This window comes from Strongylocentrotus purpuratus, unplaced genomic scaffold, assembly GCF_000002235.5.
Source record: "Strongylocentrotus purpuratus isolate Spur 01 unplaced genomic scaffold, Spur_5.0 spur5_scaffold_9, whole genome shotgun sequence".
Lineage (NCBI taxonomy): Eukaryota > Metazoa > Echinodermata > Echinoidea > Camarodonta > Strongylocentrotidae > Strongylocentrotus > Strongylocentrotus purpuratus.
Window position 1 is genome coordinate 10,621,090 of NW_022145615.1, and position 140,090 is coordinate 10,761,179.

A 140,090-nucleotide genomic window follows, 5' to 3' on the forward strand; every position below is an offset into this window, starting at 1 on the left:
GAATAACATCCTTAAATGATTGTTATCTTGATATATTCTTAGTAAAGATGGACTTAAGAAATAACGAAAGAAGGTTATGCCTTCTTCGATTTCAGGATGTCTGTGATCACGGGGAGCCTAGCTAAGAGCATCTTGTTTCCAAGGTTGGGGGAAGCCAAATCGGCAACTTGTTATCCCCCTTCTTCATCAGGAAAATGCATGCGGCTTTATTAAACCCTAGGAGGGTGATTCTTGTTTTCATCATTTAAAAATGATTTTGAAATGGATGATGGGATAAACATGTTTATTTGCCTTGATTTAAATTAAAAAAAAGTTATTTGGCCTCTTTTCATCTTTTTGGGTGGTTATTTTACCACGCATTTATTCTTGTTGTCTGCTTGTTCTCAAATTTATGTGACCTTCTTCTATTCTATTTCATTAAGCCCTTGCTCGTCTCTGACCTCTTCTTCCTATGTCTATGTCATGATATCAAATACCAAATTTATCTCATTTCGTGAGTTGCGGGTTGGGTGCGCCTGTGTCCGCGTGTATGTGTGTGTGTGTGCCTGCGTGTCGGTTTGTGGGTGTGCGCGATCAGGTGGCCATTATGATTTTTAGGCATGTACATTTTCAAATCTCTTCAATGTAATTTGCTTTCTAAAAACAAATTGAAGGGAAGAATTTTCTCCAGGAGGAGAGAAGATGGAAAACTGATCATTAATATCTCTCGACGTCTAAATTCATAATGGCGACACGTTTTTATTCTCTATTTAATTACCTTCCCAATTTCTGTTTATTTAAACAACAATATATTAGAATTACCATTGATAGTTCAAATTCCAATGTATAGGAAGAAGTATCATCGATAAAGTCAAATTCAATGGATTATGGTATAAATACATTATACTAGTCATCTAACATCTGACATGTGTTAACACGACACCACTTACAAAACGTGGAATATAATAGTAATGTAAGGTTATTGAAGAAAACAATGATTTCAACGCAATACATAAGTTGGGAAAAATATTGCCCTCGCGATGTTGCCATGGTTGCATTGTCACCGAGAAATACAGTAGGTCTACCCTTGCTTCCACTTCCGTTTCTAATAGACCTTCATGTTACTGTGACTGACCTAAAGGTGTAAGTAAATCAGCATTGTTCAGCAAACTGCAGGACTATTATTACCCGAATCACAAAGTCCTTTAAGTACGGCCCTACCCTCTGGCGTTTCCCCCACTTAAAATGTCTAAAATGTGCAAAATTCGGGAGTTAATATTGCTTAGCAACTCAATAAGGCTGTAAATTAAATACACCGCATGCATTAAACCCGTGACCATTATAAGGGGGAGATTGGGAAAAGTATCATGGGGAAAGCAACATCGACCCGTGAATAGCACGGACCCCTTCCCAGAATAGCTCAGTGCGCATAAACGGAAACCCCCTGCGATCCGAGTGTGGAAGTGGCAATTACTTGGAGGATCTTTACCCTGTGCATTCTGCGCGACTGCCTAATCATAGAAAGGGGGTTCGTTCAGAGGGGCTCTGGCTTTGTACTTTCCCTGGTGCCATTTTTGTAGATTGGCACAGTCGAGACGGTTGGGACAGTGTAAAAGGGAGCTACGATCGAGCGTTCAATCGAGGCTGTTCAGTTTCATCCCAACACCTCTGTCCATTATTGGGGCGCTTCCTGCTGTATGTCTTTATAACACTAACTGCTGGTTTTACGCCGAACGAGCACAGGCTGTTCGTGATTGAAACATTCAACCTGGTCGTGATTTAGCATTCGGACAACTCTTCTTTGTTTCTGCTCCAGAACCTAGTGGATATCTTTGGAACACTTTGGTCATAACACTTGGTCCACGATGGCAAAGCGACGGTGTGTGTTCGGTTTATTGGCTGTTGCATTTCTAGGTAAGTTCTGTGCAGGATTGTGAAGGTTTTTCTCTCATTTATAGCAGTCTTGGCGTTGAAGCACATCTTCAATTTTACACGACTTAAAGTGTAGTATGGAATTTCATCCATTGTGGTTTGGATTATAATCTGAAATGAGGAATACTGACCTTTCTTTAACCGCACCTACCATCAAGATAGTCACACACTTAAACAAAATCATGTAAAATCTGATATCTGTATAGATATTCCAACAAAGAAATGTGATATCCGCAGATTAAATGATTACAAACATTAAGCAAATATTTTAATACCTAGATAGTGCAACACGCATAGGGTTTCACTTCTCTTCATCAGCCTGCGTGTCTGCCTCTTGTTACTCTTGCAACTTAATTTACTAAACACATGGGAAACACAATTGAGACAACTGAAAGTTATAGGGGTAAACCATGGTGTAACATGAAGACCAGTCTCTTGTTTCTTGATCACATGGTCTTGCAGTGTAGTATCATTCTTAGACCATGATCATAGAATTTATTTCCGCGTGGAAAATCTTATATAAATGAATCCAATGTGGCGTAAAAACAAGTTGGGGTCCCTTGCTTTAGGTCTCGTCTCCTGAAAGCCAGTGAACTTGACTATATTGGGGAGCTATAACGTTTGTCTTCGCTACTTCGATAAACGGAATGAAGCTTAGAAGAAGAAGACAACATCATACACAGCGCTATGTCAAACACGTATAGCATTACAATAAGAGATAAGGAACAGTTCTGAATATCAAAATCATGCTCAAGCATAACTATCCCTTCAGAGATTTCTGCAGTAGGTGCTTTAACCTTTACCTTTTACTGTTTGCCAAATTCCAAGTGACGTACAGTTGCTTCCTTCCTTAATCATAACGGCTCTCATGGATATTGATAATTATGATTCTAGGATAAGGCTCGAGTTTCATATCTTAATGGTGTATTCATCTTATTATAAATGAATAAATAAATGTAAACTATCGTTCATGAAAGACAACATAATTTAGGGTAATGCCGTAAAAGGGCTTGAGATTTCTCTTGCCTGTATGCTGTTGATAAAAATCATACTTACGCGGATAAATAAATAGATAATGGAGAGAGCTCTAAGCACTGCAGCGAAAACTTCACCTAAATAATTCATCTGTCATTTGTCATCGTTATTTCAACAATTCTTTTAAAGCATATAACAATTTGCATTGAATGTTTCATCTACATATATATTACCTTGAATTCGTTATGTCAAATTACGTCCTTATTCTAAGTCATTTCTCGACCCAGTATATGATTATTATGGTGACGACAAACAATGTAGTTTGTTCTATTTCATTCTTCTTTCAATTCTTCATATCCATTTTCTTATCAATTTCAGTCATATGAGTTGGTATGAATTTGCACACCTGAAAGTTGAATATACATATATTTCTTTACAACAATATTGTTTTCCATAACGACATTCAAACTATGAAACAATATCAATTCATAGCATTAAAATCTAAAGAGTATGATCGTAAGACTTAGTAGTTCTTGTATAGCAGTTGCACACAGACTGCTGTAGGCCATAGAACAAAGATCCAGACAAGGATATCTAAAAATATCTTCCCCCTGATTAACTTCCTATAAATCGAGCACTTATGACTGAAATTGGTATTAAATAATTTTATTCCGCTTCCGTTTTATTGTCTTGCATTTCATCAATTTTTGACTTCACAAGGCAACTTCTAGCTGATATCAAAAGTAGTTCTGGCGGGGCCTAATCCCATAACGACAAGTTCCTCAAACGTAAGATCAAAGTATCTGTCGAGGCCCCCAGCGTGGACGTGCAGTCACGCAGAATGAGGTCACATGACTGTCATGAAGAAAGATCGACTGCGTCACCATGTGCATGTTGCCAAACTAATGATAATAAAATAAGTTAAAGATAGAGGCCTAAAGCATCGTGAGCCACATATTTCGACAAAAGCTTTAAAGTTCGCAATTGCACTCCTCTGAATTCTAATACCTTTCTGTTCTGATAATACTGCATGCTATGCGTTTGTATTATTGTAAAAAGGCAGCAAACAGCAAATAACTGAATTGTAATGCTGTGTTTTACTTTTCAAAAGGCGAGAGGTGGGTTTCATTAAAAATTTCAAGATTATTCGTGTTTTAATATATTTGCCCCGTAGCTTACATAGCTCGAATGTATAAAAGAAAAATATACTGACGTCTGAATAATCTAGTCCTACAATATGATTTTGCTTTCCCAAAAAGTTCGTTATGCACATTATCATCAAATATAACAGCTGGTAAAGTTGGGTACATAGAGTTATTGAAATGAAACAACCAGAGAACCTGACGCTCAATACTAGACCCTTTGGGAAGATTTTGGAAGAACATGTTTAATGGCTCTGAATGAAGCAATTACTAAAGCCTACATTATCTTTAAATCATTGTTTGCTTATATTGATATGTTTATATATATATATATATATATTTAAGTGTGTTTATACGGGAAACGAAACCAAACCAAACCGTACTACAAATATACGATGTCTGCCCATAGATTTAGGCAGAAAGGGGCCACAGACCAATTAATGTGCTGCAATATTCAGATAAGGTAATCGAACTAACAGTCCCACCCACACTAAGAAATGTGTGTAACACGTGATCACATATCTGAAAATGTTAGTTCTGCTTTCGACATTCACCAGCATATTTGTCACCTTGCAAGTATATTTTGCTAGTACCAATATTCCCTCTTAGAGGGGAGATTGGACTATAGACTACTATTGGATATAGACTACTACAATTACAAGAAAAAGTTTCTCTCAAATGATCATTTCATTTACAGAAATCAAGAAAAGCTCTACTATATCTTATTCAACTTTATACTTAAATGTTAAAGGCTAACGGAAATTTATGTCACTTTAACCAACAAATTCGGGATTAAATCGAGGTCAGATCGATGATTCATACGGGGAACCCTAGATAATCCGTGGGTTGCATTTTACTCAATGTTTTTGTGACTGAGTCATGTCTTGTCATTTCGTATTAGGTAAACAAAATGCTACAGCTTTTTCTGATGTTCGCAAGTTATTTGGCTATATTTTCTTGGCACTTCTTTGATATTTTTTGCACATTTTGTTTACAAAAATCACTTAGCGATGAGCAAATATTGCTCAATAATTTATGTTAAAATGTCAATATGCATGTCTTGCCTTTGTACGTAGAGCAGCATTTAGCTTAGGCCCCTAATTTATTAAAATATTGAGGGGCGGATGGAAGGGATATGGGGAAATAACAAGGGAGTTGACTCATTTTCAAGAGCGAAATCTTTGCCTATGTCCTTATTGTCTATGTCGTAGCTGCGTCGATTTACTTGGAAATCATACCTTAATAAGTTGCTTTGTTATGCATATTTTTTTTATAACAGAGGCCTAAAAAGGTCCACAGTTGATGTAGAAGCCTAATAAAAGCCCACAGTTTTTTACGTAGAAGTCGATAACCTGATAGCTATCTTGCAGTGGAGTATGTTTAAACGATATGTAAAGAAATTGATCCTGTGGTAATATGTTGTTTGGTGGGGACTCTAAAACAAAGGGCGGATCATGTCACAAACGCGTCATCCGTCCCAATTAACACCTGTCATCCATATCACACGTCTCACACTTTATGCCACAAACAATGCACATACATGTAGGTATTGATCAACAGCCATTGTTTATAAAGACAACAACATCACATTTAGAACGAATTTTTCTAAAGATCTTCTCAAAGAGAACGTTCAGTGTTTATTCTTTTTCTAATTCCCATTGCCCATGAGACGATAATTTGGGTGCGTTATTAGTACATTTGATAAAGCATATGACGGAAATTATGGCATGCACCACAAAGTATTCATACTACTCATTTTGCCTTCCCTTGATGTACGTTGTCATTTTCATGCGGCGCGTCAAAGGTCGCACCAGTTTTTGACGCAATCGTACATCAATATAATGGCGCTTTATTGTTTGTACCAGGCATAATGGCATTTGTTGTCGGATGATGTAAACGATCATACTCAGTAAAGCAAACTTGTTTGCAAACTTTTATCATGTTTATCAGTGGACGAACTTCCTGGTAGTAATTAGAAATGATTGTTACCTATGTTACAAAGAATATTAAGGCCCCATCCCACAATTTAAAGTTTTACACTCTCTTATTGCCCACATTATGTTGGTGTCATCGATTGGAAATGATCATGTCAACTCCGAAAGTGGAGAAGTAATTCTGAATAAAACTTGCAGAGCGATGCTGTAGAGTGAATAAACTCTGTATTGAGGTCCCCCATAATCCAAAGGATTTTCTTAGCTTTGTGACTTATTTTACAGTACGATGAAACATATTACATCTAGATTTAAACATTATTTGATTATACCTCTCAAATCAAATTTCCTCTTGGCCTACATGGGATTAAATCAATTGTTAAGCGAGTAATCAAAATAGCTAAGTGGCAAATACGTCATTGATTTATAAACCTTTAGAATCATAAGTAATGATCATGTCAATCTGTAAAAGTTTTCCTCGGGTTCAGATGTGGTTGTGTGTTGGTTGATGCGTCTGTAAGGGCGTCTGACTATCTCGTTTGATCAATCACGAGATTCTTATGATCAAGGGCTTTCGTCGCCTCTTTACGCTCAAGAACAGAACCGCTCAGTCTGATTGATGATACATAGTACCATTTCCTGTAAGTGTTGATGCAGGGATCAACCATGTATCCCTACCAAAGTTCTCTTTTCTTCTCCGTTCCTTGGTTTTTGAGATTCATCTGCAAAATTAAGTCCATCAAGCATGGTTATTGTAGTCTCTGATAGCAAGAAAAAAGCTCAATTTTGAAGATCATTTAAGGCGATGCTTACAAACCGAGGAGGTGATCTGAAGAGGAATTATAAAACAAAACACTGAAGTTACATATCACATCCAAGTGATTGTGATTATATACTGTACGTTTTCTCACGGTAACAACCTGATTTATTGAGTCTAGATTATAATAATTCTGTATTATACAACACCTACGTGGATCCTTGTCATTTGATTGGACGGTTGTTGATCACATGATATTCAATAGATGGTATATTGCACGGTCGTGCATTTTTGGTTATATGCAGACTGCACCTCTCTGCTGCATGTGCGCGTATCCCTGCGTGTATCTGACGCGAAGGCAATCTGCATGTAATCGAGAAGGCTTGACTCGAACTTTAATTTATCTTTATAAGGAGTAAAGCATAATTTGTTGATTAACGTTCTATTAGGTCTTCTTCGATGTTGTATAAAACAAATAATGAATGTTTTTCATTCGTTTAATAGTGCAAATATGTTCATTCGTTGAAAGATTAACGTTAATTCTATTCAACTCGGCTGACGCCTCGTTGAATAGAATGTTAATCTTTCAGCTCATGAACATATTCGCACTATTGAACTCATAACCATTCATTATTTGTATACTATTTCTGCCTGGAATATTAGATGATGAAAATGAAATAATGTACTTGCATTCTTAAACTTATGACATGGTTCATGTGTAATTTATTTCCATACGCATTTCTTCTTTTCAACAACATAACATCCATCGTGAAATAAATTGTATGGTCTCACAAGTCAAAAGGTCACTTGAAGAGATGTAATTCGAGAATTTCTATTCTATTTCCCATAAAATTATAATTGCAATTAATGTTAAATCATTTTTAACTGGTGCACTGGTTTGAAATAACACTGTTATAAAAGTCTATGAGCTATCACATTTATTGTAAAAAAAAAAGCATGTTTCGCTTATAAAGGCAGGGTGGTGAATTTGTTAACAAAACTTATTTAAAGACAATGGTAAATTTATCCAAGGGAAAACAATGTGACAACTACTTTCAAACGCTTCTGTGATGTTAGTACTTTTTTTTGCATGAAGATAGTTTCGATGGGATTGGATTTCGTATACGTAATTTTTGTTGTCGTTGATTTTTAATTCACTCATGTCACCATAGGTAACCTAACCCGAGCTCGTTGTTCTGCAACGTATGTCATGTGTTCTATCCTTATATTCTGAAATATTCTCAACCGATTTATTGTGATTGTAAAACACTCAATTCCAATCGTTAACTTTGAGCAAAATATGGAGACTCAAGTTCAAATGTTAAAACGAAATATAACGACCAAGTTTGATTATAACCTTCTCTGTATTTTTTTGTCTCCCCGTACAGTGGCATCAACCCTTGTCACAACGGCTCAAAGTGAATCTGACGAAACGGGAAATAGAAGGCCTTCGGCATCAGACTCTGGAAGTGGAGGCACAGGGGTAAACGGTGGTACTGGAGGTGGTGCTCGGGGTGGTGGTACGATTCCTGGTGTGAGTGCTGGTGCAGGAGGCGGGGTTGGAGGCGGCGGAGGAGGTGTCAGACCCGGTAAACCCAATTTCGGTCTTCCTGGATCCGGAGGTGGAGGGACGGGCTTTGGAGGGGGACCTGGGGGAGCAGGAGGAGCAGGAGGAGCAGGAGGAGCAGGAGGAGCAGGGGGACGTGGAGTAGGTGGTGCTGGAGGAGCCGGAGGCGGGACGGGAGCAGCTGGTAGGAGAACTGGGGTTGGTATTCTTCCAGACATCCAGGTGATTGATCCTCGCAATCCTGCAAGAGGAACCGGTTCTGGTTCCCGCTACCCAGGTTACAACCCACGTTCTACATACCCAGGACAAAATTATCCAGGATCACGATACCCGAATGTCGGCAATCCCGGTATGAACTACCCTGGAGGATATCCTGGAGTAGGAGTAGGTGGTTTCCCAGGACAAGGTGGCTACCCAGGCAACAACTATCCAGGACAGAACTACCCAGGCAACAACTTCCCAGGCAGTAGATTTCCCAATATAGGAACTGGCGGATATCCAGGATCCGTCTTCCCCCATGGACCAGGATATCCACGCAATGGCTTACCAGTGGGTGGACCAGGCTTCAGGAACCCTAGCATGACCGACCCCAAGCGTTTCCCAGGAAGGCACATCCCTGGTTACATCCCAGGAAGGGGTGGAGGCTACGGCGGGGCCGGTGGACGCGGCATACACCCTGCAGCAGGAGGACCAGCCTACAACGGAAGACATCTTGGAAATAATATCGCTGAGGTGAAAGGCCGCAACTTCGGTAAAAAGATCGGTATGGGCTTTGGTGCACTTATGGCTGTTGTTGTAATAGGAGCTTTATGTGTCGTAGGTACAGTAGTTTCAGTTTTAATAGCATGTGCTCGACGAAGACGTCGCAATCAACTAAGATAGATATTTATAGACACTTTCCATTAAGAATAAAGTAATATATCAATCCTCATTGGTCAGTATACTACTAAAATTCAAACTCGACGCTGGGTTGAAAGTTCGATCTTAAGGCCGGGTTTATAAACCGAAGGTAGACAGATAACTGAGTAATGTCTCAGTTCAGCATGTCTTTAGTTTTCGTGCCGGATTTAGCTGGATTAATACGGGCCATCAGGTGTCGGGTCTAGTGTTCACGCAAACCATTCTTTTTGTGCCATTCGTTTATATTTAAAATTCAAAATACAGACCTTCTGTCTATATATCACAATTTGCAAAAGCAGAACAGGAGAAAGAGATTCATGTCAAGACTTAAACAATTTTATTTCGTGTCAAAAATTTGTTTAGGCGAAGGAGAAACGTAAGACCAAGCCTTTTCCCATATTTTTTTAAGTGTATGCATTGCCTGCTAATAGGATGTAAATCATGTACATTTCGGTAGTGTGTTTTAATTAGTTCTTATTTTTTTTATGTGGCTAAAGAACTTACGAATATCAATAATCTATCTCGATCGTGAAATATACTTTCCCCATGATCGAGATAGATTACATGTGTGTACATGAAGTATAAATATTACTTGTGTATATTTGAAATACCGTTTTTAGTCCATTGAAAAATACAGATTGTCATCATTCTCGTACGTATTCAATTATTATGTGTTATAATGTGGCTAAAGGCAATTATTAGCAGTTCATATGTACAAAACATATGATTTTTGTCACAAATAGGATATGACAATTTTTGTGTACCCTAGCATTACTGCATTAAACATTTTCTCTATCACCTTTCTACACGTACTTAAACGTTTAAGATCCATATTACATAGTTTAACATTTACTATGCAGTTAAATGCAATGACAGAAATGACTGTGAATACTGTTCTAATTTGCTCTGTTGAAAAATATACAAAGTATTCAATGTATTAGAATGTGTATAAGTATGCTTATTATATCTTGGCCGGTTCAAGAATATATTGAAGGTAATGTTGAAATAGAAAAACCGTTGGTATAACGGCTTAAGAATATTTTCAGGACAAGTCTTTGATTCCTAATTCAGTTTTTATCGTTCAAATCTCAAATTGAGTGATAACAAACTACTTTATATTTTTTATAATAAAAATCATTATGTTAGTTATTGAGGGATTGAAGGTAGAGAGAGGTTTAAATATCCTAAAGTCCTTGAAACACCCTACTTCTCGCAAGGGAATTCGATCTAAGAGTTGACATGGAATATGACATTATACCTTTATTAAGATATATTTGTATTGAAATGGGTGGATCTGCTGTGTCTAATTGACCTGATCAATCACTTTCTTTCTGACTAAAAAAAAAATCAACCCGAAATTTTCCATTTCCATCTAGTGGGATAAGCCAGTTGTGAGATATATCTTTTATCAGGTCATGATCTATATGACCATAATGGGTTGATCTGGAATATACGTCAGAAAGGAACAAAAATAGAACTGACAAAACTGTGCTTTTATAACAGCGCGCGAAACGTTTATTAGTGATAACAGGTATTCAGCAAGTGATGGCTGTTAATAGGGAGAATTCACAAGTTTGTATCAATATAAATACTATACTTTTAAAAACGTATTAAAATCGTGTGAACAAAGCTAATAAAAAAAGGAATTGTCTGATTTTGTTTTCCTTCGACAGCAAGATAATTATGTATCAGTACAATTTACGCTCGATAAATATATATTTCTTTGGTAAAGAAATGCTTTTCACAGTTTTAAAAGTGTTTCGCTTTATTATACCAAGTTTCAAAGATATGTATTCTTTATCCCATATATTGATGTATATATAAATGGTCAATTTACAAGATGTACAGAAGAAGATTAAAGACTGCATTTTTACCAAATGAAAACAAAGCTTCTGCAGTGTCATGCTTTTATGGCTCATGTGTATGCCCTGGTTTTCCATAAGTAATGCAACATGATAATTGGTTCATAGCTTTTGGGTTTTCATAGTACCTTGTAGCGTACCGATACATTTTTCTTAAATTTTTGTTAAATTTTAGTGAAAATAATGTATTGTCCATTGGTCTCTGAAGCTTAAGCAGGTGATAGATTATCAGACTATCTGTACGTCAATAGAAATTGTATTTGAAGAAAAAAGAAAGAAAGTTAGGGTAGTAGGACATTTATAAATACATTTTCCTAATGGACATTTTCAATACTGTTTCAAACATATTTATCCCACCCCCTCTGAAAGTTTCATAATAAAAGCAATTTCATAACCAGGGGGTGAAAAGTAGGCATTGCGACGGATTTTATTTTTTCCCTTACAAAACGCAAAGTTGTCAATATAAACATATCAAATCGCTGTTGCCTGTACACATTTAATATGTTCATATATAAGAATTTATAGGAAGTTAGATGGGAAAATAGATTGAAGGCAGATTAAGAGCTCTCTATTTATAGGAATGAGGACAGTCAACTCGATCCAAAAGGGATTACTGAGTTGCAATGGAGGTCCTTTCTACCCAAATTAACCAAGCTGTTTAAATCACTTAATTTCACTTCGATTTTGTAAAATGAATAATTCTCTGAATTAGATAAATGCAACAAGAATATCATACTTTTTTAATAGCATTATTCTGCTTTATAGCATACAGCAACCGTTATGGTGATTACAATTCATTACAAAATAATCCCTGAGTCTTTGTAAAATGAACATAGCTTGTACAGGTATCCTGAAGAAAAAAAATATAGTTACACAAATAAACAAAATGTAAATTTAATACTCAACAAAGTGATTTTTGAAAACAAAAACAGACATTGATTACGTTTATCATCCAAAAGGCTAGATATTAAGTGAATTACTTCTGTTGGACCGATTGCAGAATTGTAAGCATAGATATTTCTTCCCCATAACACATTGATGAACGACATTTGACAGGTGAAGCCGACTTCTAAGTATACAATTACAAAGACTATGTAATGCCTCTATTGTTTATTGAAATCTTTACTAAAAGAAGAGATAGTCGAATATTTATACACTGAAGTACATGCATCTCTCGCCGTAGCTTTCTCCTATCATATCCTACTATCGTGATGAGATTATAAACGCCATCTTTAATTATCAATTTCCTTAAAGGATCTTAAAATAAACTTGGAAAACGAAAGAACCTAACATGATGGACACGGGCAACTTTGTGATCTCACATAGCGTTTTTTTGTCTTGCCTTCAACATACATTTACTACCTTGTTTTTGAAAAAGAGGTCACAAGTTTTTGACGAAAAGTCATCCTCGAACCAAGATTCGCACTGACAGTCACTCTGAGCGACAAAATCATGACACATCTAATTATAGTGACAGAGATAAAGATCGGGCCACTGTAGATTTAATCAGTCCGGAAAATATACTTAGTAATTGAATTCATTTGTCTGCGATAGAAATGAGGCTATATATATTTAAATGCGGTTTATAAAATAGAGGCCATACTGTTTATAATTCCTTGGACGTAGAACATTCACCTATGTCCAGCACTCGAGCCAAATCAAAAGCAGATCTATCAATAAAATTTGACCGACCATAAGTTCCATATTTAGTAGGCCTGTGGTCAGTTTGATTATGAACTGATTAGGAGTGACGGAAATCATTCCGTTGAGGGCTTTTGTAGATTATATGATACATGCGGTGCTGAGCTGGACAACATGCATTATGCTTTGACTGATCAGTACGTTGTCTATTCATCTGACAAGGACCTACAGAGTTTCGTGGGTTTATCTTTTAAATTATTATTAGGTTTTCAAACCACTTTGTGGCAGAACGGCTAGCCAAAATGACAGATACTTCCCTTCCCTTTAGTTTTCTGAAGACCAATGTCGTGAACATACATCGCCACTGCTATTTTGATTTTAAGACGTAGAGGAAGCATTTCATTATCGAATAAACACATCCTGGAAGAGGTGCATCACATGACAATGAAGCAAGACGGTCATGAGTAATTTATCCAGGAGACATACCGTAGAACCACCCTACCATCCACACACACAAATACACCCACGCCTAATTAAAATCTGTATTTCTAAGACAATTGCCCTTAATCATTCTGGCCCCATGACACTGCCAGACACTCTGACACTTGTTATCCCCCAACGGAAATTTCCGGTCAGTGCCATCACTTCAATTAATTTAATTGACGCATGAGATTCAGAGTATTTTGTTCTTCTTCCGCATATAGGCCTATTAACAATCTATTGCCCCTACCCCCCCCCCTTTCCCTCCACAAAAAAAAAATTGTGGTAACAGCCTAGAAATATAGAGCCACTATTCTAGGAAAAGCACCAGGACTACCATTGCGCCACAATTGCTTCTTGGACAGCTAACTCTACAATGTAGAGGGATTATGTATACATTAGGAATTACTAGCGCAACAGGGATGGTAGTCCAGGCACATGGTATTATTAATTTACCGCGGGTCCAAACAATATAATCACGCACATTCTAACCACATGAATCACTCAACAAAATCATTAAAGGTGTTTATTTTTGGCTGTCCTGGCGATTTTTGCCGAAAATGAAAATAGCGTGGTTAGAATCATGGCCAATTGAAAGTATATTAATATTCGTCATGTATCGCATTGTTAAAGGTACCATGTCCCTTTTGCAGCTAACCTCAAATGCTGTAGAACTTTGCAGGAATTATGAATATGTCATGTATGTCCTATCTGTGAAATTTAAACGTTAGCAGTGTCCTCATATTCAAATTATGCAAGGAAACCCGTTTACTTGCTAGACTTCACTGTCAGACACTATTGAGTGACTGACTGGCTTTTTTTCTTCTTTGGTAATAACATACATGAAAAGAGTTGTAAAGGGTACATGAGCATTTGTCTACATCAATAACCCACTTCTTGTGATGGCCAAGATTAAACTGATTGAGTCTTTGCGCAGCATAAAACATATGACCATTCGCTGAAAATCAAGACTATTACTTTTGGGCTCTATAGCCCTAAAGTCGATTTGACAACTAATAGTCGTTATTTTCCCACTTGAAGACATTTTCAAGCCCCACCTGTTTTAGGTAAGTTCTAAATTAGTATTATCTTTCAAATGCAGTTGGAATTTAACTTTTTCATTTTTTGGCCTGCAAATGGGACATAGTACCTTTAAAGGGGGCAACCGTGGGTGGGCATGCTGTTTCAGACAGGAAATTGGCCATAGACTAAGCTGCACTTGAATGACTCGTGTTCTCAGGCCAAACATTCCATATACAATCATCATGTTAATATCTCCAATTAGCATGTTTTCAAACTTGGGGTTCTAAATTGTTTTTGTCTCGGAGCAAGATTTATTCTTTATTGTTCTCGCGACAAACAATCGCCTTTCTATTTCACTATAAACATTGAAGTCTAGTATCAGGTGTTCTGAAAAGAACTGAATAAACATCATAGAATTTCTACATTGAAATTCGTCTGTGTATTGAATCATTCTGAAATGTTCTATAGAACCGACATCAGTCTGAGACATATTTATTTGCCAAATTTATCTTCTTTTTTTTATATAGCAGGATCAATATATGAATATTGATACCCATATGATTGCCTTTATAGTTAACATTCATTTCTTGTGTTAAAGTGCCTCTATAGTGTTGGGAGCCCCTAATTCGCCGAAAATTTGATGGCAAATTTCTGTTATTCAAAGAAAACCTAAATTTGGTATTCTTTCATCAATTTTCGACTTCAAATAAATTTGTTTTGGAGATCCTTGCAGAAATGTGTTTCAAATGACATCCTCTTTCACATTATGGTGCAATTCAAGTGAAGTTTTGCCATCAATTTGTTGGGGCTCCTAACACTTTAGAGTGGCTAGAAAAGAAATGATACTATCATCAACATTGTAACGTCTCCTCATGCATGTAGGAAGTCACCTTTCTGGATTGAATCCACCTTGCAAATATCAGTTATTGATTTAGTGATCATAGTATTAGGTAAGAGTTTGAGCCGTTAAAAACAATTTTCGTGTAAGAAGTGTGCAATTGGTTTCTTAGTAAGCCGGTGTACGAGTTTTAAAGCTTATCTGCCATAGTTTACAGGAGGGATTAGACTGCTCTGCAAGGTCACTGGACAGGTGGTTATCTCATCAACTCAGCTCTCAGTTAACATAAGAAAAAGAGGATCATGGGGGACCAATGGTCACCGATTAGGCATTGTTTGTTATATAGAGGGCGCAAGTAGCTACAAGTAGTGCAGTGGGCCTTTAAGAGGCCTATAAATGCTGAAACGAAATCAAATCAAGACTCAAGTAAATTTGTTATCTTATTTCAATATCTTGTTGGAAAAACAGACATAATTTGACTAGAGGAAGCACGTAATATGTTATCCTAACACGATTACAGCGGCCTAAGGGTGACATCTTAATCATATTTATGTTTAAAGGGTCCATGTTCTGATATAACCAGGGCAAGTCTGTATCAAGTCCATAAAACACCATTTGAAATGTACCTATCGACACGTGTCTTGTTTCTTTATGCTCAAAATCCTTTCGCAATGGAACATCATTTATTGACGATTCCACTGTAATTTTGGGGATCCTATGAAACTCTCTTATACATGTGCCATGTACACCATGTACATGCTCTATGAATAGCACAGCGCCTGGTACGATCAAGCCATCACTAATCACCGTAATCTCCGTCCATTAACTGTGAACCTTAAAGAGAAGTTTGAGTTCTGATAAAAATGGAAGTAATATGTTAACAATTTAATGCTTTTTCATGTTTTTATCCCAGTGTGGGAAAACTTATTGTTGCGACATCTCATGCAACGGCTAGCTCTTGAAGTGCACTTCTATTATAAATATGAAAAAAAATTATTCAATTTCTGTGCAAAGCTTGATGCGACATGTGTGTGTGTGTGTTTGTGTGTGTGTGTGTGTGTGTGTGTGTGTGTGTAGAACCAGAATTATCATGTTTAAGTGAAGTGTTGTTAATCGCTTGTGATAGTTGCTTAGCAGGATTTACTATCATTTTGATGAATCCCAAACCTCAGAATTCTAAATTACGACGTTGACATTTATCCTCAATGTCATTACAACAGCTAAACCTTAAACTTCATATTCAAACGTAGAACTTAAATCCTTAAAAAGATGCCAGATTCAATCATGTCTTTGGCACTAGCCTGAACCTGACACCTCGAAGATTTTTGTTACGGCAAGGCCAAGATATGATTTATAAATCGACGAAAATAAGATCACTAAATTGGCAGCATTGGCTAGGAAGAACCCCTGTTAGTTTGCATCTCGATCTCTTGACTTGTTTAAAGAGTTATAAATTACTGCGTAGACATCGTCTCTGTCAATTCACTTCAAAGACGACTTCAGTAATGTCTTGTAACCATTATTTCTAGAAATATTGCTCTTGATATATCTGACACTGAAAGGACACCTAAACTCCCTCTCCACCCTCTCTCTTTCTCTCTCTCTCTCTCTCTCTCCCTCTTTGTCTTTCTGCATCTCTCTCTCTCTCTCTCCCTCCCTTCTCTCTCTCGACCATGACTATCTGTCTCTCCCTATCCTTTTCCCATAAAACTACCACGTTTTATGTTAAGGGTAGGGAGCGATAAGAATGAAGAATTTTTTTTTTTGCGAAACAAATCGAGGCATTAAAATATAAATTATAATCCCAACTGAACTGGCAACTTACAAAATACGTTTGTAAGCCTATTTAAATAATTAAGGAATGTACTGATATATGATATTTTACAGTGTTCGTTTCGCGATGTAAACATCAGCAAACTTAATGCAATAGACCATGAAATGTTTTTATTTGATTTATATTGTTATTTCAGTAAAGGGGACACCAGGTGATCCGACCATTCTATGTCTATCTATTGGGCCCTGTTTTGAGGTTCGAATGATCCTAATTAATGGGAAGCTTTCCAAATTATCACAAAATCACGGTCACCTTTCAGAAGGAGCCATGATTGACATCAAGCTATTGCAAGATGCCCTCTACTTATTCATTTTACGATGAATTGCTAACAAATATGTCAGTTGTTTCACTCTAAAGGATTGTGATATACTGATATAACTTTTCACATCTCACATCACATCAATTGTCTCATCAAAAATCATTAAAGACATCTTGGCCCGAATTCACAAAGCAAGGTTTGAGCTCAGACCAAGGTTTGAGCTCAAACCTCCTTTTGTTTCGCCAAACCTCTTTTTGTTCTTTACAAACCAAGTTTGTAAAAAACACGTAAAACGCGTCATATGACGTACGAAAACCAAGGTTTGTCGACAAACCTCCTTTGTGAATTCGGGCCTGAGGGTTTAGTACGGATATGAAATTGCATCCGACGGTGGCCTGTACTTATGGCGAATAAGTGAAGGTGGGACACCGGGCTTATTTGGGATGGGGCACCTTGGGCACCGGTCCTTCTCCGTGAATAAAATATAAAGTAACAAGCTAGGCCACAGACTGGGGGTGTTCTTTCGACCTTCCTGTACAACTAATCCCCTTTTCTCTGTACTTTCTTTCTATTGCGATCGCCCCCCCCCCCCGAAATCATCCTAAGCAAATTTTAATAGCATGTTACGTCACCTTTTGAAACGTCCGAACGGAACAGTGACCTAAAGATGAAGTTGAGTTCTGGTCATGCGATTACATTGTGATAGAAACGGTGCGGAATCGATCAGAAAAAGTTGATCATGTAGCATATAAGTATTGGTGTGTACTGCAAGGTTCTGTAGTCATCAAAATGATAAGAAATTCGGCCCAGTCTTGGTAAAGTAACAAACACTGTACACAGAAGATGTATATTGGACTTCACAAACAAGTGGCATAAATATCGGGCCTCATTTTTTAAGCTGTTACTTGTCATATTAAGAATTCGAAGCATTTGAAGCGCAATGCTTTGCAGAGGCATTTTTTTGCTGATGTTTTTCCACACTTGCATAATAACACTAACAAATAAGATTTCACCTCTCCTCAGAACTCAATCTTCTCTTAAACCGAGACGCTATTTCTAAATGCAATTATTTTTTAAGTTGATTTTTCGAAAGTGCTTGTGATCGTATCTCCCCCTCCTCTTTTAATGCCATTTATCTTTGTGTAATGCCATGAGTGCATCAATTTTATTTGACTGGGGCACGTACCCGCCTCGCCTCTAGTAGCCTCTTCGCTCTTTACGGGATATTTCGGTTCCCCTTATCGGATGATCTTGTAACCGCTAAAACTTAATTCTTAACTTGATGTAACAAACAGGAACATGTGGATATTGGGCTCATTTTAGAATCCTTTGAAGCAGTGAGTCACGATTGATCTTACTACTTATCGGGGAGCAAGGGAATCAAATAATTTCACCGAGGACTTCATTTGTGGCGTTGACCGATCGGAAAAGATTGCCACTTTTAAAATTCATCTTAGATTTAGTGATATGTAGCATTAAAGATCCCTAGTAGTGGTTCTAGAAGGGTTTGAGGGCCCCAACAATTTGTTTTCACGTCCCAACTTTTCGCAAGGCACGTAAACAAAAAGTGAATAAAATAACAACTAAGCAACCCCCCCCCCCCTGTGCACCCAAATATGTTTTTATTAAAAAACGCTCCAGACCTAAAGATCACATGAAATTGACATTTGATTTTTCCAACATAAAATAATGGGATATCAATTTATGAATGGGAAGGCAACTAATTATAGACAGTGACCTCCGACAGGGGCCTGAAGACTTGCTTCGATATTTTTTAATCTAAATATTCGTTCAGTTAGCTTTTTCCTTGATCATGTGTTTCCTGATACGTCTCAATTCCCATGTACATGACACTGTCATGTTTCATCTGCGAACAGTTGTTGATTTTCATGCCGGCTCTAGGGGAAAATTGCCTTTAGTTTACCGAATAAATAAAATGAAATGAAATCATTCACTCTTATTGAAAGTAAGGAAAAATGAGATAATAATCAAACTGTTTGTGTATTAGTACCTTTTATCAATGAGGTAAGTGTATGCATCTCTATCCTCATCGACACTGTTAACGGACAGCTGATTTGCCTTCCCTACCCCCGCCCCCAAAGTTCAGATTCTGAAACATTATATATTTGAGAGACGGAGGGGGGAGGGGTACCTGTTAAACACCACAAGGTAAACGTTTTTTTTTTCTTTTTTACTGAAGCTCTAAGGAAATTATTAATTCCATGACGATAAACCCAACTTGTTTAGCATTTTAAATGTTTGAAGACAGACTAGAAATTAAGTGACACAAAGACATAGTGGTTAAAAAAAATTAGATTAAAGCAATATTTTGCTGATTATCATGAAAATTGCACAGTGGCGTAGGAACGGAGCCCTCGTTAATACGTGCCCCCCCCCCCCCACACACTTCGCACAATGCAAAATAAAAATATGGATAAGATAACAGTGACAGCAGAAGATACAATGTGAGGTCAATGATGGTAGAGAGCTACATTTACGAACACATCTCTTTATTTCAATAATATGAATAAACAATTACATTGACACTTTTGTCAGCACACCTGACTCATTTGTACGTAGGAGAGCATGTTTCCTCGCCTTCTTAGGGGTACCTGCATTACAGGGGGTCTGGGAATTCATGGAAGAGGGGCACGAAAAGCATTTTTTGTTTTAATGTCGCGGTTTTTTGAAGGAGGGAGCGTAAAGGAGTAGCTTGTCTTTTTTTATCTCCTTCATATACGAAACATCCTAAATGAACGAAGGTTCTTCATAATTACTAAAAATAGAGGTTTTTGTTACTTTAGGTTTGGTCCCTGGAAAGCACAGTATTCCTTATTTAGTTGTACATGTATATACTGTCTATGCAAAGTCAATCGCAGTTTTGCAGGGGTTTTACCAGGGGCGCGTACAATACGAGAGGTAATACGTCAGTAGTCAAGGTTTCAATGATTAGGGACCTTTGCGTCGATACATTTCCAACACCCAGGAGTAACAAGATTGGTAAAACTCCTTCAAGAATACCCCGACAGCGAGATCCTGCTCACGTCATTTCGTTATGATATAGTTAAGTTTCATTTCCAAAGCATTTATGTCATATCACTCTTGAAGTACTATTTAACTATCGCTGTAATTTGTTGCTGGGGATAACGCTCGAAATAGACCCTTTTCCTTTGAGAACTTAACGATCAGTTTCAACATCTGTCTTTAAGAATATTATAACTACATTGACACAAATGCTGATTTCTTTCATTCTTTATTGTTTTAGCTTCTTTTTTTTAAGTGAGACTTTAGGCGAAATAAATTAATACTAAATTTCGTCCCCTCTTTTTTCTTTTTTTAACCCGTCTTAATTTTATTTTCTTCTTTTTTGTTGTTGTTCTGAAACGAAGTATATGATACCGAATATGAGATGATTTAAACAACGAGCAAACAATAACCATTACTATAATATAAAGTGACATTGTTGTGATCGAGCCTCTATGTGCACATGCAACCACATCTTAATTGGATATATTTTGTTGAAATTGACCCTTAGCAATTCTGTGTACAGAATAAATATCAAATATAAAAAAAACTTGGAACCTCACTCATCCTATTTCTTCGGAAATTACGGACAGGGATCTAGGAAACAATCTGAATTGCCCCTATCCATGCAGTAATACGCCAGGAAGATAGATATATTCATGCACAACTAAACCAAAACGCCAAATAATTTAACGAGATATCACCTGTCTGTATCCTTATTTTATCTAACAATTAAGTCCTTGCTAAGATATCAGTCTTAGAAAGGAGACGTATAAACGCTTAAAGTGACTCGGTAACATTGTTGAAGGTTGATGAAAAAATTGCGTAATTTTTGTATGAAATGTTACTTCTTATATTCCTTTTAATGTACTAACCCTCTATTACATGCAACAAATCCTGAAAAGATTCTCAAACTACAAAGATATTTATGAACACTGTGCGACACTCTTAAACAGTGAATTTTCCCAACCATTTTTGAATTTTCTCAACCGTTTTTCCATGAAAATAAGACATAAGACGTCCTTTTAAAAATCTTTCAACAGTTAAATATCTGGAATGGTATATAGAGCCAATTCATTGCTTTGTGAAGATTTAAATTTACATAAAATTGAATTGAATTGTAATAATATAGTTTGGAAAATTAAAGGGATAGTTGAGTTCTGCTGCAGAGGGTGCATAATAATTTGTGTGTAAGATAATGAAAAACTGAGTAGCAAATTTGAAAGAACAGACAATTTAAATGATAAAATCATCTTTGTTTGATCAATATCGGTTCAGGGACGGCTGAAATATCCATACATATAATGCGTTCTAATACTTGTGTACCACAACAAATATTAGATAATTTGAAAAGGCCGTTGAAAAAACGAAATATCGCCTTTTACGTCTTATTTCAGCCAATGGCGATGTTGGCTTTCTTGTTGGCATTTTCGTGTTGGTTATACTACGCGCAACCAGCCGGCCCATCTATTGTTATTTTTAATTAAATAATTAATTAACGGTCACCATATTTTTTGAAAGTGGAGCTGAATTGGTATATGATCCTATTGGCTAAATTTCACACATTTTTGGGTCTAAAATTACTTTCATAGCAATTGTAGGTTCTAAGGGCTCTAGAAATGTCATATATAAGAATAAAAGCAATAACCATGCACTTTTGGAGGCATTTGTGATCTGAAAACAGAACTCAACTTTCCCTTTAAGGAATCGATCAGATCAGTTTTTCCCAATTGTTATCATTGATAATGGTCTGTTCTCACTCGAACTTTCGGATTATCTTTAATTGTACATCTAGCATTGAAGTCACTACCTCAGCGCCATTTCCTCTCATCTGAACATATTACCAAGTTCCTTTAAGGGGTCCCTGAAGCAGGTATAATGCATTTGAGAGTGACAGAACCTTTCAAGGAAGTGATGCTTAGCAACCAACGATTGTAGGAGACCGTATAAAGGAATAATGTTCAGGATACAGCAACATTATTTTGGCAATGACGCAAGTTTATTCTGAATAGATCTAAGCAGTAGAAACACCCAAAGAAAACACACACACTAAGTGGATTATTACTAAAAAGACTATGCGAGACATGCCTATTCGGTGCATCTTTACCAAAAGGAAGAAGAGACTTAAAAGTCTTTTAAAAGGACAATTGTCTCAACAAATCAACAAATACAAGACGGTTTTGACATAAGACTTTGTATCTTGTATTTCGATGCAAATTAAAAAAATATAATTCGAAGTCGGACCACCTGCACAAATTTCATTAAGTTCAGTAGTTGACATGCCGACCTTCAATGTTCGTAATTTTATACGATGGTTTGAAGTTATCATTACTGTAATTTCATTCATTCATTTTATATTTTGTAATGAGTGCAGGGGCACCCATGTTTACGTTTTAATATAACTTCTTTATGATTCAGTCTTCTTTTGACCATTTTCGTTATTTGTTGTACACACATACACAGATGTGCGGCAAGTGTCTATACATAAATCTGTCTGTGAATTCAGTTTTTTTTTTTTTTGGGGGGGGGGGAATAAAGTCAATTCAATTGCATCTTCAATCATCAATCCAAAATGACCAAATCGTTGAGCGCAAATTCTTAATGACTCAGAATAAGCTGATTCACCCTGAATGGTCAAGAGTTTTCGGATTAAGATCAAGAGGATTAGGGATCCCCATCCCATCCGATGACGACATGAGGAGGGGTAATAGCTGGTATACATTCCAAACGGATTGCCGCAGTTCAGGAGCTAGGACAAACAGGAAGGACTAAAAATCGGCTGAATCATTGTCTCCAGTTTCAAAAAACAGAGTGCGTAAAGCTTGGAAACATAATGTAAGCGGCGTTTATAAGGGAACCCTAATAGGGGTATCATAATGTCAAACTAATTCATACTATGTCAATTTTCGAGGTAATTTAGATCACTGAATGCACATACTTTGATCCCCTTGAACCTATATTCAACTTCTAAACTTTGTTTTTATCGGTTCATTATACAGCTAAGTATATTCATCACAAATATATTTAGGAGACATATTAACATTCTTAAAGGACCAAAGATTTTGGGATTCTTGGAGAACTTTATTTTACATCCCTTTATAGAAGAACGAAAGATTGATTTAGGAACATGGGGATAAAGACAATGATGAATATAAAACGTATAGCATGGGGCAGTGTATTTTAAATAGTAGACCATCCAATGACGTCAAACTGACATCAGAGACTTTTAGATTTGCCCTTCGACATAGTGGATTGCTACGTGTGATGTCCTTTAAAGGCACTGGCAGTGCGTTAAAAGGACGTGACACATAGCAATCCACTATATCGACGTGCAAATCTAAAAGTCCTCATTGTATTCCATGACTGCCAAGGAGGTTGGGGACTCAGAAAGCAATTACGCAAGACATCATATCAACCTTACGTAATACTGCAAATAAGGATACATAAAAGTTTTGCCTAGCAAATATTTTAAATATCCAAGAGAGTATAAATGAAGAGACCGTTTGATTCCGAGAGGCCTGTGCAATTTCTTTCGAATGGCTAGAGCCCATCTAGGGGAGAGGGCTTGTTAGAATAGATATTGTAGCTTCAGTCAGCTATTTAAAATATTAAAATATATAACAGGGAAATTTTTCCAGGCGTATTTGATATTCTCGGTTGGTTAGGTTGATCTAAAATACCTTCTTCAAAGCTGTAAATGAACGATTTGTGCCACCAAAATATTCACTGGTACCAATTTAGAGATAGGTCGATTGGCCTACAAGCCCCGTCTCCTATCTTGGCTTTCCATTTGGCACAGGTTCCCTAAGGAATACGAGGGCGTGGTTGAGGAACCAAAAAAGGCATCTCTCCCGTCGCTTACGCTAAGATCCTTTACCAATGCCCCTGAGATGAAGTAAGTTTATAGGATAAGTGATGGCGTAGATATGGGGACCAGGGGAGCCCGCCATCTCAAAAGGGAATGACATGGGGGAGGAAATAGAGAGGACGAAAGAAGAGAGAACGTGAACAGAACGTCATTCCCACACCCTTTTCTTATTCGACTGCCTCGCATTTCAACCTCAGAGTAGATCCACCTCTTCCCACCCCCATCAATGATACAAGTCCCCCCTCCCCCCCAAGCTAGATCCAAGATATGCCTCATGAAATGAGGTCTTCATAGATCACAAGCCGGAAAGCGAATTGATATAATCAAATGAATCAGAAAGCTACATCAAGAGTTTGAAGGGCGGGAATATTACTCATAAAGGAAACCTCCCACTACCAGATGACGTGGGGGGCTTTAGTTTGAAGGTACTACTGTTTGTTACTCTGCTAATAAGCAGACATGACATAGAGACTCAGTGTATGATACGATCATCGGTCTTTGCAGGCAGGTCTATTAGGATTCACATGAAATCTATCATGGAGGCGTCATTTTAATAGTCACTGTACACTTTGCAAAGAGTACGGTGTAAACCCAGTGTTTAGTCTGCCGCCAACTCGTAATCTTCATTTACAGATATTCGGGATAGGCTGGAAAAAAACCCTTTGAACATTAACAGAATAAGAAGAGGAAGTAAAAGAAAAGATCATATATTTAAATACATAACAGCTTATGTCGCAAGAATATGGAATATCAGTGATGCTCGCCGATTTATTTTAATGATCATGAGTACCGATTTTCTTCAGATCCGATAGAGTATGTTCCTAGTATTTGTTTACAACAAGTTTTATGATGGGTTATATTTATGAGATTGATCAAAGGAAGTTGTTGGGATGAAAAAGATGTAATTCTTAAACTTAAAGTTCCAGTATTGTTATCGATGGAAGACTATCGGTGTATGATACACCTCCGGTTGTGCAGGTATAGGTGATGACGCCATTTTGGATGACGCCCAAGCGTTGACAGCCTTAGGTTGTGTTCCTCATGACAGTGTGCCTGACTGCATTGCATAAATCGTGATGTAGGTAACATGGTCAACATGGTAAAGAGAACCTAATGAACATGTGATTGCATCTCCCTAGGCTCCCGATCCCCGATGGAATTGGGCTCCTAATAGTCCGGGCTGGAATCCTCTATCTGATTAAGGGTGAAGTTGCGGCGTCATTTCGGTTAATGTGAAAAGAATGACTGTGAAGTACATTAAGTAATACTGTTAACGTACAGGAATAGTTTTTCAGAATCGACCAGACACTTTATTTCACAGTTTATGTGTTCATCTTTTATGTCTATGTAGTTTAATCTAATGTGCAACATACAATTTGCAGATCCCATTTCGTGCTTATAACGTCCATGCCAGCTATGTCGATCAATGCAGCTCAAAAAATAATTTCGCATCAGAATTATGATGAGGTCAATATGTTTGGAGACCACAAACATTCTCAAAATATGACTTCATTACGTGAAAAAGTTTATAATCATATCTCAAACTCGATGTTTTCGCTGTTGACGGGCTTTACAGGGTACATCACTGCTTCTCTTGATATAGTCGCTGTTCATTAAGCTTCATCAAAAGTAGCCATAATCAGAACTTTTCACTAGATTACAAATCATTAATACATCACCCTGATTCCATCAAGATTAATCTGGATTTTGTTTTACTCGTTTAATTTTCCTACCATATTAGGGGGATTTTTGATGAGCAGTGATTACAAATGTAAATGCAGGTAATGATGTTCCAGATTTCTAATAAATCCGTGAATCATATTTTACTTGTAATTCTTTTTTATCCAAAAGTATGTACCCTGGTATATCTAAAGGGGATGAAAAGAGATTTCCATCAAACGAAATTACAAAAGATAGCTACCGTCAGACCTGGGATATGCATATTTGTATCACCCGGTATAAAGTGGCGTATTGAATAATCTCTTTACCCAGGCTACACCCATGACTCATATAAAATGTAGTTATTAATCAGGGGATTTATTTGAGCCCTTAATCTCTCCATTTCCTCTCGGTTGGTATCCAAAACAAAATTCGATAGATATGATAAAATGTATAAACTATCAGGAATTTCCAAACGTGCACCAAACTTTTAGTAATTCCCAGTTTATGATAATTATGGAAAGGGTACTTTAAAAACTCAAGTGTTTAACATGTTTAAATCAGAATTTAAAGGTTCAAGAAGTGACAACATTTCGAAGCTGTTACCGGTGTATTAAAATTTCGCGAAACGTTTTCACTTCTCAAAATTTGTAATTGTTGCTTATTTAGAGTGTCAAATATATATGTATGTACATATAAATAATGTGCAGAGACATAAACATAGATAGTCAACATCTACAGTGTGGAACTCTACAGATAAATGGGCGAAGTGCTGATTGTTCATATTAATTTAACGTGAACTAGCAACAATGTCAATATGCACTACACCAGTACCGTTATGTTGCATATTATGCACTAGTAGCTCTAGTAACGGACTATCTCCAACTGACTTGCCAAAAAGTGAAGAGAAAGAAAGAGAGAGAGAGAGAGAGAAATAGGGAGAGAGAGAGTATGGAGAAGAGAAAGCAATGTTGAAAGAAGAGGGATTATACTACTTCCCATATCCTTCACTCAACCAACAGCTTTGTTTTCTCGCATTTAATCTGGATAATATTGCTAAAGCTTTCCATCAACAGGAATCATTCTCTATGTGTATTTAGCATCCAAAAAGAATGTAAGTGAACAAAAGTATCATAATGTGTTTGCAATATGCAATATATAGGCAAAGAATTTAACTGTTTTTAATATATTAGGAACAGTACCCATGTTTCATTTATTGAAAATCCTTATCGACGTCGGGATTTGGATTATTCTCATTCATATTTATAGCGTTTTCCTCGCACATATTTGTAGGTCACCCCATCCTTCACCCTCAAATTAGCATATCTGAAAGACAAGAATTTCTTCTCAAGACCTGCAGAGGTCGCTATAACGTTTACATCTTTCACCGATGTTGCTCTGTTCACTTAGAACTTGACTTTCAAGAATCAATCGGCAAATAACATTTAATTAATTCTGCTGTTTTCAATCCGAAAGTGAAACATGCCTATGCAAACTAGAATCAGACATGCACCAAGATGAAACTTTATCTTTTGCGAATCGGCAGCGAGGTCAGACTAGATTTCCTTCTGTCATATCCCATTTCGTACTAAATGTCGACTTGCTACTTAAAAAGCAACAACGAACCGTTGAAAACAGAATTATATATTATCCTTTAAAAAATGTCCCTTGCCCTGCAAATGTTGTACACAAGATATTAAATGTAAAACTAATGAACTTGGCAACAAACAAAACTCCTTTTCTTTTTTAGATATGGAGACCAAAACCTTCTATTATGATATCGTTTTTTTCCCAATATGATTATATGCTACATGATATGGTGGTGGTGGTTATTTTTTATTTAGAAATGTAGGGAAAACACGATCGCAGCTATTTACGAAAAATCAACTTGAGGCAATTATGATAGCCCTGGCCATCACCTATTGCAATGTGCGGAAATTACAATAACGTATTAATTATTCCGAACGTGATTTATACACGATATACAGAACGCCTTTAACATTGCCCTCGAGTTGATTTCTCGAAGGTAGTTGCGACTGTGATTGATGTGCTTTACCTATTTGTGTGCATTTTATGGGCATTCTTAGGTATTCAATGGATGAATTTGACCAATAATTGAAATGATAAATTTAATTGGCCTATCATTTAATAACATGAAGATATTTTACAACCAAAGTCCAAATGATGTCTTCATTTGATTCGTTAGGGTATTATTCAAGGGAATGCAATACAGGAAATGCATTATTTATTGAAGTTCTTGAAATCAGATACTCCTTTTGTTCGTAATATGTTCGATGTATGCATCACCTTTTTATTTTTATCTTCCTCTAATCTGAAAAGGATCCTAAGAATAACGCGATAAGTATCTATTTAAATATAAATAGACCACTCTAATCATAGTAGAAGATAAACGATCCTAATGACAGATAAGCTTTTTTAACACTGATGGAGAGATATGATATTCGTAATCAATAATACATGATTCCACTCCAAGTTTATATTAACTATACTTTCCATATGACACGTGATCAAAACATTATTCATGAGAATTTAACAAAACCGCCCACTACAGCGGTCTAATTTTGAACCGCCCACTGAATATTATCAAGTCGCTTCAACGGAATACAGACAGCAAAGGTTATGCCGCCCTCTTTGATTTGATTTGGACTTGGGCTTTTATAGTCGTTTAATTAGAATAAACTTAATTTACAATACTGATTAAACAAGAATAATTTGTTGTTAGAAAATTGAAAGAGTTTGAAACGATGTCTAAATAAGTCACCCATCTCCGTCGTTTTGTATGTCTCTTTGTTTAACCATATATTTCTCCCCTTGTCCTCTTTTTCAGTGTGTATGCTTTTTCCCTTTTCTTTGTTTATATATCTCATTGACTTTTTTCTATCCTCTTTAGGTGTTACCATTTTTATCTCCTTGTATGTTTATGTTTGTTTGTTTGCTTGTCTTTCTGTCTCCTTTTGTCCCTCCCTCCCCCCCCCCCTCGAACCCTCTCACCTTCTCTCTTTATAATTGATAGGTACACCTCAACACAACAGCCAAATAAAGATAAGTAAAATAAATCCAAATTATATTCAATTGTGTTTCATTCATCCAAGTTCATAATAAGATAATTCTGATGCAATCATGTAAAGAGAATGATACCAGTAGCACGCCCTCACATGATCATAATGCGTCTATGATGTAAATTGCCGTTATCAATATATATATAGAGAGAGAGAGAGAGACAGAGCCGATTTTGGGCATTATGGTGTTAGATATTAGTGTTGTCTCTACAAAGAAAACACTGATTAATGTCTCATTTGGAAGGTTTTTTTAATGATAGGATAGTATTCAATTCATTAACATTCACTTAGAAGATGAATGAAATATCACCATGTACTGTATGAAACATACAATGCTAATAAAATTGATGCTTCGAATTAGCAACGATTCGTAAAGTAAGTATATAGGTAACTGTCTTTTGAACTGTTATACATAGAATATCTGTTTGATATAATGTCAAGCAGTATGTTGAAACTACGAGATAATGTAAGAATCATACTGATTCTGATACTAATGTTGCTATATTGAGTGAGTTTTAAAATTGTTTCTTTTTTAACAAGAAACTGCATGCAGTTATATGCTTTTAATGCAGGAAATGAGTTGCTAATGCTAAACAAAGTATTCATAAACTTACGAAAGCGGGTTAACAATTTTATTCCTTCCTCTTCATGTGTTTCCACTCAGATGATTCGATATATGACGATCATATAGCAACAGACTATACATTGTTATGTCATCGTTAAAATATTTACAAACTACACAAAGGTATATAAATGACATGACATGGGAATCCATGCATTGTATTAGCAGCATATCTATGTCTATAAAAGGATTTTAAACAATAACGTAGAAGAAAGAAAAAAGTGTCATTGAAAGAAATGCTTTAAGGGAACGAAATATTTGATGAAACTGAGTAATAATAAACTGAGTTTTAATAATGGGCCATTTTTACCATGCTCATAAACATATGTAAATATAATATTTAAATTATCATTGATTATAAAGGAAGGGGAGCGTGTGAAAAGAAAGAAGAAACAGAGAGAGATTAATGGAGAGAAAGAAGAATATATATATATACATATATGTAGTATATACATATTTAGAGAGAGAAAGAGAGAGGGAGAGAGAGAGAGAGAGAGAGAGAGAGGAAAAGAAATAGAGATTCAGATTCAGATTCAAATTAATTTTATTGGTCCATTTGGAAATTCAGTTGTTGGCATTACATAAAGCACATGAACAATATACAAAAATAGATAATACACAGTAGCAAATGTACAATGACATAGATAGAGAGAGATAGATATAGAGAGAAAGGAATAGAGAGAGGTTGATAGAAAGGAGAAATGGAGAGGAAGAGAGAGAGAGAGGGATAGGGGGTGGGATGAAGATATAAAAAAAAGAGAGAGAGAGAGAGAGAGAGGGAGAGAGTATAGAATGGGTGAAGATAGAGAAACAGAAAGAACGACAGAGACAGAGACGGAAACAAAGTAAAAGCAAGAAGAATCTATTTGGGAGAACGTGTTCGGCAACGGAGCCCTTTTGATACAAGTCACTCCATTGTGACACGGACGCACGTGACAAGCAGTAAATAATATTGTCAGAGGATGAACTGACTCTGACCTAAAAAAAACTGCTGCATAATCCAGTATGCCTTGATTTAGATTGTACAATTGTTTGATCTCATTATTAATTTGCCGATGTCCCTGTCCCCATGCGTTTGGCGAGCACTGTCCCAAATATTTGTTAAAGGGTACGGTTACTTTGTCTCAGATTCTGAAACAAAATCCTGGATTTAGCTCATGCTGCTATGACAATTATATACCTTTATATTCATTCAGGAACCCCATGAATTTTACAAGCCGATCGCCTGTCTGATTATCAAGATATTTATGATAGGAAATCAAAATTTTAAAATTCGTTTCCTAACGGTTCTTATTACACTACAGTCAATTGGAGTAAATGAGTTTGGTAAAACCGGTCAGTCAAAGATTTTTACTTTTTCGAGGCACTTCATGATCATTTTGAAGCGCATGCATCTCAGATCTAACATTGTTAAACGATGCATTTAAAGTCAAGTTCTTGCTAGCATATGATTCGTCACTTCATTTTGAAAGGGGCACAGTTTGCATATTGTGTAATGAACCGTCTATCTATGATGTCAAATGTTATCTTCATGTCAAATTGTATGATTTGATAGGTTATTACCGGTTATACATTCTCTTCTAAGTCCACTCACTCTCTCTTTCTCTACCCCCCTCTTTTCTCCCACATCTCACTCCCTTTGTCCCCATTCACTCTCTTCTCCCTTTCTCTCTCTCTCTCTCTCATTTTCCTCCTCTATTCTCCGAACCATTTTTTTTGTACATACATTATTATATTAACTTCCCTACATGATTTCCCATTTCTGAAATCGAAGATCGTTGTCTCACTGTATTTCTTTTATATTTAATTATTCGCTGTCCACATCATAACTCCACGAAGTAGGCAGTGAGATCACTGAACACTTCCTTTAAAGCCTGTCTGTACTAGTTTGGCCAGAAAGGATTAGACCACCCAGCGTGGTCACTGACAGGTCAACTCAGCTCTCAATTAACATAAGAAAAAGAGGATCATGGGGGACCAACAGGCACCGATTGGGGAAGTTTTCTACATAGAGGGAGCAAGTAGCTACAAATAGTACAGAGTGGCTTTAAAGGTTGATCGTTCCGTTTCCCGATCAATACCCAGGAATACTTTGGGATGAACTGACGTAATAAAAAACAGAAGGCAATCAATTTCCTGACGAATGCTTTTCCCACCCCTGATCGCCTCGATAACACTAAATAGTACATAGTAATAACTCACAGCCATGGAACCCCACGGTATTTAACCCATCAAGTTTATTTTGGTCACGACCATATCCGACGCTCCTTAAAGAGTTCGGGCTATTTTTAGGAGTCTATGGTTTGCTCTATTTGACGTAGGTAACTAATTCTAAAGCCGGTAGAAACCCTAACAGACCGGGTGATGTCTCTGAGTCAGCCCCTGTATACTTGACCCAGGTGGACCCACGTGTTAACTAGAGGTTAAAGCCGACAAGACGATTGCCAACACATTCAAGAAATTAACATAAGCCTGGGGTAATTTCAATACTCTATTGTATTGTGTATATAAATTGTGTAAGGATTATGTGTTGGGTAATTATCATGTTAGCATTCATCGATATGTGAAACACAAGGATACCGAAATTTGTTTTAATTAAAAAAAAAAAGGTTGTTGAGATCGTGTGCAACTTTGAGAACTCGCAGTAAAGCTTTATTTCAAGAAAACGTTTTAAAAATTCGCATAACCATGTAATCTTTACAAGAACTCAGTGGGAAAGCTTATTCCGTTTATATTTAAAAATGAAGCTTTATGGAAGAAGAATACGACATACCAATAGCAATGGGGATGCCATACACGGGTATGTACTCACGGGGGCATTGTTTGAGGTAAACAATAATAAATGTAGGAAATGTTGTACTCGATACGCAAAATATAGTGGACTCTTCTATGCTTCGACAAATTTGGCCCACTATTTCCTGGTACTTACTTTATGTCCGTTCAATATGTAAATATGTAAATACTCCTTCTTTAACACGCAAATTCGAATTAAAATTCAAATGTTATTGATTTCAATCCATTTCAATACATGTTGTCACCGAATTGCATTAAGGAATGGTGGGGGGGGGGGGGGGGGGGTGAGGCGCAATAAATCCCAGAACTCCGCATCTCCACTCAAACGGTCAACTACTTAGATCTTTCTACATTACAATGCTTGTGTAGAAAATCGAAATTTGAATACCTGTCCGCAAAAGTACAAAAACAATCAGTTTATCTCTATAAACTCGATAAACATTTGGAAGAAATGAAACAGGTGCTAGTTTATTATCAGGTACTTTTAAAGAAACTAATGGTTTAGACTTGATTTTGTGTTATAAAAGTCACGTCAGTATAAGAATTAAAAACAAACACACATACATTTGTTTGTAATTAATGTGATACAGCCCTAAATTATCATGGCGGAAAAAATGTTCCCTATTGTATATACATAAGGGCGCAAGTATATAAAGTGATCGTACATGTTCCTTCTCCCTTCTCGAGTATGAACCATCTAACCGATATGTTATGTATCCTATGAAAAGAGAGTCTTGTGCTTGGACTTTTGGTACAATTTTGTCACAAATTCTTCGAAAACCCACCTTAACCTCTTCCTTCCATCTGGTAAACAAGTAATCACATGAGGTTCACTCACAACTAGTATTGTGTGTTGATTTTTCATCTTTAACCGAACTTGGAAGTCTTATAATTTTGATTTCACCTGATCTGCCATTCTTACATCACTCAAGACTGTAATTAAGCTTTTCCTCACTGTGTGAACCCTTTAAGACTGGTCATATTAATCAAGCGTTTTGGCGTATCAAGACACAGGCGTAAATCCGCTCTTTCCGCAGTCCAAACTTGTCACTTCGCCGGTCTCGGCATGTAAGTTGCGCTAATAGGAGAGGCACCCAGCAAAGTCTCTGCTGAAATTCTGTCGTAAATACTTCCAAGACACTTGTCTCCCTAACAAACTTTAAACGAGCCTCCCACGATGTCTGAATTAACAATTAAATCAAGAATAAATCAAACACATAAATGAACGTTATATCCTAAAAATTAACTGGGGAGGGGATATAATGTTACAGACTGCTGAAAGCAGTCCTATAATTGTGTTCTTCTTAAACTGTTGTAAAAGTCTACAATGTTTTCCTGCAATCAAATTTACTGATATGTTTTACAAAAACATTTAAAATAGGTAAATAGGCTATAAGGCCTACTTTAAACTGATAGGGAGTACGCCGCCTCTGATAGTATTACGATTATTAGTATACTTGACTATTGCCCACAGAATTTGCCAAGCTCAATGCCCTCTCGAAGACTTTTCTTGTTTTTCCGAAAATGTTGAATTATGAACACGTATTCATAACAAATAATTAAAAATTATTTGTTTCTGAATGCGTAAGGCTGTCTACTTGATGATGATAGCATTAATGTATTAGAACATTAGATGTAGTGCTTTAAATTCATCATCCGCAACAACAACATATTCTATGTGAATTGTATGCGGCCATGAACATGAGGAATCTCTTCTACATGTTATAATGATTGACTCCTTTCATTCTTATCAAAATCTTCGTATTCGAATAACATACCATACTTCGCAGATCCTATTAAAGGCCCTTCAACACTTACACTGATTTTGTACTAAGATATTCCATGCATTTATTCGTATTTTTCCCTACTAATTTACCAATTTGAGATGGGAAGAAGTAGAATTAAGTGGAGTTTCCAATAGGTCCCGCCCTTAAGTATGAACATCCTTTTGTCGTGTTTGTTGTTTTCGTAGTATGTAAAGTACAGGTACACACACTATTACTAAAATGCGAAATATTCCTCCATATTAGTGGACCTTTGGATTGTCGTTGAGCTTCTTCTTTGATCAGTTTCAAGAATCAATCAAGTTGTTGAAAGTAGTATTTATATGATTTTGAGGATCTCGGAAATAAAAAAAACTACAATGGGATGTCATGTTCTGGTGTACTCCATTTGCACATTAGTTTGCTACACATACGCTGTCTGCAGTGAGTATTTTGATAATTTTCGTTTTTACTTAGAATCATGACCTTACGCCTCTTGTTTTCAAGGTGTTGGGCCATAACCAGTACCATATTTGTTCTGTTACATTAATGTGTGTTGGTGTATTGTGTTTCGGGGGTGTGCGGGAGTGAATGGAGTCCGATTCCGATCCTCATTTATAATTTAGTGGGTAAACTCGTTCTCCTCTGCATATCACAAATGGAAGACCCTTCACCAATTTCTTCCTCTTCTCTTTTGATCCCTGACTTGTTTGATTGTTATGAAAGTCATCTGAACTCATCTCGGCATTTCCTAAGTCTGAGAACATTTCTGTTAGCTTGAATGTTATGGTGGGAAAAATATTCCAACCCGTCTATTCAGAATGGTCTAGCGTCGTTTTTGTGTGTACACAGGCAGTCTAATGCACTTAAATTCTGGTTTACCAAAGCAAATTCTATTGAAAGGTTTTGCTTTCCCTTTGTTTTTGTGTTTCAAATTTATTTCAAATCATTGCTTACCTCAACTTTATATTGCTAATATTTCCTCCTCGTTATTTTCTCCTTTTTTAATTGAATTGAATTGAGACAAGAAAAACATTATCGAGACCACGAGACAAACGAGTATGTTCACCTTTGTGTAAAACTTGGGGTGCAGCCAGAACTATCTGAATTATCTGTTTAGACCGTTGCTACCTCTGTGGCCCTTATGTGGACGTGAGATAAAAGAAACATACGTAGGACCACAACCATAATAGGACCAACCAAATTACGTCAGAGGCTGTTGATGAAAGATGATGCAATCTGACTGTTGGGGTAATTATGTGGGCCCGATATTAAAGCACCAATTAATGAAAATTGTGACGTAATTCCTTTTAAGTTCAAATTGGTCATGAATTTCTTGTGGATATGTCGAAGTTTAGTTTTTTGGACAATTCACTTGGATGTTGGTTTACAATTACTACTTTCTTCTTGTTCGTTCTTGTTGTTGGACCTGTTGGTGCAATATAAGACCGTGTTTGAAAAATAAGTCAAACTAATTTTCTTTTAATTAATGAGGGCTCTGTGATCTACAGATAGGGTTGAGTGATGGTGAACAAATGTTTTGTGAGCTTTCTCTTCATCATGTCTTTTTTTTTTAAAGAACTTCTATATAAATGCCTTCACATTCGAAATCTGAAGAAAATAAATAAGCCTAGTTGAAAAAGTTTGGACCAAACTTCATGCTACAATTTTTTAGTTAGAAAAATGTGATTTCCAGCAATATTGAGTCAAATTTATTATGATCATTTTGATGATTATAAAACCTCACAGAGCGCTTAGCGACTTCGGTGGTATTATTATTAAGAGTATAAACCAATACTAAATAGTGTATCGTCATCCTTTCCCACTTGTTTGAGACGGTTTCTTTTTCTGTTAAAAATGATTGTGTGGCCAGGACTCAAAATTTATCTTCACGACACAAAGAGACAACTTGATTCGTTTGGTCTACCCTTTCAAGACAACCATCCGTTGAAGAAGAAGAAGACATGAAATATCATAGGAACTTCGAAGCACAGAGGTTGATGGAAGTTCACATAGATAGGAACTAGGACTTCAGGCGCATTATAATCATAACGCCTGTCTATTTCGCTGCTATTACGTGTGTGACATAGTCATATCGAATTGCCATGACTCATCAGGCAAGGGAGGAGCATCTAACATATCACTTTCTGATAATTGCACGTTGCAACATTTCGGTTTGTCACCCCTCTCTTTCTCTCTCTCTCTCTCTCTGGTTCTCTCTCCTTGTGTGCGTCTCTCTCTATGTCTCTCTGTCTCTCTCTGTCTCTCTCTTTGTCTCTCTCACTCTGTCTCACTCTCTTTATCTCTCTCTCTATCTATATACCTTTCTCTTTCTCTCTCTATCTTTCTTTCTCTCTCTCTTTCCTTTCATTTTGTTTATATTAATATTTTAAAGTGACATTGATAACGGTAATGATTGAAATGATGTCATGTATGTAATTTTCTTAAAAAACATGCAAAAGTAAGCTTTTTCTAATACCATTTTCGTTAATTAGACATTATAAATCAATGAATTTAAAAGCAATAAGAAATAAATGTGTAAAAATCCCACAATTCATCTGAATTCAACTGCATATATTTCATGAAATTAGTGATAATGACTACCCAAAACCTAGTTTCTTTAAGATAATATGAAATACTTAATGTGGCTCAGGATCCCCAAATGGGGGTGTACAGAGATGAAAGTTTTGAGATTTAAACTTTGTTTAAATATAATTTTATACATTAAATCATTATCATTGTTGCGATGTGAAGAATGTGATGCTATACCCGATAAAGAAAGAAGCTGTCCTGACATAGCTCATGGTCGAAATTTCAAGCTTTCATTTAGACCCACTTTTAGTGTCAAACAGCTTCAAAGCCAATGGCTTTACCCGTTTTTAATCACATCGATGCAAAAAGCTCTACCAGGCTATTTACATACACGCTGGTTGGCTATTTTAAGTTTACACTACCTAGCCCATGTTTACAGAAGTTTTATTTGAACTCCTGTTTTCGCGTACATACGTTTCTCGATTACAAGTTCATGAAAGGCAAAATAATCAATTGACTATTACTGTAATAATCACTAGATAATAAAAACTATTAGATAAAAAATGTATTGTTGATCATGATGTTATATTCTGTTCCTTACTAGTAGGTATGTTAATGGTATTAACCAATCTTTGTATTGTATACTTTAAGACTAGATAGTTGCGTTAAAAATAATAACGATGACGGGAATGGGGTGACATTATATGACTCGCTTAATGCTTGCAAACAAGTAAGGGGGATTTTCAGACTTAGGTATGCGCTGTAGTTTGACATTATATCGATCTCATGTCAACCAACTTCCAACAAAGTCCATTATTTCTTGGCATACCCCCTTAATCTTAATATAACACAGTGGTTAGTCATGGTTGCGTTCTTACTGAAATAGCATAGACCTAATTCAATTGATATTTCAACTCCGATACGCCCTCGCTTTGTCTTTGCGTGGCTTGTTTTAGCGACACCTGGTGTTGTCAGTATATTAAAGGAAGATGGAAGTCAGGTTCCAACTGCAGTAGGTCACAATTCGTTGACACCATACTTGGTGGAAATACCATTAACGGGTGTACAAGTCTCACCCACAGCAAACCTGTGATCCTTTCCGAGAGTCTTCGTTGGGGGACATGTAAGATCCTGACTTTTCCATATAATATAGGGCGATTGGTGGAAAATGCAGAGCATTACGTTGCACACACATAGTGCTTTTGATCTTTTGATGTAAACATGTATTTATTTTTATATATTTTTCCCATTTTCCATGTTTTTCTTTATATATGTTTTTGAATGCTTTTTTAAAAATATAATTGTATGTATGATGTACACTCGCATTTTTAGTCTTTGGACTTTTTGACGAGATTGAATAAAGCCTAATTTGAATTGAATCTAACTGAATATCAGAACAACTCATTTTTAATTTGAAAATATTTGTTATATAATCTGGATTTTACATGATATAACGTTGACGTTAATTCCAGGTAAAACGGATAGTCATTTTGAACGGCATGACTAATATTATTATTATGTTTTTAATTGAAGGCTAACAGTGTAGCAGCGGTAAATTTATCAGTTTTACCAGAACCTCATTTTTCCCCTCGTGGGGTCGATACTAATTAATTGATTCACTCCCAAATTCTTTAATCTCAATCAACAGGCAGTGCACCCAACTCTGATGGAAAATCAGACCACTTAAAGTCGAATATTGCGACGGCACAGCACTTCAGGAGTTCAAAATCGTCAACATGGTCAAACGCCAAAACCGGACTTCGTCTAACGGATCTTGCGCATACCGAGGATGACGACAACGAATACTTAAATCACATCATCAAAGCACTATCACTGAGCAGACGAAGGCGAGACAGCAGCGAGGAGTCGGATGCTGAATCTGAAGTCGAGTCCGAATCGGAGTCATCCACATCAGAATCCGGATCCGAAGTGGAATCCGAAATGGAATTGGATTATCCCCTGCCGCACCTAGGGGGTAACCTGACAAACGGAGCGAATTCTAGATATAAGCAAAGTGGGACACTTTGGAGGGTAAACTGGGGACTGCTACCGGAAGCACTCATAGCGACCTGCTTAGTACTACATGGATATTGGATGCCGTGCTGAAGACATTTGTAAGAACTCAAGCACCAAAGCTTACCCCAAATTGGCGTTACCACCGTGCCATTGTGTAACAATAATCGGAAGTCAACCACCCCAACCTTCCAAATGTCAGAACAACGTAAACACGTTATGTGGTTAATAACATTAATAGAAAACAACACTGGTCAATATGTTTGGAGAGTAGCATCATCAGGGCAATGGCCTTTGCTACTCCCTCACATCCACCTCATCATAATGAAATCAACTTCCTTTTATAGATGTATGACAATATATGTATGTATTGTTATTTTTTTTTAAATTTAATGTTTGATGTTCTTTTTATATTTACCCCCTGCATACATCGTATTTTAAAAGAGATGGGGACTAAATGAATTTCAATTAAAGAAAAAAACAAAAATAATCAGAAATATGAATGTTAGTACAGTAATTTACCCTTTCTTAAAGTGATTTTTTGATGAGAGGGTTAGTATTTTACTTCACCTGTTTCATTATCATCTAAGGGAATGCTTTTAATGCTGAAATAGTGAATTAAGAATCATCGTCTTGGTTATGTCTATGTTTTTTTTTTTGGGGGAGGGGGTTGGATGGGGGTCTTATTTTGTGCATCGTTGCCATGGCGGTTGCTATGGGCGTGATTTTGATATTACGTCTCGTGATCATTCATCTATTTAAACATTATCCTTGTTCTGTCAACGTCATTTCAATGGGGTTTAACATGGAAGTAAAGGTCAACACAAATCTCTACTACGTTGATGTAAATAAAATTGGATCAATATCAATGAGCAATGACTGATGACGTATGAGACACGAACGACCTTTAGAATGATGTATGTCTTAAATGATTAGTTACACCTCTTGGGTTATTGAAAAGTTTAATTATGTTACGATATATGGAGATCTAAAACCGTTTATATATTTTTTTTTTTTTACTTGAATAAAATATTGATATCCATGTGATTTTTTTAGTTTGATAGAAATAACATGCCGGGACCTTGCATCACAAAGAGTTACGATTGATCCAAATGTATTGTACGTCCTCCACTTAGTCGCAAACTAACAAAGTCCTATCTCTTTAGGACAGAAGTACGATTGGTATCGAGTTTCAATCAATCTAACTCAATCGTAATTGTTTACAAAGAGGGTCGAAGAAATAAAAGTGTGGACAGTGAAGTAACTATTCATTAAACGGATTTAATTATTATTCAATATGTGTGTATATTTTTCCTCGTCCTCAGTCTTAAGTAATTTACCTAAAACATGAGTAGAAGCCAATTTTGACTCATAATTAGCAAAACAGAAGTTAATTGATTTCCACCATGACATGATCGCGAGCAAAATTTAACCCATAATTATATTATTTATTAAATTAAAGTGCATTCTTGGGTTTTGTACTGCAACACTTAGTTCAACATTGCATATCATAAATTATATCTCCAACTTCTTACAGAAGCTAATTTTCAGCCAAGAAAAACAGTCATTGGCGGTGTCAAATACCATACCACATTATAACAAGAGGCAATTTTAGAGGCATACCGTGTATTTATATATTATAAATGTCAGATCTTATTTAAGTCGGTTAACCTATTTCAGAAGTATAACCCCTCATGCACATATTGGAGAATGCTTTTATATTGTATTTATCTAAAGTGAACAAGTGACGATTTATACAACTTTTTTTTGTAGAATTACATTAAACGTACGAGTAACCATGTTTAGAATTCTCGTCATTTAAAATATGCTAATGTGTACCTTCCGTGTAATGAATTCACTTTAAACTTTTATGTTAAAGATAAAGGTGAGTTCTGGTAATGCGATTGCATTGTGAAAGAAAAGGTGTGGAATGGATCAGAAACAATTGTACATGTAGCATGTAAGTATTGGTGTGCACTGCAAGGTTCTGGAGTCATCAAAATCATAATAAATTTGGCCGAGTCTTGGTAAAGTAACAAGCAATGTACACAGAAAGCTATATATGGGACAACACACATAGTGTCGGGGCTAGTACTACCTTGATTTCCTTGTCTTTCTATGCTCATTACTCAGCCAGTATACATTTTCTTCCAAAATTGTTTGGCACATGTCATTTATTTGTAATCTTGAACATTCAGTGTAAGTTTCGTTTGATTCTGTGAGAATTAATTTTCTGTTATTTACCAGAACTGGAGTTTATCTTTAACATCTATGAAAATTACATATTATATAAAGCTGCATAATGATCTTCCTTTACATTTCTTTTGTTTCTTTTATGTGTGTGTTTCATTTAAGAGTGTATACACATAGGATGGAATATGTAACTCCTGCAATATGCAGCATTAAAACCCCAAATGTATTACATTGACTTAGCACTGATTTAGAACTATAAATTCATTACTTATACTTTATGGTTCTGAAGGTGTTTCTGGATATACACAAACGGATGAATATACATCAACATTGCCATGAAATGTTATTTTTTATTTTTGCAGACGGATTCCTTTAACTGAGTAGTAAGACAACTTCGTGCAATTTGAAATGCGACGTCTATCTTGAAATCGGATCTTACGAATATCAAATAGCAAGGAACCTTTCCCTGTCTTTTTCCTCAATCGAAATCCAAACGATAAAAAAAAAAACGTTGTCAACTTTGTGTTAATTCTCAGTCTATGTTACAATATTTATCTCTGGAATAATGGTTTAACATGTGCAGAGCATGCCATTTCGTTAAGGTTTTGGATAATAATATCTTTCGGGTCTTTTTCGAGTTTAAAATTCGAATTCATAAAGTGAAATAATAACGATTTTGCAAAGAAAAACACACATGTTGTGGGCATATCCATGCATAAGAAAAAACTGTTATAAAGGTATGTTCCAATACAATCCTTAGCACTCTAATTTTGTCTTTAAAGTTACCATTATTCATGAGTAAACATGTCGTTGATTCTCCTTGATTCTCATCACACAAGGCAGATCCACATCGTTACGGGATGAACAATCCGGCATTGATGTCTTAAGATTGTATTACCTCTACTAATCATACTTTTATTTTGTTATTATTTTCATGAAAACTTTGTCCAATTAGTTCATCTTGAATCACTTCCTTTGTAAACGATCAATGTTTAAACTATAAGACCTTTATACGTGACCAGCTTAGATAAGAATCAAATACATTATCATTTTAATCTACCTCATTAATTCAGGAAGATTATCAAAATTTAGTTTTCCGAATATCAGATTAAATTGACATTGTATACGAGTTATGAATTTGATGTTTTATTTGATCCGTCGCTTTATCTCTTAATCTACAATGTGTCACTTGACGGTGCATAGCTAATTCAGTGAAGAATTACGAAGTAGTTAATTCCTGGCGTATTCTTTACACGAACTTTGAGGTATTCATTTCATTTTTGGCCAATAAAGCGTACCAGAAACGTGTATTTATTTCTGCGAGAGAATCATGGGGGAGTTAGCACAGATTATAAAGTGATAAGCTTACTTTTAGCTTGGAATTATAACAAGCCATTTAAATGTTACAGCATGACGCATAATATGCATTATATCTGCGCTATAAGGTTTCTCAAGTGATAGTTCGAAAATTCAACTTTATAAATATGTAGTTACTGACTCATTTCATCAATCCATATGCTAAGTTTAACTTTAATCATGTTGGCAATCTTACAGATAAGAAAATATAAATTTTCCTATCTTGTGTTGTCACCTTCTCTAAAAATACAGATTTTTTTTCCCAACCATTTCTCTCTCACTCTGTATATTACGTCAACAGATTGGCATACCTCAGTTATCATCGGTTATTGTTGAAATAAATTTGTTTATTTCTTTATTAATTTATACATTTATACAATAATTTTTTTAAACATTCTTCTTCTTTTTCAAATTATGTGTTACAAATACAAATCCAATCAATGAGTTATATTAATTTGATCAATAACGATAATTTAACATTAAATCGTTCCCAAAATATGCCTCCCAAAGTTTTAATGCAAAACAAGTTTTGGATATCGATGATGTAGCAGGTTACATTCTTGTTTACCTTTTAACAGGTTCTTTTTTCGATATCAAACTTAGCATTATCCAATTTATTACATTGAAATAATAATAATAATAATAATAATGAACGTTATTTGTATAGCGCATATCACTAGTCCCTATTGGAATATTTTGGCCAATGTAGCAGACAAGAACAGGCAAAAGTCATTTATATACGATGTTCTATTCAAATTGTTGTGAATCTATAAGTTTTCGTCAATTGTATGTTTTTGAAGATTTGTTTTTACTTTAGTTTGTCAATTTCATACTAATATATGACCAATGACATAATACTGTTAAACACTGTCAACATTTGTATAACTTGGCTGAGGAAAAGCGGATCTTACATTAGAGAGCATTGTTATTACGGCCATGAAACACAACAATTAATTTTTTCGTTAATCTTATTCTTTAAAACTATTATTTGAAGTAGATTTCATCGATGTATGCTAATCTTAAGCATCGATTCTATTTAATAGGGCATCGCAACACTGATAGCCAAAACATTTGCCACATAAAATACAGTGGATCGATTCCGAAACTTTTTTATTTTTTATTTATCAATTCTAATATGTACCAAAGAGGACTGACCCTTTACTTGTACACATAAAATAAGAACAAATTAGGTCTTTAAGATCACAGCAGGCCTAGCGGTCAGAAGGGACAACTGCCAGTCACCCACTCCAGAACCCACTAGACAGGACGTTACGATACGTCTGAAGGGGAAGGGCATCACAGCCACGACACTTCTTAATTGTTATTTCCTAAATCTAGATGCAGATAATTACAGGAAGACGATTCCCTGTTGTAAATAAACGCAATGCCATGGTTGTTTGGCCTACAAGCTTAAAGACAAATGCCGTAAACAGAAACCAATCAATATATATCTCTATATGATGCCTACAGTAAAGCATTGTTTGTATCCGAATTGAAAGAAAATTGCAACTTATATCTTTTCAAGGACATTATGATACAAAGCGAGAGGTGGTATGTTATAATAAACCGGTAACATTGTTGAAGGTTTAAGACAAAACTGCGGATTTTTTAATCAAAGGTTACTTGTTATATTCTTCTACTGTACTACCCCCATGCCGAAAATCCTGAAAAATTCTAAAACCACAAAGATATTTATGGTTTTCTTTGAAGGCGTCACTGTACAACAGTAAAGTCTCCCAACCAATTTTTGAATTTTCCCAACTGTTTTTTCATGAAAATAAGAAATAAAACAGGCTTTTAAAAAACTTTCATCACTTTAATGTTTGGGACGGTATTTAGAGCAATTTCATTGCTTTGTGATGATTTACATTCACTTAAAAATAATTGAATTATAATAATATAGTAGGGGGATTTAAAGAATCGATCAGATCAGTCTTCCCACTTTGTATCATTGATAATGGTCTATTTTCAATCAAACTTTCATATTAATTTTAATTGTAGATATAGTATCGAAGTCACTACCTAAGTACCACCTTCTCTCATCTGAACAATGTTAAAAAAATCCCTTTAAAACACTGTCTATTGTGTATTTCGATGTATTTTACTTTCGTGCTAGGGTGTCTAATGAAGTGTAGTTTGACTACTGAGCAAAAACATATTCAGTCGAACCATAATTTTCAATCTTGTGGCATGATATGTTTTGTATCACGGCTTTTTTCGGTTACAAATAGACTACTTAAAAGAACATACAAGAATACATGGACGCCGATATAGTATGAACCACAAATCAAAACCGTAAATGGTACGGTCATGCATAAAGTAAATTATATTGATTCGAATTACTAAAAAAGTAATTGACCGATTGTGAATCATAACTCAAACTTATATTCTGTACTCTTATTCAAACGAAAGAAGATAACACAAAATTTTGAACAGATAAAGTTTTATTATGTATTCATTACGATCTTTAGTATTTTTACTTTTCTTATTTTAAAAGCATGTAATTAGCTCTCACATGATGGATATGAATGACCATCGGATGTGATATCTAATATTACAATGACATCAAATTTTATAAGATATAGCTGATATAATCAGAAGTATTTGCAGCACTGATTTTTCGGTCACTGATAATTAATTTTAATTAGCTAATGTCAGTAAAGGTATTTCAATGACCCCCACAAAGTGCGTTCCAAATGGATTTTAGTCTCCAATGCCAAAAGTGTACTCATTGATTACCTGTTGCACTTTATTTTACCACTCGATATATTGGAAATACGAAAGTATAATACAAATCTGTAGTGACCACGAACTTATGGTCTACCCGAAATGTAATATCGGTGGCAAAGAGTTTGAAATCAAACACGAAACTTCAACATTTAAACTACAAATAACTTCGATCCTATTGTAACAGGACTCGTTCTCAATATTGAATACAGGTTATCATTCTATTTATTATCCGGTCAGAACTAATCAGCTAATCTTTAAATCAGCTTTTCGAAGAATTAGTTTACGCATTTTTATTTTGTTTATGAACTTTCGGCGTCCAAAAGTATGCATTTTGTAATGTAATATTGAACATTTTTTCTTAATCCTGGAAAGTGGTCTAAATCCCATCTTTTCCTTCCATCATATCGTAGGGACCACATGATAATTAACCACGTTACAGGCAAACGAATGAGTGAAAAACGAGTAGGTCGCTGCGGTCATATAATCACAAACTGACAAAAAGGAATGAAAAAGAATTCGTCATTTCCCCCTACCCAAAACTCGAAGTTTGTTTCTTTCTTGCTCTTTCTCTATCCCTCTCCTTCTCTCTTTCTCGCTCTTTCTCTCTTTTTTTTTTCTCTCTCTCTCTTTAACGTACACTTTTTTCTCTCTTGATATCCCCTTCCTAATCCCCCCATGTGCGTCAGAATGCAACCGAAAAGAAGCTCACGCCCCTTTACAACTCGTGCTCGCATGTTTTAAACATAGAACGCGAGATAAAATAAGGGCTAAAGCGCGACCTTCCGACCCACGATTGGCACTCCCCTAGCCGCTAAAAGCCCCCCCTGCCGAAACAGGAGTGACGAGAATTGGATTTCCTTCCTAGGGATGATTACCGACCCCCATTATTGGTCTAGCATGAGGGGGTAGTCCTTAATGAACGAGGAGTAAAACGCGGATGGCACCAGACTAGCAAGTTGTCCCCTTAATTCTGAAGTCCGCCCATCTGTTGCAACCCGCAACGTCACCGGGTCTCTACATATAGGACGAGTCTCGCGGCTAATTGTCACCAATCGCCGTTTTGTGCTCAGGACTATAAAACATCACCATTTTGGGATACTCATCTATTTCTACTAAAGGAATCCTTCTCTTGAGATCATTTGTGTATTTTCTTTAGCCCAAGGAACATCTCTTTTCGAGCCATCCTCACAATATTCAACTTTGAATCTCATCTGTAGTACTACACACACTATTACTATGAAGACCTTCATCGCCCTACTTGCTTTCATCGGTAAGTGGGTGTCCAACTTTGGACTTCATCAATACTGCGTCATTCAATAATCATTTTGGCTCGGTTATGACACTCTCTTTATAATTATGGTTGATATCTGTATTTGTATTAAAGTTTGATTTTATAATACAATTATTTTAATAAAATTCTTCATAAGCACAGTTTTTCTATTTTTAGATTTTTAGGAATGACATTAAATGGTTCCGAGGAATTCAAGGTTTATCTATGTGATGACACTGTATCATAATGATGTTATTTCTCCAATCGAAAACCTGTTCACCAATTGCATTACATGGCTAGCTTTCGTTGGATATCTAGTGTGCTTTGTCTTTCAAAATGACAATCAGCAATGTGATTGCTCTATTTTCTTTTAAATTTAATGTTCATTCGGTGAAAGTACGAACTGCCTGTGACCCAGAAACCTTAAAATAGTTTTTTGTTTAAATCACTTCCAACCCAACCGCGCTGACAGCACGTCATGTGACATCAAAGCACGTGGTTCGGGAGGATGCGAATGATCCAGACAAAATCTAAAATAAATCATTCATAATTTGATGTGTCATAGGCCATTCTCTTGTCAAGTTTCCACAGTCAGATGACAAATAGACAGTCTGATTAATATGTTCCATTCTCATTCGGTGATCATTTGGAATTCTTTTCTTAATACAGAAGAGAGAAAATCTTCGAAACAAGACAATAGTATTCATTAATCGTCATTGCCATTAATCCATACCCCTTTCAAGATTAAAGGACTTCAAAGAGGCTGCATTACCAATTAAGATTATTTGGATTTCCTTAAATATTTGAAATAATCTTCAAATGATAACAGATATCGAATAGAGATAATGAATTTTTGTCTGTGTTGTTTGGAAATTACATAAAAGCAGATTCATTCTAAGTTTAATCTTATTCGGATTTCCTTTAAGACAGAAGTAATCTTTAAATCAGAGCAAAAAGCATTGTCTCAATATTTTTCGCCGGATCATTATTCATGTATTCGATTTCTGTCAGACATTCATGAGTAATTTCATAATGACTTCACTCTTTTCTAACAAATTTATCACATCTGTTAGAAATGCATTTTTTGCTTTCATATGTTCAGTGCTCAAAATATTTTACGACTCAAATATTGCCTTTGTCTCCTTTCGCATTATTTCTTTTTAAATCAATAATGAAACATCCATTCTTTACCATGTTTGATTAAAGTTTGATTTCATTAATGAACATCCTATAGTAGGCAATTTCAATTGTAACATTCACAGTTTCAGTTATATCATAAATCATAATCCATATCTTGACTGGACTCGTGCAGCAAAAGAATAATAGTATCAGAGCGAAATGGCTCAAATGACATCTAAATAAACATTTTTTAGCATTTTGAAAATTTGATTTAATATGATAGTGACAAAAACATTTTTTATTAAAATCATTTCATTGACTTTATTCCTTATCATATAATTATTAGTTGCTGGGAGTATGACGATAAGTTTTAGTTGTGTTTCAATCATGCTTTTTGCCTCGCTTTTTGCATTGAATATGCTATTGATCGTAAAGAGCGATCGGTATAATGACAATGCATCATTATGTGTGTAACAGTCTATCTACAAATTGACTTTCGAAACATTGCCGAGTTAACAAGTAGTGATTTATGTGCAATATGTGACGACATGTTTTGCGGTAAAACAAACTTAGATATAAATAGGTAGATAAGTAAGTGGAAAACAGGAAAAGGGGGTTTTGTGATAAGTTCAATTATAATATTCTTGACCTTGACTTGTGACGCAGGCGATTCAAGTGATTCATAAAGTCTGACAGTGTGTACTAAAACCGGCATTATAGTGACAGTTGCGTTGCCATCAGAAAGTAAAATATAAATACCATGTAACCTTTTAGGAAACTACGTCAATGAGTACAATATTGATAATGGTGAATTTATATGTCTTACGTGATCATCAAATCATGAAAAATTGATTTGTTGTTGTTGTTGTTGTTGTAATTTACAATATTTTAAAGAAAGAATGAAAGTAATGACGGCTAAGAAAGATAATTATTACCCAAATTCAACTAACATCCAAGATGGATATATTAATTTTCGGAGTGTAACAAAACGAATGCTTTCATTTAACAAAACATATTTTATGTTGTCTTTTAGCCGTAGCCGCAGCGGCACCCGGTCAAGGTGCGGGCGGATTTCCAGGCACAGATGGCACGCAATTCAATTTCGGCAACACGCCCACGGGCGGCGAGAACCCCATTGGAGCTGGTGACCCCTACGGAGCTGGTGGAGCTATGGGAGGCGGCGGCGGCATGGGAGATGGAACCTCTGGCAGTCTGGATGGTCTTGGAGGATCTAGCGTTGACATGGGTCCCTCCGATACCGGTGACACCAGCAGCGATACCGGAAGTGATGACGACGGCAGCAGCGATGATGACGGTAGCAGTGATGACTCATCAGAGGACAACAGCGGTGGCAACGGCAATGGTCTCTCCAACCTTGGTGCCATGAGCGTACAGCAGAAGAGCGGCATGGCGTTTGGTATCATCTTTGCCGTCGGGGCCGTCGTAGCAGCCGCAGGTGTCGGATACTTCGTCTACAGGAAACGTCAAAATGGCGCCACCATGCTTCAAAACGCATAAGAACTACTCACGCGCATTTAGATTAAAAAACTCTTGCCGTCTTTTCCCCCTCTAAGAAACACTGCCAACCAGAGCTGCAGATACGGCTTCAACGCTTGATCAAAGACGACACTATTCTCAAATCCCCTGGTCGTCAAAATCAGTATCAGTTTTGGCGACAGTGTCTAGGAGCTAGGACCTGACTTCGTCAACAAGAGCCGTTGATGTGCCACACAGATTATGGCGCCCTGCGTATTGGAGCGATCGACCGTTGGTCATTAACTCAAGTCCAAGGGCCAAACAGGACAATTTAATTACTCGATTTGGGTTAAATTACCTATCTCTTTCGTTTTTTGGCGAGCTTCAAGATCCTTATTGCTCGGGAATAAACAGTATAATCATAGTATTATACCACTGTTTATTCAATTAGGCCCTTTTTATCATAATAAGATCATGATGACCAACTTTCTTGAAATTGTATGTTACAAAACACAATTAAAATTTCTTTAAATGAATCCCAATGTACATTACGGACATGTAAAATCAACGTACTTTAGATACTTCTACCAATGATTTTCTTTCTAATCGTAGTTTTGTTTCCCCCACTTTATGTTGAAATTACACTTTATTTGTTAGGCCAAAAATGTGCTTTTTTACTGTGAACATTATAGATGTTTTACAGATAGTTTGATTTGGTTTGGTTTGATATCCCCGCCATATTTTAGGTTTGGCTCTTTTGTTGTCTCTTTTTCTAGTTTCATGGTTTCATTTGCTTTCAGTTTCTGAGTTGTAGTCAATTAACGCAATATATTTATCATGCTGAACGATTATTTTTGTTTTCCATTTTAACAAATAGAATAATCATTTACATAAATTATTGTATACATACTTCATTATATTCCTCATTAAATGATTTTGTCTCCATGCGCTAACCTGCGTTTTAGACAAAATCGTTTTATAGAGCTGCATTGTATTGTATGGTTTTAATAAAATAATATCTGTTTTGGAACTCTGTCTCGTTTATTGTATTTAATGATTTTTATCTTCAAATCAATTGACCCTTTTCAAGCTGGGGACGACTAATTTTCCATTCTCACATGGGTCAGCCATTTTGATTACTGATCTGGGTCGCTCAACATCCAATCAGAATTGATGTTTCCCACGTGATAAGCAACCTATTATGTGGTCGGTTGCTAGGAACGTGTGATACTTACTTTTCATATTTAATGTTGTATATGGGTGCTGGTATACATGCAGGTGTCAATGAGTGAATGGGAATGTACAAGAATAACACAGATGGAGACGGAAACACAGAATGAAAGAGGGGAGGGAGATAATTAAGAGAATGAGCGAATGAAAGAGTGACAAAGGGACAGAGGAAATAGAGAGTGGAAACGGGGACAATTTATAGTAAAAGAGAGAGGGGTAAGGGGTTTGGAAAGGGCCAATATGGGCTGACACACACGCACCCGTCAAACACAAATGTAGCATTTCAAATATTCATGCAAAATAAATCTATTGTAGGCATACTGCAACCAAATCAATATCCTAAACTCTAATTAATACTTCCGTATTGGTGCAATTGTGAGTCAATTTCGGTAGCGGAAAAATTGTTTAGCCTTGTAATGGTCCCGTGGAAGAAGGAAATTAAATTAGGTTTAGGGAGATGACACTGAACACTGATGAACCTTAAATATCACGCGGTATGACGGAAGAGAAGGAAGAAGCAACAATTGGTTTAATCCCGGACAACAGTACTCTCCTGATGAAAGTCAAGGCAAACGGAGTGTGTAGAACTCTTTCATTTCAAGATGAAATTAAGAATGCGTCTAATAACACCCTTGCTAAAACCTTTTTCCCACTTCGTTTTACCTTCCTAAAACCAGGTTTTGCTTTCCCGACTGTGACTGTGGGATCACTATGGTATATTGTTCATTTTGACAAAGACTCTTGATCTCCATATTAGTTTATGTCATATGCGTTGTGGACAAGGAAATTACGTTTAACAATAACTGCAATATGTTTTCGAGTAGAATAAGGCTAGTAGAAATATTATACGTGGGACGGACTCTATCTAAGATCAATGATAATACGAAAACATAGCATAATGGGAAGAAGTGGAATAAGCTACACGACGACTAAGAAGAAGAAGGGCTTTACATGCGAAACACTTTCACACGGCTTAGAAGTATGTATAAAATACAGATTGCTACAAAAGAATGATAACAATATTAGCTTTGGTGCAATAATTATTTTGAAGGATAGCTGAACACATTCAAACTTAGTTTTAAAAATGTGTATTAAATATGTATTCATTGCACATTTGCAATCATGGCAAAATATTTGAAGAGAAATGGCAAGATCTGCAAGAAGGTTCACAGACCCTCCCCCTTTTTCCCTTTCTGTTAATAGTCCTATCAAAGGGAAAAGGTAATCAGGATTTTTTTTTCGGGGGGGGGGGGGTGGGGGGCTCCGGAGAAGTGATTCGAGGTCTGGTCGAACAATAAATAGAGTAAATTGATCTAATCAAATTTTCTTTCATATTAAAATCAAATCCAACTTATGTTCCCCTTCCCCCCTGGCGGGTACGCATCATTCAACTCAGTAAATATTACAACTCGCAATCTCCGTTAATCTTCAAACATACATTCACACCTTTAGTCACATCCACCAAAACATATGGGCACCGTGCTTTCCAGTATGCCATACCAGAACTATGGAACAATCTTCCACAGTCTCTAAAACGTTGTCCTTCACTACATCAGTTTAAAGATAAACTCCAGTACTGGTAAAAAAAATTCTCACAGAATCAAACGAAACTTACACTGAATGTTCAAGATTACAAATAAATGACATGTGCCAAACAATTTTGAAAGAAAATGTATACTGGCTGAGTAATGAGCATAGAAAGACAAGGACATCAAGGTAGTACTAGCCCCGACACCATGTGTGTTGTCCCATATATAGCTTTCTATGTGAGTGCTTGTTACTTTACCAAGACTCGGTCAAATTTATTATGATATTGATGACTCCAGAACCTTGCAGTGCACACCAATACTTACATGCTAGATGATCAACTGTTTCTGATCCTTTCCACACCTTTTCTTTCACAATGCAATCGCATTACCAGTACTAAAGTTTATCTTTAAATCTGTTTCGATCATGCCAGTCTTAAATTTAAATTTATATAGTAAACATGTGAATTTTGTAATTGATTTGATAATTGTAATTGCTAAACGGTGAAAGCTCAATATTCTTCATGTCTTTTCTCTCTTCTCTCTCTCTCTCTCTCTCTCTCTCTATCTCTCTCGTATCTAAGCGCATAGAGACAATTTTGTAATATGCGCTATATAAGAATTGAACATTATTATATTATAGGAAGCAATTCCAACGCACGTATTCAATTTTAGACAAGACATTATTCAATTAGCACTATAGGCTCATTCAATAATGCGCCGATTTCCCATCGAAAAGGATCAGCCCTGAATAGAATTTATCGGAATAAGATGATCTCTACCCACACTCCCTCTATCCCTTTCCTCCCCCCCCCCCCCCCACCACCTTCACATTTATGGCTGATTCTTTTAACTTGGATCTTGAGAGTATGTTCAAGTGACCCCATTGCGACAAGGATTAAGATAAATAAGATAGGTATTTTGGAAGCTTAATATAATGTAAATTGTACACTGAAAACTCCCATTACTTACCATACAGTAGGCTTGATTCGGATCACTCAATAATTGCTCAACCATATTTTGCTAAATAAACACTTTCTCTAATATTTTGAACAAGTTACTCCATTCTAACAAGGATGTCATGCACAGGTTGTATACCACAATTCTGCAAGCTAAAATACAATTCTCCAGCAAACTGGCTTGATGTAGTTATTGTTTTCGGATTAATTCCTTATCTGACTGTATCTGTTCTCTCTCAAGTTTTCTCTCTCTCTCTCTCTCTCTCTATCTCCCTCTCTCTTGTTCTCTTTTTTTTAATATTGTAGAGATGAATCGCGGATTGCATCATTGAGTAATACATGTACATTTTATAAAAAATACTACTATCTTACGTCAGAAATCTTAAAAATAATATATTTGTAAAGCACTCAGAAACATTGTATAGGCCTATGTATTAATCACTGTATAAACCCAAAATATTAATATTATTATAATTAATATTATTACATTTTTTATTTATAGTATTATCATTATTATTATTATTATTATTATATACGTTAGGTATTTATACAATTTCGCCCATTTCTTTTAATATTTTGAAGAGTACGAGAGCAAAAATGAACGTAAAAACATGCACATGCCACTCCATTGTGACACGGAACCACGTGAATGGCTCCATTCTTATCATCTGAGCATCTTCGGATGACTTTATTCTGAACTGTTTAAACTGTTAAAGGTATAGACCAGTTTTGGAAACGCCCCCCCCCCCCCCCTCTCAAAAAAATTGAATGAAAGCTCTTACTACCAATCATGTGAAAGAATATATTTTTACTTATACGCGATGATACAAATTTTTCCGGAAAACCGCCTACTAATTGATATATTTGTAAATTATTATATCTATCCGGTCTGGATAGATATCACATAGTCCCATATACATCTTTTTGTACAGTGCTTGTAACTTTACCAAGACTGGGCCAAATTTCTTATAATTTTGATGATTCCAGAACCTTGCAGTCCACACTAATAACTATATGCTAGATAATCAACCTTTTCTGATCGATTCCACAACGTTTCTTTCACAATGCAATCGCATGACCAGAACTGGTCTATACCTTTAAAGGCTACATGATGGTGAATGTAATCTACAGTACTCAACTTATCATGTCATTGATATAGACTATCAATTTCAAACATTAAAATTAACCGGTATATTAACTTTACACGTTATCTTACTCCAGTTGAGGATATTGTCCCCTCAAACGGAACTAGCACACTTCTTTATAGGCTGAGAAATTGATCTCATGAAATTCAGTACGTATAACAGTACTAATTTATGTGACAAATTTCTCCTAAGATCCCCCCCTCATGTTCCTTACTTTCTCCCTCCCTCTTATTTGTTTTATCTCTCTCTCTCTCTCTCTCTCTCTCTCCTATATTTATTCCTTTTATATTACTATAAATTAAAATAAACTCAATGAGGGGGAAATAAATGTGATAATCATTCATGCACGTTGATTATAAAATATTCTAAACTTCTGCGGTACGAAAACATGTCATGTGTTCTGTTTTTTCCCCGTAGATGGCGCTAAATATTAGAACAAATGAAGCAGTTCGTGAAAAGAGTTGAGCGTATCCGAAATTAAAAACAAAGCAAGTCTGGGTTGATTATCTTGAATTATTTACTTATTTAATGGGGATAAATTTATTAAAGCAAAGAAACTACGAAAAAAAGGCTAGCGAAATACATTAGTTTGGACCGAGGCAATGATTTCTTTAGTAATATAATCATAATACATTTGTTTATATTACCAGTATCAGTCGGATTATCAGAAACGTTTCGTATTTGAATACTTTTTTTTTTTTTTACTTATTTAAGGTCATCGGAGAATATCATATCGCAAACGTAATATGCCTTTGAAAGAAAACGAAAAGTTTGACTTGTGAAAGGATGAATCGGTCTTTCTCAAATATCCACATGATATATCTTGCAATATGACTTGTTGTACATGTATGTACTTCTTCAGATAATGTAAGATTATCTTTCCACCTCTCTTTATATTTATTCTCTCTCTCTCTGTCTCTCTCTCTCTGTCTCTCTCTATCTTTCTCTCTGTCAGTCCCTCTATCACTCATTCTCTGTCTGTCTTGCTGTATGTCTGTCTCTCACTTTCACCATTACCAGGCACACACACATACACACGCACAAACGAACACACAAGCACCGAAATACTAACTAGTATTTATTTGTCGTCGATTTTCTTTCCTTCTGGATATAGCATGTGTGTTTTTTCTGTTCCCATCTTCTTTATATTTCTCTTGCGCTCCTCTTTAATATCTTTCTATCTTCCCAATTATTTGCCTTCCGTCTTATCTCTCTTGTACTTAGCTACTTTTCTAACCTATACGACAACTTCCTGTGGACTCATCAACTGCTTCACTTTCGTCCCTCCCGCGTTTAGTTTCCCTTCATCATGTTCATATTTTCTACTTTTTATTGCATGCATACATTTTTGATATTTGATTTTTCTGAGACGAAAACAATTTATATAAAGCATTAATAATTATATCTATGATAATAATGATAATGATAGTAATAACGATTATAATGCTGATGTTAATAATGATCATAATAATCACAATGATAATTAAAATAATAATGATAATATTAATAATGATAATAAAGGGAGTTTTGTTAAAGCTCATGTATGTCAGACTTGGACCGGCACTCCACATGATATTACCCCGGCTGTATCATGGCTGCCATTATAGCGCTCTAGCATTTCAAGGAGTTAATTCCGGCCTATTACCCATTTACGATAATTAATATTTGTTCGTGAATTATATAAATATCAGACATTAAAAATTGCTATGAGGGCGCTAGTTAGTTCCCCAACCCCGACATATCAGCGTCTACTTAGAAACTCTAATCCGATGAGAGCTCAAAATCAAGAGCGCCCTCATAAACATGCATGATTTGAGGGCGCTGCTTTGGAAGCTGTGAAACCCTTTTCACGAAGTTATTTCAGATCCACCGCTCACTCAGAGAGCTTCATATCTGTGTTTACAGCCAAACTTAAAGTTCATAGAAGCAATTTCGAAACGCTGACGATTGACTTGCTTACATGATTTACATTCATAAGGCGACTAACATTCGTAGTTGACTTATGAATGTAAATCATGATGGCAAATCAACTCGAAACCCTCGTATTATTTGATACCGTATTCACACCCCAATATAATGTACATCAATTCTAAACGTTCAGTTTCTTTGTCATTCGGACTAATGGAATATTTTGTTTGGTCTGTTGTCGGTCTGATGCCGGAGTTGTGGGTGTGATTAGATTATGAAGAAGACACAGAATCAAACCACAAAACATTCCTCTAAAATTTATTCTCTGAACGTGCAATTTTAATTCGATTCACTTCAAAATAATGTTTGTTTACTTCCGTCTCTTTCTTCCATTACAATGTATCAACAAAATTCTTTATTTATAAAAGTATGCGTGTAAAATGACAAGAACATATTTAAAGAGCACATTAGCGAAATAAAGAGTTTTTAAATCATAAGAAGCAGAGGCTTGTGTCGGGTATAACTTATCAACCATTCCCTTATAAACTGATGAAGATTATCCTCTGATAATTACCGTTTGTAAACTTACCCATCCCAGACAAATACTCCATGACATTACTCCATCTACCGTTAATTAGGCATACCACTTGAACAATAACCGTTAAATAATAATAATAATAATAATAATAATAATAATAATAATAATAATAATAATAATAATAATAATAATAATAATAATAATAGCCTACTCCAAATTTTATTAAACCGAAACGGAAACTCTTTTTGCCCAATATTGATCGTGAGCCCGGCAGCCACTGGGCAGCGCCAGATCGACGTTGCTCTATCCCTTATTGTTGAACGCCAAACAAGGTAGCAACAACACCCATCTTTTAACGTCTTTTGGTATGACGCGGCCGGGGTTCGAATCCACGACCTCCCGGTTGTGAGGCGGACGCTCTACTGACTGAGCCAACACTACGGTAAAGACAATCACACATCAAACATTTTGTGAAATCACACAAAACAAAGTGATTACAATCTTTAAACTGTTAACTGATTTTCCTCACGAAAGTGTAGCCAAAAGTCCTTTTTCCTCCTTCTCCTCCCCCTTTTTTTCTTCTTCTACTTCCACTTCTTCTTCTTCTTCTTCTTCTATAAACATTCTTTTTCGTCGTCATTTCCTTCATTTTCTTCTTCTTCTTCTTCTTTTCCTTCTCCTCCTCTTTTTCTTCCAAAAATCTTCAAACAGCTATGCAGCCTATCATGAAGATGAATGAACTCTTTATCAGTCAGATGTATTTTCTTGATCATTTATATGCTTCAACATAAGCTGATTGGCTAACATCTTCACTTTTCGTTTGACTAACTTTCTACAAAATAATTCAAAAAGGATAAGCATGACGAATCCTCTAACGCACAATTCAGCTGTTACAGACGGAGTCCCTCGCGCAGCGCAATTCTATCAACATTCAAGTCTGTTTTAAGGACGCATCTCGGCTTTAAATTGACAGTGGGTTTCAAGTAAATAATCCGATATTAATGCTTGGAGATCAATGTTGAATGCTCTTCTTAAACCAAGTCTTGATTCCTGTGTCATCGAAAGATAAAAATCAGACATTGATGTTTCATCACAATCTGCGATATGGCTCGATAACAGGTGCAGGAAGTAGAGAAATACCGTCCTTAGACACAAGTGTATCCATTGATTTTTATCTGCCAAGTTGATATCTTTTACGTGCTAGTGTTTACTTTGTAGAATTGTAACAATGATAATCATAATAATGTGAAACTAACTACTTTAGAGTCTGTATTTTTTGTAATATTCTGACAACTCAAACAAATTGCCGACATAGTTTCTTTCTTTTAAATTGAAATGCGATACTCTTTTAGAAGTCAGCCTTTTTTCTTTCTCTCTCTCTCTCTCTCTACCCCCCCCCCCTCATCTCGCCCCCCTCTCTCTCTCTCTCTCTCTCTCTCTGTAATAGCTAATTTTTCACTCAGACTGTGTCGATTAGTCCATGTGTCACACTTCTTTTATGCTTTTCATCATTATTTCTTTACACTTATATTCATTCAATTCATTTATTCTCAATTTCTTTTAAAGCGCGTTTTTCCTTTATACAGAAAGTTAATGGTTCGATAATATTTGTGTTTATATTGCATTCCGTTATTAGTTCAAATGTGAAGCATTACAATTGAAGGAAAAGTTCGTGATATTATCATCATTTTGTCCTAAATGTATTCTTTTTCCTTTTATTCTCTTCGGTTTCATTCTAGTTCATTTGTTGTCTTCTTCACCCCTTTATTTCTTGTTGTCTTGTCCTCGGTTTAAAGTATACATACTCAAGATAAAGGCTACAACTAGCACGTTGGGAGATTTTGCACCCTGGGCAAAGCTTGGTCAAGAAAGACATCCTGCATTATGCACACTTGCACCTAACAGTGCCTTAAAGCCTGTCTGCGCTAGTTTGGCCAGGAGGATTAGACCTCCCTGTCTGGTCACTGACAGGTGGTTATCTCATCAAATCAGCTCTCAATTAACATAAGAAAAAGTAGATCATGGGGGTACAAACGGGTATCGCTTAGACATTGTTTGCTATACACAAATGTAGAGGGCGCAAGTAGCTACAAGTAGTGCAGTCCCACTTTAAGACATATTTAAACATGGGACTTTATGTGGAAATAAACATAATGCAGGATGTACGTGCTGTACCATAACAAGTTTGCACCTGCTGAAGAAAATTTTCTGTGTTCAGTGTAATTCTCTTGATTCATGATTTTTTTTTTCTCTCTCTTTCGCTCTGTTTGTATGTCTGTCTGTCTGTCTCTGTCTCTGTATCTCACTCTCTTTCTTTCTCTCTGTCTCTGTCCGTCTGCTGTCTGTCTCTATGTCTCTCTCTCTCTCTCTGCATGTCTCTCTCTCTCTCTCTCTCTCTCTCTCTCTCTCTCTCTATAATTATCTCTCTTTGTTAGATAAATATAACTATTAAGCATCTCTTGAAATAAATATTTCCTTTAACGTCTTTTCTTATCTATACTGTATGATACTTGTTTTGCTTTCGTTTTGTTTTCTTGTTTGCGCCTCTAAAGACTTAAAACGTGTTGGGCTTCTTTTTTTCTTTTTTTTAACCAAAGGCACACAAGATTATTGGAACAAGATTTCAGGATTGCGCAGAGGAAAAGCTCTTCCATGCAAGGTCGCTATGATTCCCGTTTACCATTGGGATGTTGAAAAGATGCGCAGAGCACTTACATGTCACGTTTAATCCTATACTGTTTTTGTCTGTGTTTGTTTGTTTGTTTTCAAATGTCGGTACTTAGAATGAACTCTCAAGAAAAGAAAAGAAAAGTATACGAGTTGTTTTGAGATATGGACGAAAACAAAATCGAATCCCGAGAATAGCTATAGAAAGTTATTCTAAAATGCTTATGATGTATTACATTCACATCTGCGTCATTAAAAAAAATATCATGTATCTTACATTCCTAAATTGAAGAGATAACATGATACATGTAACGCAAGCAATAAACTACAACGACGATACAATATTTCAAGGGCAACACTAATATCACCATGACAACGAGTGAATGTGTTTGTATGCTTTCCATTCGGGACTCTCCACTTCCTTCGAAATTGCGTTATTCTCGTATTCCTAATCCAATATTCATATTACGGACGTGAGGCTTGGATAATTTTGAAAGAAATCGGGAAGCGCAACAGCACATTAGATATGTAGCTTCACAATGAAAATAGATGACGAAAAGGCATGTAATCATATCGCATAAATCTCTTTATTTTTTGTTACTATTTCCACATTCTAGTTTTTCCATTAGATTTTCAAACTATTTTAGGGCGCCAAGTTTTCTCCCGGGACGGATCCAGAATTTTGTAGAAAAAAGTGGGGAGGGGGCACAATATTTTGTGTTAATGTCTACAGGCCCCACCCCACTAATACAAAGAGTTTGTTAGGTACTTGTGTATTAAAGGTATGCAACTGGGCCACTGAGTCTTCCAAAAATGGGGAGAGGGGCCGATTATGCAAGGTACCTGATATCTACTAACATCTGGGGCACACGTCGGGTTGAATACCAAAAACTTTCCCACTCATGTATTTCATTTATTGCTTCAACCATTTAAAAAAAGAAAACCTTCAAAATTACAAACGATGTTCAAAAGATATATACAAAACATATTTGACATACGAAGTAAAAATGGTCAGGGAAACCGAAAAAAGCCTGAGCTTGTAAGTGGGGTTCCCTTTACAAATAAACAAATAGAACAGTTTAAAAACAAATCCAGAAAATAATGTGTACATAATCTCATCGGAATAAGCCCATTCGAGAAAATAGTGCACTGAGCAGACTAATAAGTCTACAAAACAAACATTTAAGAGGTTCGTGTAATTAGAAAATGGGAAATATCCAGTTGCGTCCATACCACAATCGAAGCAATCAAGAGTTGACAAGACCTTATTTCTTACTTTAATATGGCTCAATAATATTTTGATGGTACTGATATCAGTTCTCACACGATGGAGTTGGAACATATAGACATCTGGTAATAAAGATGTTTATCACAGTCAACACTTTAAGAGTTAAGCCTGCCGACAACTTAATTACAGAAAGTTTATTAAAGGAGGTTTTCCTTCGAATGATGGTCAAAATGATAATGTAAGCCACTTTAAACCGTGTAGAAATTAGAGAATACTCATTAAAAGCATATTACTAAATACATAAATAAATAAATATATAAAGGAATAAACGGAAAAAAGGATCACATTAATGATGTTTATTACGATGATGATGATGATAAAGTTGCTCCTTTGTGTGAATTTGATACCAATAAACGTAATTAAAAAATAACTGAATATTTTTTTAAAAATGCATAAACATTTTAGACATTAACAAATTCTTTTAAACATGTTTATAGTACATGTTGGGGAAATTGATATTTTACAATTAACAGAATTTGTGAGCGCAGAAGATCGCTTTTATGAGCGAGTTGCTTGATATTGACGACGATGATGACGAAAGTATAAATAGTGATATATTACTTTTAGAAATAATAGCAGTTTTAATGATAATGATAATAAAAATGATATAAATAAACAATATTAATGGTGATAATAAAAATAACAAAATAACTTAAATCATAAGGATAATAATAATAATATTTATAATGATTATCTTAAACCAATAATAGGCAGCTTGATAGATATGCAATGCAATGTTTATTTGCTTGATTCCATATTAGTTGTCATAATTTAGTCTTTTGTGAGTTTTTAACGCAAGACTCTTTGGTTAATTTGAATCTTCTTCATGTACTTCTGAATTTCATAAACTGTTTGTTTGTGTTACTGTAACGTGGTGGCAACGGCTGTTTCCAGTTGCATTCTTGCTAATCTATATGAAGTAGCAATATTCATAGGATATTACTATCAAATTCCATTTTGTTTAATGATTAATTTAAAAACCGAGGACCATGCGATAATGATCAACAGCAGTAGCAAATGACCTGGTCATTTTAAAAGTAAAAAGTGTCAGTCACTTGCAGCGATGTTGGATCCTTTCCAGATCCAAGGCTTGGCAGACGAGCAAAAAAACAGCCACATCATACACAAATTTATGAATTGTCATAAAAAAATATGACAATCTGACAGAATAGAATGTCACTATTCACCACTTGTCCGCTGCAGCATGTGTCAAAATGGTCATTGCAAAAACATCTTGGCCTCAACGAGCGATTCTCTCTGCTTGAAGATTTTGGAAGAAGATATTAGTACAATGGCGACCTTTCAACTTGATATTCGCATTCATGTACAGTTAAATAGTCCGCTGGATGTAATCATCATTTCAAATCAAACTTTTAGGCAGAGTAACAAGTGGGAAGGACAAGAAATGTATGCTTATCTTAGATGATTTTTGTTGTTGTAATAGCGAGGTGAAGAATTTACTCATATTTGCATGTTTTTACTCTCTCTCTCTTCTTTTGGACATGCGTGTTAATGGATATTTCTTAATCATATTTTTTCTAACCAGCTGTGACTTGGAGAAAATTGTATAAAAGGAGCAGAACACCAGAGGCAAATCATCAGTCAACTTTCCGACTTCTCTCCGATCAGATCATCACCACTCTACATTCCTCAGCTTTCTTTCCATCTCCCTCCATCTACAAAAAGAGCTTCGCAATTTCCACTTTGGAACAAAGCCTTTGCGAATACCACAATCTATCACCTAGCTTCTTGCTCCGCCAAAAAGGAATTTCCACTCCAGCAACATCATCCTTGTGCAAGGTTGTTCATCTTCTATTTGAAAACCTTCTCAAAAGTACACCTACAAACTCACCATGTGCTCCAACGGAAAGCTGTTCTGCATCCTCGCCGCCCTAATCGGTAAGTCACCCTCCTCCATGATCGGTAGACCTCCCTCTCCCCACTCCCACACCTCCACTCCTACAACCCAATCCCCCATATAGACTTTATTATCATCTTGAAATAATATGCAATCGTTAATATTGAAGTTATTTAGCACATCTGAGACGGTATGCATTATTTATTCACTTGTACATGCATAATGCTTTTAAAAGGAAACCAACAACGTAATTATGGTAATCTAACTAAAAAATGTGCATACAGTTCCGTGTGTATCAGGTAGGGTTAGGTTTAGGGCAGGGTTAGAGTAAGGCATAGAGTTAGGGTTAGTATAAGGGTTAGAGTTAGGGTTAGTGTTAGGGTTATAGTTATGGTAGGGTTAGGTTTGGGTTAGGGTGTGGTTTAAGGGGTGTGGCTATTGTTTTAGAAACATGCCTCTACAGCTGATAAAATAATTCCTTCCATTCGAAACTAGCAGTGGCATAGCGTGGGTCCAACTATTGAAATGGCACAGGTCTCATCAGGTGAATTAAATGGAAAAGGCAATCGAGTAGGGAAAACAGCAATTATAAAACAACAATTTTGTAGCTGAGTGTGACAGTTTTATCTATTGAACCTAATAATACAAAATCTAAAAGCATAACCGAAAAGCAGATTTACAAGAAAACTTGTGGAGTCACTTTACACGAGGCACGGAAACAAAACGATGTATTTATTGTGTTTCTTTAAATCCTGATCTTTAAACTTTTGTGGACGAGAAGACAAAATTTCAGATCTCATCAAGACGATATTCTGGGGACGAGATGACAAGATGATAATATTACATTACGTCTTCTAGTATTCTCGTACCATTGAATTCGGCTCACGAACAAAGTCGTCCCATATTCATTAGGCGTCATATCGACTGTGTTATTAGGATTACCTACACCAATCAAAGCTATTAAGACTCCTAACGCGTGCGCCAGTAATTAAACGAAGAAATTAACCGTTTTAATTTTGCATTTAAATTTGGTACAATTTCGTTGTCATGACGGTTCAATGTCCGCGGCAAGTCAATGCCGTCGCAACTCTACGTCACCAAATGACGCGTGTGCCAGGGGCATGTGAAGGTTTCTGTTTTTACGTGAGTGACTGAATCTGCGTACAAAACAACAAAAAAGTGCATACATGATGACACGAGTACTTGTTTAAGTTGTTGTTGTTGTTGTTTTGTGTTGATGTTTTTAATGACAAAGCCTTTGAAATTAATTTCCTTCACTACTACAGCCTGCTGTCTGGCCGTCGACGCAAAGCCCGTCAAACTCTCAGGCCGCCACGCCCGGCACGTCAATAAGGCCCCCACCACCTACATTGCACCAGCAGAGCAGAACATGTTTGAAGCTCCCTTGGACCAGATGGACGCGGGCGGCAGCGCGGCCGACATCAGCTCCTCTTCGGAGTCGTCTCAGGAAGGCGATGTCAGCGCCGAGGGGGCCGATGGCGCCGACTACACCGCCGACAACCCAGAGCCCATGGGCAACCGCCACAACAACCGTGCCCACGGGGGAAAACTTCCCATCTTCGGCAGTCCCAACAACGGTGCCAACCCCGGCATGGAGCCCCTCCAGAAAGCATCGACGTCGAGCTCGAGTGTCGGCATCGCCTTCGCCGTGCTCGCCCTGATCGGAGCCGCTGTCGGAGTGTCTGTCTATGTCATCAAGAGGAATAGGCTTAGCATCCCGTTCATCAAGATGACCAACTAGAGAAACAGATTCAGTTATTTCAGGTGCCTTTCTTGTTAAAAAAATTGTGTTCCTATTTGTGTATTTCGTTGCCATTGCCTGTTCGTTTTTTTTTTTCGTAGAGCATATGCCCTTTTGGATTCATCCTATATTACTATAGGATACTTCGAAACATAAGTCTTCTTTCTTCGGTAAAGAAAGAGAGAACAGATGTCATAAGTACCTTTATAATTAATGATATTTTGCCTCAGGTGAACCTTTTATGAAAAATATCAGGAGTTCATTTTGTTAGGGAAGTACAATGTCACACAAAAATAAATTTACATGGAAAGTTAAGAACCATATTAAAGAATCTTGTTGAAATATTAGTGTCTACATATGAAGGGGACTAACTCTTCGTAGAAAGCTGTGAAAGCAAAAGCAATCAGGAAAACAAATGTAAGAAGGTTTGAGGTAATAGAGTATAGAGGATATGAAATTGTAGATTCACAATCACTAATGATATGGGAAATATCAAATTGATTATGCAGTAATGAAATCCCATTTTTTGGTAACCGTTGTGACTCAACCTATCCCCTCTCTCATTAATTTGATTTGTATATATCAGACAAACTAAGTCGAGAATGTGTAAGACACACAGGAATAAACCATAAACATATTTCTGCAAAACCTATATACCACAAAACTATTCTGCAAAACAAATGTACAATAATGTATCATAAGGATGTGTTTAAAAAAACATATATGCCACAAACGTATGTCTGTTTGATCAGGAAATGTGATATTTGGGAAATTGGCGAGTAGGCCTACAAATGGGGGCGTTTCCCTTGTATGATGTCACATATCAGGGCCGAATCGCCAATCACATATTTGCTTATCTAAAGTGATCTCGACATTTCAAGATTAACGATTTTCTGATCCGTTATCAGATAATTCTCGAACCTTTCCCAATTTGGTATCTGTTTCAACTGAGGCCAGGTCCTTGTTTCATGAAACTTCTTATCATTAACAAGTAACAATAACCGTTAATAGCTACAGATATCGTGGATTTTGATTGGCGGAGAGCTCCCAGTCTAGCTAAAATAATCACATGCACAGAAATGTGTAAATGGGACTACGCATACCTGTGGCATGAAAGTGTGGTCCACAACCTTCAACTGTTATTTGTATTTTGAATATGACGGAATTTTCAGGGAGCTCCTTTCTAGGATACTCTTCCACACTAACATAAAAAGAAGAGAAAATGCCAACAAATTATTGTTCACCTTTATTAGGACTCAAACCTTCTCTGTCATTTCCGTTGACAAATAATAATGTATACATATATATTCTGTATTTTGGCCGAAATTTAAGCTTAGATTTGTGTTGATCTGCACACTGACAGTTTCACTAATCCAATAGGTTTATGCCAGTCCGTTCAAAATAAACACTATTACGACTATCACATAAGTAATGAGTAATGAGTCGGCTAATGGGCATACTGCCGTCTAATAATTATGGCAGATATAATTCATTTGCTAACAATTACTGTTGATAATCATTTAGACAGTTTAAACTGGCAACGACCTCAGAAAATGCAGTTAAGCACGACATTGACACATTTGTCAAATATCGCGCCCCATTGTTAATAAAATGCCTGGCTTTGTTCCAATGCGTTACACAAGGTCACATGGCTCGGGCCAAGATGAGAGAACATTGGATAATTTGTTATCATTGATTATGAGTTGAATAGTATAGCAAATAATGGATTGAATCCGTTCTATTTATGGTCATTAAGGATTAGTGCACACACAATTCATTTCAAAGCTCTAAATTTGACACATATGCGTACATTTCTTGAAACAGGTTAATAATTGTAACGTCTTTTATTTATTTATTCCCCTTTTTCTTAAGAATAATCAGTCATTATGGATCTGATATGTTTCGTGCCAAGTAAAGTCTTTGAAAGAGTGATTCTGTTTTTGTGTCCAATAATTGTTTATCTTTGACACATTGTATGCTGCATTGAATATTGTATATTTATGAATATTTATAACGGTTGGAAATGTATATAATCCTTATTAAAAAGCTGTTTATATTGTAAAACGATCACGTGAAGAATAAATTCCTGTAGTAATAAACAAAAATGTTTGTTCTCGTTTTATTGCAATATTGTGTTTCTATCTTTTACCTACCTTAACCTATATTCTTCTATTTCATTTCCCCTTTCATTTCTATTTTTTAATTACTCTACTTTTCCACTCCGTTGTCTTTATGTTTTCCAGTCTTTTCTTCCTTGAATTCTTGTATTTAACAATAAAATTGTTATATTTTTACTTGTACTGTCCGCCATTTCCTTCTTCTCTTTTCTTCCTCTCTTTTCTTCCAGTCATATACACTGCCTCCTTTCCCCCTTGTCCTTCTTTGTTCTATTTATTCTTTCGTATATATTGTTTGTATTGGTCTTTATCAAGGTCCCTCAAGGACAGTAATCTTTTCAACAGAAGACACAACCCTATTTAAATAAAACTGGCAAATAAAATCTGTTTTATTTAATCTGGTCGCTACGCTACTCTTTCCCACTGCACTTTACGACGAAAGTTCTGCCAAAACCTCTTTAATTTCCTTTATCGTTCCTCAATCACTTCTCCATCCACCCCCCCTCTCTTTCTCTCTCTCTCTCTCTCTCTCACTCCCACTCTTCACTTCAGCGTTTCCCATACGCTCTTAACATAAAAATTATATTAATTTAGATATGCACGTACAGATGTATGACTTACTTTGATTCTTTCCGTTTCTTCCCCGCCCCTCCTCCCCCCCTGCCCTACTCCTGCCCCTCTCTCCCTCTTTGCATCTCTCCTGCCCACACACACTCTCTCTCTCCCTCTTTCTCTTTCCCTACACCTTTCTATTTCTGTATTTCTCACTTTCTGAAATTACTCTCTCTATATATCTCTCTCTTTGTCTCTCTCTTTGTCTCTCTCTGTATGTCTCTCTCTATATCTATGTCTCTCTCTCGTTATGATATATATATATGTATACAAACACCTCTGTCTCTACCCATTATCTTCCTATTGATTTACGTCTCAGTCTCTTAATTTCAATCCCCCTCTCTCACTCTTTCTTTCTTTCTTTCTTTTCTTCTATCCATCTCTTCTCCTCTAACACTTCTTTGCAAAATTGTTTGTCACACAAATATTCACACAAATATTTCAACTTTTCTTACGCTTTTAGACGTATACCCATTTATATGTGTCACTTTATTTCTTTGCGTCCACCCTGCCTCTCTCTTTCTCTCTCTCTCTCTCTCTCTCTCTCTCTCTCTTTCTCTCTCTCCCTTCATCCCTGTCCCTATCTGTCTCTCTTATCTCTCTCTCTCTCTCTTTCTTCGTATTCCCTTTTATCTGTTTATTTGAAATTATTTCACCCTTCTCCACTCTTTTCCGAATGAATTAACACTCTGTAGAGCGTGTGTTGATTTCCTGCCAGTACCATCTAAATCAATACCATAAACGGGGCCCCAAGTAATTACAACATAAGCGGATAAGTTCACTAAATAATGCATTTATACATCTTTTTATTTCTTCGTGATAAATGCAAATTGCCAAACGAATACCATCAAGACACAGATACTTGAAATTAAAAATTGTACAATCCATAATACTCGGTGTCCGAGGTACGTACATTTATTTGGATGTCGGTGACACAGACTAAAGGAAGCAATTTGTTAATCAGTTAATCTTTATCGTAATTGTGCAAATTCGTCAAGAGTCTATTTTAAAACATGTTCCTCTTATCGCCCGAAACTCCTTGTATGTTGCAAAGCCCCGATTATCGCAAGGTTATGCCACCGTCTGCCTTTACATGAAAAGGCCAAACACGAATGTTAACATGTTGAATTCATGGACATACACGAAGTTTCACAAGAATGTCCAGCAGTCTTTGAGACAATAGAAACGAGTTTGCAGGATGCGATTTACTTAAGGACGATAACTGGAATACGGTGTCTGTACTTTTTGAAGAAGAACACCCCGAGCGCAATAGTGCATCCGATGATGGCGAGCACGGCGAAAGCGATGCCGACGCTGGATCCTGAACTAGAACCTTTCTTGTACTCGGTCATCATCCCCTTGCCCATCGAGCTAGGAGCCTTACCACCCGTCATCATGAAAGGCGCCCCGCCTCCTCCGAGGAAGCCAAATCCGCCATCGGAGAAAATCCCTGGACTCTCGTTCGCCCCGACGTCTGGTGTATCAAGAGGCTCGTACTCCTCATAGTCGGGTGCGTCAGGGGCGTCGGGTGCGTCAGGGGCATCAGGGGCATCTGGTGCGTCAGGAATATCAGGTGCATCGGGGATATCGGGTAGGTCGGGATAATCCACTTGGTTGACCGGGCCGTCCAGGATGGTCTGGCGTTTAAGTGCTGCAGGGGTTACTAGGGAGGCAGGATTAAGGTATCCTCCAAACGTCCTCAAGAAGGCGAATGGCTGTACAGGCCCTTCTGGTCGCTGTGGCTTCTCTGGTTTCTCTGGTGCTGGGTACTTGCCATATGGTCTTGCGTCAGTATTGAAGCACAGGACTGGTGGCCAGCAGGTAGGAAACAAGAACGAAATACCAGTTAATGATAACATAGGACCTACGCTCCTACATGATTTTATTTCTTTAAAAACAACACACCCTTCAATATGCACCAAACTTATCAGAATACCACTTACATAATCATTCAGAAATAACGCGTATAAGGAGTCGTAATACTTTCCTCATGTTTCTGTTAAGTTAAGCTAAACTCAGCTGGCTCTTCGATCTTTATTTTCCTTGAATCAGGAGGCATTTTATGAATAAGCATAGCTCTCACTCTTTACTAACATTGACCAAATTTTAATAACATTTAGATTGAAAGAAACAAAAACCTGCCCATCACCAAACAACGATTACTTGATGAATACATCCCCAAAATACTGCAATGTGTCATTTGAGAAAGCAAAAATAATCCACCTACCTAATGTTATTATCGCAAAGCCAAGAAGGTATGAAGATGAAGACATGATGCTTGTTAAAACTCCAGAATCTTAGCTGTCAATATAGTTTTCAGGATTGAAGGCAGAGAAGTCTCATCTCTCGGAACCGGTGCAAACACTGAATGATACTTATCAACTCGGGCACCTCAAAATTGCGATGCTAAATTACGATGTGAATTGAATCACCACTTTTTAAAGCATTATGATGATTCCTCTAAGTATTACACCGCTTTTATATTTATTTTCCCTCCGTCGGAGCCCGCTATCCAGCTGTTATCCTGAAAAGAAACTCGCAACTAAGATTTATTTCCAAATCCTATACCTTGACCTTGTTCAGTACAGTCGCATCTCTCTCCCCCGTCAGTGCAGGGGTTTGGGGGTACATCTTCCCACCCTGACACATGCACGAATCCTCCTAAATCCCCACTCTTAATCCAGGATTCTTTGCTGTTCCATTGCAATGTTAATTCGTTATTTCTGATGAGGATCTGCCCCTGAAGCCGTAGACTGATTAGTCATTTCTCTGTTTGCATTTATTATGAGCTACTTCTCAAAAAGCAGTCGATTTCTTTCTCCCTCCCTCAAAAACTTGACGCGGCATTATGCAGATGCATGTATATCAACATTGTAGTAGGTCTGACATTAAAAAGTAAAATCAAGTTCGGGTTACGCAATAACATTATGGGAGACATAGTCTGGACGCAATTGGAAACGGTGATACATGAGAACTGCTGTTTACTGGGAAGTATTGTTATTAATCATAATGAAAAGATATTAACTCTATCCACTCTTGTTGACTCATGCCATGCAGAAATAAATTGGTTATATGGTACTGAACACAAATGTTTGGTCCAAACTATTCATATTTTGAGTATGAAGGCACTTAAATGAGCAATCCTTTTCAGGAGACATGTATGACATGAAAGTCTTCCAATGTGACAAACAAAAACTCAGCAAGCTCACAATTTTTTGTTCATCTTCACCAGAAACGTCTATATAAAGATGACTACAATCGCGTAAAACATTCCGTTTACCTGCAAAATAGTCAAAATCAAATTTCAGCTTTCAAACAATCATAATCACAGAATCGTGCAATTTTTTTTCTGATTTTCCTAAGTTGATACCGAAATACAGTTAAAAAGCAGGTCGAAAATAATGTCGCCTTTAACGAATTCATACCTGTATAAACTAGGATAAGATTTTCATAAAATGTTTCTTTGATTGTCCCAAGAGTTCAGGTTCCAGGACTTTTCGATATTCTCATCAATTTATACGTAGTGTTTGGTAACATTCCCTTTGCCAAACATATTTTTCTCCCTCCGTTTATACCATTTCTACTAAATTTGCTCTTTTATCAGATTTAATGCATTTAGAGAAGCATTCGTTATATAACTCACGCCTCATGTATGGCATTGACGTTATCAGTTACCCGATGCAAACTTCTTTGTATAGGAAATTAGATCATATCATTGAAATTATGACTAAAATAGAACCGGGGCAAGGACACTACCTTGTGTCACTCCTAAGTGTTGAATATTCAAAGCTGATTTGTGTTCTCCTTGAGAGAGTTCCAGTTTATGATTAATATTGATTAGCTCCTAATAAAGGAAATGGTAAAGCCATATATGGTCTGAGCATTTAAGTCATTTGCTGGTTCGACAGTCCTTTTGTCTGTATGACTTGACCTTAAATCGTGCGCTCTGACGGCGTGAGGGAAATAGAATCTCACTCATGGCCGTTGCACACAAGGCGTCGTTTGCTGACGTAGGAATGCATCAGCGGCTGGCGCCGTCTTTGATGCACTTTATGAAAGTGATATCGTAGAAGAAGTATATGCAAACAGAACAGTGCAAAATGCTGCATTGGATGGCTGGCGCATGCATTAAAGTCATTTGTGGGCGTAATAATTGAAAACGGAACGATGCCTCGTGTGAAGGGGCATCCAATTTCGTTATCCGAGTCATCACCATGTTTAAAGCATTCATATCTTAAATCTTTCACAGATGCAGTAACAATTTCAAATTTTGATCAGTATTCTCGTAAAAGAAAACAAAAACATTCATCGTCATCATCAACTTGTTAATGGTCGACATCATCATCTTCGTCATAATCCTTATCACGATCACCATAATCAAAATTATCATCTTCATCATCATCAAAGTCATACAGGTCGTCATCATTATCATCATCATCATTATCATCATCATCATAATCAACATCATCATCTTCATCATCATAATCACCATTATTATTATCATCCTAATCCCCGTAGTTACCATTAACCACCTCATCGGGGTCCCCATCACCTTCATCATCATCATCTTCATCATCATCATTATCATCATCATCATCATCATCATCATTATCACCATTATCATAATCGACATCATCATCTTCATCATCTTCATCATCATAATCATCATTGTTATCACAATTATTATTATTATCATCAGAATCCCCGTAGTTACCATTAACCACCTCATCGGGGTCCCCATCACCTTCATCATCATCATCGTCATCATCATCATTATCATCATCATTATCATCATCATCATCATCATTATCACCATCATCATAATCGACATCATCATCTTCATCATCATAATTATCATTGTTATCACAATGATGATGAACTTGACTCTAAATCATCATGTATCTCACACATGCAAAGCCATTAGATTCCAACTCCGCAATCTTTCGCACATCCGAAGATTCCTGACCCGTAAGGCTACTGAAACCATGGTCCATTCCCTCATCTCTTCTCGCTTAGACTTCTGCAATTCTCTTCTGATACATCTTCCTGACTACCAGCTGCAACGCCTCCAACAACTCCAGAACTCCGCGGCCAGACTTGTAACGCTCACTAAAGGCACCACTCACATCTCACCCATCATTAAGGCACTGCACTGGCTTCCTGTCCGCCAACGCATCATCTTCAAAGTCATTCTTCTCGTCTATCAAGCACTTCACTGCACTGCACCCTCATACATACAAGACCTAGTACGACTCTACGAACCACCACGACGACTCCGCTCTGCTCACACCCAACTTCTTTTCATCCCACGTTCACGACACTCCTGGGGAAGGCGTTCTTTTTCAAGTTCTGGCCCTGAACTGTGGAACTCACTCCCTCCTCACCTCCGTAATGAGAACTCCTACTCACAGTTTAAGTCTTTGTTAAAAACGTTTCTGTTCTCAACATATTAGTTTGTTTAATTAATTATGTCTTACATTGTACTACCCTTATATAACTTGATTTACTGTAATATGCTTTGTATTGTATTATTGTATTATTGCAAATTATGTCCTGAAGTATGTTAAACTGTAACTTATGTGTATTTTACTTTCTTTCTTGAATTCTTGCCCACAATTATACAACTTCCACACAACTGCGCCAGGAGTGTCATTTTGACAGACATGGCGCATTATAAATGTTCACTATTATTATTATTATTATTATTATTATTATTATTATTATCATCATAATCCCCGTAGTTACCATTATCTATCTCATCGGCGTCTCCGTCACCTTCATCATCATCATCATCATCATCACCATCATCATCATCGTCATCATCATCATTATCATCATCATCATCATCATCATAACCACCATCATCATCATCAGCAGCAGCAGCAGCATCAGCAGCAGCATCATCATCATCATCATCATCATCTTATCATCATCATCAACATCATCATCATCATACTTGTTTTCGTCACTGCCTTGAACCTGATTATTACTTCATTCCATAATATCCACAACAATCGTAATTCGAATGTGAAAAATGAGTCCATTCAGAAGAAAATATAATATGATATATGTTATTATTTAGGTACATATGATAAAAAGGACTATCAAAATTGAAACACAACTGGACGAAATAAACAGCAAAATGTACACCCCCCCCCCCCTCCCGAAAAAGACTATTACTACTTTAACATCGGCAGGTTCACTTAATATTTTGACCAAACATGCCAAATATGAGTCTTATTCTATATCCAAACCGGCAGGTGTATCATTGGCATTATTGGAACCGGGCCTTTTAATCGCAAGTCCAGACACGACCACCACTGCGATCACGAGTATAACGACGCCGAATCCGATTCCGACGTGAGCTACTTTACTTTCTCCTGCCAGGAAACTGTGGTCGTTTCGGCCTTTTGCGTGCCCTAATCCAGATCCCGTCCACCCGTTCCGACCGCCAATGGGGTTCGGGGCACCGGCACCGGCATTTGTGTGTGCAACCGCGGCAGCATTTACATCAGTACCAACATCACCATCGAAAATTGACTCGACATCGGCATCGTTTTCCGATTCGTTGTCAGCTTCTTCAGCGTCGTTGTCGGGGATTTCTTCTGCGTCAACATCATTGACGTCGTTGACGCCGTCAATCTCTGTTTGTGTTTGAGCGAGGGGGATGTTGTTGACGGCAGTATGATCCGGCTTCGATTCTATTGTCAAGCACAACGCTGTCAAGTATAAAAGATTAGGGAACAAATATTAATTCCTTTTTATTCTATATTTTCGGAAATACAATTAAAATCTAAAAGCTTATAACAAAGAAGAAAAAAAGGTGCCACCAATAAAGAAACCTCTTATCAAAATCTATTGTTAATGGTTTCTGTATAATTTTGAGCTACATATGAGAAATACACCAGCAACTTGATTTTGATTTTAAATGTATTCATCATTTAGTTATCAGTTACTTATTCATCTATATATTCATCCATTTTTATTGAAATAATGTTGAAATAGCAAGTGCATATCAATAGTCAAATGACCGTCAATATGGGCATTGAATTTTGCGTCTTTCATTAGCAAAAACAACAAAAATAGCATGTGCCTTACCCCAAAGAAACCCAAACAGATAATTTGTCATAATCATAGCTAATGATATTTGATATCCTAGGATTAAGTGTGGCGAGCAGCCGCATAAGTCGGTAGGAAAGTTGTCGTTCCGTTGTCAATGATACATCAGAAAACTTAATTCGGCTCCTCGCCGCCAAGCAAATGTCCTAACTTTAGCATTTCGTACCCTTTTAATGCAGATCAATGTCGGAGTTCTTTGAAATACACTTTGAACCCGTCAAAATATACACTGTAAGTCACTATTCAGTTGATATATCCCACGATGTTTTTGTTTTCTCCCTGTAGATTAAATTTGATGTATATACATTATGGATCAAATAGGCCTACATGTATGTCAATAAATAATTCTTGTCTTACGTGCTGTGCAACCTCTGCTAGCTGTACTCAAAGATAAAGAATAATAAATTTATTATCGGTTCTAGCCATTGGACTTTTAGGCTACCCCCCCCCCCCAAATAAAGCCGACAAATCTAATCTTCAACCCTCCCCCCCTAATCCCAAACAAAAAAACTGTTAGGTTAAGTAATCGATAGGGTGACACTTCGCGATTTACACAGATAAACAACATTCCATAGATAATATCTCATGCGAATCTAGAGAGGGTCTCAACTCAGGGATAATTTTTATATTCCAACGAAACTGTAATAATCTCCGAAGTGCACCTGAATCCATAGGTCAATGTCGATAGTATCACCTCATAATTTGATTGTTCGATAATATAATTCATGTTCAAATTAGAAATAAAATATCAAAAATACTCATATATTTGACTTACTGCCTTTCTTTTTACATATAATATGCTGAAAGGATGATGGTAAAAACATGATCCACTTTTAAAGAGTTAAGACTTGATGCTTTCTCTAAAGGCATCGTTTAACAATGTTAAATCTGAAGTACATGGCCCTACGTGTTATCAGTGTCTGTGATATGGTGTAATATCGAAGCCCTAGAAAATGAGTGCCACTGAAAATAAGCTCTCGAGCTTTCGTGGGTTATCCTGTTCAAGCTGACTTCATTTTGATCTGTCATTCTTGTATATGGTATGTTGGAAGAAAAATCAATCAATCAATCAATCAAAAAAGTAAAAATCTTTGAGTGACCCGTTTTACCACACTCATTTTCCCCAATAGAATGTAGTATTTTGCCAACGGTTTTTTAAATTTCAAATTCCAATCATTAATATCTTGATAATCAGACAGGCGATCGCTTGTAAAAGTCATGGAATTCCTGACTGACCTAAAGGTTTATAATTATGATTGCAGTATGAGCTAAATCTAGGATTTTGTTTAAGATCTGAGACAAAGATACCCAATCCCTTTGACGAAGGTTATCTCTTCATTTGACCTCAGAAAAGCTCCAGTGAACGAACGGTTTTAAAGATATAGATACTTCATTGATGAAGTAGTGTGATGAAACAGTAACACCCCCAATCATTTTATTATGAAAGAGTTTCGTCAGGATTTTGATCACATTCAGTCTTCTAATTCGCGTCTGGGGAAGATGTCCAAACTCTAGACCTAACATTGGATCTGTTACAGGTAAATATTCCTTTTGGATGTGATAAAATAACTTTACAAAATCAGTCCAAAAAAACGTACTCTAATAATTATTAAAACAAAGGTTACGTACTAGGCTGAAACCATTACCTTTAGAGACGATGTTATCATGTTCTTAATGTCAACAACAACAACAATAATAATAATTAAAGAAGAGAGCAAAATGGAGAGGACCTCGCAGTTCAGAAACTCCACACTGTGTTTGATTGATCTCAAATTCAAAAGTTCATAACTTTCTTATTTTTAAGCGGAATCTGCTCAATTTTGTACCAACTGGTTCCTCTCATTTAAACCAATTTGATTTCAGGGTGGACTTTCCCTTAAAGGGATTGGGTATCTTTGCCTCTGACTCTCAACAAAATCCTGGATTTAGCTCTTGCTACAATTATAATTATGAACCTTTAGGTTAGTCAGGAATCCCATGACGTTAACAAGCCAATCGCCCGTCTGGTTATCAAGATATTTATGATCGGAAATCGAAACTTCAAATAACACTACAGTCTACTGGGTACAATGTGTATGGTAAAAACCGGTCACTCAGAGATTTTTTAACTTTTTGAGGCACTTCATGATCATTTTTAAGCGCAATTTGTGTATGGCTTCAAGATTACACCATATCACAGACACAGATAACACGTAGGGCCAGCATGCATCTCAGATTTCTAAAACTGGAAACATTGTAAAACGATGCCTTTAACGTTCACGATCATATTAAAAACAGACCAGACGAAGAATCAAAGTTAACAGTGTACTTACCACTAAGCAGAATCAATGTGACCGAAAGGAGATAGCAAAACTTCATCGTAGAGGCCATTTTAACTTTCTCCATGTATGTAACTCCAGCTTGTTAATGTTGCTAGTAGAGCGTTTCCTGTCTAAAAGGCAGGGACGACCTACTTAATCTCCTAGAGTGGTTGGAGAAGTGAATCACTTCTTTTTATACCATCCAAAATCCAGCTGAATCACTTTCGACTAAACCAAATGTCCACTGCATCACGTATGGCTGTGTTTTACCAGTTTGAGTTCTTTCGAAAAAATTATGTCCCCTTTCTCATGTCTCTTTCTCTCTCTCTCTCTCTCTCTCTCTCTCTCTCCCTCTCTCTGTCTCTCTCTTTCTGTAGCATATAGCTTTACAAATTAACAAGTTTGACCTCAAACTGACGGATTTAATTAGACGAGCTTAACTTTTTCCCCGTGAACATACGTACAGTTTACCAAAAAAGTTCATAAATATTATGACAATAGAATACTACAAACTTATTTCGTTTAATTACAAGGTTAAACACTGTCATTGAACAGAATAGAAAATAAGTGTTTTTGCCAGAATCGTGGAAGTCACGGTTTATCTTATGGAAATACAATATATAACTACCCATCATAGTCTCTTCCCCTCCCTATCCCACCTTTCTCTCTGCATTATTCATATCCTTATCTGTCACACCCTGTCTCTCTCTCTGCCTTCGTATTATTCTCTCTTTTCTTCAAATAAGATGACGATAATAATGAGAATAATGATAATGATAATCACCCTCGTCATTACAAGGGTGGTAATACTAATAATGATAATAATAATAATGATAATATTCATCATCATCATCATAATGTCTTACATTTCTAAATTGTTTTCCAGTTCACTATACTTTTTTGCTCCCTCTCCTAGTTTCCCTTTTCTCGGTCCCTCTATATACATCTTTCTCTCTATCTCTCTCGCTCTCTTTTTTTCTCCCTCTCTCTCTGTCTCTATCTCTCCCTCTCTCATTCATTCTCTCTCTCTCTTTTCCCTCCCTCTGCATCTGTACCCCTCACTTCCCTTTCCAATCTCTGTCCATTTTAGGCATCCTTCCTTTTCTCATTTATGCATGGCTGTATATTGTATGAATTATCAATTTACGGTTGCTCGTCTATATAGGAGAGGACACCCATTCGTTCCAGGCTTTTGTTATCCTATGTATAATCGTAGTTTTGCTATGCAATGCGTAAATATTGAAAATATATATGTAGGATTTGTATGGAATAAACATCAAATGAAATCAAATCATAAACAGTAAGTTTTAGGAGAAGTCAGACAACTATGATACTCTTTGATCGAAAATCCCTAAAATTACAATGATACTTCTTAGATACTGAGAGTGGCCAACTTTGTTTTCAAGACTTGTAGTTTCCTTACCAAATAAAACATGCCAGGGACTGCGTCAATAGATGCATCGTCAGAGTGGGGAAGGGAGGTGATGGTTTTCGATGTTTTAAATCCCTGCGTGAATTTTAAATATTTTGGGGGGAATATTTTAGCCTTATCAGCAACTTTAAAGATTATCTGTCTTGTTTATAGTCAGGACAATGTCGTCTAATTATGCTTTATGCCCGATTGCTTTATTACCTGCGCCAATTTAAACCACTGAGGAAAATAAGTTGCTAATTTTAAGTCTATACAACGTTTAGACCCGATCACATTACACCCAGTTTGCTTAGGATCTCACTCTCACAGTCATTGGCGCAGCTTTACGTCAGTAAAGAGGACGCATCGTGTGCAACACGCCTTATCATCATTCTCCTGCGCTAATATTACCTTCCCGTTAGTATGGCAACCCCAACATAACAGTGTCAAGTAAGTTGCCTTGATAATGAACAATCAGGAATTGTAGGAAGTCCTTGCCATACTGAATGCCAATACAGGCGTCAATTGCTCGCAACTTTTGGCAGTGTTTGCCTAGGACGTGTGTGTCGTGCCTCGTTCCATTTTGACATGAAGAGAGCTGATGGTAATTACTCAGATGTTCTGAAATGTCTTTTAAACTTAAATTACAGTTAATGCGAGTTTGCCAGCCGTGGGTGAACAGGTGTATTCCAACTTACTCGATATTGCTAGACGTAAGGAGTTTTATTTTACAGTTCATTATTTCGAGTTTCGAAACTAAACGTCGAATAGGTGGTCCATGGAACTGTCAAAATATGACAGGAACTGGCGTAGCATTGGCACAGCCATTTCGGGGGCAATGTTGACATGTTGATGGGGGGGGGGGGCGGCGCACTCAAGCATCTAGAGAGATTCTTCCTACGGGTTACCCATTTACTTCACACGGTTGTGATTGGCCATTGTAAAAATTTCTTGCAAGAGGACGTCCTTGCTAGCTGTGGCAGCAGGGATGCGAAACCACATGACCTATTAAAGTTCAGCGATGATTCACACTAAAAGAGAATTCTATTAGGCATATGCACGGACGATACTTTGCTTCGCAGAAGGCCCAAAAGATACGACACTAACGGAATTCCTAACTACAACTCTGTACGGAAGACAATACCTAAGCCAAAGCCTAACCCTAACCTAAAACACGATTGCAGCCTGTCGTATACCATGCAAATGGAGCCTTTTAGCCCGGATTATTATTGTCGGAGCAAAAGGGCGGGTCATCGTTCATTGATATGGATCAAATATGTACTTGCACCATGCGCGTAATCAAGGATTAAGAACACAACTACATCAACAATACATAGCTGGATGGGGAAATAGAAGGGCAGAAAGGGGAAGAGGGGAAGGTTAGAAAGGGGCGTGATTGGAGAGCAAAGGAGAAGGGGGGAATGGAAAGGAGAGAGAAAAGAGAAAGGAGAGAGATCAAGACGAGAGGACAAGGAGGTATGAGATAATGACTGGGTAAAATGGAGAAAGAACAAACGAACTAGAGGAGAGACTGTGAACAGATAGGGAGGAGAGATAGGTGGAAGTGTGAGGGAAAGAAAAAAGGAGAGAGCAGAAGAAAGAAATTACGAGAAGAGAGATGGGATATGAAAGAGGGGGTGAGTGGATATATATGTGTGTGTGTGTGTGTGTGAGAGAGAGAGAGAGAGAGAGAGAGAGAGGATGGGCGAGCTAGATGGAGAGAGGCAGACAAGTAGCCGTAGGTCCATGGGCAGACAGACACAGAGGGTGGGAGAGAGAGAGGGGGAAGAAAGAAAGAGAGGGAAGAAGAGAGAGAATGAGAGAGAGAGAGAGAGAGAGAGAGAGAGAGAGAGAGAGAGAGAGGGTGTCAGATTGACATAGTATTTTTTCACTTCTCTTGATGAATCATTATAAGGTACTGTGGAGAAAATACTGCACACGTTATTATCATCATGATAATACGCACAGGTCCCCATATCTCTAGGAACTTCCCAGACAGACCCAGGGTGCCTATGAATCATATTATTTTGAAAAACAAAACAAGTTAAAGTCACTCAAACATTTTCCAAAGAATTTCTCGAAAAAATGATTTGAATCATATTTTGTAAAATATAAAACTGGTTAAAGTCACTTTCAACCATTCTCGAAAGTATTTATCGAAAAACGATTGAATTTTAAAATAACAAACGGTCAAATCTTCACACGTTATAGGCAAGAGGGTATTCTAGAGCCCGTTGTACACGAAGCGTCATTTGCCACTGGCGTAGGACTGCGCCAGTGTCTGTCATATAGTTTTTGACGTTCCATGCGTGATTGATCTCGGGCAAAGAGTTTGCTAAATTAACGCAGCATTGCGTTGAATAATTTGTGTATGGGTTTAATGTCTTCACAGGCTTGATTAGAGCAAGAAAATAACGCAATAATATTAACGCAAGAAAAATAACGCGTCGTGCGCACGAGGCATAAGCTAGCTACATCTCGACTATTCACTCCGGATAAACCCCGAACAGGTACCTCATAGCAAAACAACCCCTGGAATATCTTCCCTAGTAGACCACACTCTTAGGACTATTTCCCAGAGGATAACTACCCCCACAGTTGCCAACTTTCGCAAAAACATTTCCGTATTCCGTTTTTTTTTTTTTTAGAGGATTAGCGTTAATTCTCACAGAATTGACATGGAACCACACAGAGAGTGACAAGTCTAAATTATTGTTGTGCTTGACCAACTTCCACAATAACAGTCCGGTATACAAAAGGCAGAAAAACAGTGTTTTGTTGAGAGAATCAGTAATTGACCATCAAGAAATGAAAAAGAACGACACAGAAACTGGCTAGCTAAAAGAAATCAATATTTTCATCAATAAAATTGAACAAATTTGAAATGTAATTCTTTTTTCAAAGAAAGGACTTATGATGGCTGTGCATTAAACCCATTTGGAAGTGTACAGGTTGATGTTATTGCTTCTCTATTGAAATAAATGTTTACGTTGTGAATTTTACATTAGAAGCGCAATTTCATTTATTTCATTGTCAACAAACTTCACTAGGCCTACGATTAGTTATTTTTTAAAATTTGAAATGTTAGTATCATTTGTGAGCTCCTTCCGCAGAATGGGTGCAATTTACAATTGTCCTGGGGAGCAGTGTCCGGCCAAAAAGGGTTCATTTGTCCGGGGGACCTGCAATGGGGTGCGTAATCCTTGGGGAAAGGTGACTGAGCACAGCTATAATAATGTTACAACAGTGCTTTAAAGTGACCTACTAACCTTAATAACTCAATTTGGTATATGCGTTTTCCTACTTCTCTCATTTACCCTCGTTGGGTCATCTTTCCTGTTCTTCTTTCCCTTGTTCGTTCTCGTTTTCCTCTCCTAATCCTTATTTTTGCTTCCTTGGTGTTGTCTTCTCCTAAAACTGCCCCTATTTATTTTATCTTCTTCGTATTCTATTTCTTCTTTCCTTTCTATTCTTCATACCTTTTCTATCTTTCTTTCTATTTCTTTACAACCCTTTCATCTATCTTTCTTTAACTAATCTCTTCATTTCATTTGCCCACCTTTTAGTGCTTTTCATCTATACCCTCTACACCCGAATCGCATCCTCCATCTCCAACTTTCCTATTATTGCCCCGTTTCGAGGCCTCAACCAAACCTTTTTTCAAGTTTCTTGAAATTTCGAAGGGAACCCTCGAGTTCTTAAACTTGGCACACTACCACTGATCCTTGTACCTGTCATACACAAACGTTTCCCTAGGGGTATTAGCGGCTGAAAATCTTGTGTAGATTCTTTAGTAAAATAGTCAGAACATTATCTCGGGTTTCCGTTTATATCAAACTAAGTTTGAATAATTTTGTTGTCTTTAGTAAGTCAAAATGATGCCAAGAAAATGAAACAGACTTCCGAATCCAACTCTACTCTTCTCTCTTTCTTTCTTTCTATCTCTCTATATCTTCCTCTCTCCATCTCTCTTTCTCTCTCATTTTTCTTCTCACTATCTTCCAGTCCACTGACAAATTGGAAGCGACGTATATTATGCCCCTATACATTTACCCTTTTTCTAGGCAGCGATTCGGTATATAATAAGCGATCATTTTTCGACAAGTGCTTCAGTTTCAGAGAACCACTAGTACAGAGGACCATCATCAGTATTAATTTTGCATATATTCCGTCTTGTCCTCACAGGTTTCACTTATCAGGGTTTCAGTTTCGTGGAGATTTTACTTCAACTAATTCGCAATGGCTTCATCAGGGACTTTCATCTGCCTCGCCACGCTTTTAGCTGGTAAGTTAAGTTTGTTTTATTACAGAATTGTTTGATGAACGCTCACTTTTTGGTGAATATTAACATGATTGTCTACAACACGAACGCAACTACTTTTAAAAAAAAAATCAAAGAAAATGTTAATGGACGTGTACGTCACCTTTTCAAATGTTCGAACATTATATTGACACACTGCGTGACCTGAACATGATTTCTATGGGACATCCATTAGGGTGTTGTAAATTGTGCTTGGGTTAATTTTCCGACAGAAGTTTCGATCGTGTTTTTTGCAATGACGAATATCGTCATTGCCTTGTTTTCGTTCACATTCTGCACCATTAATATTCTTCTTCTTCTTTGTAGAAAATCGCATTCCTTTTGCACATAGTGTTTGTTATTCCTAGTTAGGTGCTTTCCTCATGTCCATTTCCGTTCAAATTTTATAGGCATAATCTCTAGCATCTCATCAAGGTCACCTATTTTTTCGATTTTCGAAATCACTCATGCATAACCATCCAGGCGCCATTTTGTCCGTTTCTGGTCCATTTTTAGGCCTTTCTTTCTTCCTTCCTATCTTCACTATCCTAGATCCTACAAACTTCTAACAAATTCCTTTAGATAGTCTGAGAGATGTTCTTTCATCTGTTACATATAACCTGACCTTCAAAATGCCATCTTCTTACTCAAAATTCAAATCCGACACCTACTCCGTCAAAAATCTTTAAAATTCTTGAAAATTGGACCCCAACAAATCTAAAACTGCCATAACTTTTTCATATAAATTTCGTTTTGTATTTAAATCTTACAGTCTCTTTATCTCATATTTGCACACAGCCATGCCAAATTTCACGCTCCAATGGCTATGCACAAAATAAATAGCGCCCTCTAAAGTTCTGGGAATTGGCTTTCTTTATGTGGCCGTATCTCCATTATGGCTTGGCAGACCCGTACCCTTTTTTGGATTTAGATACCCGAAGATATCCCCTTTCAAGCCATATACGAAATTATATACCCTATCTTTGACCAAATTTGTGAAAATTGCTCTCCAAATTCGCCATTTTCAAGAAAATTGCGAAATAACTTCAACTTGCTCTAAAATTGCGATCATTATACCTACAACAATGAAACTTAGCAGACACATGTATCAATATACGTGACAACTGTCTGCCAAGTTTGGTAAATTTCAATGACGTCAGCGCATAGTTATCGCTAAAAATGATAAATTTACTATGCATTACGTAATAGCGTGTTAAATGCGTGCTGTACATTGCACGCAGATGACAATGGTGTCAAACTGACCGCAATGAAGTGCCCTTTCGGATGATACCAAGTATGATATATGTTCACACACAAAATTGTGAGTTAATCGCATTTTAGACATCACATTATACTGTTTATAATTATGTTAGTATAGACGACCGTTAGTGCCAGATCGCCCGTCATTGCACGCATATCGTTGTGCCACGATTGCAGGTCTAGTTTTTTCTTCTTCTTCTATATGCATCGCAGCATCTCTTGCAGTTAGTGGCGTACCGTTGTCCAGCCATTGAAAGGGGTACTTTATTATTGGGCAAACTTGTTTCAGTTATTTCCACCTGACCCCACCCCCTCCCTCCCTATCTTTAAAAAGGTAACTTAGTACCTAGAGTGTGGGAGAGGGTCCTATCATCTTGTAGAAAGAAAAAATTATATTCTAGCTCCCTTTCCCCTTCTTCCTTCCTTTCTCCTCATTTGAATCATATTTTTTTAAACTGTGAATCTAAATTTGGGGCGCAAAAGTTACACGATTTCTTGCAATGTCTTCCTCTTTTCGTCCAACACCTCCTTTAAAAATTGTTTCAGCACACCCCTATTGACGAAGAAGGAATTGAACTAGAACTACAATCGTATCAGAACGATATGCATACATTGACGCCAATGTTTTTACGGGGCAGACGAAAGAGCGTCTCTCGGACTTTTTTGGGGGAATTTATGAGAAGTCAGTAGCATCTATGATCATAGTGGAGATAGGTAGACGGAGATAGGTAGACAGAAAGAAAGGCCTAAAAACGGCCTGAAACGTACAAAATGGAGCCTGGATAGTCACGCATGAGCAATTTCGGTGTAAGTGACCTTGATTAGATAGAGGAAGGGACCTGGATAGCGCTCACAAGCACTGCGTGCAAAACCAAAGGAATTTTTTTAGAAATTACGATTAAGAAGAAGAAGAAGAAGAAGAAGAAGAAAAAAAAAAACGAAAACAGGGCATTGACAGGAGACGGCAATGCAATCAGTGTTCTCCTAATCTATCTAACTCTATCTAAATATTGTCCACAACAATTATTTGAACTTAAGACAATGTGCGGTCGATTACAAGTATAACAGATATGTAAATAAATTAATACATTAATAAAAATGAAATAAAATGTGTTTTTACGGGGGAGCATGAACCTAAAGTTCGTCTTTTTGCATGAATATGGCAAACCTTTATATATTTCGCAGCCTATCATGTGCATTTGCTCCCCCTCCCCCCTTCCCCCACTCCCCCGCCCCCTACCGCCGTCAAAGTCTAAATTATCCGTTTCAGAATACGCTGATATATGAGTATATTGTAAGGAAAACAATATTTTGTTCATTTTGTTTCAAAATAATCGTTTTATATTGTATTGAATGGACTCAAGATATATAGCCTACGAATATCCTAACCTGCAGAGGGTGACCCAATATTTGTACGGAAAACATACGGACTGTATTTCATCAAAGATATGAGTTAAGTTTGGGCTAAGAGTTAGGGTTGCATTTTGGGGGTTTAGCTTAGGGTAAGGGTGAGTGTTACAGTTAGTATCAAGAATTCTGTGAAGACGATTTGACCAGCATTTTTTGTATAATTTGAGGGCAACTATCGCTTGAGCATGTGTTTCAAAACTGTTTAATTTTAATCTTTCTTCTTTAACCTTCCACTTCACAGCATGTTGTATGATGACCGAGGCCAGGGGGCTAGGGAAGATCAGGAAAGCCCGACAGAACTTATTTGAAGTACCCTTCGACCAAACACAACCATACGCTGGGAGTTCGCCGCTAGCGGCCTCCAGCGTGGGAGGCTCGGCCGGAGGTGGTGGTTTCGACGTTGGAGTCTTCGCCGGCGATGGAGGAAGCGACGATGTCGTTGCCTCCGACTCCGAATCTTCCGAAGAATACGACGAAGTGGAGCCCGCCAGCATCGACACCGCCCTCGTCAACGGAGTCGATGCTGCAGATGGACCAGCAATGGTGGGAGGTCACCGTCACGCGATAGGTGGCAATCTTTCTCCGATTCTCAGGGGCGATAAGGGTATGACTTTCCAGACAAAGAACAAAGACCAGCTGTTGAGTAGGACGTCAGGCTCTTCCGGTACAGGTGTCGGAATCGCCTTCGCTGTTCTATGCCTCCTCGCTGTCGCAATAGGGGCTGCTGCGTTTGTCCTCATGAAATACCGACATAGCATCCCGGTTCTCGTTTGGGCCTAATGGTTAAGCATTTATGTATCTCTAATGGATAATCTATTACATTTGAATAAAGCCTGCCCTTTACTCTTCTGGCAAGGTCCCAGGGGTCTCAGTCAAATATAAATGCTGTAAGCATAAGTAACCAAAACAAGGCGTATAAAAGGATGGGTTGTTTTGTATAGATTGGACGCGGTCCGTGCGGTGCGGTGCGGTGCCGCGTTAAGGGGTTAAACACGTCCATTTTCAAGAAAAGGGTACATGTTCAAAAAATTGCTGTTCGCGTTTTAGTCCCGGTACTATACATTTATATTTTGCTTGGCATAGTAGAATATTATCTGTTCATTGTACATTGTATACTTTTTGTAAACACTACATGTACTTTATATAAAATTGAACAAATTTGAAATGTAATTCTTTTTTTCAAAGAAAGGACTTATGATGGCTGTGCATTAAACCCATTTGGAAGTGTACAGGTTGATGTTATTGCTTCTCTATTGAAATAAATGTTTACGTTGTGAATTTTACATCAGAAGCGCAATTTCGTTTATTTTACATTGTCAACAAACTTAAATGGTACTCCCTATTGCACTTCAAAATGCTCAAGGGGTTTCAATTTTACGAAACTTGTTTAGGAGTACACTTTTGTGAAATACCCGTTAAGGGTATGAATTAGGGGTAAACAAAAACACGTGAAATTCTCATTTAGGGTGTATTTTGGCTCCAGAAGAAATCCTCGTTTAGGGGTGTCTGGAAGACCTGTGGTCACGCATGCTTACATTATTTATACGTGACTGAGACTCCTAACGGCAAGGTATACGAAATATATATATAGGACTACGCACATTTCAGACGAAACAAGCTGTAAAACTGTACATGTTTCTTTCATTTTACATTGTTGGTGGTTGGTCATTGGAATGAAAATAAAAAAATATGTATGATAGCATTTTTGTAAAACTCTACCGTTGAATTGCTTCTTGTTTTTTGAAACATGACATGCAGCTCTTGGCTGATATTGTTTGTTTTTTTACAAAGTAATCATATTACATCATAAATATAACAAAATAACAATGGTAACATCACACAGCAATATTCTAAAAGATTTATAAAAATGTATCGAAGATGTGGATAAGTAGTTATCAAAAATATTCAAGGATGAATTCAATTGAGCATATTTCCAGGAACATTAGGCTTATTGCATAAGAATATCACTTGAGACAATATTTACTTTAGTTGAGTAAGAGAGGGAATAAGATGTAGCACATACATGTGGAGAACCATCGGCAATGGGTAATAAAAGAAATGAAATCCAATCGCTAAAAAAAAAGCAATCCCATAAAGTCAACCCCCCCCCCTCCTCCTGAGAAAAGAAATGTGCTTATGATTGTGATTTTAAAATAACCGATATATTGGTGAGACAATCACTCCACCCTAAAGACAAGATACTATGATTTTAAAAAACAATGCATTCAAAAGATACTTCATTCTGACATGACTTTTTGTAAATAGTAAAAGTTATACAAATTGTAATAATAACTTTGCTGAGTTGGAGTGCTATAAGGAGAGAATGTACATAAGAGGAGAGGATGGAAGAATGGAGGATGGAAAAGAGGAGAATGATCAGCGTTCATCGGCAAAGATAAATGAATAAAAACATGAGAAAGAGAATTATAATCACCATTGTTTGTTGAGAAGTCGTACGATGGAGGGAACAGGTGAAGAGCGATGTCTTTAAAGATAAAGTTGAGTTCTGGTCATGCGATTGCATTGTGAAAGAAACGGTGTGGAACCGACCAGAAAAGGTTGATCATCTAGCATATAAGAATTTGTTTGTATTGCAAGGTTTTGGAATCATCAAAATGATAAGAAATTAGGCCAAGTCTTGGTAAAGTTACAAACACTTGCACAGAAAGATGTATATGGGACTACACGAACACGTGGCGTAAAAAGCCGCCCCCCCCCCCCCGATTTTTACGATGTTACATGCATATTTAGAATATGAAGGCATTTGAAGAGCCATGCTTTTCAGGGAACATGTCTTAACTGATGTTCTTCCACACTTGCATAATAAGAATGAGTAATGCTCACAAATTATTTTTCACCTCTTCCCAGAACTCAACCTTCTCTTTATGTTTTACAATGGGGCTCTTATTTTCATATTCACACGATTCTAGATCAGAAATCGTTGCACTTTGAAATGTGTGAAACAGTGAACGTTGTGATGAAGTATGATTATACTGAGCAATACATGTGTGTACGATTTCTTCAGTAGCAATCATAATTATATGAAATACGAAAGATCTTTTTATTTCTATGAAAAGTAACATGTATGACACGAACAAAAATCTTGAAAGGAATTCTTTTTACATCAAATAACAAGGACCTATGAGTTTCATTGTATAAAACAAATTAAAGGATCTTTCCGCTCTGGTTGAGGAAGCCTATCACCTGTATGTACACGTACGACAGATGCATACAGCCTAAACTCGTGTGCGGATATACATGTATCTTTGATATAAGTAATACACTTTTTGATATCTTTATTTATACTCGTTATAGACTGATTTCCATTGGGGCCGTGTAAAACAATTTAAATACATCAAATATACATATAATTTGTGATTTAATTTTTTGTTATTATGACAATCGTACATTAAATGACATATTCAAAATAAACAAGAAATAACAGGATTAAGATGAATATATTTTTAAAAATAACAATAGAATAGTACTGCCAGAAAAGAATATGTATGGGAACAAATATAATCATGAGTGGCTGAACAAGAGTACTGTAAATATGCTACAAACTCAAAAATGGTAATAATAATAGTTACTAGTTCAAATAAATAGCCATAATCGCTGGATGCGCTCCTGATGATGCTATGAAAAATTGTATTGGCTGCCAATCGGAATATTCACAGGCTTAAATATACTTGACGCTGTTGCTCCCTCTACCGGCAAATATGTATTCCGCCAATAACCCGTATGACATGAGGCAAATGAGGAACTAAAGATATGATATTAGGGCTGCATAGCTCCGAAATCTTGCGTATTAAATTGTGCACTTTTTTCTAAAGGCACCAAACTTGGTACAGTTTTAAAATGATACATACTGAGCTATATACGAAATAGAAGTACTTTCTAATAGGAATTTGTTGATAAGTTTTTAAGGAAATTGCAATTGTAGAACTTGGCTAAATAGATAACCGATCAAATAGAAATTCGGACCCTACCGTAACATTCCCCAAGCACTGTAAGCTGAAATTTAAATAAAAAGAGCAATCGTATCTTTGATCGGATTTTTTTTTTTTTTTTTTTTTTTTTTTTTTGGGGGGGGGGGGTCGTCCCCCCCGGAAAATTAAAAAAATGCAATAAAAATGTATAGCAAATACTGACTATACACACTTTTAGTCTCTAGAGGGCCCAAGGAGTGCAGCGTTTAGACAAATAGAAATGCAAAAAATCTTCTCACTCGGTAGCTACGCTCCCTCGCATAATATCCTTCAAAGTGTACAAGTAAATATTGTAGAAAAGTGAAGTATGAAAAAAGTATATTGCTTTTTTGTATACGATAGTTTTGCTAAGGAATATATTTTTTTAATACAACAAAACATCAAAAACCTGTCGTGGGATCACTTCCGTCACCTCAACCCCTCTCGTTCATTATGCTCCCTCGCACTGGCGTATTGATGGGAGGGTGGGGGCTTGGGGCAGTCGCCCCCCCCCCCCTCCCCTCAAAAAAAAAAAAAAAAAAAAAATCAAACGTGGTATATTTCTAATCAGGGATTTACAAATTTTGCTGAAATGGCATGATTTTCCCCTTAGCTTCCGGGGGCTCTGCCCCCTGGTTGCTCATCTGACCGTAATTAAATGCTTAAAAACCCTGGGCTTCCGGTGTTCCGCACTGAATGCTCATGTGACCGTTATTAAATGCCTAAACCCCTGAGCTTCATAGGGCTCCGCCCCACTCCGTCCAATAAGTGTCCTGCATGCCAGTGTCACAAATAAGGTATCAAAATATGCTCATCCGACCGTAATTAAATGCCTAAAACCTCTGAGCTTCCGGGGGCTCTTCCCTCTGGACCCCACCGGGGACCCTAAGATGGGCCTCTGGATACTCATCTAGCCGTTATTAAATGCCTAAACCTCTGAGCTTCATAGGGATCCACCCCTTGTACCCCACCGGGGCTTTGCCCCTGGACCCCACGCCAATTTAAGCTCCACTTGCTTCGCTCGCTTTGCTCTACCTGATCGTAAATACTTTAGCCCCCCCCCCCCCCCACTTTGAAAAACGTTCCGCGGGGCCTGCATGTAACATGTGAGAGTGAGGGTGGAGTGGGGGTGAAAATTATTTTTTCTGCCCCCCCCCCCCATCAAACGTTTTTGCTCATTACGCCACTGCTCGGTCATGAAAATAAATCGCTGCCCCTGAAGTAAAACCAGTCCTATAGAGCTAGAATTAATTTTCAAATAATTCTTGCAAATCTTTGATGTATAGAAAGAAAGAAAGCCATAGATCTGCACTAGTTTGGTCAGATGGGATTAAACCTCACTGCATGGTCACTGACTTTTTATCAGTGGCCCCCCAAAAAATAGTGCTCACTAATCCCCCAAGCCCCCACCCCCTCCCCCGCTTTTTCACTGGCTGGCTGTTTCGCCGCTAAATATCTAAATATTTTCTCACGAATCAGGCCCCCTCTTTGCCCCGCTAAATATTTTCTTACGAATTAGGCCCCCTCTTTGGCCCCCGCCCCTTATCCTTCCCTCTTTCCTCGTACACTACCCCTCCCCCCTCCCTGGTTCTTCTTCATGAGAATAACATTGTTGGTTTTATGAGCCCCCCCCCCCCTCCCCCTCCCTTCTCTCTCTCTCTCTCTCTCTCTCTCTCTCCCTCCCTCTTCTACTCCATCTTCTTTATATAGCAGAGTATTTACACATCATGAAGTGCTCATTGATTACTGTATATACGATTCACAGCCAAAAACTAAAATCTTGTTTTTCTATTATACCAGATAGTGATTTGCTTTTCTACAATTCGTTATTAACTGACTTCTAGATTTGCCTCTTTTGAATGTATGTATTGTGCATCGGGTTTAAATTAAAAAAACGTTTTCCCCCTTTCTCTGTTATACTTAATTATTTATTATTACATCTTTATTTGTATCACCTCTCTCTTATCTCCCTCTCTTTTCTGTTAACCATTTAGGACTTTTTAAAGCTATATTTCCTTGTTTCAGAGTACTTCATATTCAATGCCAGACTTAACATCTGCCTCTTACACAAAATGACAGAAACAATCTACGCAATGCTTATTTGAAGAAGAAAAAAGGTAAACATTTGAGATTTTAGGAGAAAATATAATGTGATAAAAAGGTACCTTAATAAATAACATAATGTTAACTGAAACTCAGTTACAAAAGTGATGAGAATATGTACTAGAATTGCATAACGTTCAAGATTACTTTCATTCCTACTGTGCTGTTGAATGATGTGAATTTAGATTAAATTGTATGTGTTAAACCTCAAAAGAGAGAATACAATTTAATGAAGGTGCATTATGTTTAGAAACCAAATAATGATATGCGGTTGCAAAAAAGGTTAGCAAAGACGTACTGATTCCAAACAGAAGAAACTTGACGAAATTTAAAGGTCGTCCGTTGGATCGCTACGCGACGGATCACCTAATAGTATTAAGAATTAAGAAGACAGAAGATGATCCGTTGGATCGCTACGCGACGGATCACCTAATAATTCATGTTTCTGAGTGCATTAGTGAATATACACTTAACGACGTCTTAGTTTGATTTTAATCAAGTTAGAGTACTATATAAATAATTCATGTTAAATTTCTAAGTGCATAAGTGAATATGCACTGCACGACGTTAAGTCGCAATGTGATAACAAACGCGACTTGTCGATTTCATGAAATATTACAAAAAGGTAGAAGTTGGAGGTAGAATTTAGAAGTGAAACTGGCCTAGCCCGATAATAATACCAAGGTGAACCGGTTTGCATCATAATAATGGTATTTTGGATTAATCCTATATATTTCAGACATTAACAATCATTTCCTTCATATTTCTTGTACATAGTTGTATTGAAAATCAAGGAGAAAATTGATATTTCTATCGCTCGTGTCGGCTATCTTGAAGATTCTGAAGTCTTCAAACGCGTTATTTTTTCCTACTTGAGTTCCGGACCCAGTATAAACTCATTTGCATACAGCCAATCAGAGCTCATCTTGTCAATAACAAGCTTTACGCGTGCTAAAGATTTTACGGATGCGAAAGAAACGTTGCGAAGCTCTCTACAGCATAATACATAAGAACACACAGACAGCGCCCTGTCTATGTCAGCATGGTCATGCTTTACTTATATTTTATTTGTTACTTCTTTTATTGCAGGAATCTTTCCTGATAACTACGAATATCACAGCAATTTCATAAGCTGGTGTTATTAGAGCCTTTTAGAGGTGTATATATAAATCTATAATACATTTCTCAACCGTAAAATCTTTAAAAATACAATTACAAAAGGTACAAAAATGAAGCTTATAATTTGTTAGATAGTTAGGACAATTATGTAGTTGTTTTGTTTGTATATATTTACTCGGTTCATGTGGTATTCTCCATTTTTCATGTATGATTGCCATATTGTACGTAATATTGTAATTGTGTTTTATAGCATAGCGTAGGTTAGATCATTACTATTTATCGTTATACATTTGTATTGTTATTTTGTTGTATTCTGTATTCTTTGTATCATTAAAGAGAAGGTTGAGTTCTGGGAAGAGGTGAAAAATAATTTGTGAGCGTTATCATTCGTATTATGCAAGTGTGGAAGAACATAAGACATGTTCCCTGAAAAGCATGGCTCTTCAAATACCTTTATATTCTAAATACATGTATGTCATGTAACATCGTAAAACTCGGAGGTAGGATTTTTACGCCACGTGTTCGTGTAGTCCCATATACATCTTTCTGTGTACAGTGTTTGTAACTTTACCAAGACTTGGCCAAATTTCTTATCATTTTGATGATTCCAGAACCTTGCAATACACACAAATTCTTATATGCTAGATGATCAACCTTTTCTGGTCGATTCCACACCGTTTCTTTCACAATGCAATCGCATGACCAGAACTTAACTTCATCTTTAAGCTATGCAATTGTGAGTTAACTCCCTGAGCTATGTTTGTAATCATTATGTATCAGTATCATGACATGTAAATGTGTAATTGTACTCGCATACCTCATAAGGGGATCGAAAGAGTCAATAAATTATATATATATATATATATATATATATATATAGTGGCTTCGCGATGACGATAAGGCCTATCTTTGATAGCTAGAGTGGTTTTAATTACCGTTTCGTTAATGTAAATCTTTTTATTGACAAGATGAGCTCTGATTGGCTGTATGCAAATGAGTTCATACTGGGGTCCGGAACTCAAGTGGGAAAATAATCACGCGTCTGGGAGCTCCGTCGTTTGGTTCTACGGCAAGGCATCTACCCCTGGACCCCAAAAGTGATTCCAAAGACCACCCTCTGTTGTAGAATTTTTTTTTAGAGAGTTTATCTCTTTCTATCGCTCAAGACAGCTATTTTGAAGGTTCTGAGTTAATAAAACTCGAGAACGCCTGAGGCTCTGCACCACAATAGGGGCCAGAAGGCGGGCCCTTGAATCACATCCAGAAGGACTAGCGCTAACGCGCTGGCAGCACGCTTTGCGCAAACGTTGGTTCCCCCCCCCCCCCCCCCCCCTTCAGAAAGCCTATTTCCGCCGCTGCATATTAATTCGTATTTAGACCCTTTATAATGTTTATATATATCACAAAATTGATGTAAACATGAAAGGGAGTATAGGTAAACACTATGCAGCTCTCTGATTGGTGCGATGGTATAAAACATATTCATATATTCTCACAAATTTAGCCAGCCATTGTGTGTAATGCTAATTCTACCGGAACGCGCCTGCTCTATAAAATCTCAAACAGAAATCTATTGCAACCATACAGCCGCCAAATTCATTCATCGTTCATTAATACATGTACCTATCGCACTTTAAGCGTTTTTCATCTAATATTTGTGTGCAAATAAGCACTATTCCACGTGTTTCTTGCTTGGAAAACAACTTTTGGTGGTGTAAACTTCAAGATTGTTGTTCGAGTGAAAGATTATCTACACAGTATAGGTCTTTTCTATTAAGGTAAGACTTATCAAGGGTCAAATGGGGGGGGGGGGGAGGGGTTTAATCAAAGATTTCGATGAGGATGATCGTTTTAGATAACAATATAGCTTAATTTTATACATGTATATTTCAAAGAAATACAAAATCAAACTTACATCCTAACTTACTAAAAAGGAATCTCTCTTTTTTTTCTTTCTCATTTTTGTTTGGGGGTTAAGTTTTTATTCAACTCTCATTTCATAGAAGTTTCAATTTTGATATGGCAACCTAACATTATGACCCAATTTGGCAAAGCGTTCTTTGTCAAATTTATTTCGTTCCAGGAACTCATTTTCATCTTTCTACATCATTTTTCGTAAAAGTGAGAAAACGGTATTACTTTTACAATGCTGAATCCCTTGATTTTGTTTCTTTGTGACTATACAATAGATGCAGAGACATACATCCGCTGTTCCCCTGAGAGGCATGTTCCTACTTCTCTGCACTTCATCCGTCATTGGTGAGAGTTAGAATGAATCATTTATTTTAATTAATTAGGAGCATAATCGCGGGCTAAATCCATTACCTTGTGGGCAAACGTCCAATGTGAGGGTTTTGAGACATTAGATATTGAAACATGTTTTGGTATCAACGTGTTCAGGAGACCTCCCTGCAAAAATTCAAGGTCAAATTCCTGGAAAATACTTTGCTGAAAAACCGTTGCAGCCACATTTAAAAATAGCCGTAGATAATAGTGTATATAATATTGAACAGTTTTTTAAGATTACCGTTTAACATAACCACAATTTTACTATGTGTGAGTTGCGACTTGAAAGAGAATAACAAATTCTCTACAAAATGATATCGCATTGGGTAGGCTTGATTATAATTTGCATAACAATTTAGAGAAAAAAATGTGATTCCCCCCCCCCCCCCCCGGCCCCCAAATTTTCCCCATAACATGAATTGCGCCAAAATGCATGTTTCTCTACATTTCATAAATTATCTTTACTAATGGCTTGAAACTCTTAAGAAAACGGCTTACAGGTATGGTCAATATTATATTAAAATTTTTAACAAAAAGGTTATAGCGCTCTTAACAGTTAACATCTATGGTTGCTAATTATTGTTGGCCTTTTCTTTTACTGAATATACACCAACCCCCAAAAGATTGCAACAAAATATTTTTAATGGTTTCCGGTAAAAACCTTTGAAATCAGGAACAAAATACTAGAACTCTAAGAAACGGAACCCCGGGAAGGCATCCCAGATAGCCACCAATACCTTAAAATAGCCATAAATCATTATAAAACCATCTTGGAAATGTGATTTGAATTCCATCATGCAGCATTAATTTGAATTCAATTTAATAATATGAAGTACAATTCTAAGAGGTTAGCATTTCCCAGGTGCTCAGGCAGTGGAGTCACACAAAGAATTTAAAAGTAATTTAAAATTCAAATGAGGTACCGAGTCCTTATTAAAGAGCTGTGTCTCGCGTCGTATTCATCTTTCAAAGTGAAAAGGTAATGAAGGAAGGATATTAAAGGGAAAACAACATTTATGATGTCTGAAAGAATAATGTTTCTGTGTAAAAGAACATCGTTTATTTCTGGTCACTTTTCTTTCTACCATCCCTTGCAAATGGCCATTCCTTGCATCATTGTAGACTTCCTATGTAAAACATTCACGAAGTACATTGTATATTTTATCTGTATTAGTACTCCAAACAGCCGTTTGCTAAATTATTGATGGAAATAGCGCTTATAAAGGTGTACATGTACATAATATACAAGTTATGAAGAGTCCGACAAGTAACTTGTCGGCTTCTGTGAAACTGGGAGGGAAATCGATCTTTCTGTGAATAGCCAATCCACCACAATAGGGAGGGACCTCTTCGACTTGTAATTCATATTATTAAATTGAATTAAAATTATACTTCATTCTTATGTTTATAATTTAGGAATTATGAAACTCGTACAAATCTTCAGAGGTCAGCTTCTTCATAGCAGCCAGTCACAGCAGATGACATGTTTCCAAAGATGGAAAATCTGTTTATTTAATTAATTTCTGCATTTTTCCTGACTATTTCGAATAAATATGATTACACTTGTAATGGTAAACTCTCCTAGGAAGTAATGAAATATAGTTTCACTATATGTCATCATTGTTTTATACTTGTAGACAAGATAAAGCTGGCTCAAGTCGAAAGACTACGAGCAAAATTCACTAATAAGGGAGGTAAATTAAAAATATTTGGCGGTTCTGCTTAATATCATGATGTCCTTATGATCACGGCAAATAAATGCGGTATATATCTATCCTGTTGTTATATGCATGAAACCATTATAGGTTACGATGTGTAACATCTTGATGCAAGTGTAGGCCAACTGAAATGTAGGTATAATTTAATATTAACTGTAAACCTATCCACTAATACCCCCTTCACATACACAGATTTTTCTTACGAGTCTTTACGGATCGCATAAATTCACGGATCTTTCAGGGATCCTTACGATTTGGCCACTGTGACAACCAATTTAAGAGTTATTACGAGCTATTTACGGTATGTTACGGATTATTACAAGTTATTACGATATACTTACGGTAGAATTCTACGATTTGTTACGAGTTGTCATGGATAACTATGATCAACTTACGTGTTAGATTAACTTACGTGTTTACGTGTTGTTACGAATAATTACGAGTTAGTTACGAGTATCTAAAGTCCTTACGATGTTTAACCAAAAACTAACAGCTGAAAATGAAGTGTTCAAATTTGCAGCTTTTATACCTTTCCCAAAAAAAGTAAACAATACGTAAGAATACGTAAAGTATACGTGTCTACTCGCAAAGCACTCGTAGCTATACGTTAAGTGCTGACAATTACTTGTAACAATCCGCAAAGCCATCGTAACACGACGCGAATGAAATCGTAAACATCACATAAGCACTCGTAATAATCCTTTAATAATCCGTAAATGATCCGTTAATAATCCGTAAACAAATCGTAAACTAACCGGAACAAATCGTTAAAGAAAATTGTTACTAGTCATTTACGGATTCTTGCGAGCAGTTTACAGATGGATATGTACTGTAGCGAGCGTTCTACGATACTTATGGAATGTTACAAGCTATTTACGAGTTATTTACGGACAAATAATTCCGTAGACAATCGTAAGAAGATTTTTGACATGTCAACAAATTTGCCTCTCCTTTCACGGATGCTTGCGATTGACTACGAGTTGGCGATCCGTAAGGACTCGTAAAGAAAATCTGTGTATGTGAAGGGGGTATTATACCCCCTTCAAATACACAGATTTTTCTTATGAGTACTGCGGATTGCACAAATTCACGGATCCTTACGATTTGGCCACTTTGACGATCGTTTTAAGAGTTGTTACGAGTCATTACGAGCTATTTATAGCAAAATTACATGGTTTGTTACGAGTTGTCACGGATAACTATGAGCGACTAACGTGTTAGTTACAGCTTGTTTACGAGTTGTTACGAATAGTAACGGGTTAGTTAGGAGTATTTACGAGTCCTCACGATCTTTAGCCAAAAAAAAAAAAACAATTAAGAATGATGTGTTCGAATTTGCAGCTTCTATACCTTTCCCCAAATCGTAAACAATTTGTAAGAATACCTAAAGTATATGTATATATTCGTTAAGTACTCGTAACTACACGTAAAAAGTTCAAAATAACCTGTAACAATCCGTACACAAATCGTAAACTAACCGTAACAAATCGTTAAAAAACATTGTTACGAGTCACTTACAGATTCTTGCGAGCAAGTTACAGCTGGTTACGTGTTGTTGCGAGCGGTTTACGATACTTACGGATGGTTACGAGCTATTTACGGAAAAATCTGCGAATTGTTGCGAGTTGTGACTAGTTATACGGATACCAGCGAGTTATTAAAGCAGGGCTCCTACTTATACCCCCTTCACATACACGGATTTTCCTTACAAGTCCTTACGTATCGTCAACTCGTAGTCAATCGCAAGCATCAGTAAATGGTATCCGTAAATAGCTCGTCACAACTCGCAACAACTCGTAGACACTCGTAAGGATCCGTGAATGGATAGGCAAATTTGTTGACATGTCAAAAATGTTCTTACGATTGTCCACTGATTTATTTGTCCGTAAATAACTCGTAAATAGGTCGTAACAATCTGTAAGTATCGTAAATCGCTCGCATCAACACGTTGCCATCCATAAACTGCTCGCAAGAATACGTAAATGACTCTTAAAGATTTCTCTAACGATTTGTTTCGGTTGGTTTACGATTTTGTTTGAGGATTATTTGCGGATTACTTACGGATTATTTCCGGATTATTACGAGTGCTTACGTGTTGTTTACGATTTCATTCGGGTCGTATTACAATGGCTTTACGGATTGTTACGAGTTATTGCGAGCACTTTACGTGCGGTTACGAGTACTTTACAAATAGATTCGTATGCTTTAAGTATTCTTACGTATCGTTTACGTTTTTGGGGAAAGGTATATAAAAGCTACAAATTTGAATACTTCATTTTCAGTTGTTATTTTTGGTTAAAAATCGTAAGGACTCGTAAATACTCGTAACTAACTCGTAACTATTCGTAACAACACGTTAACAGGTCGTTAAGCAGGGCTCCCACTTAGCCGAGTTGTATTAGCGAGTTATGGCGAGTTGTGGTGAGTTGCCTCAAAGAGGCACTCGCAATAACTCGCTAACAATTCGGTATGGCTTAGCGTAACTTTTTACAACATTCCAAGACTCTCCTCAAAGTCGCGAGCAATTCCAAAATTTGAAACATGTTCAAAAAAATTCCCCGATTCGTTGTAATTCGAGGTGAACTCGCCTACACTCGTAATATTCTCGCATTACTCGTAACAAGCTCGCGCTGCACTCTTCATAACTCATAGCAACTAGCCACCTTATGAACAGTGCAGCGCGAGCTTGTTACGAGTAATGCGAGTATATTACGAGTGTTAGCAAGTTCACCTCGAGTAACAATGAATTCACCTCGAGCTACAACGAATCAGTGACCATTTTGAACATGTTCAAAATTTTCGCTGATTCGTTGTAGCTCGTAACATGTTCCAAATTTTGGAACTGCTCGCGACTTCGAGGAGAGTCGTGGAATGTTGTAAAAAGTTACGCGAAGCCATACCAAATTGTTAGCGAGTTATTGCGTGTGCCTCTTTGAGGCAACTCACCACAACTCGCTAATACAACTCGGCTAAGTGGGAGCCCTGCTTAACTAACACTTAGGTTGCTCGTAGTTATCCGTGACAACTCGTAACAAATCATGGAATTCTGCCTTAAGTATACCGTTATAACTCGTTATAATCCGTCACAAACCGTAAATAGCTCGTAATAACTCATAACAACTCTTAAATCGGTCGTAAAAGTGGCCAAATCGTAAGGATCCCCCCTACCTGAAATATTGGGGGGATATATCCCCCATCCCCCCCCCCCCCCGGGATCGACACCCATGCAGTGGAACATTCTAAGAAATTGAAAATGTATCTACAAAATAGACCTCTTGAATCATCTGAGACGTAACTTACCCTATTCTGATGAATTCAATGAATGTCAAGATAACAATGGCTGCGTTTCCATCCAAAAATACAACTAGTTTGCAATTAGAAATAGTCCATTTCTCGATAATTTCACAAAATATATTTGCCGCCTCATTCAATATGACGTCATTGACAGCTGATTGGCTAGTTTGGTAGTGACGTCGAACGAGCTATGTTTGTGCTGCAGTGATCCAGCGAGCGAAAATGAGACAATCGGAGCAATATGTTAACCCCCTCCCGGACCAGTGACATAAGACGGGTTTGAGTAGGGAGTGGCGTAGCCTCTTGTCGATGGCCTGGCGCTGTTGGAGTCCGTAGTCTACATCGAGGCGAAAATTCAGAAAGCCGAGGCGCTTGCGTAAGCGCCTCGGCTCGCCAGAATTTTCGCCTTGACGTCGACAAGGACTCCAACAGCGCCGGGGCCATCGGCAAGAGTCCAGGGGACGGCACGGGGGAACTTCCCGAGCGAATGACAAAATGTGAAGAGAGGAGGGGAAAAGGATGAGATGGAGAGAGAGAGAGAGAGAGAGAGAGAGAGAGTGAGATAAAGCAGAAGATGCGGTAGTCTAAATAGTCTTCGAACATATTCAGATCGAAATCCATTGAACGAAAGTAATGAGAATTATATTTTGAATTTAACATTTTGTGTATTCAATGACTCGTTGCAATTGTGTTAATTTTATGTGTTTTAGCTTACGCGCAGGGGTCTACAAACATGGCCGATGAAGTGTTGCATACGGAGGATAATCATTGCCAGCCGATTCTTGTCAATGGTGAGTTGATGCCTACGGTGCCAGAGTACATGCCCTCGTTTCCCGTCACATTGAAGGGTATTAAACGACATTTCGTTTGCAAGTTGCCTGATGAGTGTCAGGTTTATAGTGATGATCAAAACAATTATGATAAGTCAGTTTAACTTGTACAGTAGTTTGTTCTGTATGATGATTAAAACAATTATGATAAGTCAGTTTAACTTGTACAGTAGTTTGTTCTGTATGATCATGGGTTCATTGCATTATCATGATTTAAATTCGATGAACTTTTAATGTCTTTCTATGAAGAAACATTTAAAATGTATATACAGAAAAAGTCAGAAAATACCCCCTAAATGAATACAAAATAGCGATAGTTTGGTTAATGCTCACCAATGTACGCTGATTATCAACCTTATGTTCGGGGATTCATTCTATTACATCATTTTTTTAGGCAAACATTGCAAATTTAATTATTGTATAACCGTCAAAGTATTAGGTTTTCAATCATTTCTTCTGAATTCGCTATTGTACACAAATAATATGATTCTATTTTGTTTTTCTTCACTGAACTGCAAACCTGCCAAAATGAAACCATTATATCTCGGAGTTGGTAACGAATAGAAATAAGATGAGGAGAATGATCGCAATGGAGACCAAAAGTGCAATGCATCATGCATGACATACACATATCATCAATATTATTCATTCAACACACAGAGAAATAAAAGGTGTTCTTGGGGAGTAAAACGAAATTGGAAAAATAGGGCGCCTCCTATTACACCTTTTAGGGAGTAAAACACGGAAATAGCAAGGAAATACTTTTGAGGGGTGTAATTTTACACCCTATTTTAGTCAGACGAGCTCTGATTGGTCAAGAGAGGTTAAGCATTTTCTGTTGTGAGTGCATATGCGCATGCACTACAGCAATGGTTGTACCAAAAGGTTATATTTGATAATTTAATGAAATTAGCAGAAGTGTTGTTTTACTAACTAGTACATAATTACTACTTCTTATACGTGTAAGTAAAGGAAAGATGTTAAGGGAGGCAGCATTGTGTATTAAGGTATTTCCACTACACTTGATCTGATACGTCCATCCAGGCAAGCCTCACCGATGCTAACTTTAAGTTGGTTCTTACAGTCTGCACTTGTGTTGAGTTCACACTAACTGTTGTTTAGGTAAGCATTAAAGCTTTTCGACATATAACTCGAGATTCTTGTCTGATATATTTAGAGCAGTGAAACGTAGTCAGAAGGGTAAGAATCAGTGACTGTTAGGTGACTGCGAAGCATGGATAAATTGATTGCTTGAGGGATGATCAATTGGTTGATGCTGTGTATAAGAAGGGCATTTACTCCACACAGGGTGTGGAATCGATCATATAGGGTGTAAATTTGAACCCATTTTTCATGAAAATGGAACCAAAAGGTGTTAATTAAGCACCATTGGGTAAAAAAAATCACTCCTTAAAGGGAGTAAAATCATAATATTGGGGTGCAAATTTACACCTTCTTGTGGGGTGTAAACTTACTCGCTACATTGGGGATTGAATTTAATCCCTGATGGGTGTCACTTATGCGACAAGCATTTACTCCCTTTATATGGAGTAAATTCAAACCTCTTTTTCTCCGTGTGAATGAGCCATGGCGTGAACACCTCTATTAATTTAGTATAATTGTTGAGAACCGAATTTATTTCTACTATGATTAAAATAATTTAGCACCCCTCCCCCCCCCCCCTTTTTTCCCCCTATCTCGTAGTTCCTTTTGTAGTTACGGGCTTGTTAAAATAGTTACTCATTATTCTTAAGTATCATTTGAGGTGTTTACACTTCAAGCATTACTTTTTAGTGGGCCCCTCTGTTTCTAATATGTATTTCTACATTTGTTGTAAATTTTTATAATTGATTTGTAATGCTTTGTTGAAAAGAAAAGAAAAATTGAATAGAATTGAATTGAATGCAGTGTTGGGAAAATGCAAGCAAATAATCATGTAGGCATAGCGATGTGTATCAATTATTCAAAAACAATTCCGCCATTCGAGGCCCAAATGCAATGCTAAAATGCAACAACAATACAAGACGGAAAAAGAATAAAGAAAATGGCCTACATAGTTAACGACGTCACTTTATCATCTAAAATAATAATGACACGACAATTTTATTTACATTTTTTTCAGTCATGAATAGACATGCAATTAAACTGAAAAAAAGAAAGAATTAAGAAGAAGATGGCCTTCAATAAGAAGAGGACCCGCGAGAAGAATTACGAAGAAAAATAACAAGAAGAAGAAGAAAAAAAAAGAAAAAGACCACCCTGCCTCTTCCACCACTTTACCTCTACCACCACCCTACCTTTACAACCACCCTTCCTCTACAACCACCCTACCTCTACCATCCCCTACCTATGCCGCCACCCTTCCTATATCACCACCCTACCTCTACAACTACCCAACCTCTACCACCACCCTTCCTCTACCACCACCCTACCTCTACAACCACCCAACCACACAACATCTACCACCACCCTACCTCTACAACCACCCTACCTCTACAACCACCCCACCTCTACAACCACCCAACCACACAACATCTACCACCACCCTACCTCTACAACCAACCTACCTCTACAACCACCCTACCTCTACCACCACCCTACCTCTACCGCCACCCTACCTCTACCACCACCCTTCCTCTACCACCGCCCTACCTCTTCCACCATCCTACATCCTACATCCTACCTCTACCGCCACCATACCTCTACCACCACCCTACCTCTACCACCGCCCTACCTCTTCCACCATCCTACATCCTACATCCTACCTCTACCGCCACCATACCTCTACCACCACCCTACCTCTACCGCCACCCTACCTCTACCACCGCCCTACCTCTTCCACCATCCTACATCCTACCTCTACCACCACCATACCTCTACCATCACCCTACCTCTACCACCACCCTACCTCTACCACCACCCAAACTCTACCACCACCCTACCTCTACCACCACCCTACCTCTACCACCACCCTACCTCTACCACCACCTAACCTCTACCACCACCCTACCTCTACCACCACCTAACCTCTACCACCACCACCGTACCTACATCATACCTCCATCATATCTCTTCCACCACCCTTGGGTTCGAAACCAAGGTGATGCACTAGTGCCCTTTGGTAAGGCATTAATCCTCATTACCAGGTCTCTCGAAGAGGACATAAAGCCGTCGATCCTTTACAGCTTATCAACACTAGTGTGGCTTGGAGGGATTGGACCACACAGCGAGGTCACTGACAGGTGGCTATCTCATCAACTCAGCTCTCAAATAACATAAGAAATAGATGATCATGGGGGACCAACAGGCACCAATTGGGGAAGTTTTCTATATAGAAAATTCCTCAATATTTTGTTTTTCCTTGAATATTTAACTGCAAAAATGGTACATAAGAGTCAAATTAAAAAGAATGTAGAAACAAACTCGGCAGGCGGCAATTTAATGTCACTTTATAATATTTCAAGAAAAAATTAGAAAAGATATTTGTTCAACCAAGGATGTGTACCTTAGGTAGTAAACTGCGAGAATTTCAGTTCAAACTGTTGCATAATATTTTATTTACAAATCATCATTTACATATATTCAGGTTCGGGTTGTGCTCATTTTGCAAATATTTTGAAGAAACTTATCAACATGTATTCTTTGAATGTAATACAATAAAGGAAGACTGGGAGAAATGTGCTGATAGACTTAATTTACCAATTCTGAAGAAATTATCAGTGGAAAGAAATTCATATAGGAATAGATGACAGTACTTTAAAAACAGAGCAATTATTGAACCACATTATGATTTTGATTAAATGTATGATTTTCCACAGTAGAGAGAAGGGAAACCCTACAAAAGCAAACGAAACAGAATATAGATTATTGGAAAATAGAAATTAAGAGAAAAAACTGTCATTGGAAAGAGACACCCTTTCAATTCATTTAAGGAAATGGGAAGCCTTGGAAAGTTTAGAATAAATGTTTTCTGTTTTTAATTTTCTCAATATACAACTTCCAGACCCTCCTCTCTTCTCTACCTTTGCTTTATTTTTATTTATTTTTCTTCTTTTTTCTTCTTCTTTTTGCTCTTCTTCTCTTTTTCTTTTGTTTGTTTGTTCGTTCTATGTTGGTGTGTGTTTTGTATACTGTTGTACTTGGTATGTGTTTAAATGTTGTGTGGGGCGGGGGTAGTAGGTGTTGTCTAGCTCTTTGTTTTTGTTTATATATTTTTTTTCTCTAAAGGAAATTTAAGAGGAAAAGAAAATATTGTGGAAAAGAAAAGAAAGAGTTTGAGATTTATAAGCAAACCGGTCGAGAGAATAGTACAAACTTTATTTGCGATTTTTTTTTTTTTTTTTAATAATTTTGTTTATGTGAATATTTTTCATCTTTAAATGTGTAACCTTAGTTGTAACCTTGTATGTAAATGTAAAAGTTCACTTGCAAATTTATTTAGACCTATGTGAAAATTATTTTGTTAGTTTGAATACAATGTTATAAATTATGTAAAATTTTCTTTATGAGAGAAATGAATAAAAACGTATGAAAACAAAAAAAATCTGCAATTTTTTTGCTCGATTTAAGAGCTCTTGACTGCTCTAAACACTAACACTAACAACCAACTTGAAATCACTGATTGTTGTTGATAAGGATCAGTTTGACCACTCGTTTGCACCAGGGCTCATTTTTTTGTTTACATAGAATGGGCTTATAAAAATCTTCTTTGCTGATAACAGCACAATTGGAAAAGTTACACCGGACCGAAAGTGACCAAAATGTCGTGAGTAGGGTCTATATTGTTTGTATAAATATGGCTCTTACTATTAAATGTTATAAGACGGGTTTTAAAATGTAAGCAATCCGATTGGTCAATTGACATCACGTGGGCGTGTATTAGTTGTGCACAATTTAACTTAAGATGCGAGACATAATTATATTCAATACCATTCTGAATTGAATTAAATGAACAGAACGCTGCCCTCTACGAGCCCGACGAGTTAATGAACTCTTGAACTGTGTTCGCGTTTGTGTTTCTGCAGCCCTGGCACTCGAACAAGAATTGATGCCAGGGCAAGTTAGCAACTATAGTTTAGACATTATCGCCGATATTGTCTTGGCGAACAATATGTGAGGTGGTATTTAACTGTCATTCCCAATTTACAATGTCTGTATGGCTTATGTCCATTGTGGATGTCAACATGCAAAAAAAGAATCAAACACAGTTATCATCAAATATTGGCCCTTTTCTTTCAGAGATAATTAAAGCGTCATGAAGGTTGTCTTCTCTTGAAGATCATAGTTTTTCAAGACGGGTAGAGTGAAGGTTAGGAGGTTGACTGGATGAAGAAAGAGATGCCAAGAACTTGGAGGACGTGTTAGACTCGTATGAACATATCAAAGACACTCTCAAATCCATCAACTGTTATTCATGTTGATGGGGAAACACTTTAAGAATGGGATATGTGGTAAATGTACCTTCAGACGAAAAGTATAAAAGCAGAGAATCTCAGAATGTTCTTCATAATTCGTTCCTGATTTCAAAGGTGAATTAAGAGTATTAGGAAAACCAAGCAGTCAGCAGTGATTCGTTTCTCACTCTATACTTACTTCGTAAAGCAATACCGTGCTCTAAAAAGAGAGAAATTCACAATGGCTTCTTCGACATGGCAAATGTGTTGCATTCTTGCAGGTAAGAACTATTTGTCTTTAATTGTAATTTTAATGGAGAGATTTAAGAAGTGATATTTTCCAATACAATCTAGGATATAGGTGTTGAAGATCTACTGGACAAGTCTCTGCACAGTGAACCACAAGGTTAACAGGGTTCGAATCCCTGCCACAGCACTATAACCTCCTTTGGCAAGACGTTAATCTATATTTGCCAAACTCCAACCAGATAAGGAAAATGTGTACGTATTGGAAATGAGCCTTGAAATACTCTATGCCCTGATGAAGCCTGCAGGGGTTGAAATCAAGGTGATAATTTCCTAAGATCTTTTGTATCAAAGAATAGATACGTTATAATTATAGCATAGTATGGTATGCACTATACAAGTCATATTATTATACATAAATCGACCCTTTCCCCAGTTAATTTTTAGGGTTTAATGCATTATGAGTTTTTAGCGCACCCTTTTTACCTACATGTGACATGATTTGAATTTGAATTAAGTAGCATGAAGGTATTTTAACAGACATGATTTGAGATTTCTTAGCGCTTGCGACATATTGTTTCGGATTTTATTGAATATTTTCATTGGATTTCAAACAAACTTGAATTAAAAATGGCTACTTACCTCATAAAGCTACTTTCTAAAAAATATCTGTTGTATAATTAATACTCAGTACTGACATACAATTTTCATAAATGATAATGTAATGTTTAGAGCTTCTATGAACCATGAAGTTCCGTCCACTCCTGTGGACTTTCTCAAGCCAAGTGATCAGTCACACGTTTTCTCAGTGCTGCCAGGTGTCTTGCTATCAATAGACCAAAGATAGGTGACTAATATTTCCAAGCGCCTTGAGTGTTTGATTGCGCTATATAAATATTGTGTATTATTATTATTATTATTATTATAGGGATCCCCGTTTAGTGTAGGATTAATCCTATATAAACCATATTGACTCTTTCACCTTTTTTATAGCCAGACGTTGCTTTCAAAGTCAACAATGAGGGCATCATCCCATCCAATAGTATGTCCTGTGTTGAGGGCGTGTTCAGCTAAAGCTGTGAATGGAATGGTTATTCAATATGATTGATTGATTGATTTTTATTCTCTAAGCTTCCAACAAACATCAATATAAAAGAATAACAGATCAAAATTAAGTCAGCTTTTAACAGGATAACAGGATCTGAGGGTTCTTTTATGTTCTTTTAATCGCTCATTAAGAGTTCTGCCAGTTTCCCCCAACATAGGAATTGTTACCGTCTGTGCTAGTGGTCTTGTGCACAATGCCTGTCTTTTCCTCTCTTGGAATTTGGTCTTTTGGATGGACCAACCTACTTCTGTTGTGTTAGGGCTTCTGAAGGCAACACCAATTTCCTTGTCTTGGAATACTCGTTTCAAGCGAGAGGATATAGAGTTAAAAAAGGAAGGACTACTCTGTTCTCAACTTTCTTTTTCCTTTCCTTGGGGGGGGGGGCTTAGTTCTTATTCTGTCCTTCGCTCTTTTCATCCATGCTGAGTATCCACTTGCCTTGTCAATATGTAGGAATTCACTCTGTAGTACATCATTGTCCGAGGTTACACTTTGAGCTAGCCACTTACACCTTTGTGCTGGGGGGCGATCTGATTCAAAGTTCAAATAAAAATCGGTGTGGGTTGGATAACATAACCATTTTAAACAAAATTCATACTGCAGTCATATTTAGAAAAGTGCTCGTAAAGGAGCTTGCCAAGTTGTGCGGTGGTCGACAGAGAGGATCGATGGGGGCTCCCATCCCCCCCCCCCCCGCCCATCAATCTTATACCTCAGCCCCCCCCCCCCCCCCCCCACCCAATTGTATTGCATTGTATTGGTTCAATAAGATTTTTTTTTAAATCACCGAACATGCAGCTAAAAGTTGAAGTTGTTCAATTTACAGAGTAAAAATTACACAAGGCATATTAAACAGTTTATATAATACATTAAAATAAGATGTGCAGATGTGGTCGCCAATCGCCAGCAACTGACGGTGGCAACCAGGTAACCAGGTAAAATATATTAAAACTGTATCTTTAAAAAGTATTGTGTATATTTACTGGCAAGTTTCAACTTTCATTGTATATAAAAATTGTCATTTTGTTTGGAGTAAAGACAGAAATTGTTAAAGATTAATGCAACAAACATCGAAGGAGCAGGTAACTCAAGAGCGACATTAGACCAACAACAGACCAGACACGAAATGCCATTATCCCCCCCCCCCCCAGGTTAGGTATTGGTTAGTTTGGCAATGTGACTTACTTATAAGTCTAATTAACATATTAAAATTACAAGCTTTTAAAGCAGAAATTGTATCAGATTTCAATGACCGGCATAATAACTCTGTGAGCGCTTTGTTCGGGCATGATGTAACTGGTAAAGCGCTTTTTTATAAGAACAATTTTGTGTACATCATTCGCAAATCATCTGTTTATCGATTAGGAACTTGATAAAAATATAGATTAATGACGGTCTCTCGTTTTCAATTTTATTCTCAGCGTTCTGTATCGTCGCTGAAGTAAGTAGCAATCCAGTTTCCCACATCGAAGCGAAGTCAGTGCAAAAGCATGCTGGGCCTCCACAGAAACAGACCATGTTCGATTTTCCAGTAAACCAAGGAACAGGTCCAAGCTTTTCTGGTCCAAGTTTCGGTGGTCCAAGCATTGCGGGAAGTTCCCTGGGCTACACGAGTCCCGGCTCCTCTTCCGAAGAAGTATCCGACGTCGACGTGGAGATGGATATGGACATCAACGACGTCGACAGTGTCCTGTCTGTCGTCTTCGGAAGGAACGGGAATCAGATCAGTGGGAATATGCGTCCACTTCTTCCGGGGAACAGAAGACAGCGAGTCCTGTCTGCAGGTGTGGAAGCAGGCGAATATGACCAGCTCAAGGGAAGAACCTCCGGGTCATCGGGACGGGGTGTTGGTATTGCCTTTGGGGTTCTAGGACTACTCGCACTTGTTGTAGCTTCCGCTTTCTTTACAATCAGGAAATACAGGCATGACATACCCGTCTTGGTCCGTACATAACCGTTTGTTATCTGTATTTTAGCTAATTTTCAACGTGTAGTAAATCGTAGAAGTGGATAGTCCATTTATATTTTTAGATTTGATTACAATATTCTTCCATGGGGTACCAGATGTTCCTGTGTATCTTTTCTAGAGTGACCATCAATACCACTGGTGTACTTGGTCAAATCCTTTCGTGTTCTCTCTTCTTAACCTAACATATCCTAACGTATTTATTAAGTTCACGTTTTCCGCTTGAAAGAGATTTTTCGGAACACTGCCGACACTTGCCTTGCAGAATCTGCTATATATCTGCCGCTGATGAGTACAGTGACATTTATAGTGTCGTCTGAATAAACTACAGTTTAATTTCATTGGCCATATCAACTTGTATTTCATATGAAATGTAAATAACCATTCATGAACATATGAGCACATATCCTTATTTTAGACATTTCTAAAGCATTTGTCACTTACTTTTTATTAAACAAACTTGAGGGCAGATACCTTCTTGTTTTATTGTGTCTATCATTCACGCAATTCTAATTAATGTTTATTTTACAAACAGGGGTAGATCACGTTGGACCTTCCTACATTACTTTCATTAAGTGGATAAGGTTGACTTAGATTCCCTATTTATTTAGCTCGTAATCTTTTGTATTTGTATCTATTACTTGTTAATGTTTTATACAAGACCTACGAATAAATACTGGTAGACCTATGAATATGATCATGATGATATATAAATTGATAACTTTCATGTGCGACTGAAATAAAATCATGCTATCCTATGTAAATTTTCATTTGGCTTAAATTCATCTGTGTGTAAACCGTGTAATTACGTGTTAATGGCGAATCGTTTATCTTAAAAAAAAAGTGATAACGTTGATGATGGTAAATGATGGTAATATCAATCAATGAATTGATAGCTTCATGAAACAATAATAATAATAATGATAATAATAAGAAAGAAATAATCAGAATAAAGATTCATAAGGAATATTGATGTAAGTGTGGATATACTGTATAGGGGGCCGTGAGTGAGAGCGAGCGAGAGCGAGAGAGAGAGAGAGAGAGAGAGAGGGGGGGGGAGATGATAGGGGAAGAAAGAGAATGATAAAAGGATAATACGAGAGAGAGAGAGAGAAAGGGTGATGAAATGAGAGAAAGAAAGAGCCGTGTGATATACAAATAAGACACACGGACAGATCGGAAGATGAATTTGCCAGCCGAACAAATGGACATTCTTAATTATTCTCCTAGTTCACCTTTCCTTCTTTTTGTCTCCTCCTCCTCCTCCTCCTCCCCTCCTCCTCCTCCTCCTCCTCCTCCCTCTTCTTCTTCTTCTTCTTTTTCTTCTTCTCCTTCTTCTTCTTCTTCTTCTTTTTCTTCTTCTTCTTCTTGGCCAAAACCCGTTGTGGATCTCAGTACCTCAGCGGTCATCCCGCTGTTACTATACTAGCTTCTCGATTTTGCGCACGAATCGCAGATTCTCCGTCCGCTCGGTCATCCCGCTGTTACTATAGTAGTTTCTCGATTTTGCACACGAATCACAGATTCTCTGTCCGCGTTGAGCTGGCGAAAACTCCCTATTGATTGTTCGAACCCTAGGAGTTAAGGGGCTTTAATCAAAAAATTTGGATGGGAAGGTATAAAAAGCTTATCCGGGGTAAAATTTTGCGCTGAAACCAAAAATGATTGAACCTACTCGTGATAATAATTTTAGCCACTTTTTTTTGCCAAAACTGACCCTTATGGTCACTTTCGGTTAGCTGTAATTTTCCCAATTGTCATTATCAGCAAAGAAGATTTGATGAGCCCAATCTATGTAAGAGTGAGCCCTGATGCAAAGAAAGTGGTCAAACTGACCATCATCAACAACAAGGTGGTCACGTTGGTCACTTTTTGGCCCAAAATGTCCAATTGTATTGATTTTTGTCCGAAATTAGGCCAAATCTTGAGTCAGAATCATTTGATTTGTGGGATTTGACATCCGAAGTGAGGAGGGAAGAATTCAAAAGGACTTTGACTCTAGCAGAGTTTATGATCGGGAAGATTTAATAAACCAATCGAAGGTAAGATTTGTTGTGCTGATTCTAAAAAATAACAGTCTTCTTGACGGCACTCTTGAAGTTTTGGTCAATTTGGTAAATTTTTGGTTTAAAGAATGGCCATTTGCATAATATTTAGGGATTCAACATCGGGGGAAAATAATAACTCAGAACTAATGAATATATTGGTTATTGATACCAAAATTCAATGTCCGCATAGGCGCTGCTTCCAGAAAAATCCATCCCGTTCATCGATTTTACAGCATTTTGACCACTCCCGCCAATTTGGCCACTTAAACTCAAATTGACCATAAGCCTGATTTCTGTAACAAACTTGAAATTTTAGTGAGCAGCGACGATTTCGATCCAATTTAAATCCAATTTTTGATGGAGAATGGTTGAAATGTTGCATTCCGCAGGTAAATGTTTGGGCTGAATCTAAGTATGTTGCTCTTATATTGACCCCCCCCCCCCTCTCCCCCCCCCCCCCCCCCCCAAAAAAAAAAAAACTCGTGTCGTTTGGGTCAATCGTTGACCCCGGAAAAAATGACCGTTCGCATCAATCCGAGGGATTTAGATCATCAGATCAACATTTCAGTCAGGATCAATAATTAATAGGAGATTTGATTTGTTTAAAGTCTTTGTCAACTGGTGTATTGATTCCAGAACACCCAATCTTATTGAATGTATTTAAAACTGTTTTGACCCATCATTTATTTATTTATATTTTATTTATTTCTGACATTTTTACAGGGTGGCACATATCACCAAATTGGTGGTCTTCCATGAGGCCCTGTTTGGTAATAATAATAACAAATAACAGCATCAGAAACAAAATAGATAAATACACAAGCATATAAACAGATAAAATGTGACCCGGCACCACAAAACCAACAAAAAGTCGCAACCAGCGATTCTCCGTAATCAGCTAAAATGTCAATTTAGGTGAAAAAAATAGATTTTTGTTTTTTTGCATTTTCTGAAAGAGTGGTCTTTTCTGTACCTAGTATCAAAATTTGGAAGTCTAAAACATAGTAGAAGATGAGTTTTAGACCAGTTTTTTTCGCACAGCCTTCGGTCTCTTCCAAAATTTGATCACTTTTCCCGAGCGAAATTATCGTAGTCCGGAAATGGTCGGTCGTTGCTAACGGGTCGGGCTACGCGGGCTGTGATTGGTCCGTTATAGCAATCAGTGCGGCGCGCCATTTTGTTTGTATCCGCTTTCACATCCGAGTTCCAGATTTGCGTTCGTCTTATATTTTCCGTTAACGACTTCAAGTAGCTTGAGTTGTTGCATTTTCAAACTTGTGATAAATATGGTGGCCCTGAAGGGACATCGCGAATAGACTAAATCGTGAAAAATATGCGATAAAATTCACGATATCGTCAATTTTATCGCATATTTTTCACGAAGAAATTCACGAAATTGACGATATCGTGAACTTTATCGTGAACTTTTCACGATGAAATTGACGATATCGTGAATTTTATCGTGAAAAGTTCACGATATAAAGTTCACGATATCGTCAATTTTATCGTGTACTCTATCGTGTACTCTATCGTGTACTCTCCTGACGGGCGCTTCGTAAACAAAACCAGCCCTAGCTGGGGGAGACAGAGAGAAGGAAAAAAAGGAAAGGGAAAGAGAAGATAAAAGGAAAGAAAGAATAATAAGAAGAAAAGAGGGAAACGGGGGGGGCGAAGGGCTCTTGCCTCCTCCTCACTCCCCCCCCCCCCTCCTCCCCGCCAAAAAATGAATCAGAGAGAGAGAGAGAAGGGAAAGGGAAAGGGAAAGAGAAGATAAAAGGAAAGAAAGAAGAGGAAGAAGAAGAAAAGAGGAAAACGGGGGAAGGGCGAAGGACTCTTGCCCCCCTCCCCCCCCCCCCCGCCAAAAAATAAATCAGAGAGAGAGAGAAGGGAAAGGGAAAGGGAAAGAGAAGATAAAAGGAAAGAAAGAAGAGGAAGAAGAAGAAAAGAGGGAAACGGGGGCAAAGGGCTTTTGCCTCGTCCCCCCGCCCCCCGCCAAAAAATAAATAAGAGAGAGAGAGAGAGAGAAGGAAAGGGAAAGAGAAGAAAGAAAGAGAAAAACGAAAAAGAGGGAGAATAGGAAAGAAAGGAAAAGAAAGAAAAGAAAGGAGGCAAGAGCCCTTCGCCCTGTTTCCATCTTTTCTTATTCTTTTTCCTCTTCTTTCTTTCCTTTTATATTTTCTTTCCCTCTCCCTTCTCTTTCCCTTTACGGCGGGAGGGGGGGGTAAGAGCCTTTCGCCCTTCCCCCGTTTCCCTCTTTCCGTCTTCTTCTTCTTTCTTTCCTTTTATATTTTCTTTCCCTTTCCCTTTCCCTTCTCTCTATCTCTCTCTCTCTCTCTCCTATTTATTTGTTGGCGCGGGAGGGGGGGGGAGGAGGCAAGAGCCCCTCTTTTCTTCTTATTCTTCTTCCTTTCCTTTTTTTATTCTCTTTCCCTTTCCCTTCTCTCTCTCTCTCTCTTATTTATTTTTTGGGCGGGGGGATGCAAGAGCCCTTCGCCCCCGTTTCCCTCTTTTCTTCTTCTTCTTCCTCTTCTTTCTTTCCTTTCATCTTCTCTTTCCCTTTCCCTTTCCCTTCTCTCTCTATCTCTTATTTATTTTTTTGGCGGGGGTGGGGAGGGAGGAGGCAAGAGCCCTTCGCCCTTCCCCCGTTTCCCTCTTTCCTTCTTATTCCTCTTCTTTCTTACCTTTTATATTTTCTTTCCCTTTCCCTTCTCTCTCTTATTTATTTTTGGCGGGGGGGGGGGAGGAGGCAAGAGCCCTTCGCCCTTCCCCTGTTTCCCTCTTATTCCTCTTCTTTCTTTCCCTTTCCCTTCTCTCTCTCTCTCTCTTATTTATTTTTTTGGCGGGGGGGGGGGAGGTAAGAGCCTTTCGCCCTTCCCCTGTTTCCCTCTTTCCTTCTTCCTCTTCTTTCTTTCCTTTTATATTTTCTTTCCCTTTCCCTTTCCCTTCTCTCTCTCCTTATTTATTTTTTGGCGGGGGGGGGGGGTGAGGAGGCAAGAGCCCTTCACCCCCCCCCCCCGTTTCCCTCTTTTCTTCTTCTTATTCTTTCTTTCCTTTTCCTTTTATCTTCTCTTTCCCTTTCCCTTTTTTCCTTCTCTCTGTCTCCCCCAGCTAGGGCTGGTTTTGTTTACGTAGCGCCCGTCAGGAGAGTACACGATAGAGTACACGATAGAGTACACGATAAAATTGACGATATCGTGAACTTTATATCGTGAACTTTTCACGATAAAATTCACGATATCGTCAATTTCATCGTGAAAAGTTCACGATAAAGTTCACGATATCGTCAATTTCGTGAATTTCTTCGTGAAAAATATGCGATAAAATTGACGATATCGTGAATTTTATCGCATATTTTTCACGATTTAGTCTATTCGCGATGTCCCTTCAGGGCCACCATACAGGAGACACACAGTAAAGACACCAACATAGAATAACGAAAAATAGAAAGAATGAGAGAGAGAGAGACAGAGAGGGAAAAGAAGGGGGAGAATTATGATAGCTCTAAGCAAAATGATGATATCAAGAGTGTGAATGTGTGTTTACAATAAGAACTTGATTTCAAAACTCTTATGGGAGAATAAATTTGGAAGCACAGAAATGAAAACAAAATTATTTAGGGAATGTCACAACTCTTTCTCATCCTGTATCACAAGTTTAAAAATGCAACAACTCTCTCTCATCCTTTATCACAAGTTTGAAAATGCAACAACTCTTTCTCATCCTGTATCACAAGTTTAAAATGCAACAACTCTTTCTCATCCTTTATCACAAGTTTAAAAATGCAACAACTCTTTCTCATCCTTTATCACAAGTTTAAAATGCAACAACTCTTTCTCATCCTTTATCACAAGTTTGAAAATGCAACAACTCAAGCTACTTGAAGTCGTTAACGGAAAATATAAGACGAACGCAAATCTGGAACTCGGATGTGAAAGCGGATACAAACAAAATGGCGCGCCGCACTGATTGCTATAACGGACCAATCACAGCCCGCGTAGCACGACCCGTTAGCAACGACCGACCATTTCCGGACTACGATAATTTCGCTCGGGAAAAGTGATCAAATTTTGGAAGAGACCGAAGGCTGTGCGAAAAAAACTGGTCTAGAAAAACCGTTTAAAACACATCTTCTACTATGTTTTAGACTTCCAAATTTTGATACTAGGTACAGAAAAGACCACTCTTTCAGAAAATGCAAAAAAACAAAAATCTATTTTTTTCACCTAAATTGACATTTTAGCTGATTACGGAGAATCGCTGGTTGCGACTTTTTGTTGGTTTTGTGGTGCCGGGTCACAATTATAACATGTCTCTTAGTACAAATCAGGCATCATAACAAAATAAACCAATCATGGGAAAGTCATGTGATAAGAGAAACGAATGAGGTGAACAGGCTAGATAGAGCAAAGGTGAGAGACAAAGAGAACGAATGAGAGAAGAGAAAGTACATGTTGCTAGGGCAGGAAAAGGCAACCATGCATAGAGAATGAGAAGACAACAAAGGGAATTGGTTTGAAGGAGAGAGAGGAAAATAAGGTGTGGCAGTAGTGCAACTGAAAGACTGTGCTGTAAGAAGGTGAATGAAATGGGAACATGAGCAGGGAAAATGAATATGCAAATGAAGAATGCAAATATATAAATGAATATGTAATAATGGATAAGGAAGAGATGAGAAATTTACTAACTGAAATATAAAGACAAATTCAAACTGTTACAGCACCATCCCATCCAATGTAGTGTCCACAAAGAGAGAGAGAGAGAGAGAGCGAGAGGGGGAGAGAGAGGGGGAGAGAGAGAGAGAGGGGGAGGGAGAGAGAGAGAGCGAGAGGGGGAGAGAGAGGGAGAGAGAGAGAGCGAGAGAGAGGGAGGAAGAGAGAGAGAGAGAGAGAGAGGGGGGGCGTGTCCTGCTAATATGAATACTCCTAAGCCTGTAGTGGATAGACGTTTAATAGTAAAAGCCTTGTTTTCGTGTTTATGTTTCCAAGCAAAATACATGTACATGAAATATGCTTGTCATCGGAAGCATTTGCTTGACGGATACAAAGTATTAAAACATTTAACTTGACTATGAAAGCTTCTTCTTGCCAGTAACTTCTTGTTTTGACATGTGCAGATACACGCTAAAGGTCAGTGAAAGCAAATGCTTGTGTGTTTTTTAATAGTTTTTGTTTAATATAGTTTCGGCCCATTTTGCCGGGCCCGTTGATACCCCCCTTCATAGTGCGGTATGGTATGTAATCCCGTAGGATTTGTTTGCCAAAGTTGATTTTTTGTTGTTGTTGTTGCTGTTTTGGCTTCAAAAGGGTCCCAATTGGCCAAAAAATTATGGGGTTCAAATTTTCAGACCCCTCCTTCATTTCCTGGGGTGTCCATATTGGGCGCCAAAATGGCATATAATAACGCGCAATAGGGAAAGTTGGTGTCTTCGGGAAAATTTGAACCCCATCAATTTCTGATAGCTTGGACCCCAATGAATCCAAAAATGCAACAACTTTGGCACAAAAATCCTACGGGAGCTGTTTCAGTGACATACCGTACCACACTATCATGACAGCACCCGCTATATGTACCAGATTATATGTAAAATGGATACTGCTTTCAAGGATACCCCGAGTATCCCCCCCCCCCCAACAAAGTTTGGACGGTTCCGATGCGCCTTGATAGTTTCTTTCACAATCATTTGAAAGCAAATTGATCAGAAAGTTTTTTTTATTTATTTAGCGAACAATGAACTTTTTTTTTTTTTTTATGGTCAGTTTTTATTCTTTTCTCTCTTGAAACAAATTATAATCATAGTACAAATTACAATCATCATATGTAACTCTCACTGCAAATGTGATGACATTATAAATCAGTATAAATTTTTGTCTTACAAACGGCTTCAAAGGAAACTTACATAGTTAGTTCCTATACATCATATTTGAAACAAAAATTCATATTTTCAAAAAAAACATATGCAGTTGTATAATCCAATTTTTTTTTGTTTTAACAATGTAGCAACTTATACTTCTTTTTATACTGTTGTCCTGAGAGAAAAGTTTTCTCTTTTTGTTAACCCTACCCTACCCGACCTCTCCCTTATCCCCATCCCCCCTCCCCCTCTTAACCGGTGGACGACTGGCTCTGGGTTCCAATTGTTTGTCTAATACTCAGGTTTTCCCATTTAGAAAAATGAATAGTGAGAGTTCCCCTCATTGCTGCCAATTTCCTTTCTTCTACTTTATCCCCTATTATACTATTCTTTATTTCATTAAAAGAGGGTGGTTTTTTAAGTTCTCTATTTCTATAAATCAGATATTTAACAAGAATTAAAACATGATTCATTAATTGATATTTTCCTTTATTTCTCTCCTCTTTCCCATACAGAATTTCCTCCAAACTACAGTTATGTATTTCAAAGTCTAAAAATCTCGTGCACATTTCCCACACTGATTGTGCAAATTCACAAGTATAGAATAAATGTTTATATGTTTCTTCATCTTTTTCGCAAAATGAGCATAAGTTAGTCGAGACAAGACCAAAACGGAAGAGGTGATGGTTTGTATATAATATATTATGTATAAGTTTGAACTGAAACTCTCTTAATCGACTGTTAAGTGTACACTGTCTTAGTCTTAAAAATATGTTTTCTATTTCCTTACAGGAAAAACCATAGTTCCTTCCAATTCTCTCAAAAACCAAAGGTTTAAAATCATCTTTCTTTATTAATTGTACATAAATTTGTTTTGATTTTAAATCAGCTATATTAGTTGTTTTCTTCCCCAAAGTGAAATCAGTTCCAGAATTATTTTTTTCTTCTCCCTTTCTAAAATTATTTTTCCAACAAACTGGTAAACAGGCATACTAGTGCTTGATCTTTTCAATTTCATTTACTTCAACACCTAAATCGATAAAATGCCTGTCACTTTTTAGTTTACCATCGTTTTCCAGAATATGTTTTAATTTGTAAATTCCTTTGTCATACAACCTCTTATCGTATATACAACTTCCTTTATATCGAATAAGTTTATTATTAAAAATTACCACATCACCAATGTCTATACTCCTTATATGTCTCGTATTCACCCAATCTTCTAATAAATCCATATAAAATTGTGGAGCTGTCACTTTTAATAAACTTGGTATATAGTCACATGAAAATATCAAATCTCCACCCACGTGTTCAGTGACAAAGTTAAAATATTGTTTCCATTTCATGTCTTCATCTTTGTTTAAAAGTTTTTGAATCCACATAATTCGCTGCGATTTAACTTGTGCAGAAAAATTTAACATCTTTAACCCCCCTTGGTTATAGTCTAAGAACATGGTGTTTCTATTGATTTTATCTGTTTTTCCTATCCATATGAAATCAAAAGTTAATTCATCCAGTGAATCATAAACCCATTTTGGAACAGGAGTAAGTGACGCCCGATAAAGAACTTTAGAATAAATGTGCACTTTCAATAGTTGAATCTTACCCATAAGTGTTAATCCCTTTGCTTCCAAAAATTTAAAAGTGTTTTTATTTTACTTAATATTTCTTTATAATTTAGATCTTCTTTCTTGTGTTCATCGAGGGAAAAGAAAATCCCTAAAACCTTAAGAAAGTCAACTATTTCGCCAAAAGCAAAATCACAATCTAAACGTTGACATGAACCTAACCTTAATATTTTAGTCTTGTCGTTGTTTATTTTCAGTCCAGAAATTTTTTCGAAATCTGCAAATAATACTTTTAACCTATTAATTGATTTTTTATTGCGAACAAAAATTGTCATATCATCCGCATAAAGTACTAGTTTAGTTTCCTTATCTCCAAAATTAATTCCGTCCACCAATTTATCTATTCGTAATTTGTGTGCCATTACTTCAATACACAAGATAAAGAGGTACGGAGAAAGAGGGTCTCCCTGTCTTACTCCCCTTTCTACTTTGAAATAACCAGTGGACCCTCCTTCATTTAATACACAACTTAGAGTGTTCATGTATAAAACTTTAACCCACTTTTGAAAGGACGGACCGAAACCAAATGACGACAGAACTTTTTGAAGAAATTGATGTGAAATTGAGTCAAAAGCTTTTTCGAAGTCTACAGCTAACAAAAAACCAGATAAATTGTAACGGGATGTATGAAAAATAAAATCATCTATAATGCGAATGGCCTTACCAATATTCCTCCCTTTCATGTAGCCCACCTGATCTCCCATAATGATCTCATTTAATACTTTCTTGATTCGCTTAGCCAAAATTTTTGTTAAGATTTTATAATCGACATTAAGAAGGGAAATGGGTCTATAATTTTTCAGTGAAAAGGGATCTTTCCCATCTTTAGCGATTAACGTAATTACAGCTTGTTTTTGAGACGATGCTAATTCTCCTAATCTATATGCTTCATTCAAGGCATCTTTAACTAAATCTCCAATATTCGGCCAAAAGGTACGATAAAATTCTGAAGAAAAACCGTCATTTCCAGGTGATTTGTTCTGTTTTAATTCTTTTAAGATTTCTAGGCATTCTTTATTACTTATAGATCCTTCACAGTATTTTCGAGATTTTTCAGTCAATTTCGGTAAACCTTGAAAGAAACTATTATAACAATTATCCGAGCACTCGTACTCTACTTTACTGTACAACATGCTGTAAAACTTCCGGATTTCTTCAGTTATCCTTTTTTCATCGCAGCAAATAGCACCATCTGAGGTTTTAATTTTTTTAATAGTACTCTTTCTTTTGTTATTTTGCATTAATTGATTGAAATAACGCGAATCCCTTTCTCCGCTTTCGTACCACGAGGCTCGTGATCGAATCCTAATTCCTTCATTTACATAGCTATAAACTTCCTTTAATTTCTTTTTTTTGTATTTTCCAATTTTTCTTAAGTATCTGCATTAGTGCTTTCCGTCAATTGTTGTTCTAAACATTGTATTTCTTTTTCTAAATCTGTTCGTATTGTTCTTATTTGATCAGCCAATTTTTTTGAAAATTTTTGTGTAAAGCTCCGAATTTTCATTTTTTTTAAATCCCATAACAACCTTTTGTCTTTTATTTTAGTTTGCAGTTCGTTTTTTAATTGACAAATTTTCTTTTTTAACTCTCTAACATAATCTTCATTTTCACATAAACTATTATTGAATTTCCAATATGACCCTTTTCTTCCATTCGTTTTATTGACTGTTTTGTCAAATAAACGTAAAAATATTGAATGATGATCAGGGGCAACAGATGGAATTATATCGCACTTCATAACCATTTCCTCTAGACATTCTGATATTATCCAGTAATCTAGTCTACTTTGCATAAAGGGATTGTTTTGCATATAAGTGAATTGCCTTTTTAAAGAATGCCTACATCTCCAAATATCCAAAAGCTGCAAATCTTCCATGAATTTTTCAAATTCTCGATTAAATCTTTTCGAAATCCTGTTTGAAGATTTCCCGTTATAATCAAATTCAATGTCCCTAATCATGACAAAATCACCACCTATTATAACCGGGTAGTTATCTTTATTTAACTTAGCCAGATTATTGCGTAATTTTCGAAGAAATTGCAATTGATCACTCTCAAAATTTCTTGTTGGAAAATACACATTGCCTAAAATCAACCTAACACCTTGAAACTTACAGTCTATAAAAATATATCTACCCTCACTGTCTTTTAAGACTTGCAATATCTCAATATCTATCCTCGGCGCAATCAAAACGAGAACTCCTTTACTGTGATTAGAACCATGACTAAAATAAGTAGAACCCTCCCACATTGAAGCCCACTTGTCCACACAATCGCTAGTACTAAATGTTTCTTGTAGGAAAACAATGTCCGCCCCTTTATCTTTACACCAGAAAAATATGCGTTCCCTTTTATCTCTGTCCCTGATCCCTTTCACGTTGAGGGAGAACAATTTACAATTAATCAGAACATCCATAACCTATCACACACAAGAAAATTTAACCCAGTCCCAGAGCCAATCCCCCACCTTAAAGGACCCCACGAAAAGCAAGAACGAAACCCCGTCATCTGGGAAAGAAACTGATACATGTAAGGCATGCAATATTGCAGCTCCCCCGCCCCACCCCTCCCACTCTAAAAATTTCTTTTTAAAGGTAACATTCCCGAAAATAAGGCTATAAAGGATTATGTACCCTCTCCACATTGAAGGTGCTATAATAGCCTGACTTACAGAATACACAAAATAAATGCTTCCTTGCAATTATAAAAAAAAAAAACATGTCATGTACGACAATCTTTGAAGGCTCTTGAATCTATTAATCACAAATTGATTAAGTATTCAGGAGTAAATTACATTTCAATAATCAACATATAAAAAGGGAACATCCTTAATAATCACAGGGTTGTAAACCAGTATCTTCCCATATAATAGCTTAACTACCAAGTAAATACCAACATGAAAAACATGCAGCTGGTAAGTACACCTGGGAACAACCCATGTATTTAAATTTTGATTTAGGATAAGAATTATCCGCATAACCTTCTACTATGCGCCCTTTTCACTCTGTTTATTTTCATCTTTCTTAGTCACACAGAAAAGAAATGCTTGACAATCTATTCCTTTGAGGCTTTTGAAGCAACTGCAATTTCAATTTCACCAATTGATGGACGTGTTGTAAGAATATTAAATTTCACAGATAAACAAAAAGATAACATTCTTAAGACGCATGTAGTTCTAAGCTTAAATACTTCTCAAACATAAGGACATTTGACTTGGCAACAGCCCTGAAAAAAAAAAGCAATTAAATTTGACTAAGAATAAGAGTTATCCATTTACATTCTAATGCTCTCCGAAACTACCTCTTTTCTTTTCTTATTAAAGAGTGATACATTTCACCTAACCAACAGTCTCACAATAATAACTACAGACCCTTGGAATTTGCATGCATATAAAAAAGTTTTTTTTTAAACAAAAAGATGACATTCTTGAGACGCATGTAGTTCGAAGCTTAAATACTTCTCAAACATAAGGAAATGAACGCTGGATCTCTATCGATTTAGGAGGTTGTCGCTGATTGGTAGGATGATTCCTTTTGTTTGCGTTAAAACAAGTAGGTCCGTGGTTGAATGACGACGCGATTCATTATACATGTATATCGATATAGGCCTATAGGCCTATAGGCCTATGGCTCTATTATATTCGATACCGTTGACAGAGAAGCAGAACTTGGTTTTGACAGAGAAGCACGACGAGGGTGATTAGCAGGGGTGAAAATAATTCACTACGACTATTATTAGTATTCGGAGCGCATCGTAGGCCTGCATGTGGAACTTTGCTCGCCAGGATCGAAATGTACTTTATTTTCTACTTTTAGGCCGACCTTGTTTGACTGAAGACATGTTGTATGTTGACATCGATTATGTTCTGATCTTCAAAGATACTGTGAGAAGATCAAGCTGATCATTTAGCTCGGGTACCCTGACAGTCCTTTGTTTGGCCAAGAGTCTGGGAGGCTTCGATGACACGCATGACGTTTTTGGATTATAACGGATGACCTGAAACAATTTTGCAACTCGACTATACTCAAAGCAGATCATTATGATGGGGATTTGTAAACAAAAAATCATACATGTTTCCCGTTTCATTTATGTCCTACTTGCTATGACCCTTGTATCCATCTGCACAGTGATTTTCTATGACAGCGACCTGCATAGACATGTGAGAGTGATATCTACAGCGAGGATTTCTTCAAATGGCACCAAAGAGCTCCAACACGCCATTGTGAGTGGCATGAAAGCGATCGATAAAGGTTTGAATAAACTAGAAGTTGTGTCTCTTAGAGGGGCCGTACCATCGGTAATAAACAGGCTAAGTGAAATTGTTACTAACTTTGAACACCGTGTCTTAAATTTCAATGTAGATGACATTCTGAAATCCCTTTCGGATATACCTTTTGAAGAGAGTCGCCTGGTCCACAAGATTCAACAAAAACAGAGAAACGCGGATTTCAAATGTGTCATCAGGATTACAAAGTATTGCTCCAAACGTTGTGACCATATAGTACAACGCATCCATTCGACGGAATGGACGCGATTTAGTTGTGATGTCAACGAGGCTTGTCAAGTTGAGACCCGCTTTGTCGGTAATCTCACTAGAGAGATCATGCAGTCTTCCGATGTTCTATTCATCGTCTCTTCGCTCCATCAAAATCTGCAGCTGGAGCGCTTGGTGGCTTCGCGACCACCAGGACAACTCTGGGTCTTATACTCCAGAGAAAGTCCTAGTCATGATCCAGAGTATGCGCCTCAAGGTCTAACCGGAAACCCTTTCAACCTCACCATGACACACGCCAGAGACGCTGATATACATTTCCCATACGCCACTACGCGGGAGAGGAAACAGGGAGAACCTCCTTCGATACCAAAGAAGACTAAATTGATAGCATGGGTGTCTTCTAATTGTCAACTGTTGTCTTGGCGGCGAGGTGAGTTCGTCAAGGAGCTTCAACAGCATATCTCAGTCGATACCTACGGTAAATGCGGTAGCATGGGCAAGCTCGCCGCTGAGGATACTGCCAAAACGCTAAAACAATACAAATTCTATCTAGCGTTTGAAAATAGTGAGTGTCGGGATTACATCACGGAGAAACCGTGGAGAAATAGTCTCTCTCAAGGTGTTGTGCCAATAGTCTATGGCACCAAGCGCGAAGACTACGAGGAATTGCTGCCCAGGAATTCTTTTATTTTCGTCGAGGATTTCAGCAACATGAGCGCATTTGTGGATTACATTCATGCGCTCGATGAAGACAAAGCGCGTTACAGGGAGTTTTTTAATTGGAGAAGCGAGAGTACAGTGTATTTTACGCGGTCTTCCTCATTCAGCGTTAAAGCCCCTAAAGTGAATATGTGTTATCTTCTAAAGAAACTGGTCCACCTCTTCTTCCATCCAGAGACCTCGTGGCAGAAAAGGACACCCGATTTTGCTTCATGGTGGAGAGGACAGTGCGACGACCCATCCACTGAGAAGAATCTGTTGGGATTCAGTGTTCGCCCGACTAAAAAAAATAAGAAGAACCGAGAAGAGAATAATGTCGTTCATAGATGATGCCTCCAGGCCTATGAACGTGTTACGCTTAACATTCATATTCGAAAGGCCTCATCTCAATTGACTTGTTCCAGAGTATACCTTATATACTGTAACATTTTAGTGGTCTCTGCTCAGAATACAGAGCACTTTAGGCGATAGGTAAGCCCTTTACAGAAAGCTATATATGTATATTTCAGTCGGTAAAGCGTCTGCCTGTCGAACCAAAGATCCCGGGTTCGACTTCCACCCAGGCGGATGACTGAAGCCTGCGTTGTGTGTTAACGTGTCCCTTCCCTTGTTCATAGATGCAGGTTATGTCAAGTGGAAAACACTCCGTCCCTCGGATAGGACGTTAAATGGAGGCCCCGTGTACAGGAGAGTCACAACCCTTGCACGTTAAGAACCCATTGCACTATTCGTATAAGAGTAGGGGAAACCCCGGTGTAATGGTCCACCTGCATACCCCAACCAGGCCGAGTATACGGCATCTGCAAGAATCTTCAGTATTGAAGGAGGCAGATTATCTCGGAGAAGAGAAGAAGAAGAAGACATATCATGTCTATAAGGGCAATGGTTTATTTGTATGATATTGATAAAAAAAAGTTTAAATTTCACTACTCTTAATTATTGGTTATCATCTCTTTTAATTGTGTTTCCAGTTTAGATAAAATGTATTTTACCGCCGTATCTCTTTGCATTCAACGATAGCTTTATACCTGTTAACATTATTGAAAAATGTGATAGGCTTCAATGCAAAGTTCTTTGATGTTATTGTTCTTTTACAAGTTGTAAAAGCTAAAGCATTATTAGATCACCATGATTTGTAAATCTTAGATTCGATACAATACTAGATGCAAACTATATCATGTTTGTAGTGTTGCATCCAGTAACAAAACGACGGAGATAAGATTTTGAAAATACTGTCGCTCCTCAACCCTATTGTATCATTATGGTGTAAGTTATTTTTTAATAAATCTGAACACTTGGTTATTTTAGTACAGTCACTGTGCTTGTGTATGTTAACTCAAATCTGTCCTTTTCCCTGTCTAGACCACCTGTCTATAATGGTCTTCTAAATGATAGTATAGTCACCCTCTAGGACCGAACATGTATGTATTGTAAGATCTACATGTTTCAAGACCAGGCGCCACAACAGCACCAAAATTATATCCTTTGTTAGTAGCTAAAACAATGATTATGATCATCAGGGCCCAAAAATTTGGGGCAGAGAAAAACAAAAATGACTAGATATTTCAATACATATGATATTAGAGATATACGTGAACATGTTAATGTTTCCACGCTGGCAACACTCTCAAAACATTTCCCCCAAATTGAACCGTTTCTTTATTATTTTCTTTTCTTGAGATTCGTTATATGTGTATTGTGTTCATGTTATGATAACATTTTACAGCTGAAAAAATAATTTTGTCAAAAGAATGTTGCAGATTTCGTAATTTAGAGGAGAATATTTCTCGTTTTTTCAACGGCTGGTTCAAACAATCGAATATTTGTGGGACACCACAAATATTAGAAATCGTTATATGTATGGATATTTCGGCCGTCTCTGAACCGATTTCGATCAAACAAAGATTATTTTGTAATTTAAATTGTATGTTCTTTCATATTTGACACTCAGCTTTTCATTATCTCAAATAAAATTATTTTGTGTAGAGCCCTCTGCAACAAAACTCAACTATCCCTTTAAACGAAATACACAGTACTCAAACTTCGACCACATTTCATAGAATAGTGACAAAAGCAACACACGTGTATACTAGATTCTCCTATAATAATTAGAGTGGATGGTGTGGTTACTGAAAAGGGTGAAATTATTAAATTTCTAAATTTCTAAAGTGTTTATTAATGAAACACTGAAATGAAAGGAAATGTATTGAAGTAAGAATATCACGTAAGGTAGGCATACTCTTGTTCCATCGAATATCTTATTTATTATTTATGCTGTACAATACCATGATATTCCCTTTTATGTCATATATGGGCAATACGGATATTATTTATATGTTACAAAAGAAAGCGATCCATGTTTGCTCAAATGCTGGTTACCGTGATCACACAAATCCTTTATTGTATAGTTTGAAACAATAACAGTAAATGATATACATTTTCTATAAACTGCCACTTTCATGTTTCGCCTTCAGAAAAAAAAGGGTCATTGTCAATTCTGTTTCAATTAAGATCCACTCCTACCCTACAGAAAATCTACTAAATAAATTTCCATTTGTACAATCTAAAAACTGTTCTAACCCTTAAATCCATTTGCCACTGACACTGGCCCAGATGTACGGAACAATCTTCCCATTGATACCCGTACTGCGCTTTCTCTGTACTCTTTCAAAATAATCGATGAAAGCTTTTCTTCTCTCACAGTACATTTTTTTTACATAACAGATACTTCATTTCTTTGTTACCGAAATAAATATATATTATCATGTAAACCAGTTATTGTTGTCATGTCGGTTGTTATTCACTTGGTACTAATCGAGGCAGTAAACTGACCTACATGTACACAGCAGTTTTTCTTACACCGCAACAAAAACCATGCATGTGAATTGAATACTCAGTACTTAAATATCATCTGGTATTTGTGTATCTCTGCATCTAAATAGAGGTAGCCGCATATCTCCTCTATCCACCCCTCTCTCTCTCTCTCTCTCTGTCTGTCTCCTAAAACAAGTCATTTTGGGTTGCCATTGAATCCCTGTTGTATTTTGCCTGTCTATATAATCATTTTTTGCTGTCACTGCAATTATTCAGGTATTATTTAAAGAGCCGCCCTTTGTTGCATAAATGTTGCTATTCATTGCGATTTTAATAAAATATTTAAAAAAAAAATATTTTATAGCAAATACTCATCAATCGGAGGGGGCGTCCACAAATGAGGCCCTTCTGATGAAGAAAAAAAATTATATAAAAATACATTTTTCATCAGAAGGGCCTCATTTGTGGACGCCCCCTCCGATTTAGGGGTGTTAGCTATCTTTCATATGACACCAATTTCACGGTGGTTCAAGGTTTCCTCAAAATTTTGAGTGTCATATGAAAGAAATTTAAATTATCTACATTTTGATAACAATAACAACGGATTAGGGATTAATAAACACTGAATTATATCAGAAAACCGTTTTTTTCCATAAATCAAAGTTGGAGATGAGTCATTTTTCGTAACTTTCCAGGAATTTGCCCATGTACAAGGACAATAGTCTGTGCATAGGAGAGGCCTATGTCCCTTTTCAGTGAAAATTTATAGCAACCCAAAGTTATTGATTTGATTTCCACAAAAACGACATTTCTGCCCACATGTGTATTAACTGTATGCATAAACGTGTACTGAGGGCGTGTTTACATCGAGTTTTAAAGATAACTTTTAAGTAAAACATCTAATCACCATGGATTTGGTCTCAAAAGATTAATAATTGAAATACTTTCAGGTTGATATCAATTTCATTGAGTTATGTAATATGTAGTGTGTGAAATATAATTTTGAGCCGAAAAGGTGCTTTTTGGTAGGTATCTTTTCCCTCTAATTATGGCCAGTGTTTCGGTATATTAACTGGACAAAAGTGATTGGACATTTACTAGTGCAGAAAGTTGAAAGGATTTGGAGTGATGATTACAATTGAAAAAGTACTTGATACTGTACTCTGATGTTTCAGGAAAAATGAGAATTGGCAGTTCCCCCCCCCCCCCCCCCCCAAGACTCCTGACAAAGGCTTTCCCCTGCACCCCATTCGTAAAGATAGAAGTGGTTCCCAAGACAACCTTTTGTTGTATAAAATTGCAGAGAGTGTGAGTTTTATATGTCAACCCCTCACTCCCCTCTCTCTCTCTCTCTCTCTCCCTCTCCCTCCCTCTCTCTCACTCTCTCTCTCTCTCTCTCTCTCTCTCTCTCTCTTTCACTCAATCGACGCCAGTGCTTTACTTTTTACAAGGGGCTTCCACTGATAACTGCCAATGACAAATGTGTCATTTTTGGTAGAAAATAAAGATACACGTATCCTAAGGAAATAGATAAGTTATGGAGCTGATACATATTCAATAAATTTAGCTCCCGAAATATCGGTTGCGGATGAGTCCTTATTGGACTAAACGTTATAACTCTTAGTTCCCTTTTTTGGCTTAATGATAATGTTTATTTCATAATTACTTCCCAAAACTTCAATTCCGTATGTCATGTGTGGTCAAATTCAGAATGAAAGGCGGGTTAAGGCATTTTCATATTGTCACTACTTTATGCTTATAGCGAATCCAAGGTGAATAATGAAATTAATATTTTAAAAATCTATAGATAAAACACTGGCCTGCGAACCCTTCCGTTACAGAACCACAAGTGGCCTGAGTCAGGCGCGGATCCAGGATTTCTTAGGGGAGGGGGCCCAACTTTTTTTTTTTTTTGCTCCCGAAAATTTGAAAATCGCGCCGGCCGAAAAGTCGCTCAGTGGGGGGGGGGGGGGGGGGGGGGGGGTACAGAGCACAATTTTTTTTGCTCCCAAAAATTTGAAAATCGCGCCGGCCGAAAAGTCGCTCAGTGGGGGGGGGGGGGGGGGGGGGTAGTGAGCACATTTTTTTTTTTGGTCCTCAAAAAAATTTCAATTTGCACCCCCCCCTTGAGCGCCAGGGGGGGGGGCCCAACCCCCAAAAAGGTAAAAATCACGTGATTTTACATGATTTTTTTCTCAAGGGGGGGGGGGGGGGCCCCCCCCGGGCCCCCCCCCCTGGATCCGCCACTGGCCTGAGTGTTCCCGTGCAGGAAAATTTCAGAAATGAAAATGGGAAATTCATTCCCCACATCCACCCCTTCGGAGCAATACACTAAGCTTTTGAAGTTTGAAATTTGTGAGTTCTTGATTATTCTCCCTCAGAAAAGTGAACATTTTAAAATACGAGTACCCAAGCCACGCCCCAACTGGGTTGACAAATAGCCAGTGTGACATGCGTTGTCTTTGAAATGACATGCTGATTTTGCAAGACAAAATGCAAACCAACAATTTTGGGTGCGAAGAAGTTGTTATTTAAACTCTATACAAGGGCAATAGAAGTATTGGGATTTGGTTTGTTTGGCAATATAAGGGACTTTCGTGCGAATCTAAAAGTCCCTATTGTCACCCCTGCTGTGCACCTTGGACCGATGTCCCTTGCAACCAGACAGATGCACGACTCATGGAATACTAGATCTATATAATTATCACATCTAATAGTAAGACCATTTTCACTATTTTAATAAACCTATTTCTTTTTTTTTAATCTACATGTATATAACACATTGCCTTTTGAACATACATGTAAATTTTTGAAATAAATAAATATCATTGCAATAAATTGTATTTTAATGGTTGTAATGTTTTCTTCTAACTTAGCAAATAATTAATTTGAATTTGAAAGTAGAATTGTATCAGCTATATTAACGCAACTTAACAAAAATTAAAGGAGGAAAACCATAGAGATTAATCTTCAGGAGCAAATCTGATATGTAAAAACTATTCATTTCTATTTTTTTTTCTTTAAAAATGGAATAGAAAAAAAAATGGCTCAGACTTGATATCCACATGTATTGAAAAGAATTTACACTACATTAACGCTCCGGCATTCTCCTAAAAAAATTACTTGAGGACTCACAAAAGCGGCATGTCAGGTTTATGGGCATTCTGACAACTTTTCTTAGGATTCAAAAGACCGACATTGCTGGTTTCGTGGGCTGTCTATATAATCCAAGCTAAATCACAAGCAGGATTCTAAAAGTTATCTTTCTTTTATTATGTTGAAATGTGATTAAGTTGCCTATTAATAAAATATGTTTTGTGCTTAAAAGTACTAGCCGTGTTCATTATTAATTTGATTTGTGAATTTCTGTCGGCGTAATATTATGAAAAATTGAGAACATGTGTTATTATATTTCGTGGGCCGATTTGACAACCAGAGGATCTCCTGTTTTGCTTTTATTTCCTTTTCTTGTTATTTCTTTCTATACAAAAAATAAATTAAGATTGGCAAACTGGCGAACACTTTTACATGGGTATTTGGTAAATGAGCTTAAGGACACGTGGTGTCAAAATATAAAGAAACTTAAAGCGAGAGAAGGGCACATGTTTAAGATCAGAAAGGAAAACGAAACATATTCATAGCGGCGGATCTTTAGAAGTTCAAGGGTTGGAGAGAGAGAGAGAGAGAGAGAGAGAGAGAAGTGGGTTATTAGTGAAACTTTTCAATAAGGCCTAATACAAAATTTATCTATAAAAACAAATTGTATGATATAACTTGGAGAGAATATAATGAAAGACTAGAAATTGAGGTTTTAATATAACTGCATTCGCCTAACAACCATACTATTACAGCGGAGAAACGCTGGTGATATACATTTCATGAGAAGGCGTTCATTACGGCGGGAAAATGCAAGAGGTTGTCTTCATGTACCAAAAGCCCTTGGAAAATTGCTTATGGACCTAAAATCAGAGTGTATGTAGTCCCTATGCCTGGTTTGTTTCGTATGCAAGTGAACAGTAAAAACAATCGTAACCTCAGGGAAGAGCACCTCATTTTCATTTGTCGTCCATGCATAAGTTCAAGCGAATGCGTAGCAAGAATCCAGTCATTCAGGAGGGGGAGGGGGAGTGTTGGGATAATGGAAATGGGAAAAAAGGAGTGTGAAAAGCGAGAGAACAAGGCCATAATGAGAAGTGGACGAATCTAATTATTTTAATGTTTCCTTTACTACCCTACCCCCCGCCTCTATTTTTGTTTTTGTTCACCCTCTTTCTCTCTCTTTTTTCCTTCTTTATCCTCGACTGATTCGTACATGTACGCCACTGAGCTCAAGTAATAAATTACCCCCCCCCCCCCCCCCACTCAGAAATATAAATCTCATGAAATCTAAGTCTCCTGTCGCTTCCCACGTGTGTTTCATGAATATTGAGGACTGCAGTTTCTATACATCGGGTGGCCTGGTCAAGATGTGGTCCACTCAAAGCGTGAACGAGTCAATTTAATTTGAATAAATTCCGGGTTGATTGATTGAGCTGTGGACAACGCAGTTGGAAGAGCGCCGCGATTAAAGCCGCCTCTTGTATTAATAATGATATTGGGTATCATGTCAGAACCAGAAGAGCGTTGGTGCATATCCCTTTACACGGGGTTAACTTATGCCCCTTTGGTCCTCAACATACCTGGGAAGACAGGAGAGATCGAACGTTCGGCTTGAAAGGTGTTGGATTCACCCTAATTTGGAAGCAAGGTTAGGAAGTGTGAAAACCCCAGACGTTTGTTTTACCTATGAGAAACACAGATTGCTTGTTGTGTTTGCCATTTTCCCATGCCTGTATATTTATACTTAGGTTTTATTTATTCTTCCGTACAGTGCTCAATGCCTATAGGCAGAGCAAAAATATATTGAATAAGGCAGACTAATGAGACATGGTTGCTATTGGTTTCACGCCTTACAAGCGACCATTAGGCAACTGATTAGCATTCTTAGTACATGGTTACTTTACTACCTGGGTACAAATACGCTGTTGTTGTTGGTTATATAATATATTTATGGCCTTAGGTCAAATTTGACTATTTACGCTTAGTCTAGTTCTTTAAAAAGCAAATACGCTCAAAATAAGACTTTAAAGGTACTTTGTCCCTTTTGCAGCCCACCTCAAATTCTGTAGAACTTTGCAGGAATTATGAACATGTCATGTATGTCCTATCTGTGAAATTTAAACGTTAGCAGTGTCCTGATATTCAAATTATGCAAGGAAACCCGTTTAGATGCTAGACTTCAATGTCAGATACCATTGAGTGACTGACTGGTTTTTTTCTTCTTTGGTAATAACATACATAAAATGAGCTGTAAAGGGTTCATGAGCATTTGTCTACATCAATAACTCACTTCTTGTGATGGCCAAAATTAAACTGATTAAACCTTTGCGCAGCATATAGTATGACCATTCGGTACAATGGTCTGAAAATCAAGACTATTACTTATTGGCTCTATTGCTCCTAAGTCGATTTGACAACTAATGGTCATTATTTTCCCACTTGAAGACATTTTCAAGCCCCACCTTTTTTAGGGTAGTTCTAAATTAGTATTATCTTTCAAATGCTGTTAGAATTTAACCTTTTCATTTTTTAGGCCTGCAAATGGGACATAGTACCTTTAAAGAGTAAGGTTGAGTTCTGGGAAGAGGTGAAAAATAATTTGTGAACTTTATCATTCTTATTATGCAAGTGTGGAAGAACATCAGATAAGACATGTTCCCTGAAAAGCATGGCTCTTCAAAGCCTTCATATTCTAAATATGTCATGTTCATCGTAAAACTCGGGGGGGGGGTAGGTTTTTTACGCCACGTGTTCGTGTAGTCCCATATACATCTTTCTGTGTACAGTGTTTGTAACTTTACCAAGACTTGGCCAAATTTCTTATCATTTTGATGATTCCAGAACCTTGCAATACACACAAATTCTTATATGCTAGATGATCAACCTTTTCTGGTCGATTCCACATCGTTTCTTTCACAATGCAATCGCGTGACCAGAACTCAACTTCATCTTTAAGTAGTACAATAAGAATTACTCAAGGATGAAGGGGCTATTGTAATTGCTCGGGTACTGTGCTGGATTTCTAAACATGTAAAGCCTATGGGAGGGGGTATCACAAAATAGTCTCCGCCAAGGTGCTAGTACATATTGGATTATGTATTTATTTATTTAATTAAGTGTAGTCTCTTTTGAAGTTGCAGAGATAGAATTTGTTTCCATGCCGGCATTCGGAGATGAGTTCTGTTTTTGTTTTGTTCAGGAGTGTCTGTTTCTCGGCGTTTGTGATGGCAAGCTTCTCAGTTAGGCACAGCTAGGTTACATTTCTTCGTTTCACTGGAGTACGCTTGGGCCTTGCTGGAGATCGACTAATCGATGGTGAATGGGTGCATTGCTGTTGCATTCATAATCATTGAATTGAATTTATTAGACCATTATATCCATTTCAAAGCAAAGCGAACATTAAAAAATAGAATACATAAAAGCTTGTAAAATAGGCCCCCACAAAAAATGTAATATAATTCAGTAACATTTTTTAATTATATTTTTTAAAGATATTTTTTTATCATTTTCTATCAAATCAAATACATATTAAACCAATCATTCTTAACAAAGCTGGATACATTGTACATTGATATTTTGGATTAAACATCAATTGAAGCAATAACAAGAAAACAAAAGTACATTTTCATAAACTGTTCAGAAAATATTTTCATACATAATGATCAAAAATGTTAACGTAAACTTGAGAGACTATTTTGACATGCAAAGTTCTACAGGATTTGATGTTGGCTGCAAAAAGGACATAGTATCTTTAAAGAGTGATATACTTGGACTTTGCATTCGTTATATTTCTTAGAAACTTTTTCTGTAAAATCTGATTAATAATATATCATGACAGTGACTTTCTTGGAGGAGGAGGGGAGGAGGAAGCGGAGGAGGAGGAGGAGGAGGAGGAGGAGGAGGAGGAATAGGACGAGGAGTAAGGGGGAGGAGGAATAGGACGAGGAGGAGGAGGAGGTGGGGTTGAGCCCCAACCTTCCGTAGAACATCGAACATCTGCTTCATCCATGTACCTGTTTATATGAGCGCCTTCATCCATTTTTTCCCAACCTCATACCTGATTTTTGTTGTTATAGCATTCTCCACCAAAATTGGCATATCATTCAGCGACTACCCTACCCATCTTCTTCTCCCTCTCTCCCCCTCTCTCTCTCTCCCTCTCTCTCCCCCTCTCTCTCTCTCTCTCTCTATCCCCTCTCTCCCTACCCGTCTCTCCATTTCTCTCCTCCTCTTCCCCTCTCTCCAAGTTCTGAAAAGTGAAATACACCGACCGATAGCCCCGATCCTTTTGCTTCTTCTCTTCATTATTCTGTCAATACATTCGTCAAATCAATTATTCAATCATTTTCAACACCTATCAGAAAGAACGCACCTGTTTTAAAATCCTACTTTAAAAAGATACACAATTTCACAATCTGACAAAACGGCATGCGTTTTGAATGAGTGAAACTGAAAGACAAATACATACTGTACAATGTAGGAGTCTCTTTCTTCATTTTCTTTTGAAACAGCTGTCAATTTATTATGTTATTTAGTTTAAACAATTCATTTTAATGACTTTATCCAATCATTTTATTCTACTACGGTATTTTAAATGTTCGAACTCTCCCTCTCCCGGGCTATTTACTGCCACCCATGTTAAACACACTGTATTTTTAGTATTGTGTAGGTAAGAATGATGCCTACATAAAACGGTATGAAAATTTAACATAAATCATAATATGCATGATGGTAAGATTAATGAATTAAAAATTTTCCCCAATTTGGATATAAAACAGATTGTAAGAGGAATCTGACTAGGAAAAATATATTTTTGGAAAACAAAAAAGTTAAATACGAATGTTTAATCAAATGAACAAAATTCCTTCAATGATTTAGTTGTATACATGGGTAGGTTGAGTACAATAAGAATAAACAATGTCATCCACTATGATCAGTATCCAGGAATACATATTCGTTTTTTCCACTCTATGTTCCTACCCTAAGCTCGTCCTCTTGTACCCTTTATTTCAAAGTTATTTGCAGACAAAGTCTAATAAATATGAAGGGAAAAAAGGTATAAACTATGATTGTAAATAGAATATGCAGCTAAACATGTTATTATGATAATGCAAAAAGTGTTACAGTCGCTCTGAACATACAGGAAGATGAGTCGGAGATTAAATCTCCCTGCTCTGAAACGACATTTTTGTCGACGCTGTAATTCTCTATGTACGGACCAAGACTGGTATGTCCTGCCTGTATCTCCTGATTGTAAAGAAAGCGGCGGCTACAACAAGTGCGAGTAGTCCTAGAACCCCAAAGGCAATACCAACACCCCGTCCCGATGACCCGGAGGTTCTTCCCTTGAGCTGGTCATATTCGCCTGCTTCCACACCAGACATGACTCGCTGTCTTCCGTTCCCGGGGAGAAGTGGACGCATATTCCCGCTGATCTGATTCCCGTTCCTTCCGAAGACAAAGGATAGGACACTGTCGACGTCGTTGATGTCCGCATCCATCTCCATGTCGACGTCGGACACTTCTTCGGAGGAGGAGCCGGGAATCATGTAGCTCAGAGAACTTCCCGCCGTGCTAGGACCACCGATGCTTGGACCAGCGAAGCTTGGACCGGTTCCTTGGTCTACAGGAAAATCGAACATGGTCTGTTTCTGTGGAGGCCCAACAGGATTTAGCTCTGGCTTCGCTTTGATATTGGTAATTGGGTTCTTATGAGCCTCAGCTACGATGCAACATGCTGTAAAATAATTGGAAAAGAACGGATCAGATTATTTTAAAAGTGATTATTTCGTATTTCGTTGGCATAACGTCAGTACAGGTCATCTCGCTGTGTATTCAGGCAAAAAACAAACATTATTATATTCATTCGTACGTTTCGAACCGTATCTATATTATATCTTTTAAAAAATTATTTAGAGCACGGTTTAATTGTTATGTTAGAATATTTTATCTCACCGGCATTATCAATTTTCTTTTAGAGAACCCCTCGACATTGAGCCGATAATCATTCATGCTTACAGAACAGTCTTCGTTCTGTATCAAAGCCTAAAACTCTAATCGTAACACTAATGTGTACATTATCAATCTTCTTCTTCTTCTCGAGTCACTGCACAAGCCCGCTCTGATCTGGGCCCGTCTTACAAAGAGTTGCGATTGATCCAAATCAATAGCAAGTCCTTCAATCAATTGCAAGTCTGCAGTCTCCGATCCCTTATGTACATAGTTGCGATTGATATCGATCGATTGCAATAATAAAAAAAATGCTACAAAACAAAATATATTAAGTCTTTGTAAGATGGGGCCCGGGTCTTGGCGTTGAAACCCTTTTACAGATTAAATACATTTAAGTTTGAATCGATGTTGATTTGCGAAGATATTAATAATAATAATAATGATGATAATACTAATAATAATAACATTATGTCATCAGTAGTCAAACTATTCTCGCTGAGGGCCCTGCAATCATTATCATTAACCCGGCATTAGATAGACGAAGATAGACAAACCTTGGACAAACCTTGGTTTGTAAAAACGCGTCGGAACGCGTCATATGACGCACATAAACCTAGGTTTGTCGACAAACCTCCTTTGTGAATTCGGGCCGAGGGCTTTGCAGCAAGAAGGCAAATGGTTTGCCCTGAAGTAGCCACAGTCTATTTCTCTCATCTATACAATACACTCAGAAGAAAACCTAAAAGAATATTTAAAAGCATGAATAATTTTTTCTTAGTAAGTAGAATTCTTACCTGCTAGAAGGCAGATGAATGTCACTAAAGTTGCCATTGTCAGTTTCTCTAGTCTATAAAGTATATAAATGAAAACTTAGAAGCAAGATAAATAAACAATAGTACTGCTCAGCCTTCTTCTGTTTCTTCTTCAGCTTCCAACTCAGAGTTCGATTATGAAGATCATTTCGGATCCTCTGCTTTTATACATTTTCGTTTGACGATACTTTCACCGCAGAGCCCATTCTAAAAAGTCCTCACCTATCAACTTCAAAAAATGTTGATTCAATTTTCCATAGCATTGAAGTTTGTGATAGAATAAAAGAAGTCTTGGCATAATCTTGTTCATTCAGTCGTATTTTCCAACCTTGACTCTATGCCTCTTGAAAGACAAATTGAGAGTTTAGAGAAGATGGGAGACTGTCAGGAGATAATGATCCTTTGAGCGTTAAAGGGATTGGGTATCTTTGTCTCAGATTCGAAACAACATCCCGGATTTAGCTCATGCTGCTATCATAATTATAAACCTTTAGGTCAGTCAGGAATCCCATGATTTTTACAAGCCGATCGCCTGTCTGATTATCAAGATATTTATGATTGGAAATCGAAATTTCAAAATTCGTTTTCTAACGGTTTTTATAACAATACAGTCTACTGGGGAAAATGAGTATGGTATAACCAGTCACTCAAAGATTTGTCCTTTCTTGAGCCACTCATTTTGAAGCGCATTTTTGTTTAGGGCTCCAATATTTCACCATATCACAGACACTGATAACACGTATAGGGCCATGCATCTCAGGTTTAACATTGTAAAACGATGCCTTAAGGCACTAGCGTAATTAAAGGAGAGGCAGTGGCACTTTCTCCCTCCTGACCAAGAAACATAATGCAGGCACTATATTATTTGCAGATTATAGACCGTTAATCAGATTTTGAATCATAAAGATAACTTATTTACGATTTGACAAACTAAATGCGTGATTCCACGTGCATGCAGTCCAGGGTGAACTTTTTAGCGACTATGTCTTACACTCAATGAGAAGAGAAGAGAAGAAGAAGAAGAAGAAGAGGAAGAAGAAGAAGAAGAGGAAGAAGAAGAAGAAGAGGAAGAAGAAGAAGAAAAGAAGAAGAAGAAGAAGAAGAAGAAGAAGAAGAAGAAGAAGAAGTAGGAGAAGAAGAGAAGAAGTATTTCGGACATTAGCAATATCTACAGCTTTTCCTCAACACTATATATTGCCTTTAAGGGCAATGTTTGATGGTGACTGCACGTGTTTGATTCTTACTCTTGAATCAACTCGGTGAACGTAGATCCGTGTAGACATGTGAATTGGGGAATCTCAACGACGATTTCACTAACACTGTCTTCCATATTTTCGAGCCAAGAAAATATACCCCAATCATTAAGGAATGTCTGAACTAGCTGTCAACCTGCCGTATGTGATCACATCAATTCTTCTGTTAATGCCAGGAATACGGAAAGACAAAGGAGCGAACGGAGTTCAAGAGCTTTGAAGTTCGTCGAGCCAGGACATCGTACAGTTGGCTAGAGCGGAATTGATGGATCTTTGCCATGGATACTCTCCTGAGTATTGAACCAAATATCGTGGGTTCGAGTCGTGGATGACTAGTGCCTTTTAGAAGCACTGTGCACTGATAAGGCTGCTGGAGCTAAAGCTAGGGTAATCATTTCTGAAGCTCTTTGGAAGCGCATAGAAATGTTATTTCATATGCGCTCTACAAGAACTGAACTATTATTATTATTCATGTGATTTTCTTTTCTTCCTTTGTTTTGAGGGGGTGGCGTAATACATCCTTGGAATTCAGTGGTGTATGTCCGGGGACAAGGGGGGGGGGGCATGCCCCCGAGTCAGTCGAGGATAAAGAACAAAAGAGAGAAAGATTGATGAAAAGGGGGAGGGGGTAATCAAGGCAACGAATAACGATAAAGACGCTCGCTATGGCATTGTGCTCTCGCTTTTTACACTCCTAATTTTTTCAATTTCCATTATTCCACCACCCCTCCCCCTCCCCCCTCCTGAATGACTGGTAACTCGCTACGCCATTGCTTGAACTAATGCATTGACGACGAATGGAAATTAGGTGTTCTTCCCCAAGGTTCACTTGCATAAAAGACAAACCAGGCGTAGGAACAACATACATGACTTGTACACTCTGATTTTAGGTCAATTAGCAATTTTCCCGGGGCATTTGGTTTCACATTAGGGTAACTTTGCATTTTCTCGCCGTAATGAACGCCTGTCCATGAAATGTATATCGCCAGCGTTTCTCCGCTGTGATAATATGTTTATTAGGTGAATGCTGTTCTTCACCTATCCAAACCTCAATTTCTAGTCTTGTTCGCCATTTCATCTTATTTTCTCCAAGTTTTATCATATACCATTCGTTTTTATTGATTCATTTATTTCTAATTGAACAGTTTCTCTCTCTATATATATATATATCTATCTATCTCTCTCCCGATCTCTCCAACCCCTCAAATCCTCAAGATCAACCTTTACACTTTGCACTTCTTTTTCTTTCTATCTTTCTTTCAGCCAACGAGGGAAGACGTGTCCTCAAATTTTCATATATACCAACAGAAGTTCAAAAATTAAATAGATAATAAACACGGCTAGTACTTTCACAAAACATAAGACATATTTTATTTATAGGCACCTTTATCACACTTAGCATCTCATTTATATGTTAAAGATACTATGTCCCTTTTGCAAACAACATCAAATTCTGTAGAACTTTGCAGGAATTATGAATATGTCATGTATGTCCTATCTGTGAAATTTAAAAATTAGCAGTGTCCTAATATTCAAATAATGCAAGGAAACCCGTTTGCTTGCTAGACTTCACTGTCAGACACTATTGAGCTCTTTGGTAATAACATACATAAAATGAGCTGTGAAGGGTACATGAGCATTATTTTGTCTACATCAATAACCCACTTCTTGTAATGGCCAAAATAAAACTGATTGAATCTTTGCGCAGACTGTTACTTACTGGCTCTATAGCTCATAAGTCAATTCGACAACTAATAGTCGTTATTTTCCTACTTAAGGACATTTTCAAGCCCCTCCCTCTTTTTTAGGGAAGTTCTAAATTAGTATAATCTTTCAAATGCCGTTGGAATTAAACCTTTTAATTTGTTTTTGGCCTGCTAATGGGACATAGTACCTTTAAGGGTAATAATGAAATGAGTGAAAGAATTGATATTTTACTATAACTAAAATGAATTGCTACAAAAAGCAGAAAGAAGTGGAAGTATATGTAGTTGTTTAAATTGTTTAAATTCATTAAAGACAGATGAGCACACAAAAAACGCTGTACTTGGTTATTTCGACCCGTGCACTAAATAGAAATGAATACAACCAAATACCTGAAGCTTGAAAGAACTTTAAAATGATTATTGGTACACAATTTCTATTTATGACACAGTAGATTCTTCCGACCTTGTGACATCTACATCAATGTGAACCGTTCCCGGTAGTTCCGGGTCATTTTGGCACGCTTCTCTGGAACATGTCTCTTTGTTTTTAACGTCGTCACCACCCACTGATGGGACGTTATGTATGTTCTCCCGATGGTGAGTCCTTTTACAGCCCATCTCATCACAGTGATAGGTGGTGAGGTTAATGGTTGGTAGAGCTGTAGGACTAGACGAAGATTGACGCCCACGGGGACCTGTATTCACGTTGTAAACCGCGGTGGCCGAACGAGAGAAACAAGCACACGACGTTAACGCCTGACATGCGTTGCGAAGAAGACGTCCGCAGCTCCTGCGGAACTGCACATTGAAGAACCAGAAGAGCACTGGGTTGATGGCGCTGTTCAAGTACGTGAGGGCAACCATGGTGAGCCGAGTGATCGGCGGAAGAATCAAGTTCGGTTTGTAGATCTCGAGGAGAATACCAATCACCATTGGGAATGTGCATATACTGAAGACGGTGAGAAGAATGACGAGTTTAATGATGACCTTGAGTTCCTTACGGTATTTTATGATATTATTTTCACCAACGGCGGGTTCGCCAATTGGATCAACGCGTCGCACTCTCTGCAGAAGGATCACGATGATGTGGAAATATATGAACCCCATAAAAAGCACCGGTACGCACTCGTGCCCGTAGAATACAAACTCGAGGTAAAATTTCGGGAAGAGGGCTGTGAAGTTAAAACAAGACTTTCCCTCTTCAAACCCACCCGGTGAGTTCATGAATAGGAGAAGGGGTACAGCCGCGGTGGTGAATGATGCGACCCACACCATCATGATAGATACCTGAGCGAAGAGTTCGGTGATCCGCCATTTCATTTTGTTACCCACGATATGAAGATAGCGATCGACGGCCACGCCCATCAGACTCCAAACGCTCGCGACGCATTGTCCAATCAGGATGCTGTACGTGATAAGACAAGGCCAGAAGGGCGTGGTCCATATTGTAATGGTAATACTGAGAATCATTCCCACGCCCAGAAGGAAATCGGCGGCTGCTAGACTGATGAGGAATGACGTCATAACGCTCCGAAGCTGTCGTGACCCGCACACGGTCACCAAGACTAGTCCGTTTGCTGAAATGGTCCATATGCATATAAGGACCTGGACCAGGACCGCGATGATAGAGGAAGTTTCGAACCCATCCTC

At 37.3% G+C, this 140,090-nt stretch overlaps 9 protein-coding genes and 1 long non-coding RNA gene across 10 annotated transcripts in view; 6 read left to right on the plus strand and 4 right to left on the minus strand.

Moving 5' to 3' along the window:
• Positions 1 to 1,466: 1,466 nt before the first annotated feature.
• Positions 1,467 to 11,067, plus strand: LOC100891313 (glycine-rich cell wall structural protein 1.0). The gene is made up of 2 exons (XM_003725220.3): positions 1,467 to 1,893; positions 8,105 to 11,067. The coding sequence occupies exons 1-2, from the start codon at positions 1,845 to 1,847 to the stop codon at positions 9,163 to 9,165; spliced, it is 1,110 nt and encodes a 369-aa protein (XP_003725268.2). The 5' UTR covers positions 1,467 to 1,844; the 3' UTR covers positions 9,166 to 11,067.
• A 23,045-nt stretch (positions 11,068 to 34,112) lies between these two features.
• On the plus strand, positions 34,113 to 40,300 carry LOC100891392. Its single transcript, XR_004062521.1, has 2 exons — positions 34,113 to 34,373; positions 38,110 to 40,300. It is a non-coding gene; the product is annotated as an uncharacterized LOC100891392 (long non-coding RNA).
• Positions 40,301 to 45,910: 5,610 nt separating this feature from the next.
• Positions 45,911 to 48,811, plus strand: P16 (biomineralization protein SpP16). Its single transcript, NM_214646.1, is given in 2 exon segments — positions 45,911 to 46,023; positions 48,176 to 48,811. Coding segments are annotated over 2 exon segments (519 nt in total). The 5' UTR covers positions 45,911 to 45,989; the 3' UTR covers positions 48,661 to 48,811.
• An 18,194-nt stretch (positions 48,812 to 67,005) lies between these two features.
• LOC100891459 lies at positions 67,006 to 68,613 on the minus strand. Its single transcript, XM_003725222.3, has 2 exons — positions 68,456 to 68,613; positions 67,006 to 68,035 (listed from the first exon to the last, which is right to left on the minus strand). The coding sequence occupies exons 1-2, from the start codon at positions 68,499 to 68,501 to the stop codon at positions 67,434 to 67,436; spliced, it is 648 nt and encodes a 215-aa protein (XP_003725270.2). The 5' UTR covers positions 68,502 to 68,613; the 3' UTR covers positions 67,006 to 67,433.
• A 3,672-nt stretch (positions 68,614 to 72,285) lies between these two features.
• On the minus strand, positions 72,286 to 75,892 carry LOC100891764. The gene is made up of 2 exons (XM_003725226.3): positions 75,660 to 75,892; positions 72,286 to 72,947 (listed from the first exon to the last, which is right to left on the minus strand). The coding sequence occupies exons 1-2, from the start codon at positions 75,730 to 75,732 to the stop codon at positions 72,466 to 72,468; spliced, it is 555 nt and encodes a 184-aa protein (XP_003725274.1). The 5' UTR covers positions 75,733 to 75,892; the 3' UTR covers positions 72,286 to 72,465.
• Positions 75,893 to 81,162: 5,270 nt separating this feature from the next.
• LOC100891699 lies at positions 81,163 to 85,746 on the plus strand. Its single transcript, XM_003725225.3, has 2 exons — positions 81,163 to 81,343; positions 84,270 to 85,746. Exons 1-2 carry the CDS (start codon positions 81,298 to 81,300, stop codon positions 84,806 to 84,808), a joined length of 585 nt encoding a protein of 194 aa, XP_003725273.1. The 5' UTR covers positions 81,163 to 81,297; the 3' UTR covers positions 84,809 to 85,746.
• Positions 85,747 to 104,887: 19,141 nt separating this feature from the next.
• LOC100891531 lies at positions 104,888 to 108,803 on the plus strand. The gene is made up of 2 exons (XM_003725223.3): positions 104,888 to 105,020; positions 107,515 to 108,803. The coding sequence occupies exons 1-2, from the start codon at positions 104,981 to 104,983 to the stop codon at positions 108,045 to 108,047; spliced, it is 573 nt and encodes a 190-aa protein (XP_003725271.2). The 5' UTR covers positions 104,888 to 104,980; the 3' UTR covers positions 108,048 to 108,803.
• A 12,247-nt stretch (positions 108,804 to 121,050) lies between these two features.
• On the plus strand, positions 121,051 to 123,244 carry LOC754627 (galactoside 3(4)-L-fucosyltransferase). The gene has a single exon (XM_003725224.3). The coding sequence runs from the start codon at positions 121,629 to 121,631 to the stop codon at positions 123,132 to 123,134; it is 1,506 nt and encodes a 501-aa protein (XP_003725272.2). The 5' UTR covers positions 121,051 to 121,628; the 3' UTR covers positions 123,135 to 123,244.
• Positions 123,245 to 133,261: 10,017 nt separating this feature from the next.
• On the minus strand, positions 133,262 to 135,898 carry LOC105443730. The gene is made up of 2 exons (XM_011677273.2): positions 135,464 to 135,898; positions 133,262 to 134,454 (listed from the first exon to the last, which is right to left on the minus strand). The coding sequence occupies exons 1-2, from the start codon at positions 135,498 to 135,500 to the stop codon at positions 133,925 to 133,927; spliced, it is 567 nt and encodes a 188-aa protein (XP_011675575.1). The 5' UTR covers positions 135,501 to 135,898; the 3' UTR covers positions 133,262 to 133,924.
• Positions 135,899 to 138,574: 2,676 nt separating this feature from the next.
• Positions 138,575 to 140,090, minus strand: part of LOC115920690 (adenosine receptor A1-like) — a 1,660-nt gene continuing 144 nt past the window's right edge. The window contains exon 1 of the mRNA XM_030977119.1: positions 138,575 to 140,090. This exon is cut by the window's right edge and continues 144 nt beyond it. Within this exon, the coding sequence (XP_030832979.1) occupies positions 138,879 to 140,090 (1,212 nt within the window). The 3' untranslated portion in view covers positions 138,575 to 138,878.

Bases quoted from the DNA above. Each gene is read 5' to 3' on its own strand.
- LOC100891459 (XM_003725222.3), bottom strand. From the start codon at position 68,501: ATGTCTTCATCTTCATACCTTCTTGGCTTTGCGATAATAACATTAG. The intron at 68,036-68,455 runs GTAGGTGGATTA...GCTGGCCACCAG, and splicing joins CTTTGCGATAATAACATTAG to TCCTGTGCTTCAATACTGAC.
- LOC754627 (XM_003725224.3), top strand. From the start codon at position 121,629: ATGATGGGGATTTGTAAACAAAAAATCATACATGTTTCCCGTTTCATT.
- LOC100891764 (XM_003725226.3), bottom strand. From the start codon at position 75,732: ATGGAGAAAGTTAAAATGGCCTCTACGATGAAGTTTTGCTATCTCCTT. The intron at 72,948-75,659 runs GTAAGTACACTG...TATACTTGACAG, and splicing joins CACATTGATTCTGCTTAGTG to CGTTGTGCTTGACAATAGAA.
- LOC100891699 (XM_003725225.3), top strand. From the start codon at position 81,298: ATGGCTTCATCAGGGACTTTCATCTGCCTCGCCACGCTTTTAGCTG. The intron at 81,344-84,269 runs GTAAGTTAAGTT...TCCACTTCACAG, and splicing joins CCTCGCCACGCTTTTAGCTG to CATGTTGTATGATGACCGAG.
- LOC100891531 (XM_003725223.3), top strand. From the start codon at position 104,981: ATGGCTTCTTCGACATGGCAAATGTGTTGCATTCTTGCAG. The intron at 105,021-107,514 runs GTAAGAACTATT...TTTTATTCTCAG, and splicing joins AATGTGTTGCATTCTTGCAG to CGTTCTGTATCGTCGCTGAA.
- LOC100891313 (XM_003725220.3), top strand. From the start codon at position 1,845: ATGGCAAAGCGACGGTGTGTGTTCGGTTTATTGGCTGTTGCATTTCTA. The intron at 1,894-8,104 runs GTAAGTTCTGTG...CTCCCCGTACAG, and splicing joins ATTGGCTGTTGCATTTCTAG to TGGCATCAACCCTTGTCACA.
- LOC105443730 (XM_011677273.2), bottom strand. From the start codon at position 135,500: ATGGCAACTTTAGTGACATTCATCTGCCTTCTAGCAG. The intron at 134,455-135,463 runs GTAAGAATTCTA...ATTATTTTACAG, and splicing joins ATTCATCTGCCTTCTAGCAG to CATGTTGCATCGTAGCTGAG.